General features: G+C 41.8%; 2 protein-coding genes across 7 annotated transcripts; one reads left to right on the top strand and one right to left on the bottom strand.

Moving 5' to 3' along the window:
* The first annotated feature begins 22,341 nt into the window (after positions 1-22,341).
* On the top strand, positions 22,342-46,516 carry RBBP7 (RB binding protein 7, chromatin remodeling factor). Of its 3 annotated transcripts, none has more exons than XM_023249426.2 (12): positions 22,342-22,658; positions 23,500-23,644; positions 29,178-29,323; positions 32,517-32,690; positions 33,705-33,820; positions 38,487-38,647; positions 39,393-39,519; positions 39,641-39,718; positions 40,330-40,406; positions 42,707-42,764; positions 45,212-45,322; positions 46,069-46,516. In XM_023249426.2, exons 1-12 carry the CDS (start codon positions 22,643-22,645, stop codon positions 46,135-46,137), a joined length of 1,278 nt encoding a protein of 425 aa, XP_023105194.1. In that variant the 5' UTR covers positions 22,342-22,642; the 3' UTR covers positions 46,138-46,516. The 3 variants fall into 3 exon arrangements, with proteins under 3 accessions (XP_023105194.1, XP_019679152.1, XP_011289921.2); XM_019823593.1 differs by lacking the exon at positions 22,342-22,658 and adding an exon at positions 23,053-23,215 and having other exon boundaries at positions 32,544-32,690; XM_011291619.2 differs by lacking the exon at positions 22,342-22,658 and adding an exon at positions 23,053-23,215.
* Positions 46,517-47,722: 1,206 nt separating this feature from the next.
* Positions 47,723-101,703, bottom strand: TXLNG (taxilin gamma). Of its 4 annotated transcripts, XM_045051315.1 has the most exons (11): positions 100,435-101,279; positions 75,043-75,346; positions 71,642-71,733; positions 66,614-66,784; positions 65,208-65,402; positions 61,675-61,794; positions 60,117-60,191; positions 54,215-54,307; positions 51,850-51,945; positions 51,593-51,674; positions 50,561-50,717 (listed from the first exon to the last, which is right to left on the bottom strand). In XM_045051315.1, the coding sequence occupies exons 1-11, from the start codon at positions 100,537-100,539 to the stop codon at positions 50,704-50,706; spliced, it is 1,347 nt and encodes a 448-aa protein (XP_044907250.1). In that variant the 5' UTR covers positions 100,540-101,279; the 3' UTR covers positions 50,561-50,703. The 4 variants fall into 4 exon arrangements, with proteins under 4 accessions (XP_023105192.1, XP_044907248.1, XP_044907249.1 ...); XM_023249424.2 differs by lacking the exons at positions 51,593-51,674; positions 100,435-101,279 and adding an exon at positions 101,542-101,703 and having other exon boundaries at positions 47,723-50,717; XM_045051313.1 differs by lacking the exon at positions 51,593-51,674 and having other exon boundaries at positions 47,723-50,717; positions 100,435-100,715.
* Positions 101,704-113,181: the final 11,478 nt, after the last annotated feature.

Below are 113,181 nucleotides of genomic sequence, written 5' to 3'. Positions count from 1 at the left end.
TCTCTCTCTGACCCTCCCTCGTTCATGCTCTGTCTCTCTCTGTCTCAAAAATAAATAAACGTTAAAAAAAATTAAAAAAAAAAAAAAAAGAACGATTCCTGGGGCGCCTGGGTGGCTCAGTCGGTTGAGCGTCTGACTTCGGCTCAGGTCATGATCTCACAGCTCGTGAGTTCAAGCCCCTCATCGGGCTCTGTGCTGACAGCTCAGAGCTTGGAGCCTGCTTCCAATTCTGTGTCTCCCTCTCTCTCTGCCCCAACCCACTCGCATTCTGTCTCTGTCTCTCTCAAAAATAAACATTAAAAAATTTTTTTAAAAAAAGAATGATTCCTATCTCCATTCCCTTCATCTAAAAGCCTAAAATTGTAGCCACCTTTTAAAAATGGTTTTATTGTGAAATAATTTCAAACTTACAGAAAAGTTGCAAAAGCAGTACAAAGAAATCCCATATTCACCCCAATTGATCAATTGTTAACATTTTACCACATTTCCTTTATGATTGTCTCGATAGATAGACAGTAGTAGATGGTAGATTGACGTAGATAGAAAACAAAATTTTTGACCCTTCGTAGAATAAATTTATCGTGTCCCTATTCCCCCTAAATACGTCAAAGTGTATTTCCCAATAATAAAAAATATTCTCTCATATAACCACAGTTCAATCACAAGAATCGGGAAATTTACTATTGTTACAATACTATTATCCAATCTACAGTTCAGATTCATATTTTCTCCACTGTCGCCATAATGTCCTTTCAAGCTCTTTTCTTCCAGTCCAGGACCCAATCCAGGAGTACTCTGCATGGCATTTCGCTGTCCTCTCTCTCCAGTCAGTTCCTCGGCCTCCTTTGCCTTTCGTGACATTGATAGTTGTAAAGAGGACAGGCCAGTTATGTTATGGAAGGTCCCTCAATCTAGGTTCGTCCGATGTTTTCACATGATCAGATAGAGTTTTGCATTTTGGGATGGGGATGCCACATAAAAGATCTTGTGTCCTCCTCGGGGTACGACACGGGGTCAGCTTGTCCCGTTACTGGTGAGGGCGGTGTCTCGTGTCTGCCAGGCTTCTCTGCTGTGAAGTTACTGATTTTCCCTTTCTGATGTCATTTTTGGGGACTTGCCGGGCCAGGACTAAGATGTGGTGAGTGAGGCACCTGAGGCACAAGACGCGAGGGGACACCCACTCTCAGAGGCACGTGAGCGTTAGCCCAGGCCCTGCTAGGGAGATACTATTCTCCCGTTTTGAAAACATCTTCTCACGTTAGCAATTCATCTGCCGTTTCTCCTCAGGTTCAGGAGGAAATCTTGCAATCTTAACGTTATTATATCATATTTGAAAATTAAAATTTGGGGCGCCTGGGTGGCACAGTCGGTTAAGCGTCAGACTTCAACCAGGTCACGATCTCGCGGTCCGGGAGTTCGAGCCCCGCATCGGGCTCTGGGCTGATGGCTCGGAGCCTGGAGCCTGTTTCTGATTCTGTGTCTCCCTCTCTCTCTGCCCCTCGCCCGTTCATGCTCTGTCTCTCTCTGTCCCAAAAATAAATAAACGTTGAAAAAAATTTAAAAAAAAAAGAAAGAAAATTAAAATTGAAGTCAAATTCTGACATCAAATTTAGTCTACACGAGAAGAGGAAGCAGGAAGCACAATCTAGGTGGGTGAGGATAAAAACACCAAAAGCCAAAGCAGGTGGGAAAGAGTATGCTGGGCAAAATGTCACTGGTGCTCAGAGCAGTGAGCGTGACTCGGGATCCCCGTGCAGGCCTCCTAACTGGACACCTAAGTCCATCTCTGTCCCCTTTCAGCCCAACTCAACGCAGAAACTTGAAGCACCATCCTGGCGATGGTCATGCTCTCCCACTGAAAGGTAAGGGCATGGGGCGCCTGGGTGGCTCAGTCGGTTAAGCGTCCGACTTCAGCTCAGGTCAGGATCTCATGGTCCGTGAGTTGGGGCCCCGCGTCAGGCTCTGGGCTGATGGCTCAGAGCCTGGAGCCTGCTTCGGATTCTGTGTCTCCCTCTGTCTCTGCCCCTCCCCCGTTCATGCTCTGTCTCTCTCTGTCTCAAAAATAAACAAAACGTTAAAAAAAATTAAAAAAAAAAAAGATAAGGGCTCACCAGCCCGCCCCTGTCCACCTTTCTGACCTCTTCTCCCACCTGTGCCGGAGCTCGCTCGAGGTGCCGCTCTTTGCACGCTCCCTCCACTTGGCCTCAGGGACTTTGCGCTAGCTCCCTGGCCAGGGACAGTGTCTCAGATAGCCACGTGGCTCCCTCCGTCCCCTCATCCAGATCTCTGCTCAACCTCCTGAGAGATGCCTTCTCTGACCACCCCCAGGGTCCCTCCCTGCTCACGCCCACTCCCTAGCTCCCTCCCCCACTTGACTCCTCTCCAGAGCACATGCAGCCACCTGACACACAAACATGTTTCTCTGTTTTAGCTAGTTCAGCCCACTGCAAGGTGAGCTCCACCAGGGGACAGATTTTTGCCAGTGTTGCTCACTTCTGGATCCCCAGTGCCTAGAATATGCTGGCATGGAAGAGCTCAGTGAATATGTGTGTGTGTGCGTGCGAGAGAGAGAGAGAGAGAGAGAGAGAGAGAGACCGAGAGTGAGAAAGGAGATCCCAGAAGGCTGACGGGGGTTGGACCCTCTAACAGGATGTTTAGCGTGAAGCTAATGAAGCTTAAGGAAAGTTCCAGCAACGTGTTTACAGGGCCCTGTGTTTACATTTGCAAAACCAAAATGCATGAGCTGAAATCAGTTAAAAACACGGTCTCCTTCCATTCCAGTGTCCCTCCTGTCACACTTCCTGTGATGGCTTTGTCCTGCCTCAACGTAGCTAAGCTGGAGCTATGTTCTCTTCCCTAGATGGTTCCAAGTTCGCACTGGCCACTAGAGACATTTTGTGGGCGGCCAGTGTTAACTAGCAGTCACATTTTTGAAGGTCTGAAGGTCCAGGGTGCCAGGCACTGTGGCAGCTTGCACGCAGTGTCACTGATCTGACGCTCACTTAGCTGGGCCTGGGCAGCGCTCAGGCCCACAGCTCCTTCTGTCGTCACCAGATGCCCTCCTACTTTCAGCTCTCTTTCCCACCTGCTGGTCCAGATGTCCTTATAGAAACTTCAGGTTCGACCACACAGCGGCAGCCGCCTCCACAGCCTTGTCACCCGGCTCCCAGAGCTGCCAAAGATCTGACCCTATAACGTGTCCCTTACTGTATATCATCCATAGCAGCTCCCCTTCCTCCATGAACCCTGACTGATACACTTCCCATCATGCTTAGTGGCACTGGAGCGGCCACAGGCATTTGGGGGCCCAGCTAAGGGGAAGTTGAGTTGGAGACATATTTTGCTAGGATTTGGAGAGACGTACTTACGTGGTTTATAATTGCTTCCATGAATGGTTAGGTCATTGATAGCCACCCCAAGTGGGAATGGCTCCCAGGATACTCCCATGGCCCACTGCAGAGGGCCCAGAGGGCATATGGTGATGTGATCGTCTTAGAGCACCTGGCACCAGAAGTACATGGGTAGTGGAGAAGAAACAAGATTTAAAAAGTCCAGAGCCAGGGACATCTGGCTGGCTCAGTCGGGAGAGCATGTGACTCTTGCTCTCAGGGTTGTGAGTTCAAGCCCCATGTTAGGTATGGAGCCTACTTTTAAAAAAAGTTAAAAAAAAAGATAAAATGTCCAGAGCATGTCTGTGGAAAGTTCTTCCAATCATATCATGTGATTCTTTTTTTCAGATTTTTGCGATGTTTCTGGTGTCTGTCGGCTTTTTAACGTTTGTAATTTGCTATGATTTCTTCTCTCATTCCAAACAATTATTCACTTGTGTACCTGATGTTATACTATTACGTTTGTATTACTGTTCTTTAAGAGGGCCCTCAAACGGCTTCATCGTCAGGATCCGTGAGACCTGGATCATCCCCTACTTTTATTTATATATGTAGCTGGAGTAGTTAGCTTTTATCCCAGAGGCAATCAGGAACCATCATAGGACTGTGGCAAAAGAATGGGATAACCAGATCTGTATCAAGCAGTGGTAGGCTGGAGCAGGGTCCTATTGGCCTATGAGAACTAACCATTAAATTTTCAGGATTTAAAAAAAAAAAATTTTTAATGTTTATTTATTTTTGACAGAGAGAGAGAGAGAGAGACAGAACATGAGCAGGGGAGGGGCAGAGAGAGAGGGAGACACAGAATCCAAAACAGGCTCCAGGCTCTGAGCTGTCAGCACAGAGCCCGACGCAGGGCTCGAACTCACAGACCACAAGATCATGACCTGAGCTGAAGTCGGAAGCTCAACCGACCGAGCCACCCAGGCACCCCTAAATCTTCAGAATTTTTACAAAGCGCTTGATGTCATATCAGTAGCTTAAAACCAGCAGCAGCTACTGTGGGTATATTTATGCCACAGGAATTGGCAAATGCTACAAATCGGGCCTTCCTCCACCCCCACCCACAGAGAGCTGGTTGTTAAACATACACCAACGCACCGCTGGCACCAAGTGATCTCCTTGGTCGTGTATCTTTATGAGAAAATATACCTGTAATTAATTTACTCTCAAGTGTAGTTGATAGAGACGGGGGTTGGGGCAGAAGAAAGGAAAGAAGGCATCACAGAGAAGTACTTAAGAGCTTTGAGTACCTAAAGAGGAAAAAAAAAACCCAAGAAGGATGGGACACCCGCGAGACAAACAAAACTGCACCCACCCCCAACTTCGCCTACGATTAATCCTGCTGATGGATTCTATGGGGTGTGGGTTATCACCGCAGCTGGAGCTTTGAGTGTGTGTGTTGCATGCCGTGTTTTAGCCACTTGGGGCAGCACTGATTTTGACTTATGCAATTTAATATTCTAAACTGGACTTAGAATCACATTAGAATGTCATTGTCTTCGCCTCTGGGAGGATTTCAAAATGTATACTCAAATAAATTTCAAGATAAATATTTTTACTGATACTCTAAAATTACGCAGACCATATTTCATCTAGTCTAACGTGTCATGATTATAAAACACACCACTATTTCATATATATAACGAAGAAAAATTGCTGCCAACTATCAGTGAAGTGCCACTGACCATTAGATGAAACCTGGTGACAAAATGTAAGAATCAGTGAAATATGAAATAGCCCTTGGGGATCTCTTAGGCTAAAAGTGTTGTTTGAGAAATGAAGAAATCCTAGCCTTGGAAGGGCAAACTATCTACTTAAGGTTACATACAGGCCTAGTTAGTGACATAATTGGAGATGGAACCCAGTTATCCCTCTACCTAGGTCAGAGCTCATAGTGATAGTTTCCTGCATCAGAGACAGTGCTAGCCGTTAGTCTGGAGGTCCCTTCCAACTCTGAGAAGATGATATGCAAAAACGTGCAAGTATAGAACAGAATGATAGCATTTTCTAAAACGGCTTCTGTATCAAGCATTGGTTCCTAGTATAGATTTCCAGTGTCTGTAACAGTGCCTAGCTGATATATTGATTGACACATTGCAGGCTCTCAAAAAATATTAGATGGGTATTTCTGGCTCGACGACTATCTCTGATGACTTTGGACCATGTACTTCATTTCTCTGGAGTCTGCTTCTTCCTTCATAAAATTGATATAGTAATATCCATCTCTTAGGTGCATAGTAAGGGTCAAGTGAGGTGGGTATATAAGTATGCCTGGCACAGTAGCTGGCCAGTGGTGGGAACATCTCAAGCTAGCGTTGTTAGGTCCAAAGTTATTTAAATGTCAGCACGTAGGGATGCCTGGCTGGCTTAGTCAGTAGAGCATGCGACTCTTGATCTTGGGGTTGTAAATTCGAGCCCCACGCTGGGTGTAGAGATTACCTTTAAAAAAAAATAGGGGCGCCTGGGTGGCGCAGTCGGTTAAGCGTCCGACTTCAGCCAGGTCACGATCTCCCGGTCCGTGAGTTCGAGCCCCGCGTCGGGCTCTGGGCTGATGGCTCGGAGCCTGGAGCCTGTTTCCGATTCTGTGTCTCCCTCTCTCTCTGCCCCTCCCCCGTTCATGCTCTGTCTCTCTCTGTCCCAAAAAAATAAATAAACGCTGAAAAAAAATTTTTTTAATAAATAAATAAATAAATAAAAATTTTAAATAAATAAAGTTTAAAAAAAGATATCAACACTCAAAGCCACTCAGAAAAACCAATATTCCTATGGAGTCCAGTGCTATAGACTTGCGTGGTCCAATATGGTAGCCACCAGGCACATGTGACTATTTAAATGTGTAAATTAAAATTAAAAACTCATTTCCTCAGTCACATCAGCCGCATTTCAAGGGTTCAATACCCCCATGTGGCTAGTGGCTGATGTACGGGACAGCACAGATACAGAACATTTCCGTCACCGCAGAAAGTTCTGTCAGACTGTGCTGCTCTGCGCTAACAAGTGTATACAACACGGCACACGGTTTTTTTCTCAACCCAAGTCGGGATCGGCCCTAATTTTTCATACCGCACCTCACTTGATTAATGTATTTGTGCGCCCTCCTGTGGCTAGAGATGAAAACTAGTCTGTGTTTGAGGTGGAGCAGCACATTTGTAAAAGAGAGAGTTTGGAAAGCTTTAGTAATCTTGACCGCTACAAAGAAAAGGGACCTAAAACAGCGCCTGCACTTTGAGATCTCTAGAGACTACTAAAGAAAATCTGTTCGAGAAGGTCTGATCGTGTAATCATATTGGTCTTAAATCTCAGTATTTCGTGAACACTTGTGATATGGACACTGTGTTGAAACAAAGGACAGTACTATAAAACCGTTTAAAAGTGAGGGGAGACAAGCAGGATTATTCCATGAATGATCCCAAGAACTCTGTACGTGGCAGCTGGCAAGTAACTGAAACCTAAGGTTCCTCCTGTGTGGATGGTGGGGGAGGTGCGGTGGGGAGGGTGGAGGCCTGGGGGTGCTAAACTGAGCCTCCTCGCTTCCCACTGGATGAAGGAGACTCCTGTTTCTGGGAGCCGGCAGGTGGTCCTTCCTGGCACTCCCTTATACAGCTGGCACCTGGGCTCAGCCTGCTTAGCGTCTGATCCCCAAAGTTTATTCCCCACCTCCTCATGGGCCCTGCCCGAGTGTCCTCACGCTTGCACAATCAAAAGGGAGAACCGAGGAGGCAGCCGTGGGGTAGGGCCTCTCCTGGAGCAGTGAGCCCCGCCCAAGCTCCCTCTCCACTGCCCGGGGTTCCAGCCTCACCACTGAATCTCCTGGTGTGGGAAAAAAAAAAAAAAAGCGCTAAATTCTTTATAGAGGTTTATTTTCTCTTTCCTTCTTCTTTTTAAATTTTTGAAAAGGTAATCTCTACACCCAACGTAGGGCTCAAACTCACCACCCCAAGATCAAGGGTCCCAGGCTCTACTGACTGAGCCAGCCAGGAACTCCAAGGTTTGTTTTTTTCTGAAGACAACATTAATATATCATTTCCACCCAAAAAACAAAAACAAAAATCAGAGAGCTTCTGGGTTGGTGAACAGGAGGAAGTGCTGTGAGGGTTGCTCTCTGAGAGGGAGCATGGAAACCCAACGTCCCTTTCCCCATACCTTGCCCTACGCACCTCTTCCATCTGGTTGTTCCTGAGTTATATCCTTTCATAACAAAGCTGGAATCTGTAACAGGTTTTTCCTATACTCAACTAACAGGTCCAGGTTATAGAAAAGCATGGAAAACTCTCTAATTCATTGTATGAGAACACTACAATTGGACCAATTAAATCCAATCTTGAAGAATATAGTGGTGGGGGGGGGGGAGAGGGAAGAACCAAGGCACTAGATGAAAAGCTATAAATAAAATTATAGCAGATGAAATTCAATTTGACACTCATAGAACCATTCACCATGACTACGTGGGATTTAGCCCAGGAATGCAAATTTTTGTTGTTGTTTTTCAAATAATTTTATCATAAAATAAGTAAAACCTTATCGATTACACAAATCAGAGAATAGAGAGAAGTATAAAAAGAAAATACAGATCATCTGGAATTCTGTCACCCAAAGTGAATCACTTACCAATATAGCTAAACATAAGGTTGTGCTACACATTGTGGTATTTCTCCTTACACGCTAGTTTACATAGCTTTAACAGACACGCAGCAGGCCTTGAGCGTGCCAAAAAGCAGCTGCCTCCCGGGCTTGGGCCACGCAGTGAGGCGCCGCTTCCGGGTCCCTCCACTACACTGAGCATGCTCAGTGGAGAGCGTTGCGTTGAACCAGTGCAGAGTAACTTCAACTCGAGGCAGCCGCTCCTGCAATTTAGCAGTTCCGTGAACACTACGCTTTGGTGCATTGTCTCTGAGGGCGAGTGCCAAGTCACATCCCTCCTAGTGCAGCTGCGACTCATCAGTCAGGGTTTTCACAAACAATGTTTTTGGAAACCAGGTACAAACTGACCCGCTAAAGTTCCACAATTACTCTAGCTCACTACATTCTAGGGAGGAAATACCCCAGTGTTGCTTTTGTTTTTTTCTTTTCCTAAAGTAGCTTTATTGAGATATCATTAGCACACCGTCCAATTCATTTAAAATGTACACCTGGGGGCACCTGGGGGGCTCAGTCGGTTAAGCCTCCCAGTTGGACTCAGGTCATGATCTCACAGCTCTGTGGGTTCGATCCCCACATCGGGCTCTGTGCTGACAGCTCAGAGCCTGGAGCCTGCTTCGGATTCTGGGTCTTCCTCTTTCTGCCCCTCCCCCGCTCATGCTCTCTGTGTCTCTCTCTCCTTCTCCTTCTCCCCCCCCCCAAAACTAAACATTATAAAATTAAGATGTACAATTGACTGGGTCTTAGTATATTTACAGGTTTGTGCAACTATCGCCACAATCTAATTTTATTTCTTTATTCATTTATTTATTTTTAAATATTTTATTTTTCAGGTAATCTCTACACCCAACGTGGGCCTTGAACTTACAACCCCGAGATCAAGAGTCTCACACTTCACCAACTGAGCCAGCCAGGTAATCTTAGAACATTTTCATCCTCCATAAAAGGAACACAGACCTATTAACACTCACTCCCCACTTCCTCCCAAACCTTTCAAATCTGGGCAGTCACTAACCTACTTTGTGTCTCTAATGGATTTGCCTATTCTAGACATTTCATATAAAGAGAAGCATACAGGGGCGCCTGGGTGGCTCAGTCAGTTAAGCATCCAACTTCGACTCAGGTCATGATCTCACATCTCTGTGGGTTCGATCCCCACATCAGGCTCTGTGCTGACAGCTCAGAGCCTGGAGCCTGCTTCCGATTCTGGGTCTCTCTCTCTCTCTCTCTCTCTCTCTCTCTCTCTCTCTCTCTCCCTGCCCCTCCCCCACTCACACTCTTTCTCTCCTTCAAAAACAAATAAACATTACAACAATTTTTAAATAAAGAGAAGCTTGCTTCTTTCACTTATCATAGTACTTTCAGAGTTCATCCATGGTGTAAGACACAGCCTTCATTTGTTTTTACTGCCAAATAATACTCCATTGCATAGATACCACGTTCTATTTATCCATTCATCGATTGATGGGCATTTGGTTGTTTCCACTTTTTGGCTAATATGAACAAAGCCAGCCCTTCTTGGGGGTGTGAAGTGGCATCTTGTGGTTTTATTTCTATTTTCCTCTTCACGTGCCTGTTGGTGACAGAACATTCATACCCTTTTTGTTTCATCACAGTTTTCCACGATTGTCCATTTTTCATCAAACCTAGCATAAAAGTACTCGGGTTTAACTGCTTCTTCAGGTCTGTGTTTCCTTACAAAAGCATTTGTGCCACATGAAACCTATATTAAATAAATTTGTATGCTTTTCTCTTGCTAATCTGTCTTTTGTTACAGGGGCCCTGGTAGAAAATTCAGAAGGGCAGAGGGAAATTTTTTTTCTTCCCCTACATCAGCCATTTATGCATCTTTATTCGAGAAATGTCTATTGAGATCCTTTGCCCATTTTGAAAATTGGGTTTTCTCTTGTTATTGAGCTGTAAGAGTCCTTTGTATAGTCTGGATACATTTATCAGATATATGATTTCCAATTTTTTTTTCACATTCATTGGATTGTCTTTCCCCTGTCATTATGGTATCATTAGCACAGAAGTTTTTGATTTTGATGAAGTCCAGTTTATCTTTTGTCACTTGTACTTTTGGTATCATATCTAAGAAATTGCCTAAGTCAAGGCCACAAAGATGTAGTCCTATAATTTATTCTGAGAGTTCTGCCGTGTGAGTCTTTCAACTTTGTTCACGATTGTTTTGGCTTTTCCAGTTCCCTTGGCCTTCCTTCCATCTGCATTTGAGGGTCAGCTTATCAATTTCCGCAAAGAAGTTTGCTAAGATTGGATAGGAATTGCACTTAATCTGGAGATCACTGATACCATTTTGTAACCTTTTTTTCCCCGTTAAATATATTGCAAGCATCTTTCCATTTCAATAATTACAGAGTCATGATATCTTTTTCTTATGTAATAATTCAACAAATATTTATTAAACAATTACAAGGCATAAAGTGGTCTGGTTGCTGGTTTATAGTGAGATGAACCAGGCACATATCCCATCTGTGAAAAGGAGCTTTCTACCTAGAAAGGAAAATAAGACATGAACATAAATATCTCTATTCCAAGTATGAGGAAGAGAGAAAATGCTTCAAAAACAGTTAGTTACAGATATGTAGGAAGGAGGTAAAGCTTCCACAGAGATACAGACATTTGGTTAGACTAGGGTCTGTCAACCTTAGCACTACTGATATTTGGGGACTATTCTTTGCGTTGGGGGCTGTCCTGTGCACTGTAGGATGGGAATTAGCAGCCCTGGGCTGTACCCACTAGATGTCAGTAGCACTCCCCTCCCCCAGTCATGACAATCCAAAAATGTCTCTGGACGTTGCCAAATGTCCCTTGGGAGGCAAAACCGCCCCAGGTTGAGAACCACTGAGCTAGAACTTATATCATCATTTTTAATGGTGGTGTAGTACATCCACAGACAATCTACAATTTATACAACTGATACTTAATTTCGCGTTCTTGTTGTGTTCCATTGGCAAAGATGAAGTCAAGCTTTTGCTTTTTGCAGATGACATGATATTATACATGGAAAATCTATACCATATAGACTCCACCAAAAGTCTGCTAGAACTGATACATGAATTGAGCAAAGTTGCAGGATACAAAATCAGTGTACAGAAATCAGTTGCATTCTTATACACTAATAATGAAGCAACAGAAAGACAAATAAAGAAACTGATCCCATTCACAATTGCACCAAGAAGCATAAAATACCTAGGGATAAATCTAACCAAAGATGTAAAAGATCTGTATGCTGAAAACTATAGAATGCTTATGAAGGTAATTGAAGAAGATATAAAGAAATGGAAAGACATTCCCTGCTCATGGATTGGAAGAATAAATACTGTCAAAATGTCAATAGTACCCAAAGCTATCTACACATTCAATGCAATCCCAATCAAAATTGCACCAGCATTCTTCTCGAAACTAGAACAAGCAATTCTAAAATTCATATGGAACCACAAAAGGCCCCGAATAGCCAAAGTAATTTTGAAGAAGAAGACCAAAGCGAGAGGCATCACAATCCCAGACTTTAGCCTCTACTACAAAGCTGTAATCATCAAGACAGCATGGTACTGGCACAAAAACAGACACATAGACCAATGGAATAGAATTGAAACCCCAGAACTAGACCCACAAACGTATGGCCAACTAATCTTTGACAAAGCAGGAAAGAACATCCAATGGAAAAAAGACAGTCTCTTTAACAAATGGTGCTGGGAGAACTGGACAGCAACATGCAGAAGGTTGAAACTAGACCACTTTCTCACACCATTCACAAAAATAAACTCAAAATGGATAAAGGACCTGAATGTGAGACAGGAAACCATCAAAACCCTAGAGGACAAAGCAGGAAAAGACCTCTCTGACCTCAGCCGTAGCAATCTCTTACTCGACACATCCCCAAAGGCAAGGGAATTAAAAGCAAAAATGAATTACTGGGACCTTATGAAGATACAGAGCTTCTGCACAGCAAAGGAAACAACCAACAAAACTAAAAGGCAACCAACGGAATGGGAAAAGATATTTGCAAATGACATCTCGGACAAAGGGCTAGTATCCAAAATCTATAAAGAGCTCACCAAACTCCACACCCGAAAAACAAATAACCCAGTGAAGAAATGGGCAGAAAACATGAATAGACGCTTCTCTAAAGAAGACATCCAGATGGCCAACAGGCACATGAAAAGATGCTCAACGTCGCTCCTCATCAGGGAAATACAAATCAAAACCACACTGAGCTATCACCTCACGCCAGTCAGACTGGCCAAAATGAACAAATCAGGAGACTATAGATGCAGGAGAGGATGTGGAGAAACGGGAACCCTCTTGCACTGTTGGTGGGAATGCAAATTGGTGCAGCCACTCTGGAAAGCAGTGTGGAGGTTCCTCAGAAAATTAAAAATAGACCTACCCTATGACCCAGCAATAGCACTGCTAGGAATTTACCCAAGGGATACAGGAGTACTGATGCATAGGGCCACTTGTACCCCAATGTTCATAGCAGCACTCTCAACAATAGCCAAATTGTGGAAAGAGCCTAAATGTCCATCAACTGATGAATGGATAAAGAAATTGTGGTTTATATACACAATGGAGTACTACATGGCAGTGAGAAAGAACGAAATATGGCCCTTTGTAGCAACGTGGATGGAACTGGAGAGTGTGATGCTAAGTGAAATAAGCCATACAGAGAAAGACAGATACCATATGTTTTCACTCTTATGTGGATCCTGAGAAACTTAACAGAAACCCATGGAGGAGGGGAAGGAAAAAAAAAAAGAGAGAGAGAGAGAGGTTAGAGTGGGAGAGAGCCAAAGCATAAGAGACTCTTAAAAACTGAGAACAAACTGAGGGTTGATGGGGGGTGGGAGGGAGGGGAGGGTGGGTGATGGGTATTGAGGAGAGCACCTTTTGGGATGAGCACTGGGTGTTGTATGGAAACCAATTTGACAATAAATTTCATATATTGAAAAATAAAAAAATAAATAAATGGCAAAAAAATAAATGAATAAACAGAAAATCTGAAAAAAAATAAAATTTAAAATAAATAAATAAATAAATAGTCACCAAAGGGCACCTGCGTGACTCAGTCGGTTCAGCATCTGATTCTTGATTTCACCTCAGGTCATGATCCCGGGGTCCTGGAATCGAGCCCCATGTGGGGCTCCCTGCTGTGCATGGAGCCTGCTTTAGATTCTCTTCCTCTCTCTCTCTCTCTCTCTCCCTCTTCCCCACTTGCTCTCTCTCTCTACAATAAAAAAAAAAAATCACCAAAAAGACTTGATAAAGGAAACCTCTGCGTGAGTCTCTTTGCCAGAACACGCACAGCAAGTGATGCTGGCTCCACTGATCTGTCGGTGCAATCGATAGAACGATCCTCAAGTACACACTAGGAAGTGCAGGGGGTGGCGATCATTCATCACTACTTCCAAGGACCAAATTTCATTCTGAGATCTAGTCTAATTCCTCACTTCTGAGATGAGGAAACTGAGGCTTGCAGAGGATAACACTTTAATTAATAGACATTAGGTTTTTGAACAGTTTTAGGCTTATAGAACAATGAAGTCCAAGTTATCTGTTTTTTCTTTTGTGGATCATGCTTTTGGTATTATATCTAAGAGGTCATCACTAAGTCCAAAGTCACCTAGATTTTCTCCTATGTTGTCTTCTAGCATTTTCCCCCAAACTTTGTTGAGGCATCATCGACAAAATTTTAAACTATTTAAAGTGTACAGTGGGGTGATTCTATACATATACATTGTGGAAGGACTTCCCCACACCGAGTTAACACGTTCATTACATATTTACCGTTTTAACTTTTTTGGTGAGAACATTTAAGTTCTACTCTCTTAGCAAATTTCAAATATACAATACAGTGTTATTAACCACGTTGTACATTAGATCCTCAGAACTCATTCATCTCATATCAGAAAGTTTGTACCCTTGACCAACTTCTCCCTATTTTGCCCACCCTCAGCTTATAGCAACCACTTTTCTACTCTCCGTTTCTATGATGTTAACTTTCTAATTTCTTTTTTAAATTTTTAAAAATTTTTATTAGAGTATTATTTTGTTTATTTATTTTGAGAGAGTGGTGGAAGGGCATAGAGAGAATCCCAAGCGGGCTCCACACTGTCAGCACAGATCCTGACATGGAGCTCGATCCCACGACCATGAGATCATGACCTGAATGGAAACCAAGAGTCAGACACTCAACTAAATAGGTGCAGTTTATTGTACATAAATTAAGCGAAAGCATACACCTTTATTAAGAGAAAGTCAATAAATATAAATGCTGGCTGGATATTGATATCAAGGAATAGCTACTTTTTTTTTTTTTGTATGTGAGAATGTATTGTTGTTATTTTGAAGTTTTTCAAAAAAGGAACGTGGAGTGCCTGGCTACCTGGCTGCCTCTGTCAGTAGAGCACACGCCTCTTGATCTTGGGGTCGTGAGTTCAAGCCCCACATTGGGCATAGAGATTACTTTTTAAAAATGTAAAACTTGGGGCACCTGGGTGGCTCAGTCGGTTAAGCATCCAACTTTGGCTCAGGTCATGATCTCGTGGTTCACAAGTTCAAGCCCCACATCAGGCTCTGGGCTGACAGCTCAGAGCCTGGAGCCTGCTTTGGATTCTGTGTCTCCCTCTCTCTCTGCCCCTTCCCCACTTGTACTCTGTCTCTCTCTCAAAAATTAAACATTAAAAAAAATGTAAAACCCCTATAACACAACATCCTTGGTAAAAAAAAGAAAAGAAAAAGGAACTCTTACTTTTTTTTTAAGGTTTATTTATTTTTGACAGAGAGAGAGAGAGAGAGAGAGAGAGAGAGAATAAGTGGGGGAGGGGCAGAGAGAGGGAGACATAGAACCCGAAGCAGGCTCCAGGCTCTGAGCTGTCAGCCCAGAGCCCAATGCGGGGCTCAAACTCACAGACCACGAGATCATTACCTGAGCCGAAGTCAGACACTTAACCGACTGAGCCACCCAGGCGCCCCAGGAACTCTTACATTTTAGAGATGCATAAAGAAATATTTACAGATGACATAATATGAGATGTGATATGTACATCAAAATAATGAGGGATAGCAGGAGTGGATGGGGGTACAGACGAAACACCTTTGACCATGAGTGATAATTATCAAAGCTGGATGGTGTGCACATAGGGGTTCATTCAATTATTTTCTTTTGTATTTGTTTTCAGTTGTCCATAATTAAAAAGTTTTAAAAAATCACACATGTAGGAACTTTTGTCTTTACTTCAGTTAATAAATGGAACAAGACTGAAAGCATTGCTAAGGTTTTTTTATTGTTACTGCACACCATTTTTAATTTTAAGTTTTAATTAACAATTTTTAAGTTTATTTGTTTTGAAAAAGAGAGAGAGAGAGTGTGTGTGTGTGCACGCGTGCGTGCAAGTGAGGGAGGGAAAGAGAGGGAAGGAGAGAGAGAATCCCAAGCAGGCTCCTTGCTGTCACCGCAGAGCCCAACTTGGGGCTTGATCTCAGGAACCATGAGATCATGACCTGAGCCAAGAAAAGTGTCAGATGCTTAACTGCTTAAGCAACTGAACCACCCAGGTGCCCCAACACTTTGTCATTTTATAGTCACATTCACATCACATTCCTGAACCCCCACCCCCAATCCCTAACCCCTGGCAACTAGTGATCTCTCCTCAATTCCTAAAATTTTGTCATTTCAGAAATGCCATATGAATGGAATCATAAGGTACATAATCTTCTGTGATTGGCTTTCTCATGCAACATAATTCCCTAGAGATTCGTCCAAGTTGTGTCTATCAGTAGATTCTTTCCTTTTATTGCTGAGTGGAAATCCGTGGTATGGATGTGCCACAGTTGAACTCTCCATCTGTCGAGGGACATCTAGGCTGATTTCAGCTTTTGTCTATTACAGATAAAGCTTCCATGAACATTCATAGATGCATTTTTCATATAACATTTTGTTTTGCTACTAGTATAGTAATTTCCTCTTCTCTTCATTAATCTTAGAAGACTAGTAATTTTGCAAACTTTCAAAATAAAATCTGTTGGCTTAATCAGTCTATACTTTTGAAGCATGTGTAATTTCCCTTAAGTGAACTTATAAAGTATCTTCTCAATGATATAATGAATTTCTCTGGCTTTTCTCCTAGCATATTTTGAAAAGCAATTCTCAATAGGAATTTGTAAATGACCTTACAATAATAGACCTTTTGATGACTAAGATAGGTCTACATCAAAGCTGGTTTCCTCTTTGTAATAATCAAAGGGAACAATCTTGCTGTACCTCTTGTACCTCATAAATATGTATTAGGAGACAAATTTTCCAACTGATACATCCATATGCCATCACTAAGGGCCAGAGAACATGTTACAGGTTTGAAATTTGTGCCCTTTATGTCTTTCGGCATAAAGTACACTAATGATGCAATTTACGTTTAGTCACAGATATATTGAAAATTTCCAATTGTCTAGGGAGTTCTATTTTCAAAAACCACTACTGATCCTCTTAAAAGCAAAGCATGCTTTTGTCGTGGTTATTTACCTGCCACCATCTCTCAGCTCTAAACTAACCCTTTTTTACTCTACTGCGTGATGCCAGGGCTGAGACTCTGCAAACTGCTTTTCCCAAACTCCTAAGCCCGTTGCCTCTCTACTAGGTTCTGTCAATGGAAGGTTCTGATGGGAGACAGGAAGGAAGAAGGGACCTCTGGTTGCTGGCTTCTGTGAACAGCCTCCCTCCATAGCTCCAGTCTCCAGCTTCTTTCTTTCCAGACTCTTTCAATCTTCCCAGCATACCACACCAGATCGCCCCAGAGGCACCAATGCTCACTGGCCACCCCTTCCTTGGTGGTCTGACCTTGAGCTCCACAGTACATCTGATCTGGGGCTGTGTGGAGTGCCTCCACCAAAGGTCCAAGAGCCAGCCAGAGCAAGACCTCTCCTTCACACTCCCCATTCTGGTAACCCCACTTCTTTCCTTTTGTTCTCCCAGCCCTGAGCGTGATAACTGCTTGCAGTCACAGTATCAGCCCTAGGGGCACAGGAAGCAGTGACAAATATCTGGGTTACCTTGTCATCCCCTCTTTCATCTAACATCGATGTACTCAATTCTTCGTATTGAATATGCTTTTTGAAATACTTAGCATGGCTTTGTCTTCTGTAGCTTTTACACAATTGCAAACAAAATGTTGCCAACTTTTTTTTTTAATTTCCCCCCAACTTTTTAGTATCTTTTCTAGTTCCTTTCCAACTATAAGGGTCACGTTCCTTATTCACGAGAATCTGTGGTTGAATTCAGGACTTGGAGCTGGAAGGGGATAGGGTTAGGTGACTATCGGGGATTCTGTTTGCATATGCAACAAATGGACTCAGGCTAGCTCAGGCAAAAAGGGAATCTATGGAAAGATATGAGGAACTCACAGAATCAAAGGAATCCATTTGGGAAAGTTGAGAACCAGAGCCATTCCAGAGATCTGGGAAGTGGGAACCAATGGAAGGCACCTTGAGATATTTACAAGCATGAATCTATGGAATCCACATTCCAGGAAGGGTGTGGCTGACTGGCCCCACTGGGGTTAAGTGCCTACCTTTAGGCTGGTTGAGGGTGGGGTATCTTTTTTTTTAATGTTTATTTATTTTGAGAGAGAGAGAGCTCTCCAAAGTGGGGGAGGGACAGAGAGAGAGAGAGAGAGAGGGAGAGAGAGAATCCCAAGCAGGCTCTGTGCTGTGAGTGCAGAGCAGAAACCAAGAGTCAGACGCTGAAGCGACTGAGCCACCCAGGCAATCAAATCGGGGCCCCAACATGGAGCTTGATCTCACAAACCGTGAGATCATGACCTGAGCTGATATCAAGAGTTGGATGCTTAACTGACTAAGCTACCCAGGTGCCCCCACGGTGGGGTATCTTGATAAACAATCCTACCAGCCTGTAAGAAGTGTGAAGGAGGAAGAGGAGCTCAGTCAAAGAAATTTAGCATGCTACTTCCTGGAGAAGGAAGAATGGATGATGGCCAGCAATTACAACCAATTTTCACTATTTTGAACTTGAGAAGCAGTCTTTCCTTGTAAATTACAATGCATTGTGTACTAAAAGGTTGAAGAAAAGAACAATGATCTTAGGGTGGAATACTCAAAGCAATTTTTCTAAAACAAGGTTCTATGTGTGAAGTCTTGTCATCACTACTTATGGACTGGGACAGACCAGGAGGAGTTTCCTATTCAATATTTTTCGTTTGACAAATATTTATTTACTCCGCCCCAGTGATTCTAAGTCTAAGCCCCAGGGATTCTGGACTAGGTCATTTCCTTTACTCACTGTCACCAATGCAGAGCTCATGTTGCTTAACATTAACAGCCAGTACAACGGGATAAGCTAGCCTTTCAGAAATCCAGAGGGACACCCACAAAGGTTAAATATTAACACATTTATAAGTATAAAACAATGACTTCACTTTACCTAATATCACAATAGTAAATGAAAACAAAAGTACAAGTTCAAACAAGTACAGTGTATTCTATTTTATAATAATTTTCCTTCAACGTCCTCTTACACAAGTGCATTAAACAATATTTTAAGAGAAATTAGTTAGAATTCTATCACACCAAGACCATTCATTTGTGTGCATTACTCGTCAACCATTTTTTAATATTTTTTTCTAAAATGGGGGGGGGGTTCCTGCTTTTAAGAGTAATGTCTGTCCATTGGAGATTTTTTTTTTAATATTTATTTATTTTGAGAGAGAGAGAGAGTGAGCACACAAGCTGGGGGAAAGGCAGAGAAAGAGGAAAGAGAGAATCCCAAGCAGGCTCCGTGCTGTCAGTGCAGTGACCGACGTGGAGCTCGACCTCATGAAACTGTGATATCAGTGTGTTGAGCAGAAACCAAGAGTCAGACGCAACCGACTGAGCCACCCAGGCGCCCCTGGAGAAGTTTTTAAAATAGAGCAACATATGAATAACAAAATAACCATCATTCAAAATACCAGTAACCAATGCATGATAGTTATTAATATTTTCTGTATCTTCTTCTGCTCCTAACAATTTGGATGAAATCGGTATTCTTTATGCTCCCTTTTGCTCGTGTGATTTTCAGATTTTTCTGTGACGAGCTTTGTTTTTGTAATAAGAAAAAAAAACAATAAAAGAATGTATAAAATAGAAGGGATATATGTACAAAAATAAAGGAATACAGAGCAGGAGCTCTGTATGTCTTATTTCAGGTATCTTCAGTTCCCAGAACAATGCATGACACACAGTAGGTATTCCACAATTTCTTTGAATGGCTAAGATTTTCACCAAAAATGAGTGAAGATTGCTTATGAACACAGAATATCGAGGTATTATTTCCCTCTCTTGTTTCTTTTGGTAAACAGTTCATTCTATCACATAGGATCCATTTTGCTGTCTTAATATAAGGCCAATTGAATTCAAATTCCAAGTCCAACACTCACTAGCTATGTGACCTTGGCGAAAAACCACCATTCTCTGCCTGAGCTTCCTCACGTGGTAAGCACTGGTCCAGGTTGGGAATATACCAAAACACAGATCCTGCAATTTATATTTTTTAGTGTAGGGGGAATAACCTATGAACAAACATTTGTCAGGTGGTGATAAGCGCTATGAGAAAAAAGAAGATAGAGTAAAGGGGTTAGAATGTGATTACCTGTGGGGGTGGATGAGGGCGTGTTGCTATTTTATAAAAGCCAGGGACTGGCTAAAGGTTTCAAAAATATCCAAGTGTCCCTGTTTTTCAAACTTCAAGTTGTGACTAAGTGCGATCACAAAAATCAATGTATAGGGTGATCTGTATATTTCTCCAACAAAAGAAAATATCAGACTATATCACACATAGTAAAGGTCAGTACGGTTCTGTGTAACTCATTTCAGTTTATACACAAGTATAATAGTCTGTAAAACACTGTAAGCATGGAGAAAGTGGCAGCTGACAACACAGCCACTTTGATGTCAACAGTCTTAGAGAAAGTTACCTAAACAGAGCATCTTCGGTAAGAGAGCATACTTTGTGCATGCACCTGTTGGTGCCTTACTCATTTAGCAGACCTAGTTGAGTGGGAGACAAAGAGAAAGTGGGAGAAAAGATTAGGACTGGAGCTAAAAAGTTGGGGTGAAAAACAAAAGCAAAACTTAACAGTTAAGCAATGTGAAGGGAAACATTAAGTACTGAGGCAAAAAGATACCTGGCCAGAAAAACAAAAGACCAAAAAAATTAGAGAAACAGAATCGACAGATTCTACTTAACAACAACAAAAAAATCCAGTTAATAAAATATGTTGTACATGATACTTTTGGATTAGGTGTATGATAGTGCCTGAATATTTTCAGAAACTCCCCAAATATCTGCTTCATACGCCCCTCTCTGACCCTCAGGTGGACGGTATAAAGATTTTAAAGCCGTATGGTCTGGGAAGATTTCTTTCAACCCTCTACACATGTAATAGGTTTTGGAAATCATGCCTACCCATCAGATATAAGTAAAATAGATTAAAGGGAGACTGGAAATTGTCCGCCAAGCCTTCTCTTGCCGTGCACATGAGGATGTTCCCATTGAAGCAAAGCCATAAGACAATTATTCTAGAACAAGGTGGGCAAACTAGGGTCCTCTGGCTAAATATAACCTACCACCTGCTCTAGTATGACCCACGAGCTAAGAATGATTTTTCCATGTTGATGTAGTTGAAAAATAAATCAATATTTTGTGGCACGTGAAATTGATGTGAAAATTATTTATATGAAATTTCGGTGTCTATAAAGTTTTATTGGAATAGAGCCAGGTTCATCCATATTGGCTGGGGCTGCTCTCTCACTATAAGGTGGCAGAGCTGACTGAGCAGTTGCTTCCAACGCCTGAAATATTTACCCTCCTGGCCCCTTGCAGAAAAACTTTTGCCAACCACTGTTCTAGAATATGAAAACTGTACTATTTAAACGCCCTTCCAACCCTGGTCCCTTTCCAGCCGCGGCCCCCCCTCCCCCGCCCGGCCCTGCCCCAGCTTTAGTCTCTTAGGCCCGACACGAAGGCAGAGTGTTATAATAATGAATTGTAACCTACTGGAAAGCAGAGGCACCACACAATAAATTTCTATATAAGGTAATATTACTGGTTCTGCCATCGAGTAGAGTAACGTCTGAGTGCGTTTCCCAATCAGAAAAGTGGGCATCACAGGGGCAACTGAACAATTTCGCTTGAGAATCACCATGGTCGCACTTGGAAAATATAAAGGCAGCAAATGTTCCGGGGTGCTTTTGCAGGGGGAGCCTCTCCCAGAGTCTGGATGCACACTGAGGTTCCCTATGCACGTAGGCATCTCGGCCACCTACCCCTACCCCGTACCCTGTGCTCCTGGCCCATCTGGCCTTGCAGCCCACTTTCTCCTCACCCCCGCGCCCGAAGGCACTCCTCCAGGGCTACCAAGTTCCAAGGTAGAGTAGGGCTCAAAGCAAGCCATCCCGGGTCAGCTTAGGGAAGCTCTCCCCAGTTTCGCCAATCGTGGAGAGGGGTTGCCCTGGGACCCCTGCAGGTGACAAGAATGACTCAGCAGGGTCCCGGCCTGGGACGGAGACAAGAACGCCGGGGTAGGGACAAAATTCTCTGCAGTTGGAGAGGTCGCAAATCATTTTAAAGACCCAAATACGCGAACAAACGAAAATGTAATTCAAGTCAACTTCGGGCCGTTGGCGGCCTGTGCCAGCACAGGCCGCAGGTTTAGCCTAACAGGGAGGCTCGGCGGCTACAGCAGTCGAAAACGCCCGCGGCCTCTGTAAAAGATTCCTTTCGCCTCCAACGAACCCCACCTCCACTCGACCGGGCCCCAGGAAAAGTCAGTCGGCTGGAAAGGAAACCTTTCAGGGTGCACAGAATTGCATGCCCGTGATTATCGGGGAGACTTTGAGGGCACAGTAATCTCTCGAGACTAGAAACCATTTTCCTCTCTCGCTGTGAGATTTTGCTTGGCTAAGCGGTGGCAGTCTCCCTACCCCCTCCCACCCCAACGCTTCGGCCTCTGCAAGCAGCCACGCCCCGTGGCCTCGGGGCTCGCGGCCCCCGCGCGGCTCGCACGCCGCGCCCCCATCCGCCCCACCCCCGCGCGCCCCCATCCGCCCCCGCGCCGGGCCCTGGGAGCGCTGGGCGAGTCCTCGCGCCTGCGCTTCGCCAACTTCCTGCCGCGGAACGCCCCGCCCACCCCCAGAAGCCCGCCTCCAAACGCCGCGTGAACCCGCCTGCCGCACCTCATTGGTCAAAACCATGGAGCCGTTGGCTCCCAGGCCCGCCTCTCCACCGCCTCTCACTTTTCCCAGGGCGGATGCGCCTGCGCTCAGCTGCCTGGGCGGGCTGGGAGGCGCGGGTTGAAAAGTCTCGTTCCAAGTTTGGAGAGAGAGAGAAGAGCGCCTCAGACCTCGGTACCCGCGAGCGGGGAGGAGGCAGGAGAGAAGGACGCAGCGTCTGGGGAGCACCCAGGCTGTAAGACGGAGCTCGCGCTTCGAGAGCTAGAAGTGGACGCGCCTGGGCGAGGCAGGAACGCCTGTGGTTGGGCTGCTGTTGGCTAGCGAGGGGAGTCCGAGGCGGCGGCGAGGGGCGAACGACCCGACGCAAGATGGCGAGTAAAGAGAGTAAGAGGCCCTGCGGGGCGGCGCGCGCCGGGACCGCGGGGGGCGGCGGGCGCGCGAGGCCGCGGCACGCGCCGGCGAAAGGCGCGAATTGGCGTGAGGAGCAGGGGGCGGGGCCGGGCGCGAGGCTAGGCGCGCGCCTCGAGGGGCCTACGCTGGACGGGACCGCGGCGCGGAGGGCTCTGAGCACTTCCGGAGCCGGGCGCGGGGCCGCGGGTTGGGCCCCCTTCCCTCCCCCGCCCCCCAACTCCCCTCCCCCCTCCGGCGGCGGCGCTCCCTCCGGCGCCCTTGGCTCTCGGGCGGAGGCGGCCTCCACCGCCGGAAAGCGGGCACCGCAGCTCCTTCCACGCGCGCGCGTCGATCGCTTCAGGGTCGCGGCCCTTGTCCGGGGGATTCTGGAACACGCCGGCCTATGGCTGCTGACGCGGGCTTCGTGGGAGCGGAGGCCGCTCCTGGTGGGGGATGGAGGGAGCGGGCCGAGGGGTTTCTGCTACACGTGGATTCGGCTCCCCGGGTGGGTCGTGGAGCCCCTGTACGTACGAGTCGTCATCTTAGAACAGGTGCGAACAGCTGTAACTGGCAAAACAGAATCGTTGTCCGTGTAATTACTCAATTCTGTACACACAAGCGGTATTGACTTCTAGGTGCAAAAAATAAGCTTCCTGGTGTTAATAAATATTTTCTCCGCGTTCTGGAAGAGCAGTTAGTTTGCGTCCAAATTAGATGTAAAGCTAAAGAGTAGGTTAGGTGTGGCCATCTCGAGGTGACCTCCAGTATCTGTGTACAGATTCTGACTTCGATTTCTCTCAGCCGCTTAATTGTATGGGCTTTCTCCAAATTTCAGTGTTTGAAGATACTGTGGAGGAGCGTGTCATCAATGAAGAATATAAAATCTGGAAGAAGAATACGCCGTTTCTGTATGACCTGGTTATGACCCATGCTCTTCAGTGGCCGAGTCTTACCGTTCAGTGGCTTCCTGAAGTGACTAAGTAAGGGTTTCTGGCAACTTTTACTTTGCGTAAATTTAGCTATTGTCCTGAATTTCCAAGTTTCAGCATTTTACACATAGAACATGAGCGTGTAATCAATTTAGCCCTTGGATGAACTGGCAGGTGGTTTTTATTCTCAAAACTTAAGTGATTTGTGGGATGATTTCTGACATGTAAGCGTGGGTGTAAAAGGGGATAAAGAATGTGTGCGTTTAATGATATTTGTAGAAAACACCTAACATATTTGATGTTTCTTGGGTTTCAATACAGAGCAGCATTTTGGGGGGCCCTAGACTAATGGATTTCTTTAAAACTTTATTGAAAAATAGAATATTTACAGGAAAAGTGCACAAATCGTAAGCATACGGCTTGATGGATTTTTACAAAGCGAGCACACTCATGTAATCAGCCCCCAATATGAATAGGTTTTAATGGACAAAGGGGAAAAGAATTTAGCAACAGTTCACTGAAGAAAAGAGGTTATTGGCTAATAGCGTGGAAAACACTTTGAGGTTGTTGTTGGTCTTCGTAAGAGTGTTCTTTTCGGCTGTTTCTTAAATTTCTCTGGTAATAAGTGCTGTCATTATTGAACATTTAGAATAGGGTATGGTCCATGTGAAGAGTTTTGTGTCCTGCTAATTTGGTTTAATACTCAGAAGAGTACTGTGATTTTATCCTCCTTGTACTGTGGTGGAAACTGGGATAGAGCTAAGTAACATCCCCAAGATCACACAACTGGTAAGTGGTGAAGTGGGATTCTGAGCCCAATCTGGGTGCCCCAGAGTTGAGGTAACTCCTGTACTAGACTACCTTTCTCATATGCTTGCACTTTTTCTAGTAGGAATTTGGCCATGAACTTTAAAACTATTCAATTTAGGTAATGTGAGTATATGACTTAATGAGGATTGACGACACTAGTCTATGAAGGGGATTTTGTGACAAGTTACGAAAATACGAGCAAGTTAATTGTATTTAATTTTTTTAAGTTTATTTTGAGAGAGGGGGGAAAAAACATGAGTGGGGGAGGGGCAGAGAGAGAAAACTCCAAAGCAGGCTCCACACCATCAGCACAGAGCCCAGTGCAGGGCTGGAACCCACGAAACTGTTAGACCATGAGCCGAGCCGAAATCAAGAGTCTGACACTCCACCGACTGAGACACTGAGGCACTTCAAGACCCAGTTAATCTTATAAGATAAAATAAAGGTCAGACTCCCAAACATTGTCCTACATACAGGTAGGGGCTTCCATTGGGGTTCCCAAAAATCGCAGTGTAAATATACAGATGTGGGAAGAGTAGCCAAGAAATAAATAATGGAGACTTCTAAGCATTGACATAACACTTTTGAGCATCAAATACCTGAAGGTATTCAGGTTCTCCTTTAGAGTACCATGTACATTTGACTCTGTATTTCTGTTAAGTAAATTAAAAACTTTAACAGCTTAACTTATATTGTCTTGGATCTTTCTGACCTACCTGAACAGTAGAAAACAGCGGGGGTGGGTGAGACTGTAAGGTTAGAGACCTGAGTTTGAATCCTGCCCCCTACTTCTCAGTACCCAAGTTAGGGCAGGTTGGTCAATATCCATTCCCAAGTCGTCTGATGTGTAAATGGAGGTGCTCTAGGTTCTGACTGCCTGTATTTGAGGGCATTAAATGAGATTAGGCACTGTTAAAGTGCTGGCACAGAGTAAGTACACAGTAAGTGGTGACTGATGCTGATTTTCCCACCCCATTGTTGAGAAATAATTTATTAAAGTGTAGTAACTTTCTCCATTTGGATTTCAGTGCAAAGTGCTTACTCGAGTCTTTTAAAAAATATTATCTGTGATATGTTTTGTGTAACAATTTAAAAAATGATCTCTATGTTCTTAGCCCAGATAACTGCTTTTTTTTTAAGATTTTTATTTTCTTGGGGTTTTTTATAATATAGTTTGGGGGGAGGGGCAGAGAGAGAATATCAAGCAGGCTCTGGGACTTCAGCACAGGCTCTCTGCTTCAGCACAGAGCCTGATGTGGAGCTCCCTCCCACCAGCTGTGAGATCACGATCTGAGCCAAAATCAAGAGTCAGACGCTTAACGAACTGAGCCACCCAGGTGCCCCAAGATTTTTAAGTAATCTCTACACCCAATGTGAGGCTCGAACTTACAACTCCAAGATCGAGAGTTGCATGTCCCACTGACTAAGCCAGCTAGGCATCCTCCCAGATACTGCTTGCATATGAACACTTAGGAACAGAACAGAAAATAAATTATGTATTCCATGGTATTCTTTGCATTACAAAGAAGTGGGGTCTGGTTGTGGGGTGTGCAGTGGCTCTGGGAATGCAAGAAAATGCCAGCCAGCCTGCCTACATTCTTGGATGTTGAGGATAGCTATGTGGTGCTTTGCAGGATTCTGTTTGGGTATAAGGGAATGTGACTATGTTTTGTTACTATATGGAACAGTGGAAATATTGGCTGCTCTTACTGCCTGGGTCTTTGAGGAACTAGACTCTGGTCAACCTCATAAGGCCTGCCTTCTACCTACATACTCCCCAGTAACTACTTGTACTTTCTAAGCTATTGTCCTTAAACTGAGTTCATTAGTTGTCCACATAGTGGATTTGCCTTGTAAAAATTTTCATTTAGGTATTTTTAAGAAATAATTTTAGGGGCGCCTGGGTGGCTCAGTTGGTCGGGCGTCCAACTTCAGCTCAGGTCATGATCTCAGTCTGTGGGTTTGAACCCCGCGTCGGGCTCTGTGCTGACAGCTCAGAGCCTGGAGCCTGCTTCAGATTATGTGTCTCCCTCTCCCTTTGCCCCTCCCCTGCTCATGCTCTGTCTCTTTCTGTCTCAAAAGTAAATAAAAACATTAAAAAATTTTTAATAAAAGAAAATAATTTTATTCTGTATCTTTTATTCTTTTTATTTTTTTTAAAATATTTACTTATTTTGAGACAGAGGGGGAGACACAGAATCTGAAGCAGGCTCCAGGCTCCAAGCTGTCAGCACAGAGCCTGACGCAGGCCTTGAACTCAAGAACCGCGAGATCATGCCCTGAGCTGAAGTCGGACACTTAACCGACTGAGCCACCCAGGCACCTCTAACCCATATCTTTTATTAGATAATTTCTTAAACATATTGAGACTAACTTAAGTCTTTACCTAAAACACTTTGTAATCATTCAAATTCAGATGGTACGAAGTGCATAGAGTAAAAAAAAATAAATCCCCTTTCCATGTCCCCTATTCTCTTGGTCTCATTACCCAGAGCAGAGACCATCATTTTTTTTTTTAACTCTTCCTGCCAGAATAAAATACATTACACATATCTCCCCTCCATCTTTTTTATAAATTTTAAAAAATGTTTTTATTTATTTTTGAGACACAGAGACAGAGCATGAGCAGGGGAGGGGCAGAGAGAGAGAGAGAGAGAGAGAGAGAGGGAGACACAGAATCTGAAGCTGGCTCCAGGCTCTGAGCTGTCAGCACAGAGCCCGAACTCGCAGACTGTGAGATGACCTGAGCTGAAGTTGGACGCTTAACCTACTGAGCCACCCAGGTGCCCCTCCCCTCCATCTTTTTTTATGTAGCAAGTTATTCACTTGACTTTTCAATTGGTGGTTTACATGGGAGACTTTTTCCTATCAGCATGCTTAAATATACTCCTGGGTTTTGGTGGGTTTTTTAAGTTTGTTTATTTTTGAGACAGGGAGTGAGAGCCTGTGGGGGGTAGAGAGAATCCCAAGCAGGCTCCGCATTGACAGCACGAGGAACCGAATGAGGGGCTTGAACCCACAAAACCGGGAGATCATGACCTGAGCCGAAATCAAGAGTCTGACACCTAACTGACCACCCAGGCTCCCCAGTACACTCTCTTGTTTTAAGGCCTCCACAGAATTCCATTTATGGATATACTATAATTTATGTCACCAGTGCCTTATTGATGGATATTTAGGTTGTTGTCAGTCTTTTGCCGCTAAGACAGTGCTCCTGAGAATAATAACCTTGTGACAATCTGTTATTGTTAGAGAAATTTCTTAGCAGTGAAGTCAAAGTGATCAAAAGATGCTGACGCTGCAGAAGGACAAGGTCTTTTAACATTAGTGCTTCTGTGGCTTTAGGTGCCTCCAGCATTGGAAGGAAACCTTGTAATATTGATTGGTTCAGGAAAATAGGTTTGTATTTTAATGATGAAGATGAAAGGATTTACAGGAAAAAAGGAAAATCCTTATATGGTTATAGTGTTAGGGAAAATCCAAATTGAATTTAGAGTCGAGGAATTTTCCAGGTCCTGCATTCCATGTTGGGACCGTGCTCCTTAGAACCTGTTATTTCTGTTTAACCCTATGAAAAGTGACTTCCTTTTATGTCAGCCTTAACATTGCTCTGTGGTGCCTCCTTTCTCCCAAGCATTTCCATTTCTTTTCAAATGGTTCTACTGAGATATGTTGAAGTTCCCTTTTGTTTTGAATTAGTATTCCCTGTACAGAACAGATTTCATTTTGTCTAAGTCCTCCTAAAGTACAGTTGCTTTGAGTCTATTTTCTAGGTATGTTTTCTTTTTTCATTTAAACTTAAGTGGGTGAGTGCTCCCATGCATTGCCTCTCCCTCCCCATGTAAGTTCACCTAAGATGGAACTATCTTTTTTGATAGCCATATGCTGTTCTTAGGCACTGAGCATACATCAACTAAGACTCCTGTCTTTTTTCAAACAACCTGTTATTGCTTAACCATGGTTGCTTTGTTCTGGTTTTGGAGTTGTATATGTATTTATTGTTCTTTTTTATTTTAAGCCAAATCTTAGTAAAATCTCACCATTTTAAAATTAAAATTTTTTTTAATGTTTATTTTTGAGAGAGAGAGAGAAAGAGAGAGACAGTGTGAGCGGGGGAGGGGCAGAGAGGCACAGAATCCAAAGTAGGCTCCAGGCTCTGAGCTGTCAGCGCAGGGACAGACATGGGGCTCCAACTCAAACTGTGAGATAATGACCTGAGCTGAAGTCGGACACCTAACTGAGCCACCCGGGTGCCCCTCGCCGTGTATTTTTTAAGTTATTACTAAATTACATTCATAGAAGCAACACTCACACCTCTTTTAAAAACCACTAAATCCTTTCAACAACTAAAATTTAGGAACAAACATAAATAGCCTAACTTGTCTAGTGTTGGGGCCCAGAGCCGTACGTCTTGGCCCTCCAACATTAAGCACCGTGAATGTCAATAAAGCGTTTTCTCATCATGCCATTTGCCCTCATAACCTGTTTTTTAGGTGAAGACACTGAGGTCCACAGGAAGTTGTGATGTAAGGAATTGCATATAGCTAATTTTAGTTTGATTCAGGATTTAAACCCAGTTTTTTGGACTCGATGCTTAAACTTAACATTCTATCTTGTCTCTTACTGGAAAATTAGGAATATCTAATGTACTAAGTTGGAAGATATTTTTTAAGTGAGAAGTCATGATTATGGGTATGGAGATTGGTAATGGATTGCATTTGTTAGTAACTGGTTTCCTGTAGGATTAGTGTGACTTATTTTCTTTCCTAAACAGACCGGAAGGAAAGGATTATGCCCTTCATTGGCTAGTGCTGGGGACTCACACATCTGATGAGCAGAATCATCTTGTGGTTGCTCGAGTCCATATTCCGAACGATGATGCACAGTTTGATGCTTCCCACTGTGACAGTGAGAAGGGTGGTAGGTATACCATATATTCTATTGGTGTCTGAGGGAGTGTGCCTTTTTCTAGTTATATGTTATTACAGTTTTCTACTAATCTCTTTTGGCTCAGCAGTTTAACTTTTAGGACTTTATCGCATAGAACTACTTGCTCACATGTGCACAAAGATTTCATGATATAACATTATTTGTAAGATGGAAAAATTAGGATCAATTTAGCAACCCAGATGTTAGTTCATAGGAAATTGGTTAAACACATTATGGTATGTTTGAAATACTGTGCAGCAATTGTTAAGAATGAGGTAAATATGAAATTTTACATAGACTCACAAAGAATGAGGCAAGTCTATATGCTCTTGATGGAAAGATGTCCAAGATAAATCGAGTAACTTCTGTGTGATTATAGTACCAATTTTGGTAAAAGGAATAATATGTGTTGCGTGTGCATAGGAAAAAGCAGGCATACATACCAGACAGTGACAGTGGTTTTTCTGGAAGCTATTGACTTCCTTTTTTACCCTGTCAAACCTATATTCCCTTGATTTGGTATTCCCACCATCACCCAAGTTTGGTCATTGTGCTAGAGGGACTCACAATACTCCATAGCAAATTATACTCATGGCTAAAATTTGTTACAGTAAAGAATACAGAGGAGAAGCAACAGGAAAAAGATACGCATCAGGGAGTCTGGGGAGGTCTGGCACAAGTCTCGTCCAGGACCGCACACGATGTACTTTCTCTCTGGCAGCAGACGACAAGGACATGTGCGGAATCTCTCTCTCCTGCCCAGAGAAACCCATTTGAGTGTCTGGATGTGAGGCTGGGGTGGGGGGCGGTTCACAGGCACATCCTGCTGGCAGCCAGTTAAGACAGCTGAAACTCAGGACCCCAGTAATGAAACCAGGTGCATATCGTCAATCTTGATGTTTGTGCATAGCGACCCTGACAAACTGGTACAGCATGGTCTGTTGCTCCAGGTGTACACCACAGAACCATCAGTCCATCAGTAACGGAAAGAACATTCTGAGGTCTGTGTTCCCAGGACTCGGCCAGGGGTCATTCATGGTCCCAGTGTCCCTCAGAGCGGCGAGGGCTCAGCAGCCAGACCTGCTGGGTTAGTGCTTTCTGCACAGCCCTAAAAGGTTTCATCTTGACATTTTAAGGAATTTGCTTTAATTTTTTTCTTATTGAAAATAAAATATTTTATAGCTAAAGTCTTGCCACCCCATACCCCTTTCCTGACCTGCTTTCCTTGAAGACTTTATCACTGTGTCCTGAAAATCAGTGTGCCATTTTTAACTGTTATTACTCATACAGTAGTAAATATGAAGGGTTTTTTACAGGTTGTTTTATGTGATAATGTGTGTGTGTACCATGTAGATGCCTGTCTCCTTTGAACTGCTGTTTGATGTTCCACTGTGATTAAACCTTACTTCATTCATTGTTCAACTGGGGGCAGTTGGATTACGTGTATGTGGTATTTTGCATTTACAAATGGTGCTTCGGTGAACATCCTTGCCATGTCTCCTTATACACATGTGGGAAGATTTATCTAGTGGAGTGGAATTGCTGAGTCGTATGGTGTATTCACTGTCCACTTAAAATAGTAGAAAACTATCTTCCAAAATGATTTACTCCATTTGTCACTCCCATAATTCACAGTCCGTTTCCCTACAACTTTATGCGTTATTTCTGTAAATATTGTTATAATCAGAAATTTTTAGTGGCTTTTAATCCTGAAGTATGTGTTTATTGGACCCTTGGCTTAAGAATTAGTCCCTCTGCACAACCTATGGATATATGAAGTTACTGAAGTCACTTGTTCAGTATATTCTAACAAGTGACTGAAGTAATTCAGTTAATACCTCTTTCTGTTTTCAGTTACAGTATTTTGTAATGGATACTATTATTAAAATAGTGGGTTTTTTTTTTTCAAATTTTTGAGTTTGAGAAAACAAAGCCCTGTGTTCGAAGTAAATCTTACCTAGAAATCCATTTTTTTTTTTTTAAAGAGGAGAGCTGTTCAGGTTGTAATAAGTAAAGGAATTGGGGGACTTGAGTGTCTTTATATAGAAGTGTTAGAGCTGTTAGAGTCCACAAAGGGAGGGGGATTGGGTGGTGGGTTGAAAATCAAAGTTGGGGCAGGTTTGGAGCAGTGTCAGGATCAGGAGGGGTGGTCTTTGCTAGGGAACATTTCTCCCATTGACATGATGGAAAGGGAAGTGCTGAGAGGGAAGGAGGTGATTGTATATGGTTGTGTGGGAGTAGCTCTGGGGAATGAGAGATGATTTTCAGCCACACGGAGTAGTAAGCTCTGTTTGCCACGGAGAAGAATGGCTGAACACCGATACTAAACCATGGGAGCCAGTGTTCATTAAGCATTCCCATATAGCAAGAGCTGGCTGAAACTGAGAAATGGTTTGCTGCTTTTGGTTTGTTTCCTCCAGGCCCTGGCCAGACTGTTTTACTTGTTACCTCCCTGGCTCCATTAGGCATTTGAGTTGTGATTCCCTAACCCGAGACACAGGGTGAACAAAAAAGGAATGGACAAAGAAGTAGCAATATAGGTCAGGAAGAAATGATACAGTTATAATGAGCCTCCCAACGTTTTAAGTGTCAGCAACTATTCAAGTTTTTAATCTATGGGCACAAAAAAGAAAATGTCCTCATTTGTCCTTATCTGCTTAGATGTTCTCTACTTGTATTCTTTCTGCTATCATCTTGCTGCTTTCTCAGAGGTTCTTCTACTTTTTATGTGACTTTGTTACTTTTCCAAGCCTTTTTAATAACTACTCAACACTATAGTCTTATGCACACGCCAGATAGGTTAGCCCCCTCGTTTTAGCTTTGGCACTCCACTAGCAGTTGAATTAGGTGTGCTGGTGGAGCCAGCATATTTGTGTCTTAGAGTTGAGTTGGGGGTTAGCTAGTATGGATTTCTGATTTTAGGAATAATTACATCCTCTTCACAACTGAAAGAGGCCAGTTTTTAATTATTCTAAATCCAAGGTGAAACTTAACTTGCAGAAAATAGTGTTATCATTTTCCATTCCAAATGGGCTTTGAGAATAAATTAATTTCAAGTGGCAACTGAACCCCTCTTTTTGTGTTCTCTGGTTATGTTGTATTCTGTTAAAATCTGTTGGGTGTATTAAACTAAATGGTGAATTTTAATCGTAAGTGTATGTTTATTTCTTTCTTCTCACATTAGAATTTGGTGGCTTTGGTTCTGTAACAGGAAAAATTGAATGTGAAATTAAAATTAACCATGAAGGAGAAGTAAACCGTGCTCGTTACATGCCGCAGAATCCTCACATCATTGCTACAAAAACACCATCTTCTGATGTGCTGGTTTTTGACTATACAAAGCACCCTGCTAAGCCAGGTATGTAGTAATGAAATCAGGCCATTGCTCCAACATTTTTGAAACTAGTGTACTCTATGGTTTTTAAAGGTTTAAACATTTTGGGAGTCTATTAACCGTCCTCAAAATTCAGTTGATTGAACAGAAGGACCTCCCGGCAGGTTATGCTCCTGGCTAGGGTTTATCACCGCAGAAGATACAGAGCAAAAAGCAGGAAGAAAAGATACATATCAGGCAGAGTCCAGAGAGGTCAGGCGCAGGCTTCTGAGTCCTTCCCCACCAGGGCCATACGGAACGTGCTTTTTCTCTAGCAGCAGACCACAGGGGCACGTGATAAATGTCTCTGCTCAGGGAATCCTGTTTGAGTCTCCGGATCTGGCGTTTTTTATAGAGGTCTGGTCACATAGGCACATCCTGCTCTGACCTGCCATGCTGAGGGAAACTCAGGACCCTAGCAGTGAAGCCAGGTACATCATGAATCGCCAAACAATCCTGCAAGTCTTGACAAGCTGCTACCGCATGCCTCACTGCCCTGGGCGTACACAACCTCATGTCAGTGATGACGATTTTTGTGAGGGTCACATTCCTAGGGGGTGGCTAAGGGTCAGTCATGGTTGCGGGCTACCCTGGATACGTGCAAGGGCTGAGCAACCAGACCTGCCGTGTTAACTCTTTCCTCACAAGAAAGTTGTAAACAATTTGATCCATGGGAGGGTTGCTGCCACTCACATTTGAGGGAACAGCTGTAGTTTTCAGGGGTTTGTGTCGGAGCTAGTACTAGGTTTTGCAAAGGAACTAGTCAGTCATTTTATGGTCATGAGTCTTGGTTTGCATTGAGTATTTGCAATGAAGCACAGAACTGCTTTTCAGGGTGGCTGGGGGTCAGACCAAGTCCTAAGTCGTCATTCATATGTGGTGTTTTCCAGGCATTATAATGAACGTTACAGCTCATTCAGTGAGGAATGAAAATCGCTTTTACTAGTTCTGATAAACAGAAAATCACTTAGTAGTTAACGTGTTTCTTTTTCTCTTTAGACCCAAGTGGAGAATGTAATCCCGATCTTCGGTTAAGAGGCCACCAAAAGGAAGGCTATGGTCTTTCCTGGAATTCTAATTTGAGTGGACATCTCCTGAGTGCATCAGACGACCATGTGAGAAACTTACTCTTCCCAATCTCCTGTCCTTAAAGACTGTCAGGGAGAGTTCTGCACTGCAGGAGGTGTTCTAAGATAGTGCTGCTGATTATTGTGATAACATTTTTACAGGATTTAGAGCAATGGTTATCATATCGCCCTGGTGGAGCCTTGGGATTCCACAGAGCTCTTTTGAAGCAGCTTTAGACTAGAAGGAAGGTGGGCAAAAGGTGTCCCATTATTTAAAAGTATATCTAATGGAAACAATGAAGTGTGAGACCTGACAAATAGAAATTACATTGGAAAAACTTTTTTATATAAGAGTACATTTCACTGGGTTTTCGTATATTCACAAAGCTGTGCAATCTTCACTACTAACTCAAACATTTTCATCGAATGTCACAAAAAGAAACTCTTGACCCATTAAGTAGTCACTCCCCACTTCCCCAGCTCCTGCCAACCACTAATTTACTTTCTCTATAGAGTTGTCTATTTTTTCATTTTTATAATTTTTTAAATGTGTATTTATTTTTGAGAGAGAGCGTGAACACGGGAGAGGCAGAGAGAGAGAGAGGGAGACACAGAATCCAAAGCAGGCTCCAGGCTCCAAGCTGTCAGCACAGAGCCTGATGGAGGGCAGGGCTCGAACTCCCAAACCTCGAGATCATGACCTTGAGCCGAAGTCAGACACTTAACTGAATGAGCCACCCAGGCACCCCTAGAGTTGTCTATTCTTGGTAATTCATATAAATGGAATATGTGCTTTTTTTTCTGTCTGGTTTCTTTTTTTTTAGCATAAGTTTTTCAAGGTTGATCCATGTTGAAGTATAGGTCAGTACGTCACTCCTTTTCATGGCTGAACAACCAGTTCATCGGTTGATGGACATTTGGGTTGTTTCTACTTTGGGCTTTGTTTTTTTTGTTTGTTTGTTTGTTTTGCTTTGCTTTGGGGCTATTTTGAATGATGTTGGCTGTGAACGTTTTTGTACAAGTTTTTGTGTGGATGTAGGTTTTCATTACCTAGGGGTGGAAATACTGGGTCATATGGTAATTCTGTGTTTAACTTTTTGAAAAACTGCCAAGCTTTCCCACGGCAGCTGCATCACTTCACATTCCTACCAGCAGTGTGTACCCCAGGGTTCCAGTTTCTTCACATCTTCCTCAGCACTTGTTATTGTCTCTTTTTTCTTAGAGCCATCCTTGTTGGTGTGAAGTGGTATCTCCTTGTGGTTTTGATTTATACTTCTCTGATGGCTAATGATTTTGAGTATCTTTTTATGTTTTTATTGGCTATTTATAGATCTTCTTTGGAAAAGTATTCAAATTCCTTGTCAAATTTTAAATTTTGTGGTTTTGTTTCATTTCGTTTTGTTTTTTTTTATTAGAGAGCACAAGCAGGGTAGGGGCAGGGAGAGAGAGGGGGAGACCCAGAATCTGAAGCAGGCTCCAGGCTCCAAGCTGTCAGTGCAGAGCCTGACGCGGGACTCGAACCCACAGAATGTGAGATCATGACCTGAGCTGAAATTGGACGCTCAACTGAGTCACCCCATGCCCCTTAAATTTCGGGTTTTTTCTTTTAGTGAGTTGTCAGAATTGTTTTTATTCTGGATACCAGTCCTTTATCAGATGAGATTTGAAAAGATTTTCTCCCACTCTGTGGCTTGTCTTTTCACTTTTTTGGTGATGTCCTCCAAAGCACAGAAATAATTTTGAGTCCAGTTTAGTTTTTATTTTTGTTACTTGTGCTTTTGGTATCCTAAGAAACCATTACATATAATCCAACATCACAAAGATTTACATCTATGTTTTCTTCTAAGAATTGCATACTTTTAGATCTTGCGTATAGGTGGGTCCTTTATCCATTTTGAGTTTAGTTTTGTGTGTGGGGTAGGAGTTCATGTTCCTTTTCTGCATGTGATTATCCTGTTTTTCTGGCACTGTTTGTTGAGGAGACTACTATTTACCTATTGAGTTGTCTTGGCATCCTTCGTACAAGTATCTTAAAGGTACCACACAAATGCAAAGTGATCCTGTTATTATTGTAGATCAGTGTTTGTAGCATTCTTTTTTTAAATTTTTTTTAAATGTTTATTTTTGAGAGAGAGCACATGAGAGGCAGAGGGGCAGAAAGAGAAGGAAACACAGAATCTGAAGCAGGCTTCAGGCTCTGAGCTGTCAGCACAGAGCCCGACATGGGGCTCAAACTCACAGACCGCGAGATCATGATCTGAGCCGAAGTCGGTGGCTTAACCGACTGAGCCACCCAGGCGCCCCCAGTGTTTGTAGCATTCTTGCCACCTGCAGCTCCATACATTCCTTCATGGAACCCATACTGTAAGCAAAATGTGTTTGCTATGACTGCCCCCAGAGTTGAGAGTAGACTTCCGGAGCTTTTGAAATCTTTTATAACTTGGCCACAGGTTCTTTGCCTTCTTCCTTAGTATATCCTCCTGCCTAGAACAGGACCTGTCACATCACAGACCTTCTTTATGTTTCTACTGGTCACAATTTCTGTTGATGTTTTTCTAAATATTTAAGGCAGATAATTGGCCCAGTCAAGATTCTTTAGCTGCAGGCAATTGAAACCACCTCTGGCTGATGGCAGACAGAAGAGGAATTTATCAGAAGGACATTGGGCAGGGTAGCTCACAGAATTGCTGTAATGGCTAGAAAATGGTCCAGAACAGAGAGGAGAGGTCAGATCCACAACTCAGAGATCAGGCTGGTAGATGTTATACTCCACTCCCTCTTCCCCACGCTTGCAGTCCTGACAACAGATTTCCCTGTTGATGGTCACAGTTCAAAATCCTTGTCAGACTGCTGGAGCCGACATCATGTCCCAGTCACAAGGGAGGCTGGGAAGCAAGGTCTCCCTTAGTTCTCCAAAGGGAGGCTTTCCTCCTCTTCCCTCAAAGTGGGTGTGATAGAGTCTCCAAAACAGGGAGGATGGGTTATACTCAGTAACTTAATTACTAGTGCCTTTTGAAGACACTAGGCTGGGAGTTGCTAGTCATAATAAAAGCTGACATTTCCCAAGGGCTCTGCATGTGCCAGGCATCTTGCTAATCTTCCCAGGATCCTTCCGAAGTGAGCAGGGGAGGATGGCAAGAGCTCTGCATGTTCCTTTCTCTTCATTGCTTGTAAATTTTGCATCTGAGTGTGTGCGTATCAACAAAGGCTAAGGTGTGTGTATTATGTAAAACTACTTTTTTGTTCATGGGTAAATAGCTGCTACTGGGAAATAGCTTTGTTGCTGAAACTCAGATAAGAAAGTGATTTTTTTAAACTTTTTTTAATGTTTATTTTTAATGTTTAATTTTTTTTTAACATTCATTTTTTTGAGGGAGACCACGCAAGCGGGGGAGGAGCAGAGACAGACTGAGACACAGAATCTGAAGCAGTCTCCCGGTTCTGCGCTGTCAGCACAGAGCCTCATGCGGGGCTGGAACCCACAAATCGTGAGATCATGACCTGAGTCGAAGTCGGATGCTTAACCGACTGAGCCACCCAGGCGCCTCCTCGAAAGTGATTTTAAAAGAGATGAATCCCATGGCGTGCCTGGGTGGCTCAGTCAGTTAAGCGGCTGACTTTGGTTCAGGTCATGATCTCGCGGTCCGTGAGTTTTAGCCCCACGTCGGGCTCTGTGCTGACAGCTCAGAGCCTGGAGCCTGTTTCTGATTCTGTGTCTCCCTCTCTCTGACCCTCCCCCGTTCATGCTCTGTTTCTCTCTGTCTCAAAAATAAATAAACGTTAAAAAAAAAAAACAAACTAAAAAAAAAGATGAATCCCATACCAATGTCAGTGGTATTACTGCAAATATACCTTAGTGGACTTACCTTTGTCTTAAATTGTTTGGATGATAATCATTGCCCTATATAGCTTACAATGTTTTTTTCATAAACAGTATGTCTTTCCTCTTTGTGATGGTTGTCAATAGAAGACTCCACTCCCAGAGCCTGCTGATCTGTGATCTTTGAGGCCTGTGGCCTCTCCTTGGGTTCTGCTGATATTTTGAGGAGTACACTGTGGGGATCTGTTTGCAGGCCCTAAGGTTTGGCCCCTCAAAGTAGCCTAGTTGGGGTTTCTGGGCTATCCACCTGTCTCACTTTCTAATGTGCTGTAGTGGTTTCTGCTGTGAAGTGAGACTTAGCCTCTTTGCTTTTTTAAGAGGCATGTTTTAGTTTTAATTCCCAGTCTCCCAACCTTGCTTGAATTTTTAGGATGTGAATTTCTGTTCAGTAGATATGGAATGTTGGGCTCTCAGTGTTGCATTGTGTAATCTAGATGAATTTTAGACACTTGACTTTTAGATACTTGACTGTATCTAGATGGAAACTCGAATGTGATTGTCTCTTGTTGCCATCATGCTCGGTTTCCCCGTCCCTGTTACCATTTCCTTTCCTTGCCCCTGCATCTCAGATCATAGAAGCTATACTACAACCATACACTCTTCTGTTTCTGAAGCTTTACTTTTATTTACATTTCCTCTGCCTTGTGTTTATTTCTACCTCTTATATAGTTAAATAGTTTTCTTAAAGTTTATTTAAATAATCTCTACACCCAGCGTGGGGCTCGAACTCATGACCCTGAGATCAAGAGTCACATGTTCTTCCAATGGAGCCAGCCAGGCGCCTATAGTTAAATAATTTTTTAACGAAGGTTATTTGTTTTTTCCTTCCTTTAGACTGTCTGTCTGTGGGATATAAATGCAGGACCAAAGGAAGGCAAGATTGTGGACGCTAAAGCCATCTTTACTGGCCACTCAGCTGTCGTAGAGGATGTGGCCTGGCATCTGCTACACGAGTCATTATTTGGATCTGTTGCTGATGATCAGAAACTTATGATGTAAGGTGGAAGGTTCAGTGGGGTCTTCGTATATGGTCCTGTATGAGACCATCAGTGATTCTGGTGGCCTGTGGTTTGATTTTTTTTTTTTTTTAAGCTTTATACTGGCGTTAAAAACTTTAGTGAGGTAGAATTGACATACAAGAAGCCATATAATAGCTGTTTTTGCATAGAAGTTACTGTGCTATATGAATGAACATAATTTTTATTTGAAAAAAGTGTAAATGTGAAGAAACGTGCTTGGTAGCGTAGTGGTAAATATCAAAATTGGGAGTCAAGGTGACTTTGAAGGTGAGCGCTAAGAATGATTGCATCAGGTCACAGCCACAGGGCTGCGCTCAGTCACCTGTCATGTGTTTTATCTCGTAAACTAATATCTGAGGCTAATATGGCCAGATAGTAAAATTTGACAAGGCTAGGTTGTAGGAATCAAATTATTACATCATTCTCTAGAGTAGTTGGCGTATGCTTGAAATAGTTGGTAATTAAGACAGGAATCTAATCGACACGAAACCAGGAATGATAGCCTTAGTTTATTTTCCGTAGGTTTAGAATATGTCCTTTAGTGGCTTGAAGTCCAATGGCAGCTCTGTATGTGGTTGGGGTGTCTCTAAAGGGGCGAGCATAGCGGAGATAGGGTGGTGTGGAGCAGTGTGGACCTGGAAACGAGTGTGAGCGTGTGACAAGCTGGGGAGGGTCGGGTGGCTTCCTCTTGTGCTGTGTGCCTCGTACCTTTGTGTTGTAGATGGGACACCAGGTCCAATACCACCTCCAAGCCGAGCCACCTCGTGGACGCTCACACTGCCGAGGTCAACTGTCTGTCGTTCAATCCCTACAGCGAGTTCATTCTCGCAACTGGCTCTGCGGATAAGGTTTCTAAGTTTTTGTATATTTGGTGTTTATGGACCCAGTTGCCTTGTTCTATAATCAGATACTCTAAAATTCTTCTGTGAAGTGGAGAAATGAATTCCTTTTCATTTATTTTTTCTTCAGACTGTAGCTTTATGGGATCTGCGTAATTTAAAATTAAAACTCCATACCTTTGAATCTCATAAAGATGAAATTTTCCAGGTATGTGACAGTTTTCTGGTGTCTCTGTCATGTTTTTACTAACTTTTGGATGGGGGCTATTTAAAATTTTTTTGCTTTTATAGCAGACATGGTATGTATATATATTTTTAAGTTCCTCTTCTAGGTTAACTAGTGGGAAGTACCTTGGAGCTCTGTGAGATTATTACTTTAGAAGTAGAAAAGATCTTGCAAAACAGGATCAGTTTAAAAATTGAAACCCAAGGATTCTTCAGTTAAGGTGTCCAGTGTGGGTGGGTCCTCTAGTGAAAAAAACAAAACAAAACCTTGTATGTGGTTTCAAATGGAGATTTGGATAGGCTTAAGATGCACTTCATTGAAAAGTTTACAAGATTCTGGGATGGTTATGGGGCCGAATAAGTTTATGGGGATTTCTAGCTGAGGTCCCCTGTATTGGGAAGTGTGGTCCTTCTCGGGGGGCAGGCTAGGGAGATGGGCCATTTAAGAGCACTTGAAAGGCTAGGACAAGGAAGGAGGGCCGCAGGCCACAGAGAGTATTGCAGAACAGGACTTGGGAAAATCTCGAGGATTAGAAACTATCCACAAATGTAGGAACAGATGATTCTTTACACTTCCAAATCTGTATTACTTAGGTCCACTGGTCTCCACATAACGAAACTATTCTGGCTTCAAGTGGTACTGATCGCCGCCTGAACGTGTGGGATTTAAGGTAACTCAAAATCTGGTGAAGAGAAACTGCAGGAGTATGTTAATCTGGCAGATGATGTAATAACTAGAGAGTAGTTTGCTAACCCCGGTTTAATAAGCCAAATATATTAAAGCAACTTTCATGTACCTTCCTTAAGAGTCTTTCTTCTGTGAAATAGAAATGAATCAGCAAATGGACTGCAAACTAGATTGAGAAGATCAGTTTTTTTTCTGTTGATATTCAGGCATGAAGTTGGGGGGAGTGTGTGGTTTTAATATCCAGATAATTGTGTTGTGGACACTCTTGCTGTAGAAAGGGGGTGTGGATGCTAGCTGAGAAGATCAGTTTTTTTTCTGTTGATATTCAGGCATGAAGCTGGGGGGAGTGTGTGGTTTTAATATCCAGATAATTGTGTTGTGGACACTCTTGCTGTAGAAAGGGGGTGTGGATGCTAGCTGTTCACGTCTCACTGGAGCTCACGTGATGCCTGCACTCCTAGAGTGTTTTTACCGCTTGCTCTTCGGTGCTTTCATTGGTTCATTTGGAAGAGCTGAGCTCCCCCTGTGGGCTGTGTAACTGCTGGGGATACACTTGGGAACGGGATAAGCGCAGCCCATGCTGTGAGAGAGCTTGTGTTCTTCTGGGACTCAGTATTTTATAGTTTCTTCCAATTTTATTGTATTTATTTTAAATTCTTCTGAGAGAGATAAAGAGCGAGCGGGGGAGGGGCAGAGAGATGGGGGAGAGAGAATCCCAAGCAGGCTCTGTGCTGTCAGCGCAGAGATCGTGACGTGAGCCGAGATCAACAGTTGGACTCTCAACTGAGCCACCCAGCCTCTAGTTTCTCCCAGTGTTTAAAGTCCCTTGATTTTTGAGTAGCTATTCGAAGAATTTCAGATTCCTTTATTTTTTTTGTCTGAACCTTTAGACCCATTAATAAAGGTGTTCAGTTATATATATTTCTAAGATGTCATTATCCTAAGTTTAAATCATTAAATTACCAAAAGATAACTTGTTTTCTATCTTCATTTAAATGTATTGCTTTGAAGTGGACTAAGTTTTTAGTTTATTAAAACTAAGGCCACCTTAATTACAGAGACAGGCAGGTCCTTCAGTGTAGAGGACATAAACACTGTGGAATACAGTGCTCGTATTCTAAACATCTGATGTTCTGTGTTCATGTGCAGCAAACTCTGGCCATGATAGAATCTTGGAAATGTAGACGATCTTTAAAGCAGATATTTGACTATGTTCAGTTTTATTTGAAAACAATTTTAGTAGTAAAATTAGAAACTTAAAACTAGTGGTTGTATGGAGTGATGCAGCTGAATTGTCCCTATAGGTGCCCGTAATAAATTTGCAGGCATTATAAAATTTCTTCTTAAAATTCTTTCATGACTTGCATACTGTTAAAATTACATTAGATAAAATCATGGATTAAAATGGTCAGCGTTAGGGACACCTGGGTGGCTCAGTCGGTTGAGCATCCGACTCTTGATTTCAGCTCGGGTCATGATTCTGGGGTCGGGAGATCGAGCCCCATATTGGGCTCTGCATTGTCAGCATGGAGCCTGCTTGGGATTCTCTCTCCTCTGTCTCTATCCCTTCCCTGTCCGTTCATTCTCTCTCTCTCTCTCTCTCTGTCTCTCTCTCTCTCTGTCTCTGTCTCTGTCTCTCTCTCTCTCAAACATTTAAAACAAAACAAAAAAGGTCAGTGTTAGCAATTGGTACTCCTGACTGGAGGATAAACAGAATTGTCTAGCAGTCCCATGTGTTTGGTTTGAGTTTAATGGGAAGAAAAAGAAAGTATCACTTGGAAGGTTGTGTATTTCGGCTGCTTTTTCAGCAGTTATTACTAGCTAAGTCCACGTTGGGGCTAGATACCAGGGCTGATATTTGGTGTGTAAAGAGATTTCACTGTTGGGCCTGCTGGCAAATTCTACAAATGGAATTTAAGAGAAGGAAAAAAAAAAACAGCCTTCCCTTGACTGATGTGTTGTTTCACCTTTTAAATCCAATGCAGTAAACAACCACGGTTAAGAATAATGAATTGTATTTATTTGAATATTGAATTGTAAATTAACTTTTACTAGCCATTTCATTGTGGGGTCTTCAGTTACGAACAGCTCTTAAATCATTTACAGGAAGTAAGCATCCCATCCTTCCACCAGTAATTAGTAGAGAAACTGTCATGGATACGGTATAGAAGTTGTTTCTAGCGTGTGTTTTAAGATGTGTTTTGTGGGCTGATGCTGGTTTTGCAAACATTCTTCGCATTACAAGAATTCCAATAACGAGAGCATTATATTCTTTCTTAATAGCAAAATTGGAGAAGAACAATCAGCAGAAGACGCAGAAGATGGGCCTCCAGAACTCCTGGTATATTTTGGCTTTGTTATGCAAGATGAAATGTTATGTGCAGATTGGACAATTTGTTATTGATCCATGTATCTGGAAAATAAGTCAGAACTTCAAGCGCTAGCTCTTGAAGATGATTTCAAATTGGAGGTCAATTGTGATTGGGTTTTGACATTTATTGAAACTAGTAAAGAGAGCACAGTAGGTTTTTACAAATGTTTCACTAAGAACCAGTTGGGTTCCTGGGAAATAGTGTAATTTCTCACTGATTCCCGATGGTAATATTTCTGAGGGTTTTTTTGGGGGTGTGGGCGGTAGGTATTGATACTCAGCAATACTTCCCACTATCTAACCATATAGACATGTTTTAGTGACCTGAGTTTTTGAGGTCCCTGCCCAGAAAATGAAGACATTCTCGATCTTGTTGGTGCCAACATGGTCTACCATCTCTCTCCTACTCCTAGTTGAATCACTTACATCTCCTTGGCCATTGGGAGGTTTCTGTGGTGTGTCTGTCTTGTCGGTCTTCGTCCTTTAAGTCCCTTTCCTACTAAGCATGGCCAGACTTCACAGTGGTTCGTCCTCGCTCTGAATCCACATTCGTTTCCACCAGTTACTTGGCACATGGTCACTCATTCCTCTGTAACGTGTTTTTAGTTCCTAGGCCAGTACTCAGTTTTAGTATACTTGTGCTTTGCCCACCACTTTTAAAAGAAGATGCTCACTAAACCTCCATGTTGCACGAACGTCCAAGATCCCCTTACTCCTTGTCCGATGTGTTCCCATGCCCACCAGCAATGGCAGAAAGTGGCAAAGGGGTATAAGGAGACTCTCACGTGCTAGCATGTTCTGTGTCCTGCTGATTAAAGGATAGCATTTCTTGATAAACTGTCGTCCTGGACAGATGATAGCACCTAAATGGTTTATTCTGTATTGAGTGGCTTAATCTAAAGTCTGTCTTGGGATGCATGGCTTCGTGGTTTTAAAGTATTTTCTAGCTGAGTCGTTGCTACAAGATGTTTTCGCCCAGCTGTTTGTACTTAATTTTGGTAAAACCTTCATTGAGATACAGTTCACCTATTTAAACTGTGTAATTCAATGGTTTTTAGTATGTTCACAGAATCGTACAACCATTGCCACAAATCAGTTTTAGATCGTTTCCCTTTCAAAAAGGAACTCTGTCCGCTCCCGGTCTGCTCCTTTCCTCAGCCCTTGGCAACCAGTGATCTACTCTGTGTCTCTAGATTTGCCTGTTCTGGACAATTCCTAGAAATGGAATATAACGTCTTTTGTGACTGATTCGTGCACTTAGTATGTTTTCAAGATTTCCAGCTATTTTTGGATACCCCTGTATCTTATGGTTCTAGAACAATTTTGTAGTTCTTGAGGAAATCACTAGGATTTTGCTCCTTTGACAAGAGAGCCTGAAATCAAGGGACATTTACTTGTGGTAAACTGGATACTATAATTTTAGTGTAACAGGATCTTGATTTGAGGACTCCTTCTGTATTCCAAGCCTGTGGTCTGAACATACTTTCTCTTATGTCCCCCTTAACGTGATTTTGAAAAGCTGTTTTTTTCCTATTGTTTTTAAACTGAAAAAATTATTAGGTAAAATAGTTACCTTGCTTGTAACCTAATTGTCAAACGAGTCAAATCAGACTTGGTCAGGAACTGTGACTTCTTTGTTCAAAATCGTGTATTCATACTGTCCTTGTGAGAATGGTTTCTTCTGATTCTTCTGAGGTAAGGAAAGCCCAGTACTCTCATGAGGCTGTGTCTTGTAGGAAGTGAGCTTCACTTCATAGCAAAGCTCTCTGCCTGGCTTTTCTGGGGCTTTGCTTTTAGAGCCACCCCCCACCCCCGCCCGGGGTGGTGGTGGTGGTGGTGGTTGTTCTTAATCCCCACCTTGAGTGATGCGCCATGGAAAGATTGAGGGTGGCTGGGAGGTGTGCCTTTCTTTTAGCAAGGGGAGAAGGGGCACCTGGGGGGGCCCTACAGAGAAGAACCAGGAGACTCCTCAGGTGGGCCAGTTTTAAGAATGTCTGTAATAGAACATTATGGAAATTTATTGCCTTAAATATTGGTACCTAACTACATACATTTGATAATGAGGCTGAATTAACGTTAAATGTATTAGGTATGGAAATGGCAGTGCGGTTGTGTAGGAAAATACCCTTACTTTTGGGTGATGTGGCGAATTATTTAGGGGTGGTTCAGCAGGTGTGTCTGTGTAGGGAAACACACGTGTTAACATTACTATTTGGGAAATGTAGGTGGAGGGTGTCCAGGCATTCACTGTTATGTTCTGTCACCTTTTCTGAGGGTTTGGAAATTTGCAAAGTAAGTGGAGGGTGGATTTACTAAGCCTGTTGTAAACCCCTCCCTCTAAACCTCCGTTGCAAGACTGATGCTCTGGAAACTTAAGATACGAAACAAAGGCTTTATTTTTCAACTCTTGTTAACAGTTTATTCATGGAGGACACACCGCCAAGATATCAGATTTTAGTTGGAACCCCAATGAACCTTGGGTCATTTGCTCGGTGTCTGAGGATAACATCATGCAGATATGGCAAATGGTGAGCTAAAATGTTTATTTTTCCTGAATGAAAAGGAGAAAAACTGTTTACTCAAAGTATTTCTATTATAAGTTGTGCATATCACACCAAATACAGAAAGGAAACAATCTTAAAAGACTTTTGTCCGTTTTAACAACAGTCTTTTAGTTCAGTTATGTACCTGTCAGGTCAGGAGAAACCCGTGTGTACCCCCCCCCCCCCCCCCCCCCACCACCACCACAGACGCACACAGCTGTGGACACGGCATCTGGTCGCTCTGCACGACCGTTGCCCACTTCACCTGGGCTCTTGGCATCACTGCTGGATGTCTGGTGTCTGCTGTGTCATCATAGGCAGCATTTGCACGGTACTGAGTGAGTTCTCTGGTGAGGAGTACTAAGTACCTGACCTTTCTAAGGCGCTGTTAACCAGCCAAATCTCTTCGGGGCTACTGCTTCATCCAAATGATGCTTGAAATACTTTTGGAAAACACTTGTTACGATAGGAATAAGCAGTACGTGGACAGCTAAGTACGTGGACAGCTAGGTATGGCCGTGCGGTTTACACACTGGTGAATAAGAACACCACCTCAGTGTGTCCTCATTAAAGTGTGGGAGGAAAACCTCTAACCTAAAAATTTCCAACACTGAAACCCATTGAGCGGCGAATCCTAAAGCGTAGACAGAATTATCTCATGCTGTTTTAGACAATTTTGTAAAAACCATGAGGCGTTTTTACCTATGCTTTTATTTGGTTGTCCTCTCCAGGCTGAAAATATTTACAATGACGAAGAGTCAGATGTCACAACATCGGAACTGGAGGGGCAAGGATCTTAAAACCCAAAGTACAAGAAACGTTTCTATTGAATGTAATGCTACACGAATGCTTGGTTTATCAAGCGCCAAAAAGGCATTGTATAGTAGGACATGTAAGTGGGATGGCATACGGCGTTCTTTACCTTCCGATTCTAGCACTTTCAAGTGAGCTATTGCGTACTGTATCATATTGTAGCTTTTAGGGAAGAAAGTTATGTTAAGAAAGAACATCACCGTTTTAAAATGCAAGTAGCAGGGTACTGCCTTTGATTCAACTATTTTAAGTCCTTGTTTTCTCAAACTAAGTGCTTGCTGTTCCCAGATATGCAAGAATAACTTTTACACTTTTTCCCTCCAACACTTGTTGATTGGCTTTGCAGAAATAAAGTTTTAAAATAAAGTCTGTTTTATTCTTTTAGAACCTGGGTAGGAGAGTATGTATGTGTGTGTCCGGTCTTGTGAGAAAGCTGGTACGTATGTGCCTTGAACTGACTTTCTCTCCAGGGTACGTGGACAATGTCCTACTGCAAAGGTAGGGAGAAGGTAGGTGTGTTCGTGGTCGATAGACTTGTAAACCCAGAACTACCCTGATCTTCCACGTCTCCCCACCCCCTCCCCCACAAAAGCTTGATTGCTTACACGGCAGGGGTCAGCAAAGCGGACGAACCCAGGTTCGCCCCCCTCCCCAACCTGTTAAGACTTGCCAGCTAGGAATGGTTTTTACACCTCATTTTTCTTAAATGTTTATTTTAGAGAGAGAGAGAGGGGGAGACGCAGAATCCGAAGCAGGCTCCAGGTTCCAAGCTGTCAGCACAGAGCCCGACATGGGGTCAAACCCACCAACCGTGAGATCATGACCTGAGCCGAAGTCGGACACTTAAGCAACTGGACCACCCAGCGCCCTACGCTTAATTTTACAAGGTTGTTTAAAAGAACGAAAATGGACTTTTACAAAGACTTTGTGGCCTGTTAAGTCTAAAATAATTACTAAGTCTAAAATAATTACTACACCTGACTTGTTTGCTGGCCCCTCTTATATCTGTATGTGCTTAAGTACTTTTTTGCTCGTCTTCATAAATTAGGTAGTTCCTGGGGTACCTGGGTGGCTCAGTCGGTTAAGCGTCTGACTTTGGCTCGTGGCTCAGTCGGTTAAGGTCTGACTTTGGCTCAGGTCATGATCTCACGGCTGGTGGGTTCAAGCCCCATGTCGGGCTCTGAGCCAACAGCTCAGAGCCTGCTTCGGCTTCTGCGTCTCCCTCTCTCTCTGCCCTTCTCCCACTCATGCTGACTCTGTCAAAAATTAAAGTTCCTTCTCTGCCTGTTACACCTAATTCTCTTGTTCAAATAGGTACACCCTGGAATGTTCTAGGAGCAGTCAAGGCTTGGAGAAATGCACCGTTTTGTTTTTTTAGGGCTCAACAGCAGCTAAACTTCTAGGATTTTTCTAGAGTCAAAGCTAAGGTACACACGGAGGCCTGCCACACGAAGTGAGGCTTCCACCCAGTCTCCATCCCTCCCAAGGCCTAAGAAACCAACTATCTACAGCTGTCTTTGGAATCCTCAGACACATTGTTAGACACATGGGGAACAAAATACAGAGAAGCCGTTAAATTTATCATACATATTTACTTCATCTATACAGAATCGAGTAGATAAAATCAGATTCACATTAGTGAAAAATCTCTACAAAATGTCTTTGAAAAGCAAAACAAGACTGCCTCTGAACAATTCGTATCCTCATGAAAGACGTGGGCTGTAAAAAATAAAGCAGTGTGTTTAGCACAAACTAGAAGATCTCTGCATCTTTTTTTTTTCACAGTTATTTCCATCTACAGTCTGAAAGAGGTAGATTTTTCTGCAACACCTGAGAATTGAATTGTGATAACCAGGTGTAATAAAGGCAGTTGCATACATAACTAAAAAAACACTGGTCTCAAGACCAAGAAATGTACTCCTAACAAGTCTGAGGGTGAAATGGTCCATGATCCAAGTATTCTCTACTCCTTGGAGTCTACCGCCACTAGAAATAATACACAGCAAGATCCCAGGATGGTGCAACAAATGCAACTGAAGTGAATTCGACACTTAAACCTTTTCTGGACCAGCCTAAGAGCATTACAGTGTTCTAGAATATGGTGGACACAGGGCGTGCTACAAAGCCACAACACTGAGCTGGTGAGGTGACAGCTTGGGGGTGGGGAGGAGATCTCCTCAGAGGGTCCCATTTGTTTTGATTCACAGGGTAAGGGGAGGCAAGATTCTGAAAGGACACCTAGTGCATCCCAAGCGGAATCTACCTCCCTGAAATACCGTGATCGCATCTAGCTACAAATACATAGTAAGCCAAAAGCAGCAGGCCAAGTACTGTTAATCACATTGCTTTATAAAGCCCTTGAAAATATGCAACAGGTCCAAGATTCACATCTTCCACACAGGACAAGCACCACAAAGAAACGTGGTGAGCTACACAAATGGCTTCAACAGTAAGAGCTGTACATCCAGCAGAGTTCTTGTGAAATATCATTAGTACTAATTTCAAAGTAGATTATATTTGATATATACCTTCATCTCCTCTAGGGGAAACGAGTCCAACATTTCATCTAGTAGCAGAAAGGAGTATTTATAAGAAGAGGCCGTTGGAGGAGGGGTATTTGTTTTTGCTTCTGACTCCTTTTGACAGTAATGACAGAATGTGCTCTGTGCTTTTCTTTTCCTCCACTGTCTGACCCCTCGATTTCATATGACCAAGGGTGGAAGTTTCCTTTAGACAACTTTCGATTCTCTGAACCCAGTTTCGACTAGGACTGTGACAGGACTTTACAATTTTAAAGAGAAAACCTTTTTAACTAGACAGAACAAACTTCATTCAGTCCAGTGAGCAATTTCAGTTTGATAGTTGTGCTCAGTGGAATGTGCTAGAGCATCCATTCTAGTAGAGCCTTTTTATTTCATAAAGTATTTTCAATGCAAATCAAAGTCCAAGCTTTCATGGTGCAACCTGACCTCTCATTTGCATAACTCAGCCACACTCAACATGATTAACAACAAAGGAAAGCTGAACAAATTCAGAAGTGACATGCTTCAGAGGGCAAGTTCCCCCAGTCCAAGCCAATTGCAGAGACCTAGATTAATTAATACTGGCTTTCTCTTAAAAGACAGTAAGAAAAGGGGGTGGTAGAGCCACACACCAAGAGCCTAAGTAATGGATCCTGACTACTTAAAACTCTCTGCCAAGTCTTCCCACAGTTAAAAATGTGAGTTCCAGTCTTTTCTGTTTTGGAAATAAAATGTTTCGGTTAGCATGATCCACAATTAAAATTCCCTTTTTAAAAACCTGGAGAACTGCTGTTGGGATTCACGCAACTAGATGAACACCAAATTTCAAGTAGCCAGAAGGCAGCAGAGGAGGGACTTCCGCTTGATGAAAGCTACACGCGAATTGAACCCTCCCCGGCTTAAAATGACAACCACCAGTGGCTGCTTTCTGCGGGAAGTGGAGGATGTGCACCCAAATCCCAAACAAAGCCAACAAACGACCATATTCCACGGCGGTCCAAGTGTCTAGGTGGTCCAAGTTCAAACACTGGTTCTAGTTCTAACCTGAAACCGAAGCAGTAGGATTGTTTTTAGTCACAAGATTAAGCCTGTTTGTCTGATGATTTGCCTGTATATACTATTTTAAAAGTGACACCTTTATGTACATAATCTGCCGAAACTTTGAATAATTTGAGGCTTGCAGCCATGTCAATTTGTCAAGTGATATAAATATTATCAAAAAGCTAATCTGAATCAAAGATGCTATGCTGGTTTCTGACCCAACCCTACCTTATTTTTACTTGGTATTTAAATGGACCGTTAAGACAAAGCTAATCATCTTGATTTCTTTTTGAGTAATATTAATCGGGGGGCCGGGATGTTTAAATGAATATGGTTTTCACACCAAGGAACCATTATCAGAACAAAGTTCCCCTGTAATGATCGGTCCCATCTCGAGTGAAATGAGAATAATTCTGTGCAAGAAATAGGGAAGATAGGACAAAGCAATGGTCACATGCGTTCCAATGGAGGGAAATGAGGCAGATGTGCAACACGGCTGAGGAAAACGTATCGAAGGAAAACTATTCAAAACTGCTAAGCAGCCTCCTGTACCACGTAAGTCCAGTAGTTCTAAGAAAATACAGATATGGTAGAAAAAGTAAGAAAATTTTCACCACAAAACCAATAGTTACTACTAACAGAAAGTTATACACAAAATATAGCTCTCGATACAGTGATCATACTTCATTTCAGTCGACAGACTCGATACCTGGCCCGGCGGACACGGCCGTTCTCTCCTTCGCTGCCTTGGGCACGGCCTCCGGGGAGACTCCCGGGGCGCTTTCAGAAGCAGTGTTCGGCTCCTTGGGGGACACCGGGGCAGCGCAGGGCTGCGTCCCAGGCAGTGCTAGGTCCGCACCTGCAGCCCTCCCGGAGACCTGCTCCTTCAAGACTTCCACCTTTTCGTTGAGCTCGTTCCGTTCCGTTTGAAGAGCCCTGCACAGCTTCTCTAACCGGTCCAGTTTTATCTGAAAGGCCTTGTACTCTTTATCACGGACAGTTTTCTGTAAGGAAAAATGATTCCTGTGACCTCGTGGAGTACAGTTTACGGGATACAAAATGTGAACAAATCGGAGTCCCGTCCCCGTCAGAAACTACTTGTTTAATCCCCCTCTTGAACGGGCTCCATTTCCTCAAGCATCACCTAACCATCTAGCCAGCTTCACTACATACCTAGCTACAGGCACCAAATGTATTTAACACGGTTAACGTTATCCTAGGGTCCCGAAATATCCAAAATCCACTTTTTACAACATTTTGCGGGGCGCCTGGTGTAGCTCAGTCGGTTGAGCATCAGGCTTCGGCTCCGGTCGTGATCTTGCTGTTCCTGAGTTCGAGCCCCGTGGCCGGCTCTGTGCTGACAACTTGGAGCCCGGAGCCCGTTTCGGATTCTGTGTACCCCCCGCCCCTCCCCTGCTCACGCTCTGTCTCTCAAAAATAAACACTGAAAAAATTTAAAAAAAACCAAAAACATTTTGTAGCGATCAACAATTAAGGGAATTCAAGATACTCCTCACAAAGCTAAAGATAAAAAAAGTTAAAGGCCTGATTAAAAACAGAAAACGACTCATTTCTACATACGTTTCTTTTGTTAGATGAGAACAAGATTCAAGGCTGGAAAAAAAGCAGAAAGGCACTGGAGTTGTTCTCTGTACTCCACTCCCGCACCAGGAGATCCGATCGGTGCTTCTGGAGGTGGGCCCTGCACCGGCAGCCCCAGGAGACTGGTTTGAAAGGCTGATTCCTCAAGCTAGTGAACCGAACTCTGGGTGGAACCTAGCCATCTTGGTCTTAAGACCAAGCTTGTTAACAAGCTGGAATCTGAGGCAAGTTCCAGTGTGAGAACTGACTCCCGTAGAAGAAAGCGAAATCCACATACCTTCTGGCGATCTCCAGCAGAAGCCTGGACCGACAGAGCGGGTAGTAGGTAATCTGTTAAGGCCTCCCTCGGGGCCCCCCACCTACAACCCCGAAAGACACTTGCAGATTTTGCGAAGCCGTCCCCCCGCCCCCGGTTCTGGCCAGAGCCCTTGACTCCGGCCGTGGTGTCCCCACACACCCCCTGCCCTGTTAGGGCCTGAGCTCCACGAGTCCCCATGACTACAAACACACCTTACTCACGGGAAACCACCTCACCTCTTCAGCCATTTGCAGAAGCGCTTTGTTGTTGTTTTCCCATTTGGTACGCCATATTATTGTTTCTTTTTCCAGTTTTTTAATTTTCTTTGTCATCTGGCAATCAACACAATTGCAAATGTAAATTCTAAGTTCCATCTCTTAGCCGTACACCCTGTCCCACCACAGAAAAGTTTGTTCCGCCCCGCCCCCGTCACTGCACCTGCCTTGCCCAGCTGACAGCTGTGCCCGTCTGTTGGCGGCAGAGCTGATCTCAGAAGCATCTAGGGCGGCAGCAGCGGGAACCAAAGTAGGGGTTTCACATTATGAGACAAACAAATCTAATCTCCTCGATTTCAGAGGCAGCAGCACATGGAGGAAGCGGTCAGACACCACACTGAATTCTCGGCTTAGGCTGGAGTGCGTCTCTCAATCCAGCTGAGAGACCTCCTCCCCAGACTGTACAAAAACATGTCCACGTTAGGAGTCTTCTGTTCATTAAACTAATTCATCTGATTCTTGGAAGCACAGGGGTTTCTACAGCTCCCCGCAAAGAAGAATTAGTGACATACCGCAAGCCCCAAGACCGTATCAGTTTTGGAACTATCGGCAGCGTAACTTCGCGAGCACTCCAGTGAGAGAGAAGGATGAAAGTAGTTCATCCTTAGCTTTGAGCATCCTCACACCTCACGAGACTGGTCGACTTCAGGTTTTGCTAACAATAAAATGGCTCCAAAAATAAGGGGAACGTTTTTAAGCTTGCACTACAAGAACCCAGTTTTCAGAAACTCACAATGAGAGTTATCTGCGCCTGTCAATGAGTCCCGTTTTCGAGATTCCTTCATGTCCTGTTGACCGTGCCCCAGCCCTGACCCCAGCTGAGGCACTGAGCCAGGCGCCGTTAAGGGAAACAAGGGTATGACAGAGCCAATGCCCGGGGCGGTGGGTTGTCACCCACAAAACGAACACCACGCAGAGTGGGACAAAGGCCATGCGAAGAGCTCGTGGAAGACCGGGGTCGAGTGCTGACCGACAGTGATCTCCAAGCCACGAGTGGCGAGAACAGCGACTGGAGAGCCCGTCTTAAACGGTTCTGCCCGAACAGCGTGCTCGGGCGCACGCTGTGCAGAAAGAGCACCCCTCAACTTGAGCCCCAGCTGGGAGGACTGGCAGGCAGAACTGATCCACCGCTCACCAAATTCCCTAGATTACCGGGTCTAAAAATACCCGAAGGCGGTAATTTGAGCGCTTAACATGGCCAAGTACTGTCGGAATTACTCGGCTTTACAGAGGATAGGGATTTTTGTTATTTTTAATGAGGAAGGCACAGCAAGGTTAAACCACCTGTCCACAGTCACATTACACGGGACCGGGACGCTGCCTGGAGCACACACTCCCCGCCACTGCACACGGTCCAGTCACAGTCATGACACACCCACCGAATGCTCATAAAGTGCCAGGCGCCGCCGTACTGGTCTCCAACCCACCACCCTTTTCCAAGGACCCATTTTAAGGGGAATATGCCACGTAAAAGGAGAATGAATGGACAGATTTAGGGATATATGTGTATATATTTTGGTTCTCAGCTTGGTATCAAGGATATCGCTTTCCTTGATGTGGGCAGGAAAATTAAACCGAAGCCGAAGACCGAAAGGGTTTGGACGAAGGAGAAAGAATTCAGTGGGGTTATAGTTAAAAGAAAACGAAAAGCTAAAAATGTAGAAAACACTGGGGCGCCTGGCCGGCTCAGCTGGTGGAGCGTGCGACTCTTGATGTTGGGGTTGAGAGTTCAAGCCTCATGTTGGGTGTGGAGATTACTTAAAATAGATAATTAAATTTTTTAAAAAGGTGGAAACACTGATATATATATACATATATATTGATTACATATATATATATAAATAAAAATATACATAAATGTGTTTGCCTCTGTGTATATATATATAAATAAAATATATATATATATAGATATATAAATATATCTATATATATAAAATCAACCAACCAAAATGTGTTCTGGGCTTGGATGTCTTTAAAAAATCTCCAAAAACACAGAGCTTTGTGAAGGAGGGGTGGGGTGTCACCTGAGTGAATAAAACAAGACGCAACAACAAAAAAAGAAACCATTTATGTGTAATGACAAATTGTATTTGACAGAGGAATTCACTTTAATAAAGCTAGTATTTAAGAGCACAGAGCTCACTAGCTACACGGACTACCACTCCAAGGGCAAAACGACCACACAGGATGCCACTAGAGGATCAGAACAGGGCAAATGAAGACTGTACCAGAACGGCATCAGCTCGTCCAGGCAGTGATCATGCTTAACATAGCTTCTTCTACTAATTCCCTTTTACGTAATATTCTACTAAAAATACGCAAATACCTTTTCCATCTCCTGCCGGAAGGTTGTAAACAGTTCATTGCTTTTTGCCATGGTAGTCTGGAATTCTTCAAACTTATCCATATAAAGAGAAAGCTACAGAAAAAAAGTATGAAATGTTCTGAGTTCCAGGTAAACCATTTGAAATCCCAAAAGACTTTCCAAAAGAACATCCTATGTTTAAGCATTAGTTACTTGTTATAAGTGACAGAAGGAAGAGCAGACACAAAGCAGCCCTCGGGCGCTGGACAGAGATAGCTCAAGTTCCATAACCCACTGAGATCCACTGAAACTTAGCAAGTTTCGTGGACTTAAACATCTTTAGAAGTAAATGTTTAAAATGCACAAATATTTACTAGCTCCAATCCACCAATTATAATAAAAACTGCTGTGGTTGGTAGAACTGCAAATTTCATACAACTAACTGTTCCCGAACTACTCCCTCTCCTTAGATTTGAAAAACTGTCCTTGGAAAAAGAGCATTCTTTTAGAACATCACCTGCACAGTTCGTAGCTTGGTATCAAGGACAGCTCTTTCCAGGGGCGCCTGGGTGGCTCAGCTGGTTAAGCAACCAACCCTCGGTTTCGGCGCAGGTCATGATCTCGTGGCTCTTGAGATCGAGCCCCGTGTGTGGCTCCACATTGACAGTACAGAGCCTGCTTGGGATCCTCTCTCCCTCTCTCTCTGCCCCTCCCCCGCTCATGCTCTCATTCTCTCAAAGTAAATAAATAAACGTTAAAAAAAAAAAAAAAGGTGGGCACCTGGGTGGCTCAGTCGGTTGAGTATCCGACTTCAGCTCAGGTCATGATCTCACCATTTAAGTTCAAGCCCCACATCGGGCTCACTGCTGTCAGCCTGTCAGCACAGAGCCCGCTTCCATCTGCCCCTCTCCCGCTTATGCTCTCCCCCCAAATAAATAAATATTTAAAAAAAAAAAAAAGGGGTAACTCTTTCCTTAACATATACAGGAAAATGAAACAGAAGGTGAAGCATTGGTTTGGTGGGGAAAGAAAGAATTCAGTGGGATGGGGTTTTTTGACTTACTTGATTTTGACCGGTTTGGGTCTTGAGGACCATGGCTCAAAGTACACTTTAAATACTGGAAACTACCCTGCTTGTAAGGACCATAATAATGTCCCTATTGCATTGTATAATCTCAAAAAGCTTAAAATGCATGTTCACAGCTTTTTAAAAATTCTATTTGGTTTTTTATTTTATTTTTATTTGAGAGAGAGAGGGAGGAAAAAGGGCAGAGGGAGGGAGGGGTGGGGGGGTGGGAGGAGAGGGGAAGGGGGAGGGAGAGAATATCTTAAGCAGACCCCATGCTCAGCACGGAGCCCAACGCAGGGCTCAATCCCCTGATCCTGAGATCACTACCTGAGCCAAAATCAAGAGTTGGGTGCTCAACCGATGCCACCCAAGCACCCCCACAGCCACTGTTACTGAAGATGCAACATCCAGGTAGACTGTCCCATCCGAGAGCTCAATGCTGGCCCACACTGGGTAGTTAGTAAGTGGCAACTACCATCACACCTGGCCTTACATGCCTGGATTACAGAACAATGGGTCAACAAACACCAATTCGACTCTATCCTCAACAAATGCTGGAAACTGACATGGTAAGAACACAGAATGAGACCAACTCTTGGAAAGGACAGCCACATTTAGGGACTAGGAAAAGGAAGACGGGACAGCAAAGGAAACTAATAATCAGATAACACGACCCAGGGTGACACAGACCGCAAACAGAAGTTACAATGAGAACAGTCCAACAGAATCAGAGCTGCCTGGGAGCTTCACAGAAGGGTCCTCTGGTGCTTTGCAGGGACTCCCACACTCAAGTCTATTTTCCAGGGGCGCCTGGATGGCTCATTCAGTTGAGCGTCTAACTTTGGCTCAGGTCACGATCTTGCAGTTCTAGAGTTCGAGCCATGCGTCAGGCTCTCTGCCATCAGTGCAAAGCCTGCTTTGGATCCTGTGTCCCTCTCTGCCCCTCCCCTGCTCGCTCGCTCTTTCTCTCTCTCTCCCTCAAAAACAAGTATTAAAAAATTTTTTTCAAGTCTATTTTCCAAAGCTGTACATAGATAGACTTTATATACCTTTTCCATATCAATTCTCTTCTCCACTTACACGGACAGCAGAGTTTATGGAGCTAATAAGGGGTTCAAATTTCCTAGAAGTAATCTACCACAATCCTAAGTTATAGTGGGAAGTTCAAAAGACTTCTTGAATTTTCACTCTAAAGTTAGTCTAACTTCATAGGAAATGAGTATCAATCACCACACTGTAAAACAGGCCTGAAGACAAAAAGCATTGAAAAAGAGGTGGTCATAAAGATTCACAGCAGTCTCAATGTATCAATGCATTTTGGAACTAATTTAGAGTCCTTACATTAAAACAGGTTTATTATTTAATAAAATAGGTAATACTTTCTTCAACTGAATATAATCTAGTTACTTGGAAAAGGGTGAACTATAGGTAAATACCTAATTTCACCTGTCCATAAAGACACAGGAAGTCTTTTCTCTATCTTTTCTTTGAGTGGGGAGGCAGCGTCTGCTAGCCTTACTCCACAGAAGACAAACACCAAGAAAGGTTTGCATTAGGACAAAACTAAGGGGTCCGGGTTGGAAAATAGGGAAGTAACATAGAAATGCCTCGGCCCACATGGTTTCATGGATGAATTCCACCAAACACTTAAAAAAGAGCGAATGCCAATTCTTCTCAAACTCTTCCAGAAAACGGAAGAAAAGGGACACTCCCCAACTTTTTTTTTATGTAAGGTCACCATTTACCCTGAAATCAAAGCCAGATACGAATACTATAAGAAAACTACAGGCCAAAATCCCTGATGGATAAACTTGCAAAAATTCTCAACAATCAACAAAATACTAGCAAACCAAATCGAAAAGCACATTAAAAAGATCACATACCATAAATCAAATGGGATTCATCCCAGTGACGATGCAAGGATGGCTCAACATACACAAATCAATAAACGTGATATTTCACATTAACAGAATAAAGGAGAAAAACCATACGATCATCTCAATAGATACAGAGAAAACATCTCACGAAATACGACACCCATTGATGATATAAACACTCAACAAATGGGGTACAGAACGAACATACTTCAACGTAATAAAGGCCATATGTGATAGACCCACAGCTAAAGGTTTAAAGCTTTCCTTCTAAGATCAGAATAAGACAAGGATGCCCACTCTCACCACTTCTATTTAACACAAGTACTAGAATTCCTACCCAAAGTAATTAGGCAAGAAAAATAAAAGGCATCTGAATCAGAAAGGAAGAAGTTAAATTATATCTGTTTTCTGATGACACAATCTTATGCACAGAAAATCCTGAAGACTCCACCAAAAAACTGTTACCAAAAAGAAAAAAAACAACCAGAACTCCTATTTACAATAGCATCAAAATCAAGAAAATACTTAGAAATAAATTTAACCAAGGATATGAAAGATCTACATGCTGAAAACTAAGACACTGATGAAAAAACTTGAAGAACACAAAATGGAAAGATACCCTGTATTCATGGATCAAAAGTCAGTATAATTAAAGTTTCCATACTACCCAAAGCCATCTACATTTAATCCTTATCAAAATCACAATGGCATTTTTACAGAAATAGAAAAAGTAATCCTAAAATTCGAATGGAACCACAAAAGAGCCAGAATAACCAAAGCAATCTTGAGAAACAACAAAGCTGGACAAAGAGGCATCACGCTCCCTGACTTCAAAGTATACTACAAGCTAAGTAATCAAAACAGTATGCTACTGGCATAAAATGAGAGACATAGACCAATGGAACAGAGCTGAGAGCCCAGAAATAAACCCATACAAATATGGTCAACTAATATTTGACAAGGGAGCCAAGAATACCCAATGGGGAAAGGACAGTCTCTTCAATAAATAGCGTTGGGAAAACTGGACCCCTATCTTACATTACTCACAAAAATTAAGGACTTAAACATAAGACCCAAAACCATAAAACTCCTGGAAGAAAACATAGGTTGAAAAAACTCCCCAACAATAGTCTTGGAAATTTTGGTTATGATACCAAAAGCACAAGCAACACAAGGAAAAATTAGTAAGTGAAGACTACACTGAACTAAAAAAGCTTCTGCACAGCAAAAGAAACAATCAACAAAATGAAAAGGCAACCTATGGAATGGGAAAAAATATCTGCAAACCACACACCCAATAAGAGTTAGTATACAAAATATCTAAGGGAATTCATATAACTTGATAGCAAAAAACAAATATAGTCCAATTTAAACATGGACAGAGGGCCTGTATAGACATTTTTCCAAAGACGACACACAGATGGCCAACAGGAACATGAAAAGGTGCTCCAACATCACGATTCATCAGGGAAACGCACATCGACACCACAATGAGATGTCATCTCACACCCGTCAGGGTGGCTATTATAAAACAGACAAGAGATAATAAACACTGGCAAGGGTATGAAGAAAAGGGAATTCCTGTGCACTGCTGGTGGGGATGCAAATGGGTGCAGCCACCATTAAATCAGTACAGAGGTTCCTCAAAAAATTAAAAATACAACATATGATCTAGGAATCTGACATCCAGGTATACTGTATATCCAAAGAAGATGAAATCACTATCTCAAACAGATCTATGCACTCCTGTGTTCACTGCAGCATTATTCAAAATAGCCAAGATAAAGAAACAACCTAAGTGCCCACAAAGAGATGAATAAAGAAAATGTGGTACATATACACAATAGAGTATTAATCAGCCACTTAAAAAAAAGAAATGTTGCCATTTGTGATAATATGGATGGGCCTTCAGGGCATTATGCTAGGTGAAATAAGCCAGATGGAGAAAAAACACTGTATGATCTCAGTTACATACAGAATCTAAGAAAGCTGAACTCCAATAGAAAGTGGAATAGTGTTGTCAGGGGCTGACGGGAGGGGGATACCTGAATATGATGGTCAAAGGGCAAAAACTTCCAATTAGGAGATGAGTAAGTTCTGAGGATCTAATGTACAGCATGGTGACTATGCTTAACAATAACGTTATCATATACTTGAAAAGAAAAAAGCAGGGGGGACCCGGGTGGCTCAGTCGGTTAAGCCTCCGACTTCAGCTCAGGTCATGATCTCGCCCTTCATGGGTTCAAGCCCTGTGTTGGGCTCTGTGCTGACAGCTCAGAGCCTGGAGCCTGCTTCTGAATCTGTGTCTCTTTCTATCTCTGCCTCTCCCCTGCTCGTGCTCTCTCTCTCTCAAAAATAAACAAACAATAAAAAAGAAAAAGAAAAGAAAGAAAAGTAGGAAGGACCCCCATGAAAACCACCACCTCCACAGCTCTATCTAGGAGTAGAACTGTATGGTGGTTGACAGTCAGTTTTTAAAACTGCCTGTTACGTGCTCACCGCACAAAATTCTAAAGATTTTAGGTTCAACTATATGAAATTGCCATTTTTGTAGGTCAAAGAAGTACCAGCAATTTTGTATAATTCATCTTAATACAAAAGAGCTACAATCTGAAGATTTCTCAGGTTTTCTTTAGTTGGAAATCAGCAGACACACATGGGAACAGACTGGGAAAGGGAGGAAATACCTGGGCTACTCGAAAGGGGGCACTGCAGACAGCATCACCAATTGTCCCCGTCTGCCTGAGACCTAAGTATTTCCAGGGACACGGGACTCTGAATGCTAAAACCAGGAAAGTCCTGGGCAAGTCAGGATGAGCTGGTCACCCTAAGCAAAGAGGAAAACTCCAGGAGGGACATGTGATCTACTCTCAGTTCTGGCTGGGGATAAGCACGAGCATCTTAGAGAAAATTCAAGATACGTATCAAATGAACCAGATTTTTCTTACAAACGCCGCTACCCCTGCTGTCAAGTTACCTGCTGTTTTAGTTGTACTTCTTGCTGTTTCATTTGTTCATATTTGTGCCTTGATTCTGTGGCTTCTTTTAATAACTAGAAAACAGAAACATTCTGGCAGAATACTAATAGTAATTACAAATATGACTATTATGTCAAATGATCAGAGTCTGGCTTAATCCTTCCACTCATTTTTTTAGCAAAAACTACAAGCCTATAGATATTTGTTACATCAACTGCTCATTACCTATCGTCTTCAATCTGGTCCCCTTGTTAACACTAAGGAATGTTGGAATCATCTTTTACTGCTTAGAAAGAGTACCGCTAGAGGCCTAATAATAGGTTTACAAAACTCAGGGTTAAATTGTTATGTTTCTGGTGAAAAGACAAGTCTGGTATTAGAAAACAGGGCTCAGAATCTTGACATTTATCTAAGTGACTTAGAAAACCACGGTACTCCTTGAGAACCAAGATGAGGCAGAGCGAAAGGGTATGGAGCAAAGCAGTGAAATCAGACACCAGTTTCTGATCACTTTTTAAAAAGCAGGGGAGAAGTGGATGAGCGCTTTAATTTATATACTTGAGTTTTCAGGAAAATTATATAGCGAGGTTGCATAGTCAACAACTGTTGAAATTCAGTCCCTGAAGTAAAATGTCACACATAGTCCAAATAAGCCTGGAAAAGATATTAAACCAATTACAAAGTATAAACGTGCAACGTAGGCATGTGCGTGTGTGAATGTACAAAATTCATACTCCTGCTTTGGAAATGACAACCGTTTCTTCCATCCCACACAGGACAGCATTATCCGTTCACACAGAAGGATCGTGCTGTATGAAAAATCTTTCTCTCCTAAGCCTAGGCTCACACTCAACACGGTAAGTTCACACCATGAGGGGCACTGACGAACCAAGTCTTCAGAGCAGGCTCGCCTCAACGCCTACGGTACTTCCGCAGAAGCTGGATGGAACAGTCCTCACTGCCATAATCATCTCCCAGTTGGTTGGTTGGTTTTGGTTAAGCATATAGAGTCGAATTTGCGTGTGTTAAATGTACATACCCAGTGAGATTCCATGGTATTCATAATTACTGACGGGAAATATAGTCTGAACATACACTCTGGGAACGATGCTGAGTGATTAGGTAGAGAGAATTCTGTTAAAATTTTATCAGAATATTATGCCAGAATAAGTAGACAAATAGTTTCCCTACTTTCAAGTTACTTATTTAAAGACAAAATATAACAATATATGAGACTAGTGTTCGGTAAGCTTGATATTAAACTGAACCGCTAAATACTGGTATGATTCTGGAACTTGGTGACTATTATTCTAAGCATGGAAAAGTCAAATGAGTGCAGGTCTTTCCACTAGTTGGTCTAAACTCTTCAGTGTATCTTCTGTATAAAAAATGGAAATAAAAGCCAAATGCGTTCTGAGACACACATGCCCTTCTCAATCTAGAACAAAAAACCAGTTAGCATGACCCGGGTGCCGTATTAAATGTAGAATAAGTTTCAATGCTTCAAATGGCTTTGGTCCAATTTCGACAAATTTTTTGTTAAGAAAGAGAACTTACAAACTCTCTCTCTCTTTGATGTTTTTCATCAGCTTCTTTTATTAGCTGTGTCGTCTGCTGAAGCTTGGCATCCACAAGCTGCTGCTGTAACTCCTTATGTTTGAACACTTTATCAATATGCTATGGGAGAAGTAAGATTTCTTCCATCACTTAATGAAACAGGAACACAATGATGGGGCAACAACACAAGTTACGATACCACGCTCACGATCACCCTGCTCTTCCACCACAGCTGAGGACACCGGGTCCATGCGCTTGTGCCTTACATCACACTGCAGACCCTCCCACACTTGCAGGAAAGGAGCCTTCTGGCTACTACCCTGTACCCCTTCCCTTTTGGAGTTGGGCTGTCGAGGAGCCTCATCAGCCACACACCTGTACTTCCTATTTCTGCCCTACGATGAAAACGAGGCTTAAAGTGTATCAAGAAAAATACGGATAAAAAGATCAAACTGTTAACGCCGTGCATCGTACACATAATTCCTAGGTATTTTTCTCTGCAAATCTTAAATTTCCCCAAATTTCTCAGATGGAGGCAGCACGCTGTGACGTGGCCCCGGTCAAATTCTGGCTAGTGTGTGGCCCTGGACAAATCTCTCCGTTGCCGAATCTCTGTTCCCTCCTCTAAGCAGGGAGAACCACACTCTGCGGCAGAATTCTAAGACCCGGTGCAATGGTTACACTACGTAAGGTGCTTGGTGCCTAGCACATACTAAAATTTGGTAAAAGGTTGCTATGGTTTCCAAATGAAATTGTCAGGTGGTTATTTATGTACAATAAAGTCATCAGAACATCCCTTCTCAGATGCAGAAAGAGTAACTCTTCCTGACCAAAGAACATCTGATTATATTCAAAATAAGGAAGTCTCACATGTAATGTGATTTAAACATACAGAATTTTCAAGTGTTCTACATCTATAATGTGGCAGACTGTCATATTAAACAAAACTAAAAGAATAATTTTAAGAAAATTGAGGGGTTTATAATCTAATACAAAATTTATTCTCTAAGACAAAAAAGTTCCTTCGATAAACCCCTTAAGAGGAAAAAGAGTTGGGGCGCCTGGGTGGCTCAGTCAGTTAAGCATTGGACTTTGGCTCAGGTCATGATCTTGCGGTTCTTGGGTTCGAGCCCCGCATCGGGCTCTGTGCTAACAACTCAGAGCCTGGAGTCTGCTTCCGATTTGGTCTCTCCGTCTCTCTCTCTGCTCCTCCCCCGCTTGCAGTCTGCCCCTCTCTCTCTCTCCCTCAAAAAATAAACATTAAAAAAAATTTTTTTTAAGTAAAAAAATTTTTACAAAAAGGAAAAAGAGTGAAAAGGAAATCTTCATGTTACAGACTTGAGACCTATCAACCAGTGAAACAGACTTTATTTAGACCTTGATTCAGATAGCTTAAAAGGGGGGTGGGGGGCATGGGGGAACCAGAGAAATTGAATAATGACTCAATATTAAATGTTAAGTAATTGTTTTAATTCTCTTAGGTATGAAAATGATATTGTGGTTGTGCTTGAAAAAAGCATCCCATGGGGCATCTGGCTGGCTCAGTCGGTTGAGCATCCGACTTCAACTCAGGTCACGATCTCACACTTGGTGGGTTTGAGCCCTGCTTTGGGCTCTATGCCGGCATCTCAGAGCCTGGAGCCTGCTGTCTCCTCCTCTCTCTGCCCCTGCCCTGCTCGCACTCTGTCTCTCTCTCTCAAAAATAAACAAACATTAAAAAAAATAAAATAAAAAAAAAAGCATCCCTTGTCTTTTTTGAGGTACACAGTCAAATACATATGAATGGAATAAACAGGACACCTTGAAGTTGTGTCAAAATAATCCAGGGCAAGGTGATGGGAATAAAGCTGAAACTATGGTTTCACCTGCTGAAACCAGGTAATATACTCTCTACCGTTAAGTGTGTAATTCTCCATTAACAACAACAACAACAAAAAGCAAAAGGCAGAGAGAGTGATTAAAAAGAAATTCTTTTAGGGGTGCCTGGGTGGCTCAGTAGGTTAAACATCTGACTTCGGCTCAGGTCGTGATCTCACAGCTTGTGACCTTGAGCCCCACATCGGGCTCTGTGCTGTCACCACTGAGCCTGCGTTGGATCCTCTCTCTCTGCCTCTCCCCTGCTTGTACTCTCTCAAAAATAAACATTTAAAAAAAAAAAAAAAAAAAAAACAGAAACAAAAATCTTTTAAATAACAGCTTCTGAAGGGCTGAAAGTAAGTTAATATGATCTAAAGTTTTGCCTTCAAAACTAGATAAAGTGACCCACAGAGGTGCTCATCTTATTGTTTAATGTTAATCAGCTATTTTAATCTACTTGTTTGTGTAGGGCTACAACACACACAGAAGCACATTTCCCTAACTTCAAAGGCTTTTCAAAGGCTTTTTAAAAGCCTGATGCCTCTAGTCCTGCCCATTTGACCTCCAAAAGTAAGCAACCTTAGAAAACAGGCCATCGCCTATTTGCTTTTAACACAGACAGCACCTGTGAACTTCCTGACTAGCTTGAAAAAGTCTTAGCTGGAGGCCAATGATCAAGATCAGCAGGCATGGATCATTCCAGTCAATTTTTTACTTTAATGGGTAGGAGAGTTGAGAAATAGGTTCTTTCTTATCCTCTCACATAGTATAAAGCCCCCATTTGAAAAGAAATGTGAGCGGTGCCTGGGTGGCTCAGTGGGTTAAGCGTCCTACTTTGGCTCAGGTCATGGTCTCACAATTCATGGGTTCGAGCCCTACATCGGGCTCTGTGCTGACAGCTCAGAGCCTGGAGCCGGCTTCAGATTCTGTCTGTCTGTCTCTCTCTCTCTCTCTGCCCCTCCCCCCTCACACTCTCTCCACAATGAATGTTAAAAAAATTTTTAATAAAATAAAATAAATAAAATAAAAAGAAATGTGAGGGGCGCCTGGGTGGCTCAGTCAGTTGAGCGTCCGACTTTGGCTCAGGTCATGATCTCGTGGTCTGTGAATTCAAGCCCCGCGTCGGGCTCTGTGCTGACAGCTCAGGGCCTGGAGCTTGTTTTGGATTCTGTCTCCCTCTCTCTCTGCGCGTCCCCCGCTCACGCTCTCTCTCTCTCTCTCCTTCAAAAATAAATAAAACATTAAAAAAAAATTAAAAAAAAAAAAAGAAACGTGAAACACAGGTATAATACGGTGGTAATATAGACTGTCCAGATTGTCACATATATCTGAGTTACAGCATATTTGGAGGCCAAATATTTATTATTAGTCTAGATAAGGGGAAAAACCTGCATGCTAAAAACACAATCTTCTAGTATTACACGGAAGTCAAGTAGTACTTAACACATCTCCAAGAAATTGCCTCACCTCCCCGAATCCATGGACTCTCCACTATCTAAGTGATGGTCCCCAAGACTCCTGTTCCCATGGTGGTTGAGCTTCTCCCATGAAATGTCCGGCTCCCCCTATGCATACAGAAGTCCCTAAACCTCCTGTGATGGCAGTTTTCCTTCAGTCATGAATGGTGAAAAATCCTTGCTGATAATGAGCTGTCTACACCCAGAAAATGGCTTTACCTCCTCTCTCAGTGCGTACTGTTCAATGAGCTTCTTAAGCTTCTCTCCCAGTTCGATGTTTTCCTGGCGGAGCTTGGCGTTGTGTATGTCATGTTGTTCGAGCTGTGCTTGGATTTCATTTAAAGTAATTTGGAAGTGTGCGGTGGCTTCCTTACGTCTTTCTTCCTCCTCTCGTGCCTGCTGCATGTTTTCTTCCTTATTATCCAAAATAAGTTCTGTTAATGGTATAGACCTATAGAGAAGATGCTCATAAAAGAAGCTGCTGCCACGGGGGTTCATTTATTGCTACCCTGAAGTATTCCTTCCCTGTATTTGTGACCAGAATGTTCTCATGTAATAAGCCAGCAGCTTTGCCTGAGTAGATAGAATAATTCGCTGTACTGAAAGCTAAGTAAGGAGCTGCTTCCCCACACAGCCAGCTCCCTCCACCCTCCCGGCCAGTTACACAGCAGTATCTGAAACCAGCCTGCCGAGAGACTCCTCCTTGCAGCTTACCTTCTTGGTTACACTACTCCCTAGAAGCCAAGGGACAAAAGAAACCTGTATCTTAAAAAGCTTACTTTCAACACTTGCTAAGATACAAGTGTTAAAAGACTTCTATATGTCTAAACAGCTATCAGTCCAATCAAAATGTTGATTTGCTACAAGAAAAACATACCTACTTTAATGATTATGTAAATACAAGGATTCAAAAGCCAAAAAAACTAACAGCTCCCACAGTAGGTGAAGATCCATTTCCTGAGTGCAACTATATTCTAGGGCCTTGGGCATTTGCTGTGCTGGGGCAGTTTGATGAGAAATCCTGCTTAGTCAAAATCGTACCAAAGCTGTACATGAGGGCAGGCCTGCCTCTCCATGTCTCTGGCTCTTTTTCCTTCTTCCCCTACTGGCACCAATTCATCTTTGGGTACCTGCTCCATCTTCCTTTATATTCAGCCAAGATTTGAGCGCTATTCTAAAGTACTTAGCAGCTGGGTGGGGGGGAGGCAAGGGTGGTTTGGCAATGTAGCTGATTAATAGCCCTTAAGGAGCTCGGCAGGTGTTTTCCCTTCCCAGGCTCAGTCTCTGCCTCAACTCTGTTTCTCCTCAGCTTCTCATTTCACTTCAACTTTTCATACGTGGTAATTAACTACATCAGTGCTCAGCAGAAAACTTGCAGCTCTGAGCTTCCTAAGCCAGGACTCCAGGCAGGAAAGCTGTCATCTAAATATCAATCTCAATTAGATTCCCCATGACCAGGTATGAGGTTCATTAAGAAGCATCAGGCCAAGCAAAACAGTAGAATGTGGCTGGTATCTGTCTCCAGGCAGAGAGAAGCATTTATTTTAAATATGTACACAGTAATTATAAAGCAAGCTACGTCAGAGTCAGTGCCCCTTGAAAAACAGAAAACTTAACCAACTAACCTTTAATGTCTTATTGTGACGCTGAAGTTCCCGGCAAAGAGACTCTAGTTTGCTTCTTGCCAAGATAGCCTTGCTGTGCTCACTCTGCAAATGAACTTTCTCTTTCACGATCTGGGCTTGTTTCTTCTGCAAAATCTTCATTTGCTTCTGAACATTCCTGCTTTCCTCCAGCTAAAATTAATAAGCACTTTATAATTAGGAAGTACAATGAAAACCTTTGATTTATGGCTGGAGGAAATACAGTAAGAACTATGGAACACATTTTCAAACACCAAATATTGTAGTACAAGATTTTCTTTAAATTATTTTTGTGTCATGTTACTCTGCCAACCTTGTCTCTCTTCCAGTTGTGATAGGAGAGTAAGCAAATAATTTAGGGTAGGGAAAAAAATACATCTTTTTTTTTTTTTTTTTAAGTAAACTCTCCCCCCAACATGGGGACTCAAAGTCACAACCCTGAGATCAAGAGTCTTAGGCTCCACCCACTGGGCTAGCCAGGCACCCCTTAATCTAATTTTATTAAAAATTTTTAAATGTTTTTGGAAAAACTTTAGAAACCAACACCATCGAGTTTTACTTTTCTGAAAAATACACACGAGCTACTCTACTGAAATGGTTACCCAAATTAGAACAAGCAGCACTCAGGATTTTTTGTGAGTGAGAGGGGAACTGCTGCAATTTTAGGTTTGGAGCAAATGAGTCTATTTCAAGGTTCAATCAACACTAACAGATAAGACAGCAGCCTTACGAACCTTTCACAGAAGGAAATGATGCAGTCAATTTCAAGAGCAAGAGCGACACCTTGTGGCCTATCAAAACATTCCAAGCATCCTTACAGGCCATAGGCTTACAGCTATTAAAAACAACCTTAGAGAAATTCCTCCAGGAAAAATAATTTTCTTTTTGTAAAATACTTTTGTAAAGTAGATGGACTGTGGGCTGTGACAGTTCCAAGAAGCTTCCAGTCTGCACACACTATCTGTAACTCCACCGTGAGCTGGAAACTCCCCCTGCCCTCCCGGACTCAAGGTAATCACAATCCTGAATCCTGGGCTCACAATTCCTTTGCTCTCCCCTCTTTATCTCATCTGTGTGTGGTCCTTAAAGAATTGTTTTGACTTTGTTGTGGCTAGTACAACTGATGTGAATTTTTCATTTTCTTGAATTTAAATTAATTTAAGCTTAAATAGCTACACGTAGTTAATGGCTGCCCCATTTTGGACAGCACAGCTGTAGATTAGATTGCTGGAACTCATCCAAATTGTCTGCCAGATCAGGGAGCAGCAAACCTTTTCTGTAAATGGCCAAAAGTAAGTATTTTAGGCTTTGTGGGCCACATACTGTGTCTGTTGTGTCATTTTCTTTTTTTAAACACTTTAAAAATGTAAAACCATTCTTAGCTGTGGGCAGTACAAAAACCGGCCTTGCCAGATTTGGCCCACTGGTCACATTCCACTTAAAAATATACCACACACAACATATTTGATCCATTCTCAAGGCAATGGGCATTTGGGTTGTTTCCAGACTTTATTACTTACAATGATATGAACACTGCCCTATGTGTTTCCTGGTAGACACATGCAAGAATTTCTCTGGGTGCAAACCCAGGAGTGGGACTGCTAGGCAGTGATTAATGGTCTATTTCACAAGACAATGCCAAACTGTTTTCCAGAGTTGCTGGCAAATTTATTCTCCCATCAGCGATTTATAAGAGGTTCATGTAGATATAGATGCACATCCTCTCCAAAACTAAGTACAACCAGAATTCTTAAATTTATGCCACTACAATGGACATAAAATCGCATCTCACTGTGGTCCAGATTTGCATTTCCCTAATCACTAATAAAGTTGAACATCTCTTTATATGTTTATGTACCTTTATGTTAAGGCAGATCTTTCAATCTTCATGTTTTTCCACTTCCACAAAATGCCTCTTAAATGTCTCTTGCCCAGTTTTCCATCGGGTTATTTGTCCTTTTTGTATTCATTTGTAGGTATTCCTTAGACAGCCTTGAAACTACATATTCTGTTTGTTGGAAATATATTCTTCCCAATTTTTTAATGTCTTTTGCTGGACAGTAAGTTAATTTTAACACAGCCAATTTTTGCAATCCTGTCTCTGATAGTGCTTTTTGTAAGAAATCCTTCCGTTAACCCCAATTTAGAAAAATATTCGCTTATTATCTAAATAAATCTAAATATCTAAAATTATTCAAGCTTAATTTTTGACATTTAAAATCCTTAACCCATTTGGAACTAATCATCGTGTATGCTAAGAACCTAATTTCTTTCCCATAAGGATATATACTTTTTTTTGAAGTAATCTCTATACCCAATGTGGGGCTCAAACTCGCCGCCCCAAGATCAAGAGTCACATGCCCGATGGACTGAGCCAGCCAGGCAACCGAGGATATATACTTTTTAAATTCCATCTACTTCAGGAGGATGGCGATTCTCCCCCAAATGCACCAACAGATTCCATGAAATGCTCTTCAAAATCCCCAACTGGTGTGTCTTCCCCCAATTTTCCCCAATAAGTTGAACTTAGAATTTTATATAAAGAGCCAAGAGTAGCCAAGATACTTCTGGCAAAAAGAGTAGTAAGAAGGATACATACAACACCTATGCCACCAGATATCAAGATTTATTATCCCACTATAATAATCTACACAAACTGACTAAGGAATGGGAAAGAATAGCACTATAACAAGTACTTAAGAATCGTGTCGTGGGGCGCCTGGGTGGCGCAGTCGGTTAAGCGTCCGACTTCAGCCAGGTCACGATCTCGCGGTCCGCGAGTTCGAGCCCCGCGTCAGGCTCTGGGCTGATGGCTCAGGGCCTGGAGCCTGTTTCCGATTCTGTGTCTCCTCTCTCTCTGCCCCTCCCCCGTTCATGCTCTGTCTCTCTCTGTCCCAAAAAAATAAATAAACGTTGAAAAAAAAAAATTAAAAAAAAAAAAAAAGAATCGTGTTGTAAGGGGTGCCTGGGTGGCTCAGTCAGTTAAGCGTCTGACTTCGGCTCGGGTCATGATCTCACAGTTCATGAGTTCCAGCCCCGCATCGGGCTCTATGCTGACAGCTCAGAGCCTGGAGCCTGCTTCAGATCCTGTGTCTTCCTCTCTGTCTGTCTGTCTCTCTCTCTTCCAAAAAAAGAATCGTGTTACCAGCCTAAGGGTATCCACACTTAGCAAGTGAAATGTGAGGATTTCGTGAACCTGTGCTATCTGGTAAATGTGGAGGCCACAAGGTCTCCCCAATGGACAATACCGATTGCAGTGCAACACGCCACTCTACTTGCTCTGCCTTTTCTATTCATCCATGCCACGGGCATCAGTGATGGCAGATAATGCCGCCCCCTAAAGGGCAGAGGACAGTGATGGCAAAAGGGAAGGTCTCTAAATAATCCTTAGGAAAAGGCTACTCCATTCACGGTCTCACTGCTATATAGCCTATATACCTTTTAAAAGAAATGAGTGTTGTTTCAACAAATGAAACTTCAGTACATTTTCTGTAAACAGTACACATCTCATCCTTCATAAATTCAGCACAAATATAAGCCAGGTTACTCACTAGGCCAATCTCCAATGTGTTACGCATCCTGAATTGAATGCAGCTATCATTACTGGTACTTAAAAAAATAACCATAGCCACCTCCACACACACAAAAGCCACAAATAAAAACACCATAGACCCCTGCTACTTGAAGTGTGATCTCAGGGTTAACGGCATTAACATCATCACCAGCTGGGAGTTTGTTAAAATACAGACTCTCAGGCCCAAACCTGGACCCAGTGAATCAGAATGTGCCTTTTAACAGAAGTTCCAATGACATGCATGGATCTGAGAAGGACTGCCGTAGGCGACTATTTGTCCTTTCTTCTTCTTATTCACGGCAGTCTGCCATCATCACAATACTGGGGCAAGTAGCTAACCCTCTACACTGCTTTTTCTCTTTTCCTCTTTTTGACCTTGTCTTCTTTTCCCATCACTCCTCGCAGGATTCTCATGCGGATGCAACCAACAGCGACTGTCTTCTGCAGACAGTCCTGCAGACAGCTTCCTTTCCTGAAGCCAGCAATCTGAACACACTGTGTTTTCTGCCATCTTTGCATCTGTGACTGTTCTGGGCCATTTATACTGTCACACAAGGTTTCCTGTTGCTCTGAATAGAAGGTGCTAGGCTGCCGAATGCCAGCTACGTGGGGGAATACACACACCCCTTTATAAATCAAGGGAGAGTAACTAGAATTCTTTGAGTAATAAAACAATTCGTTTTTAGAGCTGGTCAATGACAAAAAGTACTATTTATGACATGTAACAACTGCTTTAACGACAGATGAAAATGCATAAAAACTGTCAATAGTTCACACTAGTTTTACAAAAGGCATTACTTTTAGCATTTATATTACAACTACTCACTCTAAAAGTTTCCCACAACCCTTACTTCAAAGGGTTCTGACTTCCCTATTCTTCAACTTAAACAGGATGGCAGAGTTTTCATGTTGAGACTTCTTTCAAAAATTTAAAAAGAGAACTAATGCTACTTGAAATAACACAGGCACAGAACAAATGAGGTCAGTGTCTTTCGAAGATGGAAAAAGAAATCTCTGGCACACAGATGTGAAATAAAGATTTCCTGAGACAGTATTGTTTTAGTAGACTATTTCATCTAATTCACAATTTCATTTACAATGGGTAGAGCCTTTATCTCTAGAATTCCCTTGGGAAAAGTTAAGTACAGGAACCACTACACCCCAACTAGCATCTAAAGCATCACAACACAGTGCTTCTAAGTCAGCCTTTTCATTCCTAAAACTGAGTTTTAAAAAATCTATGCTGTATCTTAGCATTACAATGTTCTATATGTATCACCTTATAAAATGAAGTCATACAAGCAACAAAAAGCCCCAAGAAACGACAGTCTCCTCTTCAATTTTGGAATACAATGTGTTACATCTAAAGCTACATCAAGTACGTACATATTTTGCTGTATTTCATATGAACCTTACTACCTTTATTTAATACTCACAAGATCAGCATATTTCTTACAGAGAGCTGCCAGTTTCTCTTCTGGAGTTGAAAGGGTGTTTAGGGCTTGCATCAATAATAAAACTTCTTTTCCTGATGATTAACAAGATAAGAAATAAGTCCCAGAAGAGTGAGATCAAACTTAACCTGTAAATTCTATGGAACACTTCCTATGTTCTGATAGACAGTGAAATAATTTGTGCCTACAACTAGAAGTAAGATTTACCAGCTAAATTAAGAAAGTTATTTTTAAGTTCTGGATTAGCACACAACCCCCACCTCCCCCAAATTTCTTCATTCACTAATACCGCTAGCTATTTGTAAGAACTCTTGCTGAAGGCTTAAAAATTCCCTTGCTTAACCATTGGTGTCCAAGTTAAGACAAAGGGCAAGTTACAAAGGGCAGAATATTTTTAAAAGCTTCCTCACCAAGTACAAATATAGAAGTTCAAAAGAAATTTCAGTTGGTACTTTCTATCTCAGATGCACATAATCACTTGTGACATATATCTTTTCCATGAGCAATTAAAATAACTTCTGATGATTTAGTAAAAGCACACTGCATGTGTTAACCAAGTTTAGTGTATATAAAAGAATGTCATCATAACTTCTTTTCCCCATGAGAGGCACTAAAAACAGTAATTTTAAAACTTTTTGGCAGGGAGAAGCAGGTGGCTGAGATAGAGGACAAATGGTCTTTCAAAATAAGTGGTAATGTTTTATTTTTAAAATCTTTTTTTTTAATGTTTATTTATTTTTGAGAGAGAGAGAGACAGAGCATGAGTGGGAGAGGAGCAGAGAGAGGGAGACACAAAATCCAAAGCAGGGTCCAGGCTCTGAGCTGTCAGCACAGAGCCCGACACGGGGCTCGAACCCATGAAACATGAGATCATGACCTGAGCCCAAGTCGGATGCTTAACCGACTGACCCACCCAGGCTCCCCTGTAATGTTTTATTTTTTAAAAAACCATTCTTATTTTTAAAAATGTTTTCTCTTATATGTAGGCTATTTCATTTAGAAATATGTGTGTGTGTGTGTGTGTGTGTGTGTGTGTGTGTGTGTGTGTGTGTGTGTTTTTAAGTTCATTTTATTTGAGAGAGCGAGCAAGCAAGCGAGCATGTGTATGTGCTCACAGGAGGAGCAGTGAGAGGGGGAGAGAGAGAATTCCAAGCAGTCTCTGCACTGTCAGCACAGAGCCCAATGTGGGGCTTCAACTCATGAACCATAAGATCATGACCTGAGCTGAAATCAAGAGTCCTATGCTTAACCAACTGAGCCACCCAGGAGCCCCTAGAAATATATATTAAAATGACTCTGTTATGTGGTATACAGACTGCTATGAATAAAAAAATGACTTTGGGGCACCTGGGTGGCTCAGTCAGTTGAGCGTCCAAGTTCAGCTCAGGTCATGATCTCACAGTCCATGAGTTCAAGCCCCACGTCAGGCTCTGTGCTGACAGCTCAGAGCCTGGAGCCTGCTTCAGAATCTCTGATTCCCTCTCTCTCTGTCCCTCCCTTGCTCACAGTCTGTCTCTGTCTCTGTCTCTCTCTCTCAGAAATAAACAAACATTAAAAAAATTTTTTTTCAAAGAAAAAATGACTTCAAAATGGAACACCTTCCTATCCACAATACCAAAACCTCTCATTCACAGCCCAAGGCCAGTAAGAATTTTAAGAGATGACTAAACATGTTTATTAAATAGGATTAGAAGTAGCCATAATATAACCTGCAATTTTTCATCAAGATTTAAAAACCCATACTCCATCTGGGTTTTCTTATTTTTTGGTTTTTTTCAGATAAAATTCACATACCATAAAAACCACCCCTTTATTTTTTAAACCAAACTCTCCACTCAACATGAGGCTCAAACTCACAACAATGAGATCAAGAGTCACATGCTCTACCGACTAAGCCAGTCAGGCACCCCAAAATTCACCCTTTTAAAAGTGTACAACTGAGTGCATTCACAAAGTTGTACAACCATCACCACTGCTTAATTCCAGAACATTTTCATCACCCCAAAAAGCAGCCCCATATCCATTAACAGTCATTCCCTCTCGCTCCCACTCTAAGACCCTGGCAACCACTATTCCACTTTCTGTCTCCACAGACTTGCCAATTTTGAACATTTCATATAAAATGGAAACCTATTATATGGACTTTTGTGTCCGGTTCCTTTATTTAGCACATTTTCGACATTCACCCATGTAGGATGTTATCAGTACTTCACTCCTTTTTAGAACTGAATAATATTCCCCTGTACAGATTCACATTTTATTTATCCATTCATCAGCTGGTGGATAACGGTATTGTTTCAACTTTTTGGCTATTATGAAAAAAGCTGCCATGAATCCTCGTGTACACATTTTTGTATGGACATGTGCTTTCAACCTTTCTGGGTACATACTTAAATGTAGAATTCTGGGTCACATGGTAACATTATGTGTAACTTTTTAAGACTCCATCTGCTTTCACACAAATAATTGGGGCTGCCAATTTTGAAGAAATTTATTTGTAAGGAATTAAAATTATTTGTCTTTCTATAATAATTTTTAGGTTTTCCAAGTTGGCAGAAAATGGATTTAATAAGGATAATTCAGGGCGCCTGGGTGGCTCAGTTGGTTAAGTGTCCAACTCTTGATTTCAGCTCAGGTCATGACCTCATGGTTTTTTGAGTTTGAGCCCTGGATGGGCTCCGTGCTGACAGCACAGAGCCTGCCTGAGATTCTCCCTCTTTCTCTGCCTCTCCCTCCCTCCCTCTCTCACTCTTTCTCTCTCTAAATAAATAAACTTAAAAAATATATGTAAGGATAATTCTATGGAGAAAACCATACAAATCTAACACTATTAATCTTAGGTATAGTAAGTATAAAAAACTTAGGGGCAATAAGTAAAGCTAAAATAAAAGGGGATTTCGGATTTCCTAACAAGATTTGATGCATTACCTTTTTAGCCCTAAATCTCAAACACAGCAGGAAAAAGAAAACATACCCTTGAAAGCCAGTCTTAACCCACTTTCTGAACTCCAGATATTATGTTTTCTCTAAAGTTTTAGGAGGAGTTTTCAAAAAAATCAAATAAATATACAGTTTTCACAGTAAATTCCAGTCAGACTCCATTACAGATGCAAAAAGGCAAGTCAAATACTACTTCTGTCAAGTTGGCCCCAAATTTTGTCAAGAAAGCCTATTCTTGATTATTTAGGGAAAACAACTTCCTGCTCTTTGTCTCCTACACAAAAGGCAGCAGATACAGACTGACTCCACTGCAGACAAGAGTTGTGTTAGCTAAACAACATGTGTCTCAACACCGGCCATGTTCAAGATCACCTGCACTGAAGAAAGCAGAAGTAAAAAGAGCAGCATGTGAAAATGCCCAATCACGGAGCACAGATTATTACCTAATGTTTTCTCTTTGTTTCTGTTGCATTCTGAATCTTGCTGACCGTCAGGGGGATCTGTTCGAGCCTCTCGCCCAGGAATTTCCTCCCTCGATTCTTGTGTACAGTATGCTGGGCTCATCAAACTCCTGTTCCTTGTAATAAAATCACTGCCTTCATCCTCTTCCAATGAATGCTTGTTACTCGTACCACCACAATTTGAGTCTTGATGTTGAAGAATATCATTTGACTGAGAGTTGCGCAACATGTCTGCTTTCACCCCTAACCCACACATTCCAGCTTCTTCCATTGTGCCAATCACAAACTAGACAGGAGGAAAAAAGATGGAAGAGGGGTTATATCAAATGTAATCAATGTTTACATCCAACGACATACCATAGGTTGACAGCTTTTTTTGTTTCTTACTGATTTGTAAAACTGATATAAACATGGTAATTTCTAAGTTTCATAGACAGGTGATGTAACTATAAAGTATAAGAAAATTAAAGTTAAAGTAAATCACATAACTAAGTGGTACCAAAAGAAGTGAGAAATGACATTTAGTTGTAAATCTAAACTTAGCTCCATATAAAAATTCACTACTTAAAATAATTAGCATCTTAGAAGTGAAATTCTCCCAAGTTAGTGACCATTAATTATCCTGGTCTTATCCTTGATGAGATGGTGCAGCAGAGATGGCTCACCAGCTATCCAGCAAACACCCATGCTCCTCCAATATCCTGTGGAGCTGGCACTACTGGACAAATGTCCGCCTGGGACTACGTTGCCCAGGCCCCCATATGTAAGTGGAACTCCCATGTGAAGTTCCCACCAATAGAATATAAGACCAAGTAAAGACTGTCCCTTCTGCAACAAGACTTTTATTCTTAGAAGCACACGTTCTTTCCCCATCATCTCTTCCCCACTCTGGCTGAATGCAGAGGTCTCCTACGCCCTGACAGATGGCACAGCCACAGGATGAAATAAGTGACAGTCTAGGCCCCTAAGTCCCATGTACTTACAAGGGAAGGCTGCCCTTCTTACAAAGAACACCCACACTGGATTAGAGGAGTATAAAAATAAATTTCTCTCACATTAAGCCACAGAAATTTTGAGAATAATGTTTTAAGCAACTATCCCTGCCCTAACAAATATAGACAGTAGGCATGGGAGAGAAGACAGTATTCTAGTATTTTATTCTCAAATCAGTAAAATTTACCTTACTCTCTCTTCTATCCTATTGTTAACCCCATTCATTTATGGGATTCTCCCTCACCCCTTAACACTACTTGGTCATATGATGTGGCACAAATGTGAATTCTATACATTTCCTCTCTGTATGAAGGAGGGCATCTTCCTTTTTTTGAATAATACAATTGAGGGGTAGCTGTCTAGTAGTGTGTTTCTCTTATCACAAGTGGACAAAGGTTTACCTTCCAGTTAATAGGAGAGCAGAGACTTGTTATTTCAAGTTACAATAGTATTTCCAACTGAAGAATTAAAAATAATTTTTTTAAGTTTATGCATTTTGAGAGAGAGAAAATGTGTGCCCGTGGGGAGGGGCAGAGAGAGAGAGGGAGAGAATACCAAGCAGACTTCCCACTGTCAGCTGTCCACGTGGAGCTGACGGAAGGCTCAAACCCAGGAACCATGAGATCACGACCTGAGCCGAAATCACGAGTCGGACACGTGACCAACTGAGCCATCCAGGCGCCCCTAAAAATAATTTAAAGTATCAAAGTAGCAGGGGATAGGGAGATTATGGGAACTAAATCTTTTGTAACACTGATCAATCAGGTACTGTGCTTTTGGAAGAACAAACTGGTATAGTCACTTTGAAAAACTGGCAAAATGGATACCTTTCAACCCAGTTAATTCTACTCCTAGGATTTTACCCAAGTGTGTACACGTGTGCAGCCAAAGGCCAAGAAAGTTTAAAACAGTGCTATTTGTAATTGCCTCAACATGGAATCAATCCAAATTTTTATCAACAGAAGGGATACACTGTACTATGCTCACGCCATCCAGCACCAGAACTACTTCTAGATGCAGTGACACAGGTAAGTCGCGTAGACCAAATGCTGTGCAGAAATCCATACTATAGGAAACCGTTTATATATAAAGTTCAAAAACAGGCAAGGTTAATCATTTGTGCTGGAAATCAAGTGGTTACCTTTGGGAGTAAGGTCTTCTGCGGTGCTTGGTAATATTCTATTTCTTGATCCAGATGGGGTAACACAGATGTTCACTTTATGAAAATACATTACACCTAAACATTTACAATTTGGGTACTTTATTGAAGTGAAACATACCTTCAGAAAAGTTTATTTTAAAAGGTGCAATTTAGGGACACCTGGGTGGCTCAGTTGGCTAAGCATCCAACTTCGGCTCAGGTCATGATCTCACGGTTCGTGAGTTCAAGCCCCGCGTCGGACTCTGTGTTAATAGCTCAGAGCCTGGATCCTGCTTCTGACTCTGTGTATCTCCCCCCTCCTCTCTTTTTCTCTCTCTGCCCCCCTCCCGCTCGAACTCTCTCTCTCTCTCAAAAATAAACATTTAAAAAAAAACTTTAGAAGTGCAATTTGTATACTGTTCAAGAGTTATGAAGAACCAAAACATTTTCCTCTTGACAAAAAGATTAGAAATGTGCTTTAATCAAAAAGAATGAAATCTTGCCATTTGCAACATGGATGGAACTAGAGGATATTATGCTAAGCGAAATTAGAGAAAGACAAATATCATACGACTTCACTCATATGTGGAATTTAAGATGCAAAACAGATGAACATAAGGGAAGGGAAGCAAAAATAATATAAAAATGAGGACAAAAGATAAGAGACTCAAATACAGAGAACAAACTGAGGGTTGCTGGAGGGGTTGTGGGTGGGGGGATGTGCTAAATGGGTAAGGGGCATTAAGGAAGACACTTGTTGGGATAAGCACTGGGTATTACACATAGGGAATCAATCACTGGAATCTACTCCTGAAATCATTACTGTACTATATGCTAACTAACTTGGATGTAAATTTAAAAACAAATAAATAAAATTGAAAAAAAAAGCAATGTGTTGCTTTCCATGATACTTTAAAAATAATGTACACATAATACTTTCATTTCTTAAAAAAAATTAATGCATTAAGGGGAAATGGGTTGTCTATTTTCAGAGTTATGGTTTGAAACCACACTCTAAGCCTAAATGCTTAGAAATACTACAAAGACTCTTATATTCTTTTAAAAAAGGTTTAAAATTCACTTCCATGCACAATGCATTCTGTAGAATGACATTTCTCAAGTGTAACCCATAGGTATTAAATTTAAACTTAGAAGACATTCATGAAGTTTCAAGAAACATCTTTTGTTAAATTTCATTAATGCAGAAACCTGTAAAGCCACAAATCTGCCCAAATAACATACTACAGAAGTATTACTATCAAACTGAAATGTAAAGTGCTCATTTTAATGACACATTATACATAGAACTACTATTTCCACCTCTACTTTATATCAAATACTGAATTGCCATATACTATTGGGCACATGGATAATGTTAACAGATACTCTCTACACAAAAGCAGTACAGAGGAAAAATAATGAGTGCTATTAATATCATCTTTCCCAACTTTTAAAAAATAATTTTAAACCTGAAAACTATTAGTGTAAGAATGGGTTCAAGAAATCACAATATTGGTTTCATTTTTTTAATATATGAAATTTATTGTCAAATTGGTTTCCATACAACACCCAGTGCTCATCCCAAAAGATGCCCTCTTCAATACCCATCACCTACCCTCCCCTCCCTCCCACCCCCCGTCAACCCTCAGTTTGTTCTCAGTTTTTAAGAGTCTCTTATGCTTTGGCCACAATATTGGTTTTAAATACTGATGAAAGTCTGTTAAAAGATAACTAAAATAGGGGCACCTGGGTGGCTCAGTTGGTTGAGTGTCCAACTTCGGCTCAGGTCATGATCTCACGGTTCGTGAGTTCGAGCCCCGCGTCAGGCTCTGTGCTGACAGCTCAGAGCCTGGAGCCTGCTTCAGATTCTGTGTCTCCCTCTCTCTCTACCCCTCCCCGACTCATGCTCGCTCGCTCTGTCAAAAATGAATAAACGTTAAAAAAAAAAGTATGTGTAAATGATAACTAAAATGGAAGACTGCTATATCTCTAACACATGATAGAATTTCTCTGAAGTGTAATAATAATAAAATCCACATAGTACCAGAAAATGTTTTGTTAAGCCACACCAAAAATATGAGCAAGCAATTTGTTCAAAGAAGCGGGGGCAGGAATAATTTTCACCAAGGAAAACCTGAGGCCTCTTCTAGGATCAATTTTAATAAGGGTACCTGAGGAATGGAATTTGTCAATTTCTAGTGTTTCAGTTCTATTAGTGATTTTGCATAACCTTTATTGAGATATAATTCACATATATTTCACCAATTTAAAGTGTACAAGTCACTGGTTTTTAGTATATTCATACAGTTGTGCAACCATCACTACAATCAATCTTAGAATACTTTTGTCACCTCAAAAAGAAACCCTCCCATTACCCCCAGCCTTAGGCAACTAATGCATGGTGTCTCTACAGATGTGGTTATTCTGAACAGTTCACATAAATAGAATCACATAATAATATGTGACCTTTTGTGTCTGGCTTCTTTCACAAAGCATTTCAAGGTTCATCCATGTTGTAGTATGTTATCTCTACTTCATTTTTCTTCATTGCCAAATAATATTCCATATAGTTTGGATATTCCACATTTATCCATTCATCAGTTGACAGAACATCTGGATTATTTCCAACTCTTGGCTATTATGAATAATTCTGTTACGAACATTAATGTACAAGTCTTTATGTGGACATACGTTTACATTTCTCCAGGGTATATACCTGGGGAGTGGAACTGCGAGGGTCATATGGTCACTCTGTTTAATCTTTTGAGGAACTGTTGACACTGTTTTTCTAAGTGCACCATTTTATATTCCCACCAGCAGTGTGTAAGGGTTCCATTATTTCTACATCCTCGCCAACATTTGTTATTGTCTGTCCTTTTGACTATAGCCACTATAGTGTGAAGGTATCTCATCTAACGACTAATGATGTTGAGAATCTTCTCATGTAGTTATTGGCCATTTGTATACCTCCTTTAGACAAATGTTTATTCAGATCCTTCACCCATTTTTTTACCTGAGTTATCTGTAATTTTATTACTGAGTTGTAAGAGTTCTTTATATAGGAAAGACACAAGTCCCTTATCAGAGGTATGATTTGGAAGTATCTTCTATTACTGTTCTCTCGATTTTGGAGAAAAGGTGCAATACATTCACCAATTTCAAAATGTCATCAATGTAATTACAAGTTACTCTGGCTTTCAGATTAAAAGCAATTACAACTATCAGAGACAGAAAAAAGTTTAAAGACTAGAAAGGCCAAAATGTTTACCTAACTCAAAATAATAGCTGGCGGCACTGAGCATAAATAAGGATGCGGATCTGCAGAGCACACAACCATCACATTCCACAGTGTCCTATTTCAACATTCTCTATTTTTAGTTAATACTACGTTGTTTTTTTTTTGTTTTTCCAGACACGCCCCCTTCACCTCTCAACTGTCACACATATTACATTATCACTTACTTGGTATGCATATCCTCCTGTAGACAGCAAAAACTTATGCATAAAAGGTACTCAATTGCCAATTGATGGAGAGCACAAGGAGCCAAAATGGCTACTGAAAACAAGCCACGGAGAGTACCTAAACATTACTACACAGCTTAGAGAAAAATACCACTATTACTACTTTAGAAGCAACACAGTATTACATGACAAAACTGGTGCAACTAATTTTGATGTATTTTTCACATGTGCTAATGAAAGACTGACTTTGGCTCTAAAGATCTTTTTTGTTTATAAATAAGCCCAGGTCCAGCTGGACTCTTGAAATAGCAGGCCCCAATTTTTCTACCGTAAGGACTATTTGTTCAAGAACTTACTTGGGGTTCTGCACTAGGCCATGGTATGAAGCAAATTCTTAGGCCAACTACTTTATTTATATTGTAAATTATGTCTCAGCCTTCATCTGCTTAAGCAGAGACCTCTATATCATACAGCAAATACAAATTCCTACTCTGCTCTAATACCTATTCTGGATGCCTTTCCTTGGGGATCATCTCCTGTATAATCAATAGCAGCAGCAGCTAGTACTTATACAGCAAATACTACATCTTGGCACTACTGTAAGCACTTTCCTATATTAACTACCTCAATCCTCACAATAATGTCACAAGAGAAGTACTATTATCTCCATTTTACAAATGAGCAAACTGACATGATAAAGTATCGTGCCAAAGGTTACAATTAGTAAATAGCAGGGCAAAGATGTGAACCCTGGCAATCTGGTTTCTGAGTCCACGTGTTTAATCACAATGATATACTGCTTCATGACTACCCTATACAAACACCCTTATCCTGGCCTAGCCATCTTACAGAAATGTATTTAATAATGGGTAAAGATGCTCCCCAAATACTATGTATATAAAAAATTGCAAAACAGTACACACCAATTTTACATACATGCGTGTACATTTATGTATGTGTATACATACACAAAGAAAGTATTGGGAGGAGGAGCACCTGGCTGGCACAGTTAGTAGAGCATGTGACTCTTGATCTCAGGGTTTAAGTTCAAGCCTCATGTTGGGTGTAGAGATTACTTAAAAATTAAAAGAAAAAAAAAAAAGAAAGTGCCGGGAGGAAATACATCTATATATTAATAATGGTTATTTTTAAATAGTATAATTATGGGTAGTGCTTCTTTTTCCTTCACTATATTTTCTAGTATTACTACAGCCAATTTTTATTCCCATTGGAATTGAAAAAAATTCAAAAACTACTCATGCTAATAACACGGGAAGCATCATAGAACGTATATAAATGTTATTAAAACTTCTACACAAGTCATTTAAGATAAAAATTTTGGGGGCGCATGGCTGACTTAGTCGGTTAAGTGTCCAACTTCAGCTCAGGTCATGATCTCATGGTTCATGGGTTCGAATCCTGCATCGGGCTCTACGCTGACAACACGTAGCCTGCTTCAGATCCTTTGCCTCCCTCTCTCTGCCCCTCCCCAGCTCATGCATGCATGTGCGCACTCTCTCTCTCAAAAATAGACATTGGAGTGCCTGGGTGGCTCAGTAGGTTGAGCGTCCAACTTTGGCTCAGGTCAGGATCTCACACAGTTTGTGGGTTTGAGGCCCACCTCAGGCTCTGTGCTGACAGCCCAGAGCCCACTGTGGATCCTCTGTCCAGCTCTATCTATGCCCCTACCCCACTCTCTCTCTCAAAATAAATAAACTTTTAAAAATAAATAGGGGCGCCTGCTGGCTCAGTTGGTTTAAGCGTCCAACTTCAGCTCAGGTCATGAACTCGCAGTTCGGGAGATCAAGCCCTGCATCAGGCTCTGTGCTAAGAGCTCAAAGCCTGCAGCCTGCTTCGGATTCTGTGTCTCCCTCTCTCTCTGTTCCTCACCTGCTTGCACTCTGTCTCTCTCTCAAAAACAAAGATTAAAAAAAAAAATTTTTAATAAACATTAAAAAAGTAATTTTTATTTAACACAAATGGATACTCAAAGAATGCTAAGACCCACAACCCAACAAAAATGGGCAAACAATATGAAGCAAAAAAATCACAGAAAAGAAAATACAAGTGGCTAGTAAACATATGCTTAGCTTTACTCACAATAAGAGAAGTACAACTTAAAACTATCAGATAATGGGGCGCCTGAGTGGCTCAATCAGTCAAGCGTCTGACACTTGATTTCAGCTCAGGTCACAATCTCACGGTTCATGGGATCGAGCCCCTCGTCAACTCTGCATGGACAGTGTGGAGCCTGCTAGAAATTCTCTCTCTCTGCCTCCCCCACTCACACTTGCTCTCTCTCAAAATAAATACACATTTTTAAAAAATCTATCAGATGACATTATTCACATCAAAAACATTGACCACACAATGTGGGAGAGGGTGTGGGGTACTGTCAAGCATTCCTGGTTGGGGGACAAACTGGTTTAACCACTAAGGAGTCCAATTCAGGGCAGGGATTGTGTGAGAAGGGGCACAAGGAAACTTTCTGGGGTGATGGGGATGCTCTATAACTTGACTAGGATTTGGGTTACAGAGTTGCATGCATTTGTTAAAACCCAGCATGTACATACCTAACATGGCTTCATGGGTGAAGAGACCAATAGATGGATAGATAAATGAAAAAGCAAGTATAGTAAACTATCAATGGAAGAATCTAAATGGTGGCAATATGGTTGATAGCATCAAATTCTTTCAACTTTATGTTTGAAATTTTCCGTAATAAAATGTTGGGGAAAAACTTATGCCACATAGCTTTTGACCCACCAAACTCATTTCTTCTCAATTTCTCCTATGGACAAACCAATACATCTGCGAAATATAAACTTACATAGCAGTATTTATAGTAACCAAAAAAAATCAAATACCCTAAATGTCCATTAATAATGAACTGGACAGTAGTAACTTTGTATGGTGACAGATGGCAAACTGCAGTGGGCATTATGTAATGTACATAAATGCTGAATCACTACATGGTACAGCTGACACTAATATCGCATGTGAACTATACTTAAATCAATAGGGGCACCTGGGTGGCTCAGTTGGTTTAAGCATCTGCCTTCAGCTCAGGACATGATCTCATCATTGGTGAGTTCAAGCCCCGCACTGGGCTCTCTGCCATCAGTGTGGGACCCACTTCAGATTCTCTGTCCCCTCTCTTGATGCCCCTCCCCTGTTCATGTGTGCGTGCACGCTCTCTCTCAAATAAACTTTAAAAATAAAGTAAAATAAAATAAAATAAGATAAAATGACTACATACACCCTACCAAAATAATGGACTGGATAGATCAATGCGGTACATCCATACAGCAGAGTACTATTGCATCTATTTAAAAAAAACAATAAGGTAGTTACATAATTACTGATCTGTAAGGATAAGCTGAAAAGGGAAAAAGAAAAATGTCCTGTACTATGTACTGTATGCCACAATTTGGGTGTGGGGGGGGGGGAGGGGTGGTGGTGGTGGTGGTATAAGATTATGATTGAGAATCATATACAATCTCTGGAAGGATACAAAGAAACATACTAATGGAGAGATGGTGAGAAACTGATGGTGCGGGGCTGGAGGGGAACACAAGGCTTTTACAGCATGCCTATTTTTATCTTTCAAGTTAGGGATCATGAGTTACCTTCATAACAATTTGTTGTTTTTTTTTTTTTTTTAAATACCAAGATGAATACAGTTCTCTAACATAGTACCTATCATTAAGAAAAATGAGGAGGAAATGTTTATTGAAATTCCAATCTCAAATGAAAATGAAACCAACAGTAAGTAGTTTCAAGACAAATTTCTATACGAACTTTTCCCTGAAAATCATCAAACATGAGCTATCACATTTTTGTTTTATGAGTCTACAGTCATAAGCAGCACACACAGCTCTTGCAGCTTGAAAGACACTCGAGAGAGAGCAGGTCCAATCGGCCAGAGCAGTGTTTACTGGAGCCCTAAACCCTAGCGATCCTCCACCCCAGCCAGTCCCCTCCTGTCAAAGGATACATTTCTCAACCTTCCTTTCATTGTCTAAATACTTGGAGCTAAGATGACTCCTTAAGTGAAGAAGAGATGCCTTCAAAATGATAGCCACCAGTTCACCAATCATTAATTGTAGGAGCAAAGAATCGCTATTGCTAAAAATTTTTGCAAACATGAATACACTGTATTCATCTACTATGTGTAAAAGCTTTTTCCATCAATACATTTGAAACTGAGATCACATGGGAATTAAAAGCCTGAAGAAAAAAATATTTAAATAAATTTCTTTCCCTTATACTCTGTGAATAATAAAGAGAAAGGTGAACAATTTCCAAATTTAAAACTTTCAGTTATGCTCTTTCAAATATTGCTAAAGCTAAAGAACCAGATTTCTTTGGCTTATTTTGTTTCAAGCGCTTAAATGTTTTTTAGTAATGGCTGTTCTTTTAATAAGACTGGTCTAAATAAAAAACTAAAAAGCCAACACCCACATTCACTTCCTAATTATTTCAACTACCATTTGCTTAAATGAGATCGAATGCCTTCAACCAGTGCTAGGCATGTGCTGAAAGCAGAAATCACTCAGTCGTTGCCACTGAGGGCTAGGGTGGCCCTTCAGAGGGAGCAGGCGGGAAAGACTGCACATGTATATATCTTCCTGAGGAGAGATCTTAGCTAGCTTCAAGTTCCCAAACAGTCGTGGAAAAATTTATCAAGTAGGCAAAGTGAACCTTCAGAACCTGCAAGCCCCTTACCCCCATTTAACCTTCCCCTCTGACAGGTGGGGCTTATTTTCCCCAATAAGGAAAATGAAACTTAGGGAGTTAAAGTAACTTGCCCACGATCATATTAAAGTCAATAAAAGGAGCTCACAAAATTCAAAACCAGGTCAAACTCAAGAGCCTATGTTTTCTCCATTACACAACTCCCCTCATTTCATACATTAGCCTTGAAAAATGAAAGGTCAAACACATCTCTCATGCAGTTTATAAAATAAGCCTAACAAATTAAATGGATGTCTAAAAATACATGGCATGTTAGATATACTAGGATGAATTTAGGAAAACACTGGGAAAAAGCTTTAAGATTTCTAGCAGTGATTAACTCTGGGACTTAGGGAGGGGACACAGGCCTAAGTCAGAGGTAGGAATACCTTTTTTTTTAATTTAATTTTATTTTTTAAAATTTACATCCAAATTAGTTAGCATATAGTGCAACAATGATTTCAGGAGTAGATTCCTTAGTGCCCCTTACCTATTTAGCCCATCCCCCCTCCCACACCCCCTCCAGTAACCCTCAGTTTGTTCTCAATGAGTCTCTTCTGTTTTGTCCCCCTCCCTGTTTTTATATTATTGTTTCCCTTCCCTTATGTTAATCTTTTTTGTCTCTTAAAGTCCTCATATGAAGTCATATTTTTGTCTTTCTCTAATTTCACTTAGCATAATACCCTCCAGTTCCATCCACGTAGTTGCAAATGGCAAGATTTCATTCCTTTTGATTGCTGAGTAATACTCCATTGTATGTATGTGTGTATATATATATATATATATGTGTGTGTGTATATATATACACATATATATACATATGTATATACATATACGTATATATATATATTATACATCTTTATCCATTCATCCATCAATGGACATTTGGGCTCTTTCCATATTTTGGCTATTGCTGATAGTGCTGCTATAAACATGGAGATGCATGAGTCCCTTCAAAACAGCACACCTGTATCCCATGGATAAATGCCTAATAGTGCAATTGCTGGGTCGTTGGGTAGTTCTATTTTTAGTTTTTTGAGGAACCTCCATACTGTTTTCCAGAGTGGCTGCACCAGCTTGCATTCCCAGGAGGTAAGGATATCTTTAAATAATTTTAAGTGATTATTTAAGGCATTAAGGTTTTTGTTATTTTACTTTTTTGTGTCTTAGGATAAACTAAATTATGTCTAAAAATCTCTTCAACCCTAGGTTTCTAATAATTTGCCCGAAGAGTGTCAACTGCCAAACAGGAATAGGAGGACAAGAGTACGTACTTACTAGGCTCAGGGCAGGCCAGCAAAGGAAGGACTGCAGGAGGAAATCCTGAAACGTACCAAAGATACTCTGTATCTCTCCAGACATCCACTATCAGCCTTGGTTGGTTTTTAAAATATGAACCTCCTTCCTAAACATATCCATTTTGAGAAGCTTTTACATTTCCAAATACAAATTTTACAAACTTATTAAAAATGTACATTTTCATGTGCTTTTTAATTTTCTTAAATAGGTGGATGGAGTTGGTGGGGGTTTCATGTACTTTCTAAATTAGAAAAGTGATTTTGGCTTTATATAAGTCATTTAAAATAGTTAATATAGTAAAGCTATTTTAGTCTTTAAAAGAATTATTCTGGATAGCAAACTCTTCCACACAGTTAACACTGTATCAATCATTCATCTCAAAATTCTGTTTCAATCATCTTGGACCAAAGCCTTTAAGATATGTATTAGATAACTCAATACCTCCTTTAGTAGATTTACTGTGTTAGAACAAAGAAATGAAATGAAAGAGTTTTACTTTTTAACAGATAAAAGGATATATTACCATGCACTAGAATATAAGCATATTTTGGTGTACGTCTCTATAGTATGCCTATATTCTTTAAGACGATAAACTCCTAATATGTCAAAATACAAACTCCCACAGATGAGTCCTTATTTTTATCTCAGGCATGAAATACTTGTCTGAGAATTCCTAATTATATAGCACTGTCTTCCAAAACAGACCATGCAGAACCATATGTGGGAATTCACTGTATTTTTTTAAATGGTGTCATTTCAAATTGGTAAAGAAAATAAAATGATTGGGTTGCCTGGGTAGCTCAGTTAGTTAAGACCTCAGCTCAGGTCATGATCTCACCATTAGTGAAATCGAGCCCCGCTCTGGATCCTCTTATCCTCCTCTCTCCCTGCCCCTCCCCCCACTCTCTAGTATGCATGTGCGCTCTCTCCTAAAAAAAAAAAAAAAAAAAAAAAAAAAAAAAAAATCAAACAAAACAAATTTCACCAATAAAATCACTTGAAAAGAAAGGAAAAGAAAGGAAAAGAAAAGAAGTGATTTCCAATATTTTCCAAACCATTTGGGAGAAAAAGAATGATATCCTGTAGCATTCCTCCAGATGCACCAAGACTGAAAAAAATGAAAACCACAAAGCACTAGAAGTCCTAAGTAAAATTTTTTTCCATAATCTTGGCATGGGAAAGCCCTTTCTAAATAAATCAAGAAGCACAAAAGTTATTTTATTTTTTTAAAGGAGAGGAAGATCAATTTACTAAATAGTAACTGAAAACATTGGACCAGCCAAAAGGCCACATTTGTACAGGCTTCAAATGAGTCAGAGACCCAATTTGCAAGAGTTTGTGAACAAGCAGATCACAGTTAAAGAACATATTTAACCTCATTCAAGATCAAAGAAATGCAAATAAATAATCTTTAACCTACCACAAAACAAACCTTCATGTGGGCAAACATGTCCCTCAGTACAGTCCTGGGGAGTCTAAATTAGCAGAGTATTCATTTTGTAGGGGTATTTAGCAGTATCTACCAATGTCTGAGTACATATTCACTTTCACCTAGTGATTCCATGGCTAGTTTATTCAAGAGACATTCTCACTCAAAGGCAAAAAAGGCTATTCACCAAATTACTGACTCTTACCATGCAAAACCACCTGTCTACCAGTGAGGAATTGGTTAAATAAATAATGCTCATCCATACAAGGTAGAACTGCACAGCTTTTCAAAAGAATAAGGCAGATCCACATCAATATGCACAGATCTTCAGGGGTGCCTGGGTGGCTCAGTTGGTTAAGCATCTGACTCTTGACTTTGGCTCAAGTCATGATCTCATGGTAATGAGACTGAGCCCCACGACTGGCTCCACGGAAGATTCTCTCTCTCCCTCTCTCTCATGCTCTAAAATAAAGGAGTAAGTAATTAAAATATGGACAGATCTCCAAGGTATAACTAAGGAAAAAGACAAACATCTAGTGCAGGATGAATGTCTCAGTATAAATTTAAAAAGTATTCATATATAAGCCAGTATATTGGTAAAAATTTTCTGAGGATATCCTCAAAATTGTTCACAATGGATGGGGGTTTAGAAGCTGGAAAAGAAGGAAGGCTTACTTTTAATTTTGTACTTTTTGGTTCTATTTTATTTTTTATTATGTGAATGTAGTAATTTCAGTAAAAAAAAAACTTTGAAGTTGACTGATTTAATTTTGATTAATTTTGGGGTGACATCACAGTATTATACCTATTATTCTACCACTACACCCCCAAGATTAGGTCTAAAGATGGCAAGAGTTCCTGTTTCATGTCATCTTTTCCCTTCACCCTGCTCTACACCTCTGGGTCTGTCCCATCTTTATACACACATTTTCTACTGGATTATAGAAGATCTACTAAGCATGAGGCTGGGTAGCAGTTCTCATTTATTTCCTTCTTAAAACAATTCTGAAAATTGGAATATCTCATTTAAACTTGGCCTCAATTTATAACTATGGCTAGGATATCTGCCAAATCACTTTATAAGTTAAAAAAAAAAAGAAAAAAAAAACACAACTGAAGGGGGTGCCTGGGTGGCTCAGTCAGTTAAGCGTCCGACTTCAGCTCAGGTCATGATCTCACAGTTCGTGAGTTCGAGCCCCGTGTCAGGCTCTGCACTGAGCGCTCAGAGCCTGGAGCCTGCTTTGGATTCTGTGTCTCTGTCTCTCTCTCTCTCTGCCCTTCCCTTGCTCGTGCTCTCTCTCTCAAAAATAAATAAACATTTAAAAATTTTTTTAAAAAAAGTAGAACTACCATATGATCCAGCTATTTCACTTCTGTGTATTTATCTCAAGAAAATGAAAATACAAATTTGAAAAGATATATGCATCCCTATGTTCACTGCAGCATTATTTACAATAGCCAAGATAAGTAAACAATCTAAGAGTCCATCAGTGGAGGAATGGATACAGAAGATGTGGTATATACACAATGGAGTTATTATTCAGCCATAAAAAAGAATGAAATCTTTCCATTTGCAACAACATGGATGGACCTAGAGGGTATTATGTTAAGTGAAATAAGTCAGAGAAAGACAAAAACCCTATGATTTCACTTATATGTGGAATCTAAAAAACAAAACTCATAGATACAGAGAACAGATCAGTGGTTATTAGAGAGGAAGGGAGTTGGAGGTGGGCAAAAGGGTAAAGGAGGTCAACTGTATGGTGACAGATGGTAAATAGACTTATTGTAACAATCACTTCGTAGTGTATGCAAATGCTGAATTATTACATTGTACATCTAAAACTAATATGTGATATTACCACTTTACCTCAATTAGAATAAACTGAAAAAATTAAGTCTACTGTTTGAGATACATGGAATTTACAAAACAGGGTTAACATACATAAGGCTAAGGAAAGAATAAACCTAACATTTACTAATTGTTATACGCTAGACATTTTAAGTACATTATTTACTTTAACCTTACAGTTCTAAGATAGTGAGAACATCACCCCACTATACAGATAAACTAGGGAGAAAAGTAGGAAGAGGGGAAAAGCCCGTTATTTGAGACCTGCACTTACTGAGCTTGGAAGTAATGCTTCTATGGGGGGTGTCCTAAAGAACCACATTTGAAGTTAAGAATCATGACGAATACCCAAGTGTTCACAGACAGATAAATGAAATGTGGCATATAATACATACATTAGAATATTATTTAGCCTTAGACAGGAAAATTTTGACACATGCTAGAACATGGATGAACCTTGAAAATACCATGTTAAGTGGGGGCACCTGGCTGGCTCAGGTGGAAGAGCATGCAACTCTTGATGTAGGTGTTAGGAGTTTGAGCCCCAAATTGGGTGTAGACATTACTTAAATAAACTTAGAAAAAAAGAATCATCTTAAGTGAAAAAAAGCCAGACACAAAAAGACAAACACTGTATGATTCCATTTATATGACATACTGACAGTAGTCAAATATACAGAGAAAGAAAGTAGAATAATGGTTGCCAGGGTCTGGGTCAGGGGGAATGGAATACAGAATTTCAGTTTGGGAAGATGAAAAAGTTCTGGAGATGGATGATTGTGTTGTTTGCACAACACTGTTAACGTAATTGATATAATTTATGCCACTGAACTGTATGGTTAAAATGGTAAATTTTAGGGGCGCCTGGGTGGCTCAGTCAGTTAAGCGTCCGACTCTTGCTTTCAGCTCAGGATCTCACCAGGATCTGGTTCATGAGATCCAGTCCCTGCTCTTGTCCCTACTCTTAGCGAGGAGCCTGCCTGGTGTTCTCGCGTGCACGCCCTCTCTCTGCCCCTCTCCCACGTGCGCACACATGTACTCTCTCAAAATAAACATTAAAAAATGGTAAATTTTATGTTATGTATATTTTAGCCCCCCCCCACCACGCGTGCACACACACACTCACGAATCATGATGAATGTATTTTGGTTTAGAATGTTCTTTAAGCCTTTAGCAAATAAAACCTAACTTTATATTGGCCATTAGGAATTGTAAAAAAAAAAAAAAAAATTCTGGTTGCTAAGGATTACTGAATTGCCCCCTTAGCAAGATAAAGCACTTGAGTCAGTAATAATTGGGATTCCACATTCCTAGAACAAGTCTTAGGAAAAGGCCCAGGAAAAATAAACCTATTCTCTTCTGACAGAATTGTCTTGGGAAACAACAAGGAAAAGCAGAGCCCACTTCCAATAAAACTCATGGACAGTGGTTCTCAAAGTATGGTCCCCATGAACCCTTCACGGTAGTGTGCAAGCTCAAACATAATTTTCATAGTAATACGGAGATATTATTTGTCTTTTGGTGTTAACATTTGCACTAATGGTACAAAAGCAGTAAAGAATACCAGTGCTGCCTTCTTAGAACAAAGTCAACGTAGCGGCATCAAACTCTTAAGTCATCATTTTCTTCAACACCGTGTACTCAAAGTTGGGGGGGGGGGGGCGAGTAAAAATGCCCTTGAGGAAGCAGTAAAAATTACGAATTTTTATTAAATCTCAACCAATGGCTACACATCTTTTTATCTCTGTGACAACACATAAAGTACACATAAAGCACTTCTGCTGCAAACCAAAGCATGAGCGGATCTTGAAGAAAACCACTAATGCGGTTGCTTGAATTATAAGCCCAACCAGTAGCTTTTTTCATCACCTTTTTTTTCTTTTCTTTTCTTTCTTTTTTTTTTTTTTTTAAAGATAACCAACCCGCGCTTGTTTATTCAGACTTGGGTATTTGGCAGATGGAGTCTCCAAAATATATACACTGAGCTTGTTACTTCAAGGCAAACAACTGACAGTATTTATTGCCAATGATAACAATTGAGTTTTTAAGCAAAATTTAGAATTTCTGAAAACTATCTGCTACCATAAGTTTGACAGCTTCCCAATACTTAAGACTTTACTGTACAACATAGGGAATGTAGTCAATAATATTGTAGTAACACTGTACGGTGACATATGGAGGCTACACTTAAGGTCATAAGCACTAAGTAATGTATAGAATTATTAAATCACTATGCTGTACACCTGAAACTAATATAACATTGTTAAAAAAAGACTCTGCGGAGGACATCAGTGGTGATATTAACAGGATTTTGATATTATATAAATGTGTCAACATTTGGAAAATCAACACAATTTGGTAAACCAATTTTTTTTAATGTTTATTTTTGAGACAGAGAGAGACAAAGCATGAGTGGGGGAGGGGCAGAGAAGAATGCCATTCTTCTCACTTTAATTCCCTTGATCTATTTCACCCATTACCCCACCCACATCCCCTCTGGCAACACGTTTGTTCTCTGTATTTAGGAGTCTGTTCTTTTACTTTGGAAAATCAATAATTTTTAATTTTCAAAAAACATTAGGTTAATATGTGGTAGGCAGCTTCTGACATGGTTCCCAATGATCCCAGTGATCCTCCTCATATTCACAACCTTGTATAATCCCCTCCCCTCGAATGCGGCTAGACCTAGTGACTAACTTCTAATGAAGAATCTGGCAAAAGTGAGGGGATGTCACTTGTATGGTTATGTGACAAAAGACTGCAACTTCCTTCTCTTGTGCTGACATTCTTGCTCATTCTGATGAAACCAGCAGCCATGTTGTGAGATGCAGATGGAAAGGCCCATGTGGCAAGGAACCAAGGGAGGCCTCGAGCCAACAGCTCATGAGGAATTGAATCCTGCCAACAATTACAATGAGTGAACTAGGACATGGATCCATCCCCATCAAGCCTTCAGATGACAGTAGTCCAAAAGACCCTAAAGCAGAGGACCCAGCTAAGCCACACCCACACCCCTGACCTATAGAAACAGTAAGATCATAAATGTTGTTTCAAGCACTAAGTTATACAACAATAGATAACTGGTACAACATTAGTTCATTTTAAATGAATAATAATTTAAAATTTGTTTTAATATCTAATATGTGAAATACTAGCTGTAACCCACAAAAACAAAAGCACCTTGGGGTTCTCAAAAAAGATTCTGAAACCAAAAAGTTTGAGAACTGCTGTCCTGGCTGTGGCAGAACAGGAAGAGAGACAGACTAAAAGGCCAGCTTGGCCAAACCATGGTCTAAGGGAGGTCCTTATCTTGGCACCCTTAACCAAACAGATCCATCTCTAGAGAATATGGCCACAGGACCTAGTGTGAACAGGGAGAGGAGTGCCATTTCCTCTGGCTCATTCAGAAACCTCTCCAACAGTACTTGATACGCTTCTCCTCATTTAATCCTCAGAACTGTCTTACAGGCAGGTATGATGAACAAACAGGCTCACTTGATAAGGCAATTTTAGCTAGTTTGTGTTCGGTCATGAACCTAGGGCTTGGAAAGCAGAGACTGAATTCTTAGTTTTCTCTGTATCATTCCAGAGAATACGTTCTTCCAAGGTTATATTAAAAAATAAACGTGGGGGGGGGGGACGCGCGCACCTGGGTGGCTCAGTAGGTTGAGTGTCCGACTTTGGCTCAGGTTACGAACTCATGGTTCCTGAGTTCAAGCCCCACATGGGCTCCCTGCTGTCAGCGTGGGGCCTGCTTCGGATCCTCTGTCCCCCCCACTGCTCACACTCTCTCAAAAATAAATTTAAAAAACATTAAAACAAAAATTAATATGTTGAGGCACGTGGGTGGTGCAGTCAGTTGAGCATCCAACTTTAGCTCAGGTCATGAGCTCATGGTTCATGAGTTCGAGCCCTGCGATGCTGTCAGCATGGAACCTGCTTCATATCCTCTGTCCCCCTCTCTCTGCCCCTCCCCTGCTTGCTCTCTCTCAAAAGTAAGTATTAAAAAAAAAAGGGGGGGGGGAACACTTCCCAATTCAAAAAATAAAATAAATGTGGTAATGGTCACACAACTCTGTGAATACACTAAAAATCACTGAACTGTATCGTTTAAGTGGGTGAATTGTATGGTATGTGAGTTATACCTCAATAAAGTAGTTACCCAAATAATGAATAAATTAAAACATAAGTAAAGCCAGAGAAATGAGAGTTCTGAGGAGGGATAAAAATTGGAGGCAGTAAGTGCTAGTTGTCCCAACTCCTAATTTTTGGCAGCAAAAGGCTCCAGGATGATCTGTTGCAATATGTTTGGAGGACGGGGAGCACATGGAGGCATTAATAGTAAATGAGAAAGAGGGAAACCAGTGCTGAAGTTAGGATGAGGGAACCTGATTTCCCCCACTGGTGAAGAAGCCAAGAGTGAGCAAACAGATCCGGAAAAGGTCTAGTTGCGACACAGCTTCTGTAGCCTTATGGCCTCCCTGGCAGTAGTGTTACCATCTCCAGTGGTAGGTGCTAACATCTATATTAGAATGTGCACATCATTTGCCTTTTAAAACAAGGATGATGGCATTAGATTTCACATGTAACTTCTATGGCTATTTATTTTATAAAAAATAAAAGGTGCTATACTCTGATCTGTAAAATCACTTCTAGCTCTAAAACTGTAACCCAATGATAATCTGCAATCTGAGAGATACCTGCATTAACTTAAACACCTATCTAGGCAGCAAAAGTATCAGGAAACCCAAAAATTTTAATGCCCAAAGCTACTGAAATATGCTTGGACTTGACCGATTTTGCAGAGGGGAAGGGCCTGGGTCACAAAATTAGCATCTTCAAGGCACAGACTCCTGAGATGTAAAATGATCTCCTACTTTTATGAGTTACCTAAATGGAACACCCCCATCCCAATTTCATGAAGTCACACTTCACCAGCTCCACATTTACCAACTATGATGCACCTCTGAACATCAAGCTATCTCTTTTTTCCTGTCCTACTTACCCAGACCACTTTAGTTCTTTGTTAACACTGTGTTGTGTGGACTTTAAGACAGGTAATTTAGGGGAGCCTGGGTGGCTCAGTCGGTTAAGCACCAGACTCTTGATTTCGGCTCATGTCATGATCTCACAGTTTGTGAGATCTGTGCTGAGCACAGAGCCTGCTTGGGATTCTCTCTCCCTCCCTCTCTCTCTGCCACTCCCCTGCTCATGTGTGCGCATTCTCTTTCAAAATAAACATTTAAAAAAAAAAAAAAGATAGGTTTTTAAAAAAAGGACTTTCTAAACCCTCTTTTCATTTGTCCAAATTACATTTAGAGGTGTTTCTGCAGGGAATTAAAGCATTCTTTATCATTTATCTTAAAGCCGACCATGAACCAAAAGCTATGAAACCTGTAAGGCTCAAAACTCCCCTCAAAACTTCCTAGATTACAATAGCTTTTCTATACCCCCAAAGATCCGACCCACCCTTTATAATCTGTTTTCATTTAGCAAAAATTATTTCTCTTTTCACCCACCACCAAATTTTGCTTACATTTAACAAGGTGGATGTTTGTATTTACTATCGAGAAATGCGCTGAAAACACAAGACACATGGCATATGGGTAACAACTTCAGCCCCCCAAAAGCCTGACCTTTGAATATACCACTTACTGTTTCCCATGTAGCCACGAGATTGGTCAACCTCTCAGTTTCCTTACCTGTAAACTAGGGATGTACAATTATCTACCTTCTAGAGTTGTAAGAAGATTAATCAACATAAACTGTAGCACACACAACTGTTATAATAATATCTGAATAAAGATGCTTTTGCAAATTATGCAAAATGCCTCCATTTTCACTTTTAATATGGCCCACACATGGATCCATAAAATCCTTAGCAAAATATGCTTCTAAGCTACTGGCACATCTTTCTCGCCAAACTATTCTACACTGACCTTTCTGAAAGGAGAGGTGAAAAAAAGTGGAAAAGTGCTAGTTTAGTAATATTACTTATGGCAGACTGTAGAATGGGAAGTTGGGAATAATGGGGGGCGTTCTGGGGACATTTTGGTAATGAAACACAATGCAAATCAACACCCTGAGCAATAAATGCTAAGGGAATTATTTTGAAAAAAATATTTTGATAGCACAGGAAGACAACACTGGCCATTTTATTTATCTTTTCTTTCAAGTAATAAAATTTAAGTAGTTATAAGTACCAAGAGAGTTTCAACTAGGAAATAAACTGAATCATAAAAATATACTTTGAGGGTTCAAATCCTTAAAGGGTCATCTGACCTATACTTATTCTCTTCTGGAAATGCTCCACTTGGGAAAAATTTAAACATAGCTAATTCTCAATGCTAATGAATACTACATTAAATTTTTATGTTACTTTATACATTTAAAATACTGTCACATCTGTTATACTAATTGAAAGTTACTGATAATTAGTTTAGAACCAAGCAAAAAAGAATTGAGGGAAGGGAAAAGGACTGGGAAGGGGAGGAAAAGGTAAAGGAGTTTCTTTGGGATATCAGATTAAAACTTGCTAGGTAAGCAAAAACTGTCCATGCAGTAGGGCCTATCAGTTGCACAATTATATATCAACGCTGGGCCAACTTCACCAACTCTGAGCTATGTTATTTAAGCAAGTTTTTTTGTTTTTTGACTGAGCCTCAGATGTCGTATCTATACACCTGGGGATACCACCTACTCTGCAGACACTAGAATGGAAGCACATTTTAAGTGCCTAGCACACTGCAGGAAACAGTGAGGACTCAAATTTCTTTCCTTTGAAACACACCTCTCTGTAAAGTGTTAAAATCTGAACAGAACATCTATTGAAAAATCTATTATAGTGAATCCTTCTGTGAAGAATCCCACACAAAAGCAAATCATACACACCCTGTTTCATGACATCTAGATTTGACATATACATTCCTCCATAAAATTTCTCTAATCAACTATATGGCGCTAGAGGGCATTATGTAAGTGAAGTAAGTCAAAGACAAATACCATGACTTCATTGTATGTGGAATCTAAAAAAAAAATAAACAAAAAGCACGAACATATCCATAAATACAGAGACCTGAGGACTGCCGGGGGGGGGGGGGGGGGGGGGGGGGGGGATGGGCAAAATGGGTGAAGGGGAGTGAGAGGTACAAGCTTCTAGTTATGGAATGAATACATCACCGGAATGAAAGGTACAGCATAAGGAATACAGTCAAAGGTATTATAACAGCACTGTATGGTGACAGAGGGTAGCTTCACTTGTGGTGAACACAACATCAAGTACAGACTTGCTGAATCACTAAGTTGTACACCTGAAACTAATGTAACATTGTGTGTCAACTATACTTCAATTGAGAAAAAAAATTCTCTAGTCAAGACCCATATAAATGAAACACATAATATACAAAACATCTTCCAGTAACATAGTAAACAAATGTGGCATATTAAGATCTAAAAACATGGTATTAGTAAAGGAATGTGTTATATCTGGTCTGCTCTCATTACTGCTGCCTCTTTGGTTCCCCTTGAAAACGAAATTTACCGAAGTTTGATGACAGACAACAATGTTGTCAATAGAAGATCACTTCGATTCTTATTATTTAATCTCTGTGCCAAAAGAGTGGAAATTCAAATCCACAACTGGGGAGAAAAAACAAAATAGTGAAATGGTTTCTTCCTACCCCACACTCTTGCGACACCCTGACTGGACTTTTCCTCATTTCATCTATCACAGAGAGATTGTGGGAAGAGAGAAGAATACAAAGGTTGGAAGATGGATTTACAAAATTAATAGCACACTAAAAGCAAGAGGAATGGATCTTTCATATATTCTCCCTGCCAGATCAAATAAAATTCTACATGCCCAGTCCCAGGACTGTGCTGAACACTCTCCATCAACTGTTACTCTTCACAACAATCCTATATGGTAGGTGTTAGCATCATCATCACTTTACAGATGATGCAATGGAGGCTCAGAAAGATTGAGAAACTCACCCAAGCTTGCACAGCTAGTAAATGGCAGAGAGTCAAGAGTCTCGACTCCAAAATCCATACTATTCACCTGGTAGTACAGTACTTATTACCACAGTCTAGATGAAAGGGTATTGGGTTCCAGACTCAGCTTCATCCCTTGGGCAAATTATTAGACCTTGCTGAGTAGTTTGTCATCTTTAAATGAGGGCAACGACAGCTGCCCAACCTTCTCCATAGCATCCAGTAATGCTGAAAGAGTTAACGTATGTGCAAATATGCTGTAAAAATTATGGGGCACTATGTAGATGTAAGATTTTGCTAATTTGAGCCTTGGTTACATATCTTTATCCTTCCAAATGGTTTACTGACCTAAAAATAAGTTTAACAGTAGTTAAATAATTTTTAATATTCCCAAGCAAAAATCTAGTATTGGGGGAAGAAAAACCTACCTTAGACATTCTGGAAAAATGCAAAACTACAGAGACAGTGAAAAGATCAGTGGCTGCCAGTAGTCTGGGGGGAATAGAGGGAGGGATAAACAGCGGATTTTCAGGCCAGTGAAAACTATTCCATAGAATACTATAATGGTAGATACATGACATTATACATTTGTCAAAACTCTCTGAATGTATAACCCGAAGAATGAACTCCAATGCAAATTATGGACTTTAGTTAATAGCGATGTATCAAAATTGACTCATCAATTCTAACAAAAGCACCATACTACTGCAAGATGTAAATAATAGGGGTAACGGGCTGTGTGAGGGAATGTATGGGAACTCTGTAATTTATGCTCGATTTTTCTGTAACCTAAAACTGCTCAAAAAAAGTATGAATTTTTTAAAAATTCAACCTTCTAAAACAAATACTATATAGAAATTTAGAAAGTAATGATCTTGGTGTTCTAAAAAATGCCTGGAGAAAACCGCCAGAAGACTAGCAGAATGGACTCTCCAGAGCCAAGCGTAGACAAGAGGCCCACGGAAGAGGGTAAAAAATGCCTGGAATACATGACCACGTATATCCTATCTTTTCAGACCAATGTTGTCAAACACAATTTTATGCCATGATGTAAATATTTTTGATCTGCTCTAATACAGTAGCCACTAGCCACACTGGCTACTAAACACTTGAAATGTAGCTAGTGTGGATGAGGAATGGAATGTTTAATTTTATTCAATTTCAATTAATATTTAAACCACCACATGCAGCTAGTGACTATCATGTCAGACAGCACTTTAGACAATTCAAGAGATCCCTAGAAATGTACGAGTATTAACTTCAGAAGAAAAGAGATACCTCACGAGACTATTCAATGAATGTAGTTATGAAACAATGACACAATTAACTGAGCTGGTGAAGGACTAAGTAGATGGTTCAAACAACTAGGAACCAATAAAGCCCATCTGCAATTGTTTTTCACTTTAAGTCCCATAATGTAACCAAAGTGACCACTTTTCCTTTAATTCTTTCAATATTTTGAAAACATGCCAATTAGTTAAACATCATTTGTGCTTCCTGAAAATAGAGTACAAGTGAAGTTATAATTAGGAATATTTTTTTCAAATTGATAACCCAGAGAAAGTAAAAAAATTAAGGGTCATAAACAAGTGATTTTTGCAGACACAAGACAGTCACCTAGTTTTTTTTAAACGAAAATTCAAAAACTAATATTTAATCATGTATTTCAATTCCATGTCATAGTCAAGTGGAAATCAAAAGGAAAAATGATGCCCAGAAAAACATGAGCAAAAAAAAAAAAAAAAAAGGTACATGAGATAAGTAAACAAAAATGAGACAGTACAGACACACATGACTATTCATATCCAGCTGTAACCCAGAGTGCTGCCTCAAAGGGTCGTTACCTCTTATCTTGGTCATTTAAAATGCTAGTTGATTAAACCTCAGTTCCTAATTCAGACTTCTGGTCCTTATCCCAGTGGCATAAAAGGGAACTTATGTCCTCAACTGTAGTGGCTTTTTAATCGGAGTCCTCCCCTGGGAGGCCTATGAAATCAAACACTGAGATTGGCTCCCCACTCTCAGGGAACAAATGAAGTGTCCAAAGTGACAGTTCTGAATCCCTAGAGTACATTCGGTCCACAGCTTCTCTTTCATTCCTTCAAGTACTGGATCTTTATTTTACAGTACAAAGAGAGGGAGAGAAAAAGAAGTAACTGAGAAGTAGTAACACCCTTATGCAGAAAGACAAGAAAATACCCGACCTTAGAAACAGGCCCCCCAAAGCCAATTCTTGACACTTTGCTCAGATGTAAACCAAACCTTTGTTCTTTTTCAAGATGGTAAATTCGCATTAGAAAAATATTTCGTAATTTCACACAGGGGTGATTTTTGAGAGTATTCAAACACATAACTAAGTAATATTAAACAGCCCCGAGTGATCAAGCAGGACGTCCAACAGGTTGAACGTTTCAATATGTTCCACTGTAAGGAAAAAGAGACAGGGTTTTCACCTTTCTAGCGCCTTACCCTGCGGATTTCCACTCCTGGGTCCTGAAAGCCCTGTACCCCATTTGTTGTGCAATCTTTTTCGAACTCCACCCACTGACTCCAGAACAAGTGGAATTCTCCCATTCTGGAGGTCTCGATTTTCCTGTATCCAGGGAGACACTGAAAACTCCTTGACGTGAGTCAAGTAAGGCAAGGGGAACGGTCCAGCCTGCCTCCCAGATTAACAGAGACCAAAGGCCAGGGTGGGGGAGGCGGTCAAGTTTCCGTTCACCCCCCCCCACCACCAAAAAAAAAGAAAAAAAAAAAAAAAGGAAAGAAAAAAAAGGAGGGGAAATAAAGAGCAAGAAGGAGGAGGGAGGCTAAAATGGGAAGACCGGCTATCACGCGATGCTGCCCCCAACTCTGCGGGACCCAGGTCCTCCAGCATCGTCTTCCCATCGCCGGCCCCACGTGTAACCAGGCCGGTGGCGCCCAGAGATGAGCCCCAGGGCCGGGAGCCGAACGGTCCTCCCAGCCCCGCGGCGCTCGCCCGCCCGCGCAGTGGCGGGGAGCGCAGAGGGGGCGGGGGAAGGGGGGCGCAGTGCAACCCCGGCTCCCGCGCGGTTATCTTACTGCGCAACAGCCTCGCCCGCGCCGCCCCGGCGCACCCCGCAGCGCGCCCTGCGCACCTGCCCGGTAAGAGCAGGACCGGCCACTGACCCAGGCAGCCCCCCGACGGCGGCGCCCAGCGCGGGGAACACAGGGAGCACCGAGAACACGCCGAGGGCGGGGGCTGGGAGAAGGAACACCTGGCGCCCGGGGCTCCCCGGCGCCGGCCGCACGTGGCTGTCACACCTGGTGCGCCCCCGCCTCGCACCCCCTCCCCCTCACACGGGGCTGCGCCCCCTGCCCTCTCCCCGCGTCTGCCAAGCGCCTCGAAACCCCAACCATCGCTTCCTCCCACCCCATCCATCCCGGTCCCAGCCCCCCCCACCTGCTCCCACTGTCGTCACCCCCGGGAGGGAAAAGGGCCGGATGTTCGTCCCGTGGCTAAAGGTAACCGGAGAGAGCGAAGATGTGGACCCCGAAAGAGCTAGCCCGAGCATTTCCCCTGCCGGCAACAACGCGGACGCCTCCCAGACTGACCTTCTGCCGCGGGCTGCGTCGCCGTCCGCCCCGTCCGGTTTCAATAGCCTCCTCGGCGCCGCCGCCTCTTCCCCGCGCTGCCTCCTCTACTCGCGTCGCCATGAGGTGACGGCAGCAGCCAAACAAGCGGCCCGACAAGGGGCACGGAACCTTTCAGGGCCCCCGCGCCCCGCCCCTGAACCCCCACGGCCAATCGCCGCATGAAAGGCTTGCCACGTGACCGGAGGAGGTTGGCCCCCGAGGGGATGGAGCGGGATGGGGGTGGGGAGCATTGAAGCCTGGGCTGGGCTTTTGCAGGGCCGAAGGGCGAACACAGGCCGCGCGAGCCTGCGCAGACAGGGAAAGGGACTCTGAAGCGGACTACAAATCCCAGCAGGCCGCGCGGCCACGGCTCACAGACCCAGCTCAGGATTGGAGCATAAGGCGGCATTCTGAAACGGGAAGATTATCCTCTGAGCTGCGCATGCAGCCTACTGGGACTTGTAGTTTTCTGGAATCGATGAATCGGTACCGGAAGGTACTCTTTATTATCCTGAGGGAAAAGTTTAGAAATATTGCAGTGTTTGGGAGGGAGCTGAGTGGGCATACGTTGTTGTGTTTTTGTTTCTGTTGCTCCTCTTCGGAATTGATGCTAAATTATTTAGGGATAAGGGGAAATCGTGACTTTCGCGGCGGGAGAGATGGACTAGCTTTCAGAATTTGAGGTCTCTGGCTGGGACACCTGCCCCGAGTCCTGCTCTTCTACCAGAGCTGTTCACCTGTCCCGAGCTGCGGGGTGGGTGCTGTGTCCTATTCACCTTGACTGAACCGCCCGGTCTTCTAACACAGTTCTCCATACTTAATACATGTTGAATGTATCCTATTTTCTCCGCTAGTCGTTTCGTTATTGAAATTTTTAAACAAATGGAGTTTGCTGAATCGATTTTATTTTCTTGACAGGATTGGGGCGGGAGGTGCAGTTTTGCCCAGAAATATTCCCTGTTTCCATCTGATGGAACCAGATCTCTAAGGACCGAGTCGCTGAAAGTCACAGACCGTCATGAAATTCTGATAATTAACTCATTATGAAAATTTGTGTAAATCCTTTACCATTTTTTATTAGAGTTGAATACAAAACAGTGGTATCAGACGCTAAAAATTTAATAATAGACCTGAGAGTAAATTTCAATATTGTGGAAATTCCATCTATGAATTTTAATTATTTCTGTAAATTTGGGGAAAAGTACCTGTATTTTCTTTCATGGGCAGAACACCTCAGTCCAGCTTTGAGATTTCAAAACTAGAGCAGTAGATAATGAACTCATACCCAGATTCTATATAAAGCTGATGGTCTCAGCCACCATGCCTCACCTTCTTAAAGGTAAAATTCCCAGCAAGATGCATAATAAATGTGTGGGTAATGCTTTTTCAAACCTGTTCAGGGAATGGAATGTTAAAATGCACAGTAGTTAAATTATGGTACAATAGAACACCATGCAGCTACTAAGAATGATCAACATTTTTAAAATATGACCTAGAAAATATACATAGCATAGTGAGCTTTAAAAAAAAAAAAATTCCAGGAGCGCCTGGGTGGCTCAGTCAGTTAAGGTGCCAGCTCTTGATTTCCGTTCAGGTCGTGACCTCAAATTTCTTGAGATAGAGCTCTGCTTGGGATTCTTTCCCTCTTTCTGCCTCTCTCCTGCTTGCACTCTCTCTAAATAAATAAACAAACTTAAAAAAATAATTTTTTAAAAATAAAATAAAAATTCCAGGGGCTCCTGGCTGGCTAAGTCAGTAGAATATGCAACTCTTGCCCTCCAGATTGTGAGTTCAAACCCCATGTTGGCTGTAAAGCTTACTTAAAAAACAAAAAAAACATTCCAGGGGTGCCTGGGTGGCTCAGTTGGTTAAGCATCTGACTCGTGATTTCGGCTCATGTCATGATCTCACAGTTCGTGGGGGCCAGCCCCACGTGGGGCTCTGTGCTGACAGTGCAGAGCCTACTTGGGATTCTCTCTCTCCCTCTCTCTCTGCCCTTCCCCCTACTTGTGCACACACTCTCTCTCTCTCTCAAAATAAATAAATAAACATTTTTTAAAATTCCATTTGGGAGGGGTGGGAGATGGGCAAAAGGAGTGAAGGGGAGTGAGAGGTACAGGCTTTCAGTCATGGAATGAATTAAGTCACAGGAATGAAAGGTACAGCATAGGAATATAGTCATTGGTATTGTAACAGCACTGTATGGTGACTTGTGGTGAGCATAGCATAAATGTATAGACTTGTCAAATCATTCTATTGTACACTTGAAACTAATATAACATTGTGTGTCAGTGATACTTCAATTAAAAAATCCATTTGTGTAGAATTGCCTGTATGTTTATAAACAGATATTTAGAAGGATATTGACCGAAATGTTAATAATGTGTTTCCCTGGGTGGTGAGATTTGGGAGTATTTTTACTTCATGCTTTTCTGTATTGTTTGAGTATATGTATGGGGGGAAAGTCAGTAATTATCTTTGTTAAGAAAACAAGGGGCTCCTGGGTGGCTCAGTCAGTAGGTGTCTGACCTCGGCTCAGGTCATGATCTCACAGTTCTGGAGTTCGAGCCCTACATCAGGTTCTCTGCTGTCAGCGCAGAGCCTGCTAGGAATCTTCAGTCTCCCCCTCTCTGCCCCTCCCTGCCCCTCCCTCTCTCTCTCTCTCTTTCAAAAATAAATAAACATTAAAAAGAAAGAAAGAAAACAAAAGAACTAACTTACCTCAAGTCTTAAAAGATGAAAAATACTGTATTTATTTTATTTATACATGTTCTTATTTCAAAAGGGATTTAGGTTGCTTGTAAACATATACACCATATGCCACAACACATGTGTGTATGTAGATGTATAGATCTATATCATGTTATTCATTCATTCGTAAGTATAAAAGTGGGGGGAGGGAAATGAGAGTGAAAGTAGGAAAGGAAAAAGAAGATGAAGTCATGGGTGACTTGAATCCATAGAACACATGCCTTGAGGTCTTGTACACAAGCTGGAGGTGAGCCAAATTTTTATCTTGAGCTTCTTGACAGCTGAAAAAAGAGGAAAACACAATTTACAGAGTGATTCACAACACTGTAACATAAAAACAAAGTGGTTGCTCAAGAGAAACATAGCTATTACTGCTCCTGAGAGAAATATGAATTTTAGAGGACCTATAACATCTTTAATGTAGGCAATGGTGGTTTTTAAATCTGTTCACAGTTCTTTGATGCTCCTTTCTTCAAAAGGTGGAGTTTGATTCCCCTCCTCTTGGGTGTGGGCCAGGCTTAGTAAGTGGCTTCTAAGGAATATAGCATAGCAGAGGTGATGCATAGCTTTCAACACTGGTGAGACAAATAGCTTCTGCCTGGCCCTTTAGGTCTTGGATCATTCTCATATTCCTTGGGTCAGACTAACCTGATTGTTTTTCATATACCCTTTCTTTGTTTCGATTTTTATCTTAAATGTCTTCAAAAGGGTCACTGGCAAGCCTTAGTCGAAAGCTCTATAAAGCACTTTGCTGGGATCTATTGTTGGGGTTATATCTTAGGTTTTCAGGGGCCATCATTTTTTTCTTTCTGAGTCTTAAAAAGGCACCCCGTATTCTGTCTTCATTAATTATTTTCACATTTGCTCAAGGAATTGTCATCTGTTAAGAATTGTGCCTACCTTCGGGCATCTGGGTGGCTCAGTCGGTTGGGTGTCCGACTTCAGCTCAGGTCATGGTCTCACAGCTCATGAGTTCGAGCCCTGCGTCGGGCTCTGTGCTGACAGCTCAGAGCCTATAGCCTTCTTCGGATTCTGTCTCTCTCTCTCTCTCTCTCTCTCCCCTCCTCCACTCATGCTCTGTCTCTCTCTGTCTCAAAAATAAATAAACATTAAAAAAATTCTTTTAAAAGAATTGTGCGTACCTTGGAGCACCTAGGTGGCTCAGTTAAGCATCTGACTTCAGCTCAGGTCATGATCTCATGATTCATGAGCTCAAGCCCCTCATCGGGCTCACTGCTGTCAGCTCAGAGCCTGCTTCATATCCTCTGTCCTCCTCTCTCTCTGCCCCTTCCTCCGTGCATGCGCTCTCTCAAAAATAACTAAACATTAAAAAAACAAAACAAAACTGTGCCTGCCAGGAAAGTGAAGGTCACAAGTTCCTCCTTGGTTAGGGGGTATTCTCCCCAGGTGCCCTAAGGGCTATGTATATAACTTAAATATGGGCCCATTTATTCAGATGTTTATGAAACAGCCATGATTCTGTGGCACAAAACAGTTTTTATGAATAGTAAGTTCAGTAATGCCCCAGCTCTCTGTTGTTTCACGTACTCTGATAACCATGCAAGGCACTCAAGACAGATTCACCACTATTACAGAGCAGGGATCCTGTTGGCCTCATAGACATTATCGGGGAACTGGAACCCTTAGAATTCATAGCTGGACACAGGGCCATTTGGAGGTTTAGCCTATAGTATTATCCCTAAGGAAACAGGCTTCCAACTTGTTAGGTTCTTATACCCTGTCATTGCAATATTGAGGACAGTCTCACATATTCTAAACAATACACACGTCTTCAATATCATTGATTTCATCAATTCGAGCCCATCTCTCTCACCTGTTATACTAGCTAATAAACTACTAATTCCACCAATGAAAACCAATTTCTAACCTTCATTTTGCTACCTAGCAAAGCTGTTGGCTTGAGCTGTGGCTGACAGAAGCATCTGTAGGTATAATACGGCATATGGACTCTCTGATTTATACAGCTGACCACCTGTGGTGTGTAAAGTCCTGAGCAGAGTCATTGCTAGCCCATAATTTAATGCAACACACACACACACACACACACAGGCTACTAAGACCACGCTTCTTGACGACAGTAAATTACAGACCTCATCATACTGTAAGGGCCAAGGCCAGACTGCCCCAAAATGTGCCACTTTAGTATGCAGATTATTTCAAGCTAAAAATAACCAAAGCCCAAAAATACTCAGGAAGAAACTCTGAACTTCCCCTAACTGCCTAAGAGAACATAGAGGGCCTGCTCCAGAAAGAGAGCTGGCACAGTAGGTAACTATATTATACTGTGGACTAGGTATGGTAGACAAGAAGGAACCCAGCAAGCCTGTTTGACCAAATTCCTCTTTGTGTCCCATTGTTTGAGTGGCCCAGCAAACATCTGTTTACCAAACATTTACTCTTTCATCTTTGGGTAAGTTGCTTTCCTTCCCTTTGTGGTCCCAGACCCCTACCCACTTCTCCTTAGTTCTGGAGGACCTTTACACTTCATTTTGCCTCTCATGTCTGTGTGGATTCCATGTACATACATAATTAAATATTATTTTCTCCTGTTAATCTGTCTTTTGTCAGTTTGATTCTTAGACTACCTAGAACAATGTTGAAGGATAGAGGGAAATTTTTCTTCCCCAACAATACCCTATAACATAATCAAAAGTATTGACAAATCTAGAGAAGCAGTGTGTCTATTAGAAGAATAGAAACCTAGGGGCGCCTGGGTGGCTCAGTCCTTTAAGCTTCCGGCTTCGGCTTAGGTCATGATCTCACGGTTCGGTTCGTGAGTTGAAGCCCCGCGTCAGGCTCTGTGCTGACAGCTCAGAGCCTGGAGCCTGTTTTGGATTCTGTATCTGCCTCTCTCTCTGCCCCTCCCCTGTTTGTGCTCTGTCCCTCTCTCTCTCTCTCTCAAAAATAAATGAACATTAAAAAAGAGAAGAAGAAGAATAGAAACCTAGAGCCAGGAAAGCCTGGCTCATAAAACCATCTAGGCAATGTTTGGGGGGGAGAGAGAATCCTAGTCAAAAAAGAGAACTTCAAAAATAATGGCCCTATTCACAAGCCTAACTCCTAGTGTGGGGATGGTGGCCCCATCATCCAAATGTCTTTGAACAGGGAAAACTGTGTTGATGTCTTGCCAAACAACTTTACCATTAGAATCTGGCTCCCTCTGTGGATCTGACTACAGAGAGTGAATGTAAATATGTGTGCATTTCCATTCAGGGAACCACTTCCATTGCTTATTGTTAATAAAGGGATATTTTGACTTTGTAAATCAGGCCCAAGAGCTGTGTTCTGGAAAGAACGTATTGCGAGTGGTCCCTCCGGGAAGCCTCTCTGGTGCCCAGAGTGTCTTAGATGCACCACGTTATCCATCCCTGTCAGGCTGTACTACTCATCCCGAGTCAGCCCCACTCTGCAGTATAAAGGCTTAATTGACTCTTTCCCGCAACCAGGTGGTAAATGAAGTGAGGGTGAGGATTGTGCCCATCAAACTCCTGTATTACCAGTGCCCAGTAGAATGTCACACTGAGAGAAAGCTCCCATTACATACTTGAGAAAAAGAGCCTCTGAATAGATAAAATGTCCTGATCCCTCATTTTTCTGAACCTGTACAGATGAAGACCAAACCCTCAATCCCCCAAAGTGGTATTCCTTTGTGCAACATCTTGGGGAGTCTCCTGGTAGCAACACTTCCCCCACCGCCCACCACTACACTGAGAAGACGTCAGCAAGCCACAGGACCAAGATCAGCCCAGAATAAACTTGGTGGCAATAGAAAGTTTTCATTCATCGAGTAAACATTTGAGCACCTACTACATTCTGAGCTCTTTATTAGACACTGGGCATACTACAGTTTCGAATAAGGGCTCCCAGGCCAATACTAGACAGTGACATACACAAATGATGTAATTCATAAGATACAGGTATTGCAAAGGAACTTCTTGAGGGTTATTTTCTACTGGTGGTAAAAAGATCTAAGGAAGGTTTAAGGTAACATCTAAGCTGTGTCTTAAAGGGTCAACGGGAGTTAAATTAACCATGCCAGTTTAACTAGTCCACCTCAGTATTTTCAGAGAAAGAAAAGCTCCTAGTAGCCTATAAAGCCACCAAGAGTATTACTTCATCAACAGTTAAATTTCATGTGGCACCTGGGTGGCTCAGTTGGTTAAGCGTCCAACTTGGGCTCAGGTCATGATCTCATGGTTTGTGAGTTCGAGCCCCGCGTCGAGCTCTGTGCTGAGAGCTCAGAGCCTAGAGCCTGGAGCCTGCTGTGGATTCTGTGTCTCCCTCTCTGTCCCTCCCCCGCTCACAGTCTGTCTGTCTCTCTCTCAAAAATAAATAAACATTAAAAAAAAAGAGTTAAATTTCATGTTTGTTGGATACTACTGGGGCTGGAGGCAGTGGAAGGAGTATCTGCCTTGTCATAGAACAGAGAGCTTATTGTTTAATTCGATTACCCAATACCATCCTTGCGAGCTAACCCTGATTTTGGTGCTTATAGGAATTCGGCCAATTGCAGGATTTGCTATACACTTCCACATTGCTGGCAGACGCTAAAAGATTTAGGCAATGATTTTACTTTATACCCGGATTGCTCAAGCATATTGATGGCAGGTCACGGAGTGTACTGTCAGACTGGCACACACTGGGGAGCCAGCTCCAGCAGGAGGTGGATACTTCCAAAATTCTTATCATGTCTGGAATAATGGGAGAGTACATGCGTTTCAAGAACTCAAATACATATATTGCACATTTGAGTATAGGCATTCATGAATTTTTGTTCTGATTTCCCCAAGTCTCAGCTTTAATTATATACTTCCAAAGAAATGGAAACTACGTATATAAAGACAATAAAGAGCACAAAACATTCACGGGTTAGGCTCTATTAAAAGTCACCATATAGAGGAGCCCGCTGGCTCGGTCAGTGGAGCATGTGACTTTTGATCTCAGGATAGTAAGTTCAAGCCCCACATTGGGTATAGAGATTACTTAAAGACAAAATCTTTTTAAAAATCCCTGTATAAATATCAACTTTTCCCTGAGAAAATATTCTACCTGAAATATTGTCTCTTTTCAATGTTTTCCAAAGTTGGTCTAAGAGCCCCAATTTAAAATTTTCCTTGGATGATAAATTACATATTCCAGGTCTCCCTCCAAGATCTAATTTGGAGAAGAGTGGCATCTTTAGGAATATTTGTCTTTCCATGCATGAATACAGTATATCTTCCCATTTATTTAAGTGTTCTTTAATATCTCTTTACATCGCATGTACGTCTTTTGTCAGATTTTTTCCTAGCTTCCTTATATTGTTTGTCGCTAAGTGGTAAAATAAAAGTAAATGAAATATTTCAGACATAACAACAAACTATAAAGCAAATATCACTGTCTGCAGGTGATGCATCAGTCCTCTTTTGCCAAAAGAATGTAACAATGTAACCAAACCCAAGTTCACCTGCCGGATGCACAAAGAGTCACTGAGATATGGAGTGTGCAGCAAGGAAAGGGTTTGAGAGGTAGCCAAATGAGACAGGAGAGCAAGACTCAAATACACCTCCCTAAAGGAGAGTCAGGGGAATTTAAAGGCCAATGAAAAAGTTGCAGCTGTACTTTATTAAAAAAAATTTTTTTAGTGTTCATTTAAGTAATCTCTACACCCAACATGGGGCTTGAACTGACAACCCAGAGATCAAGAGTCGCACGCTCCAGCAACTGAGCCAGCCAAGTGACCCTCGATTGATGTCTTCAGAGCAGCTCTCCTGAATAGTAGGTTCAGGTTTGTCAGAGCCTTGCTGGTCCAAGCAGTGTTCTTTTTGGTGTTCTTCTTGCTGAGGGTGGAGGGAACCTGCGTGAGGAAGCCACAGCTTAATTCCCTTTAGTGTCACTCAAGAATGGGTGGTCAACAGCACCTCATAAGGTCCTATCTAACGAGGTTGGAACCGGTCCACTGGGCACTTTCTCTTCCAGGTTTTTAATAGCACCAAGTCTCCAGGATTCAGGCAGTACAAGGGCCCATATGCGGGGCTCATCGACCTGCTGGAAGCAAACCTATTGAACATATCTGATATATATATATATATATTTTTTTAGAGACAGAGAGCATGAGTGAGGAAGGGGGCAGAGGGAGAGAGAGAGAATCTTAAGCAGGTTGCATGCTCAGCACCGAGCCTGACACGGGGCTCAATCCCACAAGCCTGGGATCACAACCTGAGGCGGAATCAAGAGTCTGATGCTCAACTGACTGAGCCACCCAGGTGCTCCAGGATATATCTGATAGTATCCGATTCCCTAAGGTGAGCCCCATCGGGAACTCCTAAGTCATGAAAGGGGTGTAGAAACAGTCTTCTATGTAACATTCCAGAGGAGCTTAAACCAAGCCAACTTCTACAGGCCACTCTTAGCTGGAGCAGAGCAGTGGGCAAGGTTTTTTCCCAATTTGAGTTGGTGTCCTGGCATCTTGACCAAAGTTCATTTTTGTTTTGTTTTTCCAGTTGGTTGGGGTTTTTAGGAAGGATGTAATATCCACTGGATGCCCCAGGCATTGGACATTGCTTGTGTGACTTGGGCCACAATTGCCACTCCATTGTCCCTCTCAACTATTAGCAGCAATCCAAACCTGGGAATGATTCTGCTTAACAGTGTTTGACAACTTCCGAGGCCTTCTCTGAACAGCAGCGAAAAGCTTTAACCCAACTTGTAAAGTTGTCTACAAACTCTAACAAATATAAAAATTACCTGTTTTGGGTGTGCCTGGCTGGCTCAGTCACTAGAACATGCAACTTGATCTCGGGGTCATGAGTTCAAGCCCCATGTTGGGCATAGAGTTTACTTTTAAAAAAAATTACCTATTTTTGGCATCATGGTCTAGTCTGTCAGTCTTCTCCAAGTTTGGTGCCTCTAAGTTATATACCTTTTAGAACTGGTGGGGGCCCAGTCTTAGGATTACTTTTAACATAAATGTCTTATTTCGGAATTGTTCTTTGAAGATTGGGACCCACCAAATACTTCTGGATCCACTGAAGAGTAGCATCTCACCCATGATGGGTTTTGGTGAATATGGTAACCAGGATAAGGATTCATTATATTTCCAGCTGTCTTTAGTGCCAGCATCGTATCCAAATCCCCATTCTTTAGCTCTCCTGAGACTCTCCCAGGAATATTGGGGCAGATACTTAATTAAGTCTCTGTCCAGTACTAACGCCATTATAGATGGTTTTGGAGTCTTTGTACAGACTGCCAGGTTGGCGCATTGGTCTCCCCGATTATTCCCTTGAGCAGTCAAACAATTTGGGGTGTCCTTGGCATTGGACCATAGCTGATGGGTCACCACTCCATCTAGCTCTTTGTTGTCCCTGATCCATAAAACTGCTCCCATCGATGATTATCTCAAGGTCTGGAATTTCCAGTGGCAGACCCATCAAATCAGGACGCAAGAATAAACTTGTTCCAGTGATCTGAGTGGCCCACGCAGCAACAGGCAAACATGGGCTAGTGTGGCCATTTTCTCTGAAGTTTACTTCAAGTTTTCTAGCCTCAGTTTGCAGGTCTTCTGGAAAAAAGGGCTAGCTTAGTTCTCAATGATTTCAAGACAATGGGAGAAAATTAGAAACCTCAGTTTAATCAGACACCTAATAAAGACAACACATACAAATTTTGTTTTTCTAGACAGATTAAAGATAATGACCTTGGCTTACAATTCAGACCAATAGCCTCAAAAAACTGTCATTTTAACAGAGAAGAAAACCAAATCCCAATCTCGTACAGTGTACTGGATATTAAAACTCTTATTCCAAGACGAATTTTTAATGACTTTCTGCCATCTCTTTTTTCCCTGCGTGTCTCCTCCCATGTTGACACACAGTTACTTTGACAAGAATGTCCAGGGCACTGCATAGATCTGAGTTGTGGATGCTATGATATGGAGGACTCTCAGCTGTGGGGAGACTGCTAACCGTCCGCAACTCTCTGAGGCTGTCAGGGACTGCCTTGGCTGAAGACTGCTGCCTCATGAAGGCCATGCCCTCTTCCCAGGTGGTCACATCCAATAACTGGAAGGCCATGCCCTCTTCCCAGGTGGTCACATCCAATGACTGGAAGCCCAACCCTTTTGCCCCCATTTTGGATGGTTCTGAAGGGTAGTCCAACTTTTGCAACTGCTGAGAATCAGCTAAGCCTTCTGTTAATGTTTCATCACTGCTCAACTTTCACCTCATCTTGCCCTTTTACTCTCCCTTCTCTTCCCCAGGTGTTGATCACTCCCTAAGAAACTTTTCTCCATGCTCATTCTCTATAACCTTAGTCCAAGCGGTGTACAAAATTCCTTACCAAAGATTCCCTTCTCACAAGCCTTCTACAACTTTCCTTTTTTATGTTTAGATTTTGCTCTAAGTTTTCCCTCTTTAACCAGTCTCACTTTCCTTTCATACAGAGTTGTTTCCCTTACTGCTTTGTCTTAGATGACCCAAAAAACTTCATGAAGCAGTAGACAAAGCTCTAAGTTTTTTTTTTTCCTTTTCTGACAAATTTTGCAATGGAGATAACATGAACTTTTACATTGATTTAAAATTTTTTTTTTCTTATTTTAGAGAGAGAGGGATAGAGAGGGCAAGTAGGGGAGAGGGGCAGAGCGGAAAACAGAGAGAATCTTAAGCAGGCTCCATGCTCAGTGAGGAGCCAGAGGTGGGGCTCTATCCAACAATTCTGGGATCATGACCTGAACCAAAATCAAGAGTTGGACGCTCAAACGACTGAGACACCCAGGCACCCCATGAACTTTTACATTTAATGCTGATAATTCTAAATACATGTCCATTTTAATTAAACCAACAACCTTAAATTAGCTTTAATGCCAAGTGT

Source organism: Felis catus, chromosome X, assembly GCF_018350175.1.
Source record: "Felis catus isolate Fca126 chromosome X, F.catus_Fca126_mat1.0, whole genome shotgun sequence".
NCBI lineage: Eukaryota > Metazoa > Chordata > Mammalia > Carnivora > Felidae > Felis > Felis catus.
This window is presented reverse-complemented; position numbering and strand designations above follow the sequence as displayed.

Coding starts and splice junctions, on each gene's coding strand:
- RBBP7 (XM_011291619.2), top strand. CDS start 23,068: ATGGCTGCTGACGCGGGCTTCGTGGGAGCGGAGGCCGCTCCTGGTGGG. Junction 29,324..32,516: donor CTGTGACAGTGAGAAGGGTG/GTAGGTATACCA, acceptor TTCTCACATTAG/AATTTGGTGGCTTTGGTTCT. Junction 32,691..33,704: donor AAAGCACCCTGCTAAGCCAG/GTATGTAGTAAT, acceptor TTTTCTCTTTAG/ACCCAAGTGGAGAATGTAAT.
- TXLNG (XM_045051313.1), bottom strand. CDS start 100,539: ATGGGAGAATTCCACTTGTTCTGGAGTCAGTGGGTGGAGTTCGAAAAA. Junction 65,403..66,613: donor GTCACAATAAGACATTAAAG/GTTAGTTGGTTA, acceptor TTGGATAATAAG/GAAGAAAACATGCAGCAGGC. Junction 50,718..51,849: donor TTCTGCAAATGGCTGAAGAG/GTGAGGTGGTTT, acceptor TTTTCCTTACAG/AAAACTGTCCGTGATAAAGA.